Genomic DNA, 135,774 nt, shown 5'->3' with positions numbered 1-135,774 from the left:
CATGGTGACAGACTGTACCCTTGAATTATGAGCAAGAAGAAAATAAACCCTTCCTTTCGTAAGTTGCTTTTGTCAGGCACTTTGCCACAGAGAACACGAACGAGCCAACAATAGAAGTCTGTTTCCAAACTTCAGAAAATCAAAACAAAGCATTGGAGGTGATGGAAGGATGCGGGTCTAGCTGCTGAGCCCTATCATGGGCTCATGGGAGGGGTTTTGCCGAGTGTTTTTGGGTAGATGTGGTTTGGGACATCAGAGGATGCGAACTGGGTCCACTGGTGAAGCTGAGCAGCAGAGGGCGCTCCCTGTAGACCTAAATGCTGGCTCAGCTTTGGAAAGTGGTACAGGGCCAGGAAAGTCCCTGTGCTCCTGACTATAGGGAACCATAGGGCTGTCGTCCTATGGTGCCTGTCCTTAACTCATAACAGCTACTGTGCAGAAGCAGTGGCCACTGGACCTGTTCCCAGGACTCTCTCTTGAGGCCCAAGTTCTATTTGACCTGTACCATTTATCCATGCCTCACCCTTCTAGAATTTAGTCCTGTAAGGGTGACTTGGGAGAAGCATGGGGGACACAGATATGCAGAGAGCTTGTGTCCTCTCTGCTACCATTTGGGCCCTGGATTTCCCCATTTCAATTTGGCCACTTATTTTCTGAACTTGGTGAACCATACATTGGTGGGTCCTGATTAACAGCCTGGAAACCCTGATGAGAGCAGCAGGCTTCAGAGTGGGCTGGATAAAGTGCCTCTAGCTCTCTCAGTACCAGGGCTGCAGAGCCTAGTGGGAACTTGGCTGGGAAGTCAAGAGATGGGAACCCTGTAGCTGAGTTGAGATTGAATCCTGCACTTTCCAGATCCAGACTTTGGCTCCTTCTCTGGCTGCCTGCTGCCAAGTCCATAAGCTCTACAAGGCTGAAGGGACACACTTTTAGATTGAAGTGCATTAGGGCACGGGCAGCAGCTGTTCCCTAGGGACAGAGCCTTGTGGTGGCATGAGAAAGAGAGACATCCCTAAGGCAGGTCCTACTTCTTTCTGCTGGAGCGCCACCATACTCTAGCATAGACACTGGCTCTGCACTAACAACAAGTCGTCTTGCAACTTATGCTCCCATGCACCTTGTCCCCCTCTGGTGACTCTCATTGTAGACACTTCTGCCCCAGCTAGTTCTTCACAGGATGCTTGTTTGAAATATCTAATTTCACACACACACACACACACACACACACACACACACACACACACACACACATATGTATACACACATGCATTTTTATAAAGGGACTTCTTCAAATTTCACTTAAAGATTGAGTGTAAGTGGGCTTTTGTGTTTCTTTTTCTCTTGCTCTAACAAGATAACCAATAAGCTGTAGCTTCAGGGAAGAGAGATTTAGTCTGGCTTTCAGTTTGAAAGGACACAGTCCAACACATTGTGGCTGGAGAAGCCAGAGGGTGAGGTGATATCACCTGTGAGACAAGAAATAGAGAAATGGGGCTGGGAGATGAGGCAGTTCCAGCCCATAGGGTCCATCCTTCTCCAGTGAGGACCCGCCTCCCTAAGGGTTCCACACCTTTCCAAAACAGCACCCCAGCCAAGGACCAACCATTCAAGCATAGATGCCTGGTGTTGGATGTTTCATACTCAAACCATAATGGCCATGGGGGGAGATTATTTGGGTGTGAGAAGAAAACATCTTCTGTTTAAGGCTGACATCCAGTGGCTCATCTATGCTATTGGCATGGGAACTCAATAAGAACATTTTAGCTGGAAGAAAGTGCCTTCAGAGGGACAGTCAGCAGTTGAGCAGGGGGGAGAGAAAGAGAGAGAGGGGGGCGGGGAATGGGGGGCTACCTTGCTTTCTAGGTCTGGGCCCCCTGTTCATGGTGTGGTCTGCAGCTGTTCCTTCCTCAGACCCCTCTGGAACCCCTGCCCCCAGAGATACTCCTTGAAGTCTCTCCTTGTGACTCCCAATCTACTCCAGTTGACAGTGAAGATCTGCCTTCACAGCCAGGCACATAAAGGTTGAATCAAACAGATCTGTGGGTGGGGGACACCCTTTCTTCTACTCACTTTGAACCTTCATGTCTAGGAGCCCAACTGAACACATCTAGGCCAGAGTCGTGTGTGTGTGTGTGTGTGTGTGTGTGTGTGTGTGTGTAACTTGCTGAGTTCAGTTAATATAGACTGGCTTTGTTGGCTTGGTCTTGGGTAAGTAACAATAGCTGCTGTGAGATCAAGAGTGCAATGGCCTTGTCATCTCCAGAACACAGCACTTCATTCCAGGCTGACTTTGAACTTGTACTGCCTCTGTCTCTTCAGCATATCCTGCCAGCTTGTCCCACCACAGCTAGTTTTGTTGGGTATTAAAATAATAACAACTTCAGCTTGTCATGGCGCTTTATGACTGTAAGAAAATACTGAAGGCAACTCACTTTTGAAAGAGATAAGGTTTATTTAATTTTCAGTATGGGGATTCAAGGTTCAAACTGGAGGGATATTGTTGCACTGACTTGGCATATAGTGGAGATTTATGCCTTCAAATCGAACAGAAAGAGGGCAAAAGCAAGGTTCCCACAATACCCTTCAAGGACATACTTCCAATGACTTGATAACCTCCCACTAGGGCCTACCTCCTAAAGGTCCTACAACCTCCTCATAGCACCACCCTGTGGGCCAAACTTTTGGTGCTGATCTTGTGTGACAAATAGCACAGTGTTAAGTCTCAGTGCCAGCTCCCTATGGCCAGACCTCTCCAAGCCTCAATTTTTCCTTCCTTCCTTCCTTCCTTCCTTCCTTCCTTCCGCAACAGTTTCATACATGCCTATAATGAATGTTGTTTTCACTCCAGTTACTCTCTCTCATCCCCCTCCCTCTCCTAAGGAAGCCACTTTTCCCATGCAGTTTCCCTTCTGCTGTCACTGTCTCTATTTTGTGTGTGACCCACTGAATTTAGTTAGGGTTTCTTTCTTGAGTTTGGATGGAACTTGCCTATTAATTGGCAACTTACCAGTGACTACACCACTGAAACAAATGAGTCCTCTTCCTCCAGCCACTATCAATAGTCCCTCAGGGAGGGGCAGGATCTCATGAGCCCCCTTCCCACCCACGATGACCTGTCCAGCTTCATGCAGGTCTTGTGTGGATAACCACAGAAATAATGAGTTCATGAGTGCAATGGCTATGCCATGGCCAGAAGGCAGGTTTTTATAGCATGGCTTCTCATTTTCCTACCACTACATCCTTTCCACTTTATCTGAGATGGTCCCCGAGCCACAGAGGAGATGATGTAGATGTTCCTGTTTATGGTGGACTACTTCACCACCATTTATTCTTGGCATGTTGACCAGTCTGAGTTTCTCTCTTAAGTGCTGTCTGAAAGATAGCAGGCTACCAAGAAGAGACTTGATACCCTATGTGCATACACAGGGGGAGGAGGACCTCCTCAGTCACAGTCATAGGGGAAGGGAGTAAGGAGAAAATGGGAGGGAGGGAGGAATGGGAGGATACGAGGGATGGGATTGAGATGTAATATGAATAAATTAATAAAATATATTTAAAAAAAGAAGTTCCTCTGGAGGAGGCTGACAGGAGCATGCCTCTACAGGGTAAGGCAGTTGGGCAATATGCCTATTTAGCAAAATAATAGTATTAGGCCCCCTTCTGTAGCTCATGACCTCCTCATCCCTGATCTCTTTGACCAGACTTTAAGTATGGGTTCCTTTATGCAGAGTGGGCCTCAAATCCAATTAGAAAGTAGTTGGTTACCCCCACCATAGCCATGCCACTATTCACCAATGGGCACATCTTGCCTGGTGGGGCAGTATTACTCCCTACAGGATGCGTCATTGGGTACAATATTGATGACTTTCCTCCTTCAGCAGTGTGTATAGCAGCTTCTGATGCTCAGAGCTAGCTTGATATATCTGTGTACTGTATCTAAAGTGTGTGTCCAGTGTCTTCTGCAAAAGGATCTTATCATCCAGTTCTGGTGGGCTACCAGAATAAGTTTTAATAGCCTGCATGGTTTTTTTTTGGGGGGGGGCAGCACTGAGACCTCCATGATTAACAGTGCTTAGGGAGGTATTTTCATTTAATAGCCCATGGCTTCTAACAGAAGTATTGTTTACCCACACAGGGCACCTCTATTCAAGTTACGATCTCTTCATTTTTAAAATATGTTTTAAATAAACATATAAAATAGTAGGTTTCCAATGCTTCCTTATTTGTGGTTACCTCACCTCCTTTTCCCTCCCTCCACTTAAACTTTTCCAGCTAAGTCTTCCAGTCCTCTAATTTCATATAGTATATGTTATCCTCTCAAGCCTCGAATTTTTCTCCTGTGGGATATTAAATGGCTTTCCTCTAGACGGCTATCTGTGTGTGTGTGTGTGTGTGTGTGTGTGTGTGTGTGTGTGTGTGTGTGTGTGTTGGCATGAGGTCAAGTGAACAGGGGAACTCATACAAGACTCCAATATTCCAACTACAGAAAGCTTCCCCAAACCCAAGTGGTCAGGCCACAGCTTTGTCCACCAGGGGGCAGCAGATGCTCACACTTGAACCTTGCCTAGCACTTGTTTGGTTTTCTGATTCCAGCAGGTAAACTTGCAAGCTTACTGTATTTACTGTTTTGCCAGGTGCCAACCACCACTGGGGCCATTTTGTAAAGGTGACACTTAATGCTTTACCATGCCTTTGGCTTTAGGGACTGTGTTATCTGAATTTCATAGAACCGAAAGAAATTGAAGCCCAGATTGTTTTAAAACCTTACCCCAGGGCCCCACTTCAACCCAAGGCTTGGTGGGTGAAGCTTGGGCAGGAAGCCAGTGTGCCTGCTCTCAGGTCATCAAGAACAGTGGTGATTGTTAGGAGACCCTGGGTGGCAGCTACTGGCCGGAAGTGGACTGACTGGCCTTTATGGAGAGAAGTTTTGGGTTTACCTTACCTTGTTGTCAAAGCTGACTTTGCTTCCTGGCACAGTAGGCTAGGCCCAGTTCACCCCCTGAGCCACTCCCCAGGGTAGAATACTATCCTTGAATTTCTGTTTCTGTCATTGTCTAGACAGAATAGAGTGACTAATGACATGCTGGGGAGAGCTTTTTGCTGCCTGTCATTTGTGGAATAGTCTCACTTACACCACCATGTAGTATGTAAGGTGCTCACACACAACATGCTTGGTCCCCAGCTGGTAGCTCTATTCTGAAAAGTAGGGTCTTGCTAGCAGAAGCCAGTGGCTAGGGACAGGCCTTCAAATGTTACCCTGGCCCTGGTGGCCATTCCCCACCACACTGTTTCCTGGTCGGCAGTGATGGGAACAAAGTCTGCCTCACTCTCCCATCCCTGTGAACAGAGACGCTCTGCCATGTTTCCCACACCACGATCCACTGAAACCCTCTGCAACAGCGAGCTCAAGCTGCTGCTTTCAGGTGTTGTATGCTACAACAACGCAAATCTAACTTAACACGGCCAGTTCTCCTGGGGAAATGTAGGTGCTACGTCGTGCAAGGGAGAGGGGGACACAGACAGCAAAACAACCAAATGGCCAGCCTAGTGCTTGTGTACACGCTGGACTCTGGGTGTCCCCAAGTCTTTCACTGGAAGGCAGTAAGTCTGCACTAGCTCAAGGCCACACATGAACTTGGTAAGACACTGCCAAGGCTGGGGGGGGGGGGTGGGGGGGTTCTGTGAGGATACAGGGTGTAGGCCAAAATCTTTCTGTCTACTCTGGCTGCCATCCGGCATGAAGCTGGTAGGAAATATCAGGGTCTTGGCGTCACTTCCTTCTCTATACCATCCCTCAGTGGTCAGACTGTCCCTAGAAGATGCTGAGGGAAAAAAAGACATGGGTGTTTCTAAGGGACAGAGTGCTCTCTTCCTTGTTGTAGAACATAGTGTGTGTGCATGTGTGCTTGTAGGGGTATGTGCACATGCACTTGGAAGCCAAAGGTCAATACTGTGTGTCTTCTTTGATCTTAAATTTTGAGACAGAGGCTCTCATTGTTCTCATAAGTCACTGATTGCCTAGACTTGCTAGTGAGCTTAGGGAGCGGCCTGGCGCTGCTTGCCTGGTATTGCCTTACAGGTTCTCAGCCATGCTGGACTTTTTACATGGATGCTGGAGATTGGGTTTAGATATTCATACTTGTGTGGCAAGCATGCACTTTACCAACTGAGCCACCTCTCTAGCCTCAGGATACACTCTTAGAAAGCGAGTGAGGACAGCCTTAGGTGTTGGTGTATAGATGTGGGCAGGTGGCTTTGAGTCTGTGGTTGTTTGTAGGCGTGAGGGAATCTGAACTCTCACTGGGAAACAGATATGATCTGATCATAAAAACATGAAAATCCTCCCAGCTCCAAGCATCTGTTTATTTTTCTCATTCCTCCAGCTTGGCTCAGAAAGCATTCTCTCAAAGGAAGATCTGCTCAGTGGCTGCCCCTCACAGCAACAGCAAAGGCCCACCTTGGCTTTGCCCTGGATCTCGTCTCTGCAAGTGGAGCAAATGATCTATGAAGGCGTGGGATTTGTATTGACAGGCACATGTTTCTTCAGATCAATTAGGGAAAATTATGATTGCAACACTCCCCAAGCAAGGGCTTGCAGATAATAAGGGTTTAAAGCATGGGAACGTGAATGACAAACATATAAAATGAGATGAGAAAGCTGCTTACCAGATGGCCTCCTGGGAGGGCACTGCACAGTTGGGAGAGATGTTGGGGTGATGCCTTGGAACAGAGGGCAAATGCTTTCTACATGGTTCTGCATAACCAAGGAAGAAGAAGTTCAAAGTGAGAAGGGAATAGACTTAAGCAAAAGGGAATGCTGCCATGAAGGAGACTGATGCATTAGGTGGTGACCTTGAGGGGCACTCAGGGTGCTGGGTACAGGGTGCACACTGTCAGCAGAAACCTTCAAGGAATTCCCGGATGCATGGGGGCGGGGTGGTGGTGGTGGTAGGATCTAGACTATTCATACTCTCTCTACCCTGCCTCTAGGTCAGCTCTTTAGTTTTTCCTATTTCCCTGTGTGCTCCAAGGCATCTTACTTGGGCTTCCCCATCTTCTGATTTCCTTTAGGTTTGGCCAATGAGCTGCGTCTTTTGAGTTTGGCCAATGAAAAACTTCCTTTGGGCTTAACCAGTAGGAAGCTTCCATTGTGTTTGACCAATGAGAAACTTCCTTTGCGTTTGACCAATGGGATGCTCTCTCTGCTTTTGACTAATAAGAGGCGTCATTTGAGTTTGGTTGATAAGCCCCACTCTGTGTCTGACCAGCAGCATGGCTATGCATGGAAAGTTTGTATCTCTTCTTTCAAAATCATTGCTGACATCCTAACCTCAAATATGGTGTATTAAGGTATTAAAGAGGTGACACCTTAGGGAAGTAACTAGGTTCGGTGAGTGAGAATGGGTGCCCTATATAGAATTTGTTAGCACCTCTCATCAAGGTCTTGGCTACCCCATCCATGTCCCAGCTCCACCTCTAGCTTTGCTTTCACCTGAAAGCCATTCTTCTATGGATCCCCAAGATGATCCGTACAGTGTGGGTGAATTTCTCTGGCTCCAAGGGTATTATATGTTTGGTTTCTGCTTTCCAGATGTCTCTCCCCTCTGGGGCCCATTTCACCACTCTTGGGAAAGTGATATGATGACCTTGGACTTGAGGCCCAAAGAGTGCAGGGGAGTTTTGGCAGCTTGATGGTGTGTTGGTGCCAAGCACTTCGTGGAGCCACTGCGCCCTGAGTTCGCACATCTGCCCCACAGCTTGCTCTGAGTGACGCCTGAGCAGCCAGCTGCTTGTGGAGGAGAATATAAAGAAGGTCAGGGGGAAGGTTTTGTGATGTGTGGATGGAAGGAATGGTGAGCACTCACTAGTCCTGAGTGTGTGTGGGCCATTTAGGCAAAAATCCGACAGCCAGCCTTGCTGAGTCTCCGTGTTCCCCTGTGTGTTGGTTGGTTAGCCTGAGTGCCAATATGTTCCAGGGTATGGAGATATATCCCAATTTATGTCCATGGCACTGTCTACTCACTGGGTGGTAAATTCCTGTTCTTGCCTGTTTTACTTTTAACTTGCTTCTACTTACATCCGTGCTTGGAACCTACTTAATGAATTATTAGTGGAAGCTGCTGAAACCCAGGGCTGCTTGCTGGGGGCATGGCTCAGTGGCAGAGAGTGCCTGCCTAGCATGATCACATGCAGAGTTCTGCGGTCTCTCAAACAAGTTTTTTTCTCTGTCACTGTCCTTGACATCTTATCATTTGTTACAGTTAGGTGTGACTCATGTTGCTAGTAAATCAAACATCTGGTTACGATCTGCAGGACTTTTAGTTTGGAATTATCCAGTGTTTGTTGAACATGGTTCTTTTTCTTGAACACAGGACAGTTCAAGTTGCTGGATGGGCTGCCCTTCGGGTGTGGAAACAGCCTGAGGGAGGAAGGATGTTGTATCTTGCACTTGAGTAGAGGAGCCTTGGGCTCCAGGTGTTCTATTTCCTATTTTATCTATGGTTTGAAAGCAGTGAAAGCTGTTGGAAAATGAGCTTTCTGGGAATTCTCTCTACTCATAAGCAAAGTAGAGAGGAGGAGGGTTTGTGTAAGATAAAAGCCTCCTGAACTTGGGGCATCTGAAGCAACTGCTGGACATCTACACTGCTGCTCAGAACCACTGGTGCCCTCCACATATGGCTACTTATTCCCTCACTCTCACGTTTATCATTCTTCTGCCCAGAAAATTAATCAGGCGTACTTGCTGTATCATAGCGCCCCCACACGTCAGCTCAAGGGTGCTCCACCAGTTCCTTCTGTTGAACTGTCTGTCCTCCGAGTTTTTCCTTCATTAGTTCACTCAGAATTGTCATTGTTGATGTCTATAGAGGAACTCCAATAGGTGCAAGGAGTTCATATGAATCTTATGGGTGGTTGGGTCCCTTTAAAAGACTTTGGTAGACAACTAAAGTGCTGGGACTATGCAGACAATGCTGGTGGCTTAGAAACGATGGCTTAGTTTCCATGTGAGTAAAGGGAGACAGGAGGCAGGCAGAATGCCTAAGTATTCCTGAAGCCCAGAGAAGGAACAGGAATGGCCAAGCTGAGTCATTGACTGAACCAATGACAGAGGATGGCAGTGAAGAGCTTGAGATCTAACCATAAACCCTCATGGTTTACGCTGCTTACATGGGCAAGTGGCTGGGCCTCACCAAGGCTATTTCATCATCTGTGAGATAGCTTGATGACAGAACCTCTGCCTGTGAGGTGTCCACCAAGACAACTGGAGAGATGCCAAGCACAGCATCTGACTCATGGTGTTGGGTAAATATGACCACCTCTTGGTGGTAACAGTAATAAAAATAATAATGTGATGGTGATGGTGTTTGATGGTGTTGATAGTTATGAGCATTTTGATGAGGACAATGATGTTAGTGGTGATGGTGAAGATAGTGATGAGATGGTGGTAGTGATGGTGATACTAGTGACAATGGATAATGATGATAAGAAACTGATGGCAAATGTGGGGATGTAGTGAGGAGAGTGATAATATTGATGGTTTTGATGATGGTGATAATGATAAGGTGATGCTATAGTAAGGGTGGTGATGATGGCTGTGGTAGGGTAGGATGATGCTGATGATAGTGAGAATGATACTACTGGTAGCTATGGTGGTGCTGATGGTGAGGATGAATGATGGTGGTGATAGTAAGGATGGAGACGATGCTGATAATGATGATGGTGGTTATTGGCAGTTTGAATAGGAATGGCCCTCATAGGCTCATATATTGAATGCTTGGTCACCAACACTGTTAGGAGGCATGGCTTTGTTGGAGTAGGTGTGATCTTATTGGAGGAAGTGTGTCACTAGAGGTGGGCTTCGAGATTTTCAGAAGTTCCAGCCAGGCCCAATGTCTCTTTCCCTCTTCCTGCTGCCTGTGGATCTAGATATAGAACTCTCAAGCTCCCTCTCGAGCAGCACCATGTCTGCCTGCATGCTGCCATGATTCCCACCATGGTGACAATGGAATAAGCCTTTTAACTATAAGCCAGCTCCTGTTAAATGGTTTCCTTTATTAAAGTTTCCATGGTCATGGTGTCTCTTTACAGCAAAAAACCCTAACTTGGACAGTGGTGATGGTGCTGATGGTGGTGGCTGTGGATACGGTGATGAAGCTGATGGTGATGGTGATGGGATAGTGAGGATGATGGGGCCACTGAATTTGTGTTGCAACCTGTGCTTCAAGTCAGATGTAGTCACCCATTTTCAAAAAACCAGTTAAAAGTGCACACACTTTCCACTTTTTTTGGAAATCTCTGTGAAATTTCTTTCAGAGAGACAAGTTCTACCTTTGCTGCTGCCCTTTCTTTCTTCCAGCATGAGAATCGTAGGGAATTTTCACTTCTTTTGAGCTCATTGTTTCAATAGTCTGATAGATTGAGAGACATGGCATCTCTCTGGAATGTCTTCATTTCTGCCAGGCTGGCTTGAGCTCAATCACTGTAACTGTGAGAGATGATCAATGGACAATGAAGGAAACCGTATGCATGACTCCCAGAATTCTTGGTGACTAAGGAAGGCCTTTAAATAAATACCAATTATGTCCATGTTATCCTAGGTGTCTTAGGGTTTTATTGCTGTGAAGAGACACCATGACCACTGCACCTCTTATAAAGACAAACATTTAATAGGGGCTGTCTTACAGTTTCAGAAGTTTAGTCCATTATCATCATGGAGGGAAGCATGGTAACATCCTGGCAGACATGGTACTGGTGCAGAAGCTGAACGCTCTGCATATTGATCCAAAGGCACAGTGAGAGACTCTATCACACTGGGCAGAGTGTGAGCATAGGAGACCTCAAAGCTTGCCACCACAATGACATACTTCCTTCAAGAAGGCCACATCTAATAGTGCCACTGTTTATGGGCCAAGCATTCAAACACGATAGTCTATGGGAGCCTTGCCTATTCAAACCCCTACATTCCACTCCCTGCCTCCCATAGGCTTGTAGCCATAACATAATGCACGCAGTTCAACTTCAAAAGTCCCCATTGTCTATAAAAGTCCAAAGTCTCTCCTGAGATTCATGCAATCTCTTAACTGTAATCCTCTATAAAACCAAAATAAAAGACCAAATATTGTCAACATAGAGTGGCATAGCATATACATTGCCATTCCAAAGTGTAGAGAATGGAGCATAGTGAGGAAATACTGGACCAAACCAAGACAAAACATTGGATTTCTATGTCTTATGTCAAACTGCTCTTCAGATATCTCCTTTCAACTTTGTTGACTTCAACACACTTCTTTCTTTTGGGCTGATTCTATTCCCTGTTAGCAGATTTCCTCAGCAGGTATCCCATGGCTCTGGCATCCCTAACATCTGTGGTCTCCAAGGCGATCCAGGCTTTACCTCCACAGCTTTACACAACTGCCTCTCTGAGCCTGCATACAGGGACACTCCTACCATATGCCTGGCCTCAGTGGCTTTCTTTAGTTACAGAGGGAGATTCCATAACCTCTTTCTTCTACTCTTGACTCTAAATGCAGAACCCTGCGGCTCAGCTGCCAAATTCTGCTGCTTTCTGGGGCTCCAGCCTCCCTTATGACTGTCTCATTCAGTTGCATCTTTACCAGCTTTCTGTTTTTGATGGTTTCCTTCACTGCCCAAGCTTGGCTGTCCTGCAACTTGCTCTGTAGACCAGTCTGACGGTGAACTGTGTGTCTCTGTCTCCTGAGTGCTGGGATTAAAGGCATTTAACACCACCTCTGGATCTAAACAGCTCTTTATTTTTTTCCCTACAAGATGGAAGCTTAGCTGGTTTGGATCTTGCCCTGAGGTCACAACTTCCATTATCTCATTTAATATCTTTAATCTGTTTATCTCTTTGACCACAGCATTTAGTTTCGTTCTACTTCCTGGTGCCCGTTTTTTTCTTGAACTATATATTTTTGTATTTTTGCTTTCTCAGCTTGGCCCTTTTTATCAAAACGCTCTTCATAAGAATGAACAGTAGTAACCATACAATAGAGTCTATACTAGGCTGTTTTGAGATTTTCTTTGTCAATGCAATTAATCTGACAGTTCTACATGTTGAGCTGAAGGCAGCAGCAGGAGACTGTGTGTCACACTGGGTGTAGTTTGAGCATAGGAGACCTCAAAGCCTGCCTCCACAGTGACACACTTCCTCCAACAAGGCCACATCTACTCCAACAAGTCCATTCCTCCTAAGAGTACCACTCCCTATAGGCCAAGCATTCACACACATGAATCTGTGGTGATCATACCTCTTCAAACCATCACACTGAGCTAAGGAAGCTGGGTAGAGTACCCCCATGGGCTCTTTTCACCTGCATTGCCCTTGTGTTCTGTCTCTTGTGCCAAGTGATGCTAAGAAGCTTCAGGCAGGGTTCGTAGCAGCTTCAGTAGATCTGCCTTCAACTTGTCTGTTTCCTCAGGATTTGCGTAAGACTTGGCTTGTCGTTAGGTGGCATTTCTTTTCATTGTCTTACAGTCTATGTAAGTAATCTCATCAATAGGAAGTAACTACAGAACCAGAAATGATGATCAAACTAAGTTAGTTTATATTAGCCAGACATGTTGCCTGCAGATGTTCTGAGCCTCAGGTTTCCTTTCTCTTTGTTAACAGGTGTTAGGTAGGTATTAAAGATGGGCTGTATCAAAGTGAGACACTGGTCCAGCCATCAGGATCTACAGAGAACAGAGGTTGCAATGTGGTAGATTTGTCTAATGCTTAGACTTTAGACCCATTGAACCCATTTCCCAGTGGCCAGTGATTCTTACTGTCCTCAGTGGACAGTCTGTTTCAAAGACAGGCTATAGTTTCACACACTATGCATCTGCACTACTCAAGACTCATGGAAACTGACACTGACAGGTGGTCCCAGGTAAAAATTAGCTTGTATCTCATCAGCTTGGACTCTCAGCCTGGCTTCTGCAGGCAACTGAAGGGCAGACACTGTCAGACAGGCTTCTATTTAGAGAAGGCATGTGAGAGGTTGGGTGTAGGCTTGGCCAGGCTCAGTCCAGGGCTTATTCAAGTCATATGTGTGTGTGTGTGTGTGTGTGTGTGTGTATGTGTGTGTGTGTTTACATATATCTACTTATATATGGAGGCCATGGAACAATCTCAGGGGTCTTTGGGACACCCTCTCCCTTTCTTTTGAGATAGGGTTTCTCTCACTGGCCTAGCACCTAGAACTCATTGGTTTGGCTCAGCTGCCAGGCCAGTGAGCCATAGAGACCAACCTGTCTTTGCTGTTCAGTAGTAGGATTACAGGAATTCCTTACTTTTTTAAAAGAAGGAACAACATTTTTGCCACATCTATTAATGAGTAATTTCCCCACTTCCTGTCCTGTTCAGTAGCAATTTTTCCAGTTGCCTTACAGGAAGATTCATTGGCATATGTAATTATGGATAACAACACTGATCTCTACTTTTTACAAATTTTATTCCAGTCTCTTAAAACTTCTTCTCTTATGCTGTAACATTAGCTCAGAATACCCACAACTTGTCCTTCTTTCAGTCTTTAGCTATAGACACTTTCAAACACATGCCAGTGAGGATTAGCACTACAATGCACCTCTTAGCTCCGGTGCTCCACTGTCAAGGATCATTATTAAGTTATTTCAAGCTCTTATCACACCTTTGTCTGTCACCTTGCTTATTTACTCTGTAGAGTTGTATCATTTAATTATTCTGAGTCACTAATCCATCTCAAATTGGGTTTATTTCTTTGAAGATATGGACACAATCCACTCATTTTATTTATCTCCCAGGTTCCCATTTTTTTGTTCTCATATCTCCTCCCTGTACATTTTGCCCAGCAGAGGACATTTGGGAAGGAGGCAACAGTGTGCTTCTACTTACTGTTTTTAGGCATACACATCATGCATTTCTTTCCTATAGCAATTTTTGTTATCATCCCATTGTAATCGATATAAAAGAGGTCCCAGAGACAAGGGAACAGAGAGCAGAGGGTACAGGGGACGTCTTGGTGCTGCTGGTCCTATAGGGTGGCATTTCTGAGAGTGTTGAGTGTAGGAGGAAACCTGATTCCCACCCTTAGCTTTGCTCTGATGCTTTTCTAGAGGAGACATAAAGAAATGTCTGTTCACCTCAGATAGTGAACTGAAGCCCAACTGAAGTAACAATACCACCAAAGGCAAACTTGGTGAACCAGTCAAGTTATTGGGATTGCTTTTAGGACTATGGGAGAGGGCTTACTTATCGGAGAGCATATGTCTCAAGACAGTTACGTCACCAAAACACCATCCCAGCATGGGTGCCACTCAGAAGCTTGAAACCTGAAGCACATTGCAGAACTTGCAGACAGCTCAGCAGGTTGAAGAGTTGCTTTTTCATGTTACTTGTATAAGCTTGGAGAAGGAGAGACCTGGTGAATTTCAGGGACTTCCTGAGATTTGTGAATTGTTTGCTTCCTGAGTCTTAAGGAGGCCCCTTTAGAACTTTCTGAGTCTAATTAAGCTTCCATTAGGGATGGAAGTTTTCAATTCCAAGGAAATTGTCATTCATCACTGCTGCTCCATGACCCCAGCTAAGACATACAACCTCTCTAGGCCCTGCTGGTCAACCTTGACAAGGCTCAGGCACGGACTTGCATGCATCTGTGGTGTGTTCCACCTCCTTTTCAGGTTTGGGTTTGGCTGTCATTCCTGATTGTTCATTGCTCATTGAAAAGACAGTGTGCAGACAAGGCAGGCCAACTAGAGAAAGTGATCAAATGCAGATAACAGAGTCCATGTCAGCTATGACTCCTGCTTCAGTTGCTAGGAGACCCACATAAAGACCAAGCTGCCCATCAGTTACATATGTGTCATGGGCCTAGGTCCAGGCCATGCATACTCTTTGGTTGGTGCTTCAGTCTCTGAAATCCCCTTTGAGCCCAGGTTAGTTGACACTGTTGGTCTTCTTGAGGAGTTCTTGTCCTGTCTGTGACCTTCTGTCTTCCCTCCACCCCCACTCCTCCACAGAATTCCCTGAGCTCTGTCTAATGTTTGGCTGTGAGTCTCAACATCTATTTTGATCTGCAGCTGGGTGGAGCCTTTCAGAGGATAGTCATGCTAGGCTTCTGTCTGCAAGCATAGCAGAGCATCGTTAATAGTGTTGGGTTGGTTTTCTCATATGGGGTGGGTCTCAGGTTGGCTCGTCCCTCTATCTCTGCTCCATCTTTATCCCTGCACATCCTGTAGGCAGGGCAAAGTTTGGCTTGAAGGTTTTGTGGGTGGGTTGGTGTCCCCCTCCCTCCACGGGAAGTCTCTCCTGGATAGGAGGTGGCCACTTCAGTCTCCTTGTTCATTGCAGCTATAGTCACCCCCATAACCTCCCAGGAGCCTATTCTGTTGCAGGTCTCCAGCTTGTCTCAGAGATGCCCTCCCCCTTCTCTTTCCCAGACCTCTAGCCCCCACCCCCACTCTTGAAGAGGAAGTGCTTAGTCCTCGTGCAATTTGATGTTCTGGGGTGGGTTTGTAAGGGGGGGGTTCCCATTTTCTGAGAAGGAGAGAGGAAAAAGGGGGAAGAAAGTGAAAAGGTGAGACTGGGAAGAGAGGAGGGAGGGGGCTGTGACTGGGATGTAAAATGAATAAATTTAATAAAATTAAAATAAAATATCTTAAAAGGCAAGAAAAGAAAAGAAAAGACAGTGCCCTACAGCTTTCAGTAGAGAGGGGAATGGCCAAGCATGATGGAGGCCAGTAACCTACATCCTTGAATGAGTGTCCCCATTCTGGGTCCCAGTGCCCAGTTCTATTTTGGTTACAATTTTGCATAAATCATCGTGTGCTGGAGCACAGGCCAATGGAGACAAAAGCCCATAATCTGATGTAAGAATGGTAATTTGAAGAAATGTGGCCCTGCCTGGGGGTTTTCATGTCCTTTGGGTGGATGGCATGGCCTTAATTACCCCAAGAATGGTCCCAAGCTGTTGTCTCTGTGCTCCAGCTGACATGAGGCCCTGACTGAGTGGAGGAAAAGCAGCCTGTGAATGTCATGGCGTGAAGGTCCAGAGAATTGAGACAGAGTTCATTCAGTCACCTGCTCCTGACGCAGACTTGTCTCGTGGCTCCAAGGAAAAGACTCAAATTACTGGAGGTCAAAGGCCCCAAGAAGGTGGTCTTTGCCAGCTTAGGTCTACTGGCAGACTTGTTAGAGGGAGTCAACTGCCTATCCTTTAGTCCTTTCAGTAATGGGGAGCTCAGTCTCTCTGAGGAAAGGCTGTGTCATGAATAGGTGTTAACCTCTTGTTAGCATCAGCCTTACTCCTCTAGAGCCCAGATCTGCCTCCGTGTCACCTGCACAGCCCCAGCACAGGCACCAGGCAAAATAAGTTTCAATCCCTCTTCTTTTATGAGATAATATTTCCAATGTCTGAAGGTAGCTGGGTTGCCCTGCTGAGCCGTTCCTCCAGGTTAAACATAGCTCTTTCCACTGTTACTTACATGGCATGGCTCCAGTTCCCTCTCTCCCACTGTCCTCACAATTTTCCAGTCCCTAAAGCTCACAGGGTTTCTACCCCAAACATAGGAGAACAGGGTGGTCCTACCATTTTACAGTCCTCCATCTCCTATTATAGCCCTGCCTGCCAGGCGTACTATATCCTGCACATGTCCCCAACCCTCCCTGTTCCCCTGTCTTTTCTCACATGTTGTGCCATCTACCCTTGGACAGGCAGCCATGTTTCAGGGTCAAAGCAGCTTGCTACCATTTGTTTCCATTGTATCTTGCTTCAGGCTGTCTCGGTGTTTTGGGGGTCCTAATTTTCTCATTCAATGTTTGGCAGCCACTCTCAGCAGTCATCTTCCATCCTCATCATATGTCACCCTGTGTCCCTGATGGCCTGCTCTGTTTGCTCTCTCTCTCTCTCTCTCTCTCTCTCTCTCTCTCTCTCTCTCTGTGTATGTGCCTCTTTCACATGGAGCTATCCTTGAGCATATATGGGGACAGTCGTCTTCCATATATGATGACATATTACAGTTTGAAAGGTCACTCAGTTCTCATTTCCTCATTCTGTCACTGGTAGCAATCACAATCCTCTTTGTCTGCACAGATCCCTGAGTGAGGTGCCTTGTGATGCTGTAACCTGGTCTGTGTGCATCTCTAACCCCTGCCACATCCTAGTCATCTTGTACAGTAGATCCTCCAACTCTCTCCACAGGCAGGAAGGAGTAAGCTCTAGGAATCAATTCTGGACCAGACAATTGCCTAAGGTGTCCTGGAGACTTAGTGATAGGTGCCAAATATTCCTGGCTGAGGTCACCTGGAAGGTGGAATTCTGGGTGGCAGGTGTAGGGAAAGGGAGGGTGCTTCCTCACTTTAACAGAGACTGAGCTCATGGTTTTCCAGCTAAAGGGATGACAGGACCCATTTCACACTGTTTCCTCTGCTTTCTTTTTTCCCCTCTCCCTCTTCTTGACAGTTATTTTCTTCTGTCTCTGAGCTCATCATGGTGCTGGTGTTAAGGGTATTGAAATAACCCAGACCCTGTTCTTCCCTTGGCATCATCAGGTGAGATCTATGTTAATCAGCATCCTATGTACCCAAGTTAAGAGCTGGGTCCAAAATGCACTCAGGGTCACATGAGAACATCATCTTCTAGTGCTCTGAATGTTGTCCTATAGTGTCCAAGACCCACTGGACTTTGCCTGGAATGGACACATTTTTCATAGTCAAATGCCAGCTTCTCAGATTGATGTTCACGCATGGGAGATGTTCACACTGTTCCCTCTGACAGACTTAGTTGCACTTACCATTCAGAAAACACATCGCTGTGATAGGTGAGGTCAGAATCAGCCAGGTTATGCCGAGATTTAAGATGCTGTTGAATTGGAGAACAAAGCCCGTGAGGACTCTGTCAAGCATAGATCAGTAGAACACAGAGAAGCCATGGCAAGCTAAAGACTGAGCCTAGGAAAACCCACAGACTGTGGCTCGTTCTGACCAGAGGTTAGACTAAGACGTGGCGTCATGAGGTCTCCCCTGCCTATATTTGCTTGTTTCCCCTGTTTGCCATCTTGTTTTGAGAGAAAGTCTATTTAGAGGGAGACTGTGCTTGTATTTCTCAAGTCAGCCCCATCCCCTGAACTTCCCTCTTTGGAGTGCAGACCCTGCAAAGTGAGTCTAGAGATGCATTTGTTGTTGTTGAGAGGGTAGGGGTGGGCAGGTTGGTCTTGTTCTGTGCACTGTGGTAGGATGTATCAGGAAACTATGAGGTACTGATATGGATATTCTTCAGTGTTGCTTTCACAAGAGGACAGATCAAGACTATGAAGTGACCTTTGGTAGGGACATGTGACCTTGTCACTTGCTTCTTTTGGCTACAGGTCAGGGTTCTGGGAAAAGTTGATACAAAGCAGGCAAGAAACAAACTCCTCCTACCTTTCTGATTCTGTCTTCCTTTCCCCATTTTCTGCCTTGGCTTTTTCAAGGCCACAACTTGAGTTGCATGATCACTTGGCCATTGTCCCCACTGACCTTCTGGCAGGACTCAGGACAATCCTGCTTGCTCCTCTGTTGATGAGCCCTTCCCCCTTGAAAAGGTTCCCCCTTCCTTTTGTTTGCCCCTCACCCCTAGTGTTGTGGTTGCATTGGGAGCTCCCAACTTTGGATTCCTGAGACTCAGCCATTCCACACCAAGGTGAGTCAGCAGATTCCATCCTATTTATAATCTCATGTGGTCCTCAGACCTGACGTCACATCAACTGGCCTGGCAGCCTCAGTAGCCTTTTCTTCCTCTTGTCCTTTACTTTCTACATGATTAAAGGTGATTATTACCATCAGCCACATGACACAGCGTCATTAGCAAATAACAGAAATACAGGAAAAGTGCATATATTCTACTTTATTCAATGCTGATTGCCAAGGGCTTAGTTTGATTAATTCCATTTTTATTGTAGATTTAAATTTAAAAATTGTGTGTGTGTGCACGTGTACACATTGGCATAGAGACCAGAGGACAGCTTTCAGGAATTGGTTCTGTCAATCAAAATCAAGTCATTAGGCTTAGTGGCAAACTCTTTTACCCACTGAGTAATATCAATGAATTTTTATCTTTGAATTTATATACCGTTTGTATCACCTGTATGAACATAAATACAGCTAATATGTGTATTCAGTAAAGGGTTCATCCTTACTCTAAAGGAAGTCTTGCCTTTACCCTTGAATGTTAGGAAGTAATTTTTTTTTTTTTTTTGGCTTGGTTCTTTGGTCTATCCAGAGATTAACAATGTGATTTTGTTGGCAATACATGCACCAAAGAACCATCTATGTACCCAAAGCTTTGGGTTGTGCAATTCCAATTGACTTGCAAGCTAGATCAACCACTTGAAATTCCATCATCTACCCATTTATTCTACCCATTGTTCCTTCCATCCATCATCCATCTAAACATCCATTTATCTACCCACCTATCCCTCCCCTACTCACCTATCCATGAACACATCCACTCTCAAATTCATCTATCCATCCACCATCCATCCATTTATCTATTCTTCACCCACTCACCTATACATTAACCCATCTACCCTCCCATCCATCCATCCATCCATCCATCCATCCATCCATCCATCCGTCTTTCCTTCCATTATACTTAAACATTGCCTACATAAATAGTCTGAACTCTGGTCAATTTCACTTATGGTGCCCTATGCAGCATCAGATGAGAAACGTGCCCATGAGTCTGTGGGGAGAAGATGGTAGGGTATCTCATTGGAGTCCTTCTCTGGATCCTGTCCTGTACACTTCTTCTGGCTGATTTTTTTCTCTTTCATTCTCTGTAATGAACTGGATGGTGAATATGAATTTTAAAAAAGGCCTTCCATTAATTTTCTTTCATCTAAGTAAATGGTGGCTCCTGGAAAGATTTTTATCACCATTCTAGGCAGAATTCCCCAGGGCAGCCTGATCACTGCTGAGCAACACAAGAGAAGCCAGTCTGAACTTCAGGATGACCATGTAGCAGTCAGAGAGTGACACACAGTGCTCTTTATAGACCAATCAAACACACCAGCAGAGGGGCTAGGTTCTGACATGACAACATTAATAATATAGGCATGTCGTTTTCTGTGAGAACTTGGATTCATGAGACAATCAGTAGATTTGTTCTGGAAATAGGGCCAGCCTTTTGTGCATCTTGCGGTTAAATGGCAACCTCCTTTATAATAACAGCAATCTAGCAACCCAATTTTTATCTATACTTGTTGGTTTCAAAGGACCTAGTCCCTTTTAGAATCTGGGATTTTTTTTATTATTGGAGTCAAAGATAAGCATAGGTGGGAATTAGTTACAAGCACCTTCTCAAGTCCTAAGGTTCATAGGAGTTTGGAGGCTATTCAGGAAACATCTGTTGTGAGAAACTCCCATTTCGGAGAAGCAATGGTAGTTCATTTTTCCAACTTATATCCACTTACATTGATTAGGTACCTACTGTGTCCTAGTCAAACACTTAGGACCCAAGAACACTGTGTTGAACAAAACAGCCATGAACATTGCTGGGTTTAGAGACCTTAACCATAATCAAGTGTTTCTATAGCCAATATTTTTGTTGACTCATAGCCAAGTGTAAATGGAGAAGAGAGTGGTTATCATCACCTTCTGGGTGAGGAATTAGGGGTAGGGGAACACTCAAAAGATCCAACAGTCATAAGTGGTATTGGAACAGGATCTTTAAGCTCATGTCTTTCTCTCAAAGCCTAGGCTTTGAAACAATAATCTGATAATTGGTGAAATCACTGCACTTTGGTGTAATCACTTGATATTTTAGTGCTTCAGCTTCCCATCTTGTGAAAACTCTGTAGGATCTATCTATCTATCTATCTATCTATCTATCTATCTATCTATCTATCTATCCCACAATGACAAGACTGGCTTACTGGCTTTTACTTGTTGAATGTCTCATTAAGTGTCTATTTTGTTACTTATCAAGTCTGTTATTATTCCATTCCACAGACGAGAAAAGCTAAGCGTATGTCGTAGTTACGGTTTCACTGCTATGAAGAGATACCATGACCACAACAACTCTTATAAAGGAAAACATTTAACTGAGCCTGCCTTACAGTTCTAGAAGTTAAGTCCATTATCATCAGGGCAAGAAGCACGATAGCATCCAGGCAGATATGGCGCTAGAGAAGGACTCAGAGTTCTACAGCTTGATCTGCAGGTAGCAAAGAGAGACTGTGTTCTACACTGGGTGGAGCTTCAGCACAGGAGACCTCAAAGCCCACCTACATGGTGATGTACTTCCTCCAACAAGTGCCACTCCCTAAGGGCCAAACATTCAAATACATGAGCCTATGGGAGTCATACTTATTCAAACCACCACAGTGTAAGAAAGTGATATTATTATTGACTAAAGCAATGTGTAAAAGACATTTAAAACTTGTACCAGAGATGTGGATTATATATCACTCCATTACAGAATCCCCTCTTTGGCCTAGAAATATGGCTCAGTGGTTAAAAGCCTTTGCTACTTTCCAGAGGATCTGAGTTTGGTCCATAGAATCCACATCAGATGGTTCACAACCACCAGTAACTCCAGCTCTGAGAGATCTGACATCCTCTTTTAGGCACCATGTGCACCCATGCTCATGAGTACTCTCTCTCTCTCTCTCTCTCTCTCTCTCTCTCTCTCTCTCTCTCTCTCTCTCTCTCTCTCTCTCTCTCACACACACACACACACACACGTACACAAGTAAAAATAAATATAAATCTTAAAGTAACTCCTTCTGTTTCACCACTAGGCAGTAAAGGGTGGTTTTGAACTGGTAGAGGAAAGGATAAAGCTCTTCTTCAGATAATTTTTAATAGCTCCCAGCCTCCTCGATGATAAACTGGGTGGCCTGTTGAAGGAAGTTGGGGCCCCTCTGTTCTGGTCTATTCAGTGTGGACTCTCAGAAATTCATCAAGATTGGCATTCATACTAAAGGAAGATGATATGAAAGTCTTATCAAATCTCAAGTGCTGCCTGTGGCAAGAATTCTTAATCTTCCTATGTTAAATTCAGAGGCCCACAGAACTTTCTACTTAGGTATATGTCGAGGCCTTTTGATACAGAAGTAAACCCACCTACCAAATTGATATCCCAAAGATGATGGGATGTCCTCTGGGACTAGAGGACCATGTGGGAAATTTCAAGGAAGTAAACTGGTTAAATTAAATAGCAGTTTGTCAGATTAAATACTGTCCAGTTAAGCTGCAAAGTTGACTTTAATACCATATTTAAGAATGGTTTGTTCATCAGTCATCCTTTTCTCATTTTGCTTTTAGTAACCTGACTCTCATTGTAAACCAATGGCTGTTATCACTGTTCAGTGGCACACAATACAAAGGAGAAAAGAAACCAAGAGAAAATAGAAATGCTTTATGTCTCAGAAAGTGAGAAAAATAAAAATCATTTCTGCTGTGACAATAGTTTTTAGATGGGAAAGAGAACAAACTGCAGATAATTTCTTTTTGTGGATTTCACAGGGTATTATTTCTTACTGTGACAGAATGTATACAATGTAGAATTTTCCATTTCACCATTGTTAAATATATGGTTTAGTGGCACTACACATCCACAGTCCTGCACTGAAGTCCCTAGCATTTTCTAGGTTTTTAGTCAACTTAAACAGGAACCTTGTCCCTATTTGGAAATACCTTCCCACTGCATCTTCCCCCAAGCCATAGTAGCATTTGTCCTACCTTCTGTCTCTGTGCATTTGGTCAGTTCAGTGATTCACAGAGTAATTGTACTTTAGTGTTTGAGTTGATCTCTTAGCTTAAGGATCCACCATGTTATAGCAGGGCTGGACTGGATTGTGTCTTTCCCTCCCTAACAATTCATGTTGAATCCCAAAACCTGTGAGTGTACTCACATTTGGAGATGAAGTTTATCATTGGCCTTTGAATTAGAATGAATGTTGTGGTTTGAATGTGAAATATCTTCTATAGGCTTACATGTTTGATCATTAGTCCACAGCCAATGGTGCTGTTTTGGAAGACCACAGAACCTTTAGGAAGTAGAGCCTTCTGGAAGGAAGTACATCACCTTCAGGTTTTACAGCCTAGCCCTACTTCCTGTTTATTCTTGCTTTCTACTTTGTGTTCATCAAGATGTAAGAGATCTCAGCTGTACATTCTTGACACCATTGGAGCACTAGTCACCATGCCTTCCCTTCCATGGTGGATGCAACCCATCAAACTGTGAGCATAACAAACCATCCCTCTCTTAAATTGCTTCTTAATCATAGATTTGGTCACAGAAAACCAAGAAAAATAAAGGCTACATAGGGTAATTAGAGTGTGGTCTAATCTAATCTGACTATGTCTTTCTAAGAAGGGGAACTTGGCACTGACATGGGCAGAAGGGCATGACACAAAGATGGAGGAGAAGGAAGCCATCTATAAGCCATGGATTGAAGTCTGGGGCAGGTCTTGCCATCATAGTCATGAGAAGGAACATTTCCAGATCGTATCATCATGTAAGACTTCTGCCCACCTGAGCTTAAGAGAATCTATATCTATTTCTATTGCTTATGTCACCCAGTCTGGGATATTTATCCAGAAGAGGACTTGCTCTACCATGTGCTAATTTTGTGTTTATGCTTTATGTAGTGTTTGAAGAATTACATGGCTGTTTTCCATAGTGTCTTCATAATCTTCCTCCTGGCAAAGCACAAGCAGCCTGATTTCAACATGTCCTTACCAACATTTGGCCACTCCCTCTTCCTCTTGCCTCTGCCTCAGTGCTGGAATTTTAGGTGTTTACTACATTGCTCAGTGTATGTGGCACTGGGGTTGAACCCAGAGCTCTATGCATGCTAGGCAAGCTGTCTACCAACTGAGCTGCTTCTCTAACTCTCCACATCTTCATGTTTGATTTTAATAATTGTTCATAAAAGCTACCAAAATCAAACAAAGGAGGTCCATTCTTGGAATGACAAAATAGTATCCTAAGAGGATAATGTGTTTTTTCAGAGAAGAGCTAGTGACACACTCTAGGTAACACAACTATCCCCCATGTGTCACAAACAAACAATATTTGAAATTTCTGCAAAAAAAAATACACCCAAACTAGAAGGTTTAGTGAAGGTCAGACTTGAAGGAAGGGATGGTGCCAGTGAAGAGTCTCCTTCTGTCTCTTTGCCTGAAAGTAGGATGCAGTCATGGTGAAATGAACTGTAGCTAAAACCTTCAATAGAAACCCCATCTTTCAGGATCTCCTATAATCACTAATGAGTGAGGGTAGAACCCTAAATGGCATCAATCTAGGGAAGACAAGCTGCATCTCCAGCCTTGATAGACCATGTAGAGCACAGAAAAGCAGCATCCATCTAAGGGCAAACAAAATCAATTGTATCTGTACTCATTCCTTGCAGACAGTTGGAGAACGAAATGAAAAATATCATCAGCAAGGAACACATGTAACCAGAGATGCCTAAGACCTTTACAATGAGCTAAGTAAAGCAAAAATAAATTATAAATAGATACAGTGATATACTATGTTAATGGACTAAAAAATGTTATATTGCTGAGATTTCAATTCTTGCCAAATTTATCTATTAATTTTACTCAGTTCAATGTGTCCTAGTTTCCCCTCTATTGTTATAATAAGACACCCTGATTTTAAAAAAAACAACGTAGGAGAGAAAAGGCTTATTTGGCTCACAATTTCTGGGTATCATCCATCACTGTAGGCAAGTCAAGGCAGGAGATTGAGGCAGTAGACAATTAGATATAAAAGCACATAGATACAGTTAAGTAAGTGCATGCCTACTTCACAGTTAGATTTCTCTACTTTTATACAGTCATGGAATGAATCTATGGTGCTGCCTACTTTTAGTTGGGATCTGATTAGTTAAGACAATAAAAACTTACAGGCCAATTTGCTCTATACCAGTGGTTCTCAATCTTCCTAATGCTATGACCCTTTAATACAGTTTCTCATGTATGGTGACCCTCTACCATAAAATTATTTGCATTGCTACTTCATAATTCAAATTTTGCTACTATTGTGAATTGTAGTGTGAATATCTATGTTTTCTGATGGCCTTAGGATACCCCCGTGAAAAGGTCTTTTGGCCCTCCAAGGACCCACAGGTTGGGAACTGCTGTTGTAAACAGTCCCTTTACTGAGATTCACTTCCCAAATGATTCTATGTTGAGTCAAATTGATAAATACTATTAACCATCACACAATCAAAATTCTAGCTAACTTGCTTATAGAAACCGATGACACAATGTTTTCCATGGAAACAAAAATGACCTAACTTGGAAGATCTTCACTCCTGCGTCTTAAGATACTATTAAATGAAAAGGAATTGTGGTAGGTTGGTGAAAAGCAGAATCAGCCTCCACTTACGATCAACTGTCTTCAACAGAGAAGATATTGAGCTGATGTGGATGATGCAGGTCACCTGATCCTGATCTGAGAAATAGGCAAATAGGCTCCCTCTCTTGGTGGGTGGGTCAGAAAACTGTATAACATGGGTCATGGTATAGGAGGACCTGGGGAAATGTATGCAATTTAGAACCCCAACTAACTACAATACACCCCAAGAAGGGAGTCACTGCTCAACAGACATTTTTCTTTTTCTTTTCTATAAATGTTTAATTGGTTCTTTGAGAGTTTCACATCATGTACCCCAATCCTACAAATCTCTCCCTCCCATGACACCCGCCCCTACCCTTGCAATCTTCCCCCCAACAAATGAAAAAAACATCTCATTGTGGAAACTGCAGTGAGTCACAGTATGTCCCACACTATACCTTTTTGCCCATGCTTCTCCACTTACAAATGTTTGTTGCAATAGTCATTAATCTTGTACGGGGCCTCTGGTTTCTGCTATGCTATCTATACTGGAACCTCACTAGATTCCGCTGAGATATCCTGTTGTTGCTCTGTGTCATGGAGACTCTGGAGCTTTGGTTCTGCAGGACTGGCACTTTCACACACTCCAGTCGTTCATTGATGGGGTAGATGTTGGGGCAGGGCAATTCAAATCTCTCGATCTGGGCCTAAGAGGAATCTGAGCTGGTCAGTCCACGAGCTCTTCTGCACCCTCACCAATGGGAAGAGTTCTCTGCTCTGCTCAAGCTTGCCCATCCAACATTGCTGCCAGGAAGGGGGTAAAGCCAGTTCTGTTCTCACACCCTCAGGGCTGGCTCATCCACAACCCCTGCTGGCCAGGGAAAGTGCAGGGCCCACTCTCCCAAGTGTTGCAGCTGGTGAGGGCCATGGCCAGTTCTTCCACTCTCATGACTCCAGGGCCAACTCTCTCACCTGGCATAGGTGACAAGAGGTGAAGGTAGGAGAGGGCATTTTTCCTTTGCCCATGCCACCTCTCAGCAGACATGCGGTGGGGCCAGCTCTTCCATGCTCATGCACTAGAGGCCGGCTTCCCTGTGCCCTCACTACCAGGGTCAACTTTACTGTGCTTCCCAGGTGAGGTGCAGGGCTGCTGTCCCAAGCACTACAGAAGGTGAGGGACAGGGACAGTTCTTCCAAATGCTGCAGTAGGTGAGGGGCAAGAAAAGATCTCCTGCCTCATGACCTCGGGGCCAGCTGTCTTACCTGCCATAGGTGGCAAGGGGTGAGGAGCGATCTCCAGACATTTTTTTCTTAATCACAAATCTCAGATCAAGGCCTACCTTCTCAAATCAGCCTTACTAGATCATTGGATCAAGGTGACCTGTTGCCACCTTCTGTCAAACTGTTTAGCATGTTCCTCAGCTAATCTACATTCTATTCCTATGTTCTTTCATTTGCTTATTTTGTGTTTCTCTCACTAGAATATGGTTTCAGTTTGGGGTGATTTTTACAAGGAGTAAAAAGAATTGGGGCTGACATAGCAGCCAGAGAGTAGACAAACAAGGGTTAGAATCCCTGAATATAGAGGTTGGAAATCATGTTGGAGAAAGGAAAAAAAGTATCTGCAGTTTAGGGCCAGGTCTAACTTGCATGATAACATTGGTATTTAATAAAGCCCAGTGTGAGAGGAGGGGGTAGACTTACTTGGGCCCCTCTGTAATGAGAGGAGGTATACAGAGAACATTGGAGAACAGGGCTAGAGTAGGCTTCTGTCTGGAGCTGCTGTTACAGCCCTAGGGAGAATCGATGACTTGGCTATAAGAGGTAGTAGGATTGGAGAAGCAGGTCCCAGAAGGCTAGTGTAGTTGGACCTTTTGAATTTTCAACCCAGTAAGGACATTTAGATCCTCTGCCTAGATTTAAGTAACTCTTTTTGCACTGTGACTGCTAATAAAAAATGTTGAAGCTGTATTGTGGGGACAGCTGTGGCCTGATCCCCACCCAACAGCTTTGCAATGCTAGCCAAGAATAATACTGCTATGATTTCATAGGCATTAATTGTAACTTCACTCGAATGCTTGGAATCCAGGCAGCACTCTGAATGCTTTCTGTGTTTAGAGAAAAATGCAGCAGCAAAAATACAACAAGACCAGGATGTATGGAGGGCAAAGAGGAGAAATTGTGAACCCCGTGAGTGAGATAAAACCCTGTTCTATCCTTACTTGGGAGAACCTTGGATCCTGGTACGTGACTAACAATGGTCAAAATGTGGCTTTGCCAATTTGTGTGTATGTGAGCTTAGCCAAACCACTTCTTGTCTTCTTGGAATCTGTTTTCTCCTTGCATATTGACAATAATAGTCCCTGCTTTTCAGAAATCCTAGGTAGAGAAAACAATAAAATGTAATGGGTCTCACTGTGGGCTATATTCTGTGGGCTTGAGGGTTTCGATTCATATTCACAGCTGCTCTGCATGGTTGCTGTTGCTTTTTTCTTTCTACCAGGGCCAAGGTGATCAGTCTTGTCATTTAATATGATTGAAAAATTCCTAGGAGATCTGGGTGTGGCTGTGAGGGCCTCTCTAGAGACGATGCAATGGAACCTAATGGTTTGATCCATTGATGGAGTCAGCAGTTGAAGGCTGTTGGAGGCAGTGGAAACTGGAAGGTGGGGCCTGGTTGGAGGAAGTAAGTCATTGTGCGTGTGTCCTTGGAGGGTGCGCCATGTCGTGGCTCCTTCCTGCTTCTGTTCCTCTTTCCAGCTTCCATGGTATATGCTCCTGTTTGATCACACCCTCTCCTCCTTGGTGGACTAAAGTCTCTGAACCAGTAAGCTAAAGTCAACCGTCCCTTTCCAGTTATTCTTTCAGGCTCAAAGCATTGATAAAAGCAACTGATACAGGAGGAAATAGAGACCCAGAGAAATGAAATAACTTGTCTGAGTCTAATTATCCAGGCAGTGTGAGATTCAAGGGAAAAGACTGGGATTTACAATGGCGGTTCACACCCAAGGGGCTGCACTGTTGGTATGAAGATCCTAGCACGCAGTAGGTTTTCTGCAGTGCCATTTATTTATTCAGCTTGTACTTTTTTTAGACCTACTGTGTGCAAGCCTTCTGAGCTCTAGGTGTAGAGTGGTGGGTAACACATGTGGCCCCCATCTTTCTTTCATCTGTAGGGTGTGTTCACTGAGTACAGATTCTGTGTCAGGTGGGAGCTGATTTTCACTGTTGGTTTTATTATTGCTCAGGTCTGGTGAGACCAACAGAACAGCAGACACCTAACATGGGAAATAGTTTGTTATTTGCAGTTCCCAAAAAGAGAGGGCACATTATGTGTGTGTGGTGAAGGTGAGGCATGTGTGTCTGTGTGTGTAAGGCATACATATGTGAGGAATGTGTGTGTGTGTGTGTGTGTGTGTGTGTGTGTGTGTGTTTGTAAGGAATATATATATGGGAGGTGAGGCATATGTCTGTGTGTCAGGGGTGAGGTATACGTGTGTGGCGGTTTCAGGGTTGATAGGAGACAGAGAATGTGTGGAGGAAGCACAGACTGGGCCTTTATTGTAAGGCAAAAGCAAGGTAGGGTAAGCAAACTGAGTGGGTTCAAAGGCACCATGCTTAGAATAGTTTCCTGGCTTCTGAGCAATAGAAGAAGACCCTTGTCTTTTGGTGCCTGGACCCTAGGTGACTTAGGGCAGGAAGATAATGTTCCTGAGCACAGAAGCCTAAAGAGGGAGGCTGTGGAACAGGGAGTTTGAACTCAGGATTGGTTAATTCATGTCTCTGGGGCCTGCTGACTAGATGGTGCTCTGTGCCTGTTGGGGTCGGCTAGACCTGAGAGGGGCTGTTCCTTTTGTGCCAGCACAGCTCTGAATGCCAGGGTATCAAGAGGAGAGAAAACACAAGGGCACAGTTCATTCAGAAACACGTTTACTGATACCAGTAAGATATGGTCCTTTCCTAGGGAAATGCTCAGGCTATCTGACAGGTCAGCCTTACGGGTAATAGGCAATAGTGAGGTTGCTTACAAAGATTCATCTCCCATCCACTCCTTTATTAAATATTTATTTGTTTAGTCATTCATTTATTCATTCACTCATTCATTCATTCACTTGTCCATTGATTTCTTCACTAGGTGCCTATTTGTTGATTGCCTGCTTTTGCCAGGCTTTGCTCGCTGTGATTGGGCAAAGCATAGAAATGCTTTCCTGTAATAGTCATGGACTGGCATCTGGAGGAAACCCACTGGAATTAACAGGTTCCTGTATCCTGGAACAAGAATTGGACCAGGAACACATGAATGTTGGTAGAACAAGAGGCAGCTTATGAAGGGAGAAAAGTCCTCCTGAGACTGGAACAGTTAGAAGCCCAGAGGTCCCCAGCCACAAGAGTCATAACCCTGGGGGGGGGGCGTTTTCTCCCAAGTTTATTTAACACTCACTGTTCTTGTCCATGCTCTGTCTCTGGCACACGGAACTTCAGGCGTTTTTTTTGTTTTTGGTTTTTTCTCGGTTACTGTTTTCTTTCTCGTGTTAATCCTGATGCCTCCTCTCTCTCCAGATCCTACTTTCCTGCCATACTCTGTTCTTTGAAATGCCTGTTCTTGTTGGGGTGACAATAAGAAAACAGGTGCATAAGAAAGAGAGGCTGCTGCAGTGATCTGAGTTACATCAAAGGCAAACCAGAGAGAGTTAATGCACGAAGTGGTCAGGGATGGCTTCCCAGAGTGGGTCATACCCACGTTGGTCCTGGTTGGCAACGTGGGGCCAGTGATGTAAGGACTTGGAGAAGGCTGGAGCATCTGGACATAGGAACGGCAGGTGCCGATGTCCTGGGCTTGGGACAGGGGTTACCTGTGCTCTCTCAGACATGGTAGAAAGGCTCTTGTGCTGGGACAAAGTAGGCAAGGAGGTAGAAATAGATCAAGTCAGAGGAGTGCGCCTGTGGCAGGCCCTCCAGGACTGGGGTTTATTCTGTGTGATGTCACTGAGCTGTCAGGGATGACCTGAGCTGATGCTTATTAGTCACGAGCTGATATAGGATAGGTCACAAGGCACAAAGATGGAGACCAGTTGGTGACTGGCTAGGGGGACAATTCTAAGTACCTTCCAGATTCAGAGTGGTGTGCCAGGCAGGGGAGGTGTGGTCCAGGTACTTGTGAAGTTACAGTGGACAGAGCTAACTTATGAGGCTGCCAGCCACATAAGCAGCCTATCGTCCCCTGTGCCAGCTTTGTAAACCTCCTCTTCCAACCGAGGCCCCTGGGTTGTCCAGGGGTGCAGTCAACTTTCCAGAAAAGCACAATAAACACTTATATAGTGGCTCTTCATTATATCCTGGGCACTTGCAAGATCCTCTCCATCTTTACATGTGAGGGCTCCCTCACATTGGATGCACACATGGCTGAAGGTTGTGGGTCTCATGTGCTGTTCCCCACTGCCATCTGGGCGAAACATGAACACGACTCTAGGAAAGCTAATAAGTTATTTTCCAAAGGCAAGATGGCCACCAGCAGAGCCATGTGTGTGTTCTTCTGCACAGGGGCCTCCTGGATAACCTGGAGTCTCACTGGTACTTGGCAATCTAAGCCATGCAAAAGCCAGACCTATATGCCTAGGCAGAGGCACTGTGCCATTGACTAGAAAAGATAATGATGTCAAAAGCAGGCCTCCAGAAGGCCACACAAGCTGCCGCCAAGTGTCACACCTCCAGGATTTGACATCTCTGGAGTTGCTAACTGTGTGGAGTAGTGATCCCAAAAATAAGGTTGTGAGAATTCCTTCTAGAACCTCTGGTGCTTTTGCCTAGCCCCTTATTTTAACTTCTCTCTCTCTCTCTCTCTCTCTCTCTCTCTCTCTCTCTCTCTCTCTCTCTCTCTCTCTCTCTCTCTCACACACACACACACATGCTCACATTTTCACAAATGTGAATGTGTAGGCATAATCATGGCTTCTCTCAGCCTGTCCTGTCACTTTGAGCTTGGTGACAGTTCAGCCAATCTGGAGTTGATTAAGAGAGTAACACAGCCCACAGGTGCTGCTTAGCTTCTTAGAGGAAGTAGCAGCATGCCCTCCCCACTTCCCCACCCACCCCCCTACCACCCCACTTCCTCAACCCAGGCTGCTCAGCAAAGCATGCTGAGATGCTTCTTCCAGGTGGAAAGGCAAATGGAAAGGTGTTGGTGTCTGGGACTTTGAAATTCCACCTGTTCCGCTGTGAACTGAGGCCAAGCAGCATCCTGTCCCAATCAGCACACTCAGGGAATGATTTCTTGAAAAAGTTTTTTTTTAAAGGTTTTAGCTAATTTTTAATTTATGTATAAATAAGTGAAATATGTTTATATATTACTGTTTATTTATATACTGTTATGTACAATTGGTGTGGTGTGGGGTGTGTGTAGGTAAATGTGTGTAGGTCAGAGAGCAATCAGAGGACAGCTTTCAGGTGTGAGTTCTTTCTTTGTACTGGAGGCTTTGGGAATTGAACTAAACTGTCTGACCAGACTTTGGAGGCTGATTTTTGCACAAAGTAGTTTCCAGCTGGTCAGAAGTTTTGCTGATTTCCATCGACGCAGACATACCGCTGACATAAGCAAAGACTGGGCAGGGCTTGGAGAGAAACTACCACTAAACTCACAAGGGGACGCTAAGGAATAACACTCTTGCTTCATCCCCTTTGGTACCAAGGACACAAGCGAGTTAGCTTTTGACTTCACCTTATGAAGACGTACAGGAAGCAAGACGTGATTGATCGTGAAAGATCTGGATTGTACAAGAACACAGCTGTGTCCACTCTGTGTGCTGTCTCTGTCATTTGTCACCCTACCTCATCAGAGTTAGTAGTTGGGACACAGGCCTTTGTGACCTATAGTCTAGGGTATTCACTATCTGGATCTCTGTAGAAAGGCCTGCTGATCCTTCTCTAGGGAAGTAGATGAGGCAAGGACTGGCCTCCAGGGATGTTTCGTTGGAATCTGAAAAAGTGAGGTGACAACAGTCATACAGGCATTGTGGCCCCAGCTGTTAGCACCAGGTCTGTTTCTGGTGTTTACCAAATTGCCTCGATCTTGGGGCACAAGAACATTATCTCTGATTTAGAAGATTCAAAAGGGGGTTTGGATTAGAAGTGACAACACCTAGCCCACAGCCTCGGCCCAGCCTTAAGCTTGTGTGATGTTGGCAGAGCTACTTTGGACTGTCTCTTAGGACTTCAGTTAACCACCATGAAGACATAACAATATGTGTCGCTCACAGTGTTAGATTTGTGTTGCATGCCACGTTGGGTCTGTGCTGCCCACCATGTTGGATCATCTACAGTGTTTAGCCTGTTGGATTTGTGCCCGCCACTGGCACATTATATAAGTGCCTCTCCCTGTGTTGTGTCTGTGCTATCTGCAGTGTTGGGTCTGCACTCTCTGCCATGTTGGGCTTGTGTTGCCCATTATAGTGTAACTGTGTTATCTGCCATATTTTATGTGTGCTAGTGAGTGGGGAAGGCCAGATCTATGCCTTTATCCTGAGATACATAGCTTTGGTCAGTGTCCTGTGCATTTTCAAGGCTCAGCACCATATTTAGGCCAAAGATAGATTGAGAAAAAGTGGTTGGCAAGTCAATAAATAAAAGTCCAACCAGTGAACGAGTTGCCCACTGTTTTGGAGACAAACCATATAGTGAGTAGTGAATACTACCTAGGCAATGTCCATACTAAACACAGGGTTGACTGAGAATCTAAACGGGTGATAAGACAGATAAAAAAAATCACCAAGGCCTTCCTGTGTTAAGAGTTAAACGTAGATGCAATAGCAGGGATGTATTTTAGGTGGAAGCAAACAGAAACTCTGTGTTTGCATGCTGTGGCCTAAGACACCTCCTTTGAGGGCAGGACTGAAATGCACTGAACAGACATACATCTTCTTCCCTGGCCTAAGAGCATGTCCCTCATCAGGCTTTGGCACCCAGAGGTCCCCAGGATGCTTGCCCATTCACTTCTTCCCCTTCCCCTGCTATCGGATGAAGATGAACTCCACACAGCTCTCCTGTCAGCTGCAGCCCAAACCATTCCCTTGTAGGGCAAAGGCTCGCACTGCTTTGGAGCAATATTTCATAATTTATATATTTGATGAGGATCCAGAGCCTATGCCAGCAGCTTGTACAGTCTAACATCGTGGGATCATTAGCTATGCATGTCACTTCTCTATTTTAAAACTTTCCATATTTGAACTCATGGAAGTCCATCTTTCCTGTCTATTAGAGTTTTCCCACAAAACAGTTTAGTAAGTATCCATCATGTATCACAGCTGAAAAAGAACAGGCAGGGACACTATGAAATCCTTTTAGATATTTACTTCAGGGATTACCATTTTATGTAGGCCTTTAAAAACCTTTGTCTTATCTTGCTAGTAATTAAAATATCAAGACAAATGAGATTTTTAGTAGCACTCTAATTACTTCAAGATGAGCACTGAGACTTGGCTTCCAGCCTGAGCGAAGGCAGCAGCTTCCTCAGGCCTCCCGTGAGCCTCATTCCTTGATCCTGGGGCTCTGTCTCTTGGCTTTCTTGAGATGCTCTTCTCCCAGGGTCTTTAGCTCTGACATCAACGTGCCTTGTTCCTATTGTTTTATTTATGAGGACTGACTTCTGGTACTTTGGCAAGTTAGAGTTGGCTCCACTTCACCCAGGAGGTTTGTCTTTCCCATCCCTGCCTCTTACAGGGCCTCTGTCTTCCAAAGGAACCCAGTTTCATGTCACTTGGATAGAGTGGGTTCTCTTTCTGTCTGTCTCTCTGTCTCTGTCTCTGTCTCTTGTCTACTTCTCTCTCTTCACCATGGAAAGGTCCCATGAAGTGAGGCTAGCTTCAAACTTTTTATGGCAGAGGATAAGTGGAGTCCTCTATCTCTGGAGTGCTGGGGTTGCAGGCCTCTGCTGTCACATCTAATAAGTGTGGTGCTGAGGACCGAAGCCAGGCCTTTGTGCACACTAGGCCAGCTCTCTACCAGCACAGCTTCACCCCTAGCTGCTGCAGCTATCTTTACTATTCTTCCCGTCCCCATCCTCAACAACCGTGGGTTGTTCATGGTGAGGCCCTGTTAGAGTGCTATAGGTAGGGCTCTGGGCACAGAAGCTGGCTGAGAAATAACCATATAACCCACAGTAGCTCAAAAAGGACATCCCTGGAAAGCCCTAGAAAGAGGCATTCCATGTTCACTGGGCTCCTTGGCTCCAAGGAAGTCCACGGGTCTTTATGGTGCTGGCAGCCATGTTTGCTACACTCTGGGTGAGCCGGAAGGGGGAAGAGTGAAGGCAATGTGGAGGAAAACTGTGGTAGGCAGAAGGAAGAGGTGGAGAAAAAAACTGCATCTGAGCTTGTAATCTGAACTCCTGGATCCAACTGTTGCTAAAGCTAGGCACGCTCTTGAAGTCTCAATAGCAAATAGATTCTAGAATCGTCTCTCACTTTCTTTTGGCCACTTGTTTATATTGACTTGAACTGGACTGTTTTCTCTTATAACAAGAGATATATACATAATATTTATTCTGTCCCCAATCAAATTCCTCTATGAAAAACCAACATACCTCAAACGGAACCAAGAAACATAATGCCAATGCCTGCAGTTCCTACTTGGCCAAAGCCAAGAGTTTGAGTGCAGGATCACTTTGCATCTGGATAGTAGAATAGGACCCACTGGCTGAAACAAAGTGAAACAAAACAAAACCAACCCACCAACTAACCAACTAACCACCCCCAAACCACGGAATTCCCAGTCTGCATCATCACCCCAGTCTTGGCTTGTGAGAAGCTGGGCATCCCTATGCCACTAGATGACCTCATCATTCTCAGAACCTACTCCTGTTGAAAGCCAAGCTCTTGGAGCTCAAGTGAGAATGTCACTGTTGCCTGTGTGTCCATGGGATGGATTTGATGAGAAATTAGGAGGACATTTAGAACAGTGGGTTTTAGCTGATCCTCTTGCAAGGAAATGGTATGAGAGGTCACAGAGTCACCGCATGCATTGGTAGTTGGACATCGTGCCATGAGGTCTCAGGTAACAAAAGGCCACATATAGAGTGCTGTTTTCCTCAGACCATTTTACCATTATAATGGTTATTTTAGCTTTTATGTCAAGGCCTCGATCTGTGGTCCATCTGTCCTTGTACCTTCCTGTCTTCCTGTGCCAAACTTCCAAGTGTTCAGGTGTCAGCCATCATCTTACCTAGGGTTCTATTGCTATGAAGATGAAGAGACACCATGACCATGGCAAACCTTATAAAGGAAAACATTTAATTGGGCCTGGCTTACAGTTTCAGAGGTTTAGTCCATTATCATCATGGTGGGAAGCATGGTGGCATGCAGGCAGACATGGTGTTGGAGGAGGAGCTGAGAGTTCTACATCTTAATTCATAAGCGGCAGAAGGAGACTGTGTGCCACACTGTGAAAAGCCAGAGCATATATGAGACCTCAAAGCCCACTTCCACAGCGACACACTTTCTCCAACAGGGCCACACCTTCTCCAACAAGGCCACACCTCCTAATAATGCCACTCCCTATGGGCCAAGAATTCAAACACATAAATCTATGGAGGTCATGTCTGTTCAAACCACCATAGGCATGTACCACCACTTTCAGGACCCTTTATATTCGTTTTACTCTTTATTGTGTTGACAGCGTTCTTCGTATGTGCATGTACTGTGATTATGTTTATCCTCCATCACCGTGTCATGCCATCCTTACTTGTTAGCCCTGTGGAGCATGTTTTCTCACCCAGTCCCCTCAGTGGCTATGCCCTTAGAGAAAAGGACACCTCCTCCTCCAACCGTAATCAACAGACATTAGCTGCTTAGGAAGGTCTCAGATTTCAAGGGCACCTCCTCCAGTCATGGCAGAAAGCTGGAGGGCACAATTTGGTGGAGGTATCCATAGCTGCTGTGTGCTCTGGGCATCAGGTATTAGAATATTCATCTTCCCTAGTGACACTGCAGAGGCATAAAGTGTCTCTCAAACATTCCTGGTGAACCTGGTGCCAAAATTGTATGTAAACTCATTATTTTCCATACTAAAAAGTTAATTAAGAAATTCCTACTGGGGACTGGAGAGATGATTCATCAGTTAAGAGGGTGTGCTCTCCTCATAGAGGACCAGATGTTAGATCCCAGTATCTACATTGGTCAGCTCACAGCTGCCTGTATCTATAGCTTCACCGGATCTGATGCTGTCTTCTGGCCTCCATAGGTACCTGAGCCCCTATGTACATACTCACACACAGATACATAAAAACAGTGCTATTGCAGCCAGTCATTAAACACACACTCACACACACACACACACACACACACACACACACACACATTTATTTATTTATTTATTTTATTTGGATTACATCTTCATTGTTATCCCATCACTTGTATCCTCCCATTCCTCCCCCCTCCTTCTTTCACCCTATTCTCCTCCCCTAGGTCTGTGACAGAAGGGGACCTTCTTCCCTACCATATGGTCACAGCCTATCAAGTCTCATCCTGGGGCCCTGCTTAGTCTTTCTCTGAGTGCCACCAGACCTCCCCACCAAGGGGAAGTGGTCATATATGGGGCACCAGAGTTCATGTCCCATTCAGTCTACACTCTCCACACAACTGTGGAGAATGTCCTATCCATTGGCTAGATCAAAATAGGAGTTCAGTGTTTACTTCATGAGCAGATTACCCCCCTTTCAGGTAATGATTTTAAATGGTAATAAATGATGGGAATAAGTCACTGGTCTGTAAGTTTAGTGCACTAGACTCCTGATCACTACAGTGTATTGCTTCTACTTAGATAAAACAAGTTTATCATGGATTTATTTTATGTAAGTACAGCTGCAGCAGCCTCATACATCTGCTTATCTGACTCTTTGTGCAACAGGAAGCCACACTGAGTGTGTGAAGTGCATCATCTAGGTCCGGTGCCTCCACCCATGAGACTACAGCATTTTTGTGAATGTTTCCGGTAGGCAGGTGACTCGTGCCTGTGCCAAAACTTCATGTTGAATATCATCAACGTTTCGGACTCTGTCAGTCAAACACTTCAGATGAACTAGAAAAATAAAATGGGTTTAGAAACATAAAGTGAGGTAACTAAAGCAATGTGTGGCCCTGGGTTGGACCTTTTTGTTTTACAAGTCATTATTGTGACCACTGGTGATGGTGGGTTAGATCTGAGGATTCCAAGACAGCAATGCTTGTGCATCGATTTCCTGGTTCCGATGACTGTGCAGTGACTTGTGGGTAAGACTATCCCTGTCCTTGTCAGAAATTACACACTAACATTTTCACGGGAGGGCTGCTCATGTGACTCACTGGTGGCACTTGCTTAGCATGTGGACGCCCTGGGTTCTATCCACAGCATAGTGAGGAAGGTTCACATGTGGTGAGTCCTGATGTTAGAAAATCTTGTTAGCCATTCTTGGTTCTCTTCTTGATGCCTTTCAAATAAGTTTGAGGCTCCAGCAGCAGAAAAAGATAGCAAAAGCAAAATTCCCCTGAAGAGACTCATTGATGAAGTTAAGCACCTTGGAGGTAAAGCCCCTGAGAGCAAGAAGCCCTCTCTCTCCCTGGGAACAAGGCTGTGAGAGCCATTTTATGTCACAGGAAGTACCTCACTCCCCCCACAAAGCAGGAAATGGTGCAGCCTGGGAACGGGCTCATAGTCAACAGTGTCTGCATCCGAAATCTATATCTGTGATCTTGATCAGTGGGAACACGGTGCCATTAGTGAAGTGGACCATGCCAGACACTAGACTCTTTAGCTCTTTCCCTTCCTTGCCAGGCCTTGCACAGAGGGCGAGGGGAACCGTGATGGCGAGATTATCGTAAGGAAGAGCATGGCTCCTTCTACATTGCAAACATCGATCAAAATGTCACATTTTGTTCCTCATAAAAGCATACAACGATCATTTGCTCATTAAGAATAAAATAAAACAACAAAGAAGAAGTTCGTAACTGGAGCTTTTCACCAATAAATAATTACGGTATGATAAGAGTGCTGGAGTGCTGTCAGCTTGGGGCTTACTGAGTACACAGCCCAAGGAGCCAGGAGAATGTGGTGATGGAGTTGGCAGCAACTCTCCCTGCTGATTCAGGGATAATACCATGCAACAAGTGACACTGGGGCATTGAAAGTGTGTGTCCGGATGCTGGTACGGTGTCCCTCAGCTCCAGGTCCTCTTGGGAGAATAAATTAATAAAATATATTTTTTAAAAAAGAAGCATGATCGTAAGACCAAGAAATGTCAACTTCTGTGTGACAATCACCCTGATTGTTCTGGAAGGAAAGAATACACAGGGGGAAGTGTGTGTGTGTGTGTGTGTGTGTGTGTGTGTGTGTGTGTGTGTGTGTGTGTGTGTGTGTGTGTGTGTGTTAATAGCTTGTCGAGTAATAGTGTAGAGATGCTGAGGTCCTGCCAGGAAGAACACAAAAAGAGCATTGTCTGTTTCCTAGGATATGTGCCAGGCGGGATGTGACATTAGATTACAGGAGAGGATGATGGAGTGGGTACTGAACTGAATGGTCCACTGGAGGGAAAGGGGAGTCCCCAAGAGAGGATCAGACACTCCAAAGGCAAGGGCAGGGCTATTGATGGACAGGATGAGCAGTGACATGCTCCAGGAAGGTGTGCTTGGTGGCCACCCGGCATCCAGATGCAATCTGATGATGCTGGTGTGCTTGGTGGCCACCTGGTATCCAGATGCAATCTGATCATGCTGGGCTTTCTCAGGAGAAATCACACATCTAGTTATCTCCCTGACCAGCTGTCACCAACCCCAGCTGGAGTCTGTTTGAATGCTCACATGGTTCCTAGGACAGGGTCTCAGCTTTTGTGGTATTCGCAAGGAAGGGTCAGGCTGGCTTTGTCCACTCTTGTGTCTCCAGGCCACCTTCCTCACTCCCTTCTGTGATCCTGTCACACAATGCGCATTCAGTCCTGTCTATCCATGCTTTCACATTTATCCTTGTATTTCCTTGTATCTCCAACACCAAAAACTGGGCATTACAAGAATGGACAAGATTTCTTCCATGGGACCTTTGTGCACAATATGTATGCATATATCTTTGACCCTTCCTTCTTTGTCAGATCAGGGTCCACTTATGCCAGGTTATCTGTCAGCGTCCCAGGGGAGCTTATTTTGTGAACATTCCTGAGTAGGTCTCGTCTCTTCTTTGTGAGTCTTCCTTTAACAGTACCCACAGTAACTGTACTTTCACATTGCCCTCCAGATGTGAGTTTCTGAGATTGGTCTCTATAGACTGTAAAATTCATGGAGGCAGTGGCCATCATTTTTGAGGGAGTTGTTTCCCTTGTGTGCAGCACAAGGACTGGGAATTGTAGTCTTACTCAACAGTTCTAGGATGGCTGGCTGGCTGGCTGGCGGAGGATTTCAGGGAGGTAACTGAGAAATGAGTGATGCCTCAGGAGCATCTTGTAGGGCATGTGGACTTTCACTAGATAATGGAGCTGACCTTCAGGTAACCGAAAAGGAGCAGAAGCACGGGATGGAGTTTGTACCTATTTACGAGAAAAAGAGAAACAGAAATCTAGGAAAGCACAGAGGTCTGAGACTTGAGGGACTCGAGTTTTGGAAAGTGTGAAAGGTCAGAGTTGGTTCCTAACTTGAAAGGCACCGGGGAGCTATGGGAGTTGATTGAGGGCAAAGAGGTGCTCAGAACTTGTCTTTGAGACAGCTCAATGATGAGTAAACCAAAGGAGGTGGGAGAGAGGTGCTGGAGGCTGATACCCACCTCTCTGGGAGAAATTACAAGAGTTTTGTCAGACCTTTATAGCACATAAATGGGGCTGGATCAGAGAAGAGTCAGGATAACAGATGGGAAATTTTAAGAGCACAGATGACTGGAATGTGTGCTCCTAGGGCCAGTGCCTTTTTCATCTTTGTATCCCTGGTAGAAAAAGACATGACCCTTAGAAATTGTGGGAAGGAAATGAATTCAAAGACTGAAAATACTCAGACCATAAAAGGGAGATAAAATCATGCCCCCAAACTTATTGTATTTGGCTCACAAAATGTTCAGTTGGCAACATGTAAAAATTGAGAGACTTCTCATAAACATGTCACAGTTTAAAAGATTGATGTTTACAGGGCACCATGTCCCACCCATTGATTGAGCATAGGGACTTTGGGCAGCTCCCAGAACTCTCCCAGGTCTCCCAGGGAGGCTCATTCATGACCTGCCTAGATGCTAAGGACAGCTGACTTGGCCATTTGGCTCCAGAAGATGATCAACTCCCGTGACCTGCATGCCTGAAAGGAATGAGAATGTTCTACAGGAATTCATTCTCTCTCCCTCCCTATCTCCCTGCCCCTCCCCCACAACCTCTCTCAAACCAGATACCACAGGGATTTGGAATCTTAGCCTGGGACAAAGAAAAGGCTGAATGAAGTCTGATGCCAGCCAGGGAGGGAATCTGTCACCCAGAAAGATTACATACAAAGCAGACAAGTCAGCTTGACCAGGGGGAGACAGTGGTGATGACGCAATGATGGGCAGGTGCATACTTGGCTGGGGCTGCTTAGTTATGCACACTTCTTGTATCCTATTTAAGCCTAGGCCTCTTTCATGAGGCATAGTCTTTCATGAGGCAGGGGGTCACAAGATTTCTCTGTCCCTCTCCCATATGTGGCCAAATTAAACACATTTCCTTTTTATGTTTTTCACTATTAACTTGGCTTATTGGGGCTGGCTGGCTGAGCTTGACTTGTTAGGACTGTTAAGGGCACAGGCCTCAACCCTTAATTCTAGTAACATTTCTACTTTTAGGGTACCATGAAATATGAACACGTGTTTCCGTCAGGTATCTGAGAGCATGGGCGATGGAGAAGAAGTGGGAATCTAATTAGCACATCCACTCAAGTATTTCATTTGCATTTATTTCATCTCCTGGCAGTGCCAGCTCAGGGGCTTGGGGCTAAGCACACACTACAGAACCAGTGCTTTGGTGTAAATAATCAGATAAAGGTGTTGTGCGTGAGAACCTCATAAACCTTTTATTGATGTGTTTATCATGCCCAAAATGTTGTTTATTGAAGATTTAGATTCCACTTGAAAAAGGAGCAAACAAATGAGAATTGAGATTCAATCCTGCTCTCTGGAGGGATCCCATGTCCACGGGGGAAAAAGCACATCCTACAGCTACTTGATTAGATCCCTCAGAAATGCATTCTGGGAAATTTCTCCTAGGGCTCCCTTGAATGGCACCAGTGTGTATTCAACTGGTTGCAGTTGGGAAACAATAAATCCATTCTAAGACTTCTTAGAATACTTCTGGTTTTGAAACTACTGACCCTCAAGGATCTACCACCACTCAACCTAGAATATGCACTGCTTGCTGGCTGTTGCATCTGCCCCATAGGATAGCTTCAGTCTCCTGGTGGGATCCAATAGAATCTGCTGGCTGTGAGTAGGCAGCCCTTCAGGAGCGTTTGGACTTGCTGCAAGTGGGGCACAGGAGCTGACCCTTAGTGACGATGTATGCACGACCGCTCAGCAGCTGCTCACAGCCCTCACAGATGAAGTGCTTCCGATGCCAGGCCAGGTCTTCCACACGCTGGTAGTCTTCAGAGAAGATGATCTGGAAAGAGAGGCAGAAGGAATGCATGCTTGGGGTTCTGCCTCCAGATAGCGGCTATATGTAGAAGGTAAATTATGGGATTCTGGCTTATCCTGTCCCATTTGTGTTGTGACATTTAAAGGCCTCCACAAGGCAACGTGATGTAATCCGAGGCAGGTGGTGTGGTCATTGCTGAGGGTCATAGTTGTGTCTTAATTTTTCAGACAGGATAAAAAAAATACTCTGCTACAGGCAGGTTTTTATTTATCTATCTGTGAAGCTTTTTGAGCAAATCCAGAGACCAGTTGTTTTCTGCGTTGGGATTTCATAACTCACATGATCTTGGAAGACAATTAACAATGGAAAAGCAGCCAGTGGCCATTCTCTAAGAGCAAGAAATCAAGGGGTGGTCCCTTGGACTCAGAATAAAGTGACTCCCTAGGATGACTCCTGGGATTTCTGACTTTGGAGCACAACAGGACAGAAGCATGAGCTGTCACTTAGACATTTGCCAGCCTTATGACTTGGCAAATTATAGCATCTCTCTGTACCTCCACTTACCATAACCTGGCTTTTATTTTTTAACTCAAGTCTTCACACGTGCAGGACAGGCATTTTAGCAGCTGAGCTCTCTAGGTGGCCCTCCTACATCCAACCTCTGAAGTACTGGATTACAAATATGGGTCATCATTCTTAATTCAGGCCCATTTTGTAGATGAGAAAATAGAAGCCTAGCTCAATTTGCTCAAATGAAGAATACATCATCAGCAAAACCACACCTATTGGCTTTGTGGTTGTACTACATAGCATGGTCACTTGCTTGTTTACAAGAGACTCTCACCTCGTCACAGCCTGAGCAACGGGGCCTCAAGCTCTCGCAGTAGTGGCGGCCACACCAGGGTGCACCATCCTTCCAGAAGTAGATGAGGTCCACCAGTGGCTCTGAGCACTTGTTACACACAAAGCACGTGGGGTGCCACTGCTTGCTGTAGCCAGCCCTGTCAGCATAGACCACAGGGATGTCAGCGGGAGCCACTCCCTTGCAGAGCTCACAGACCTGGAAGGGATATGAAGGAGAGGGGCGTTTAATGTGTGGCTGAATCCCATTTCTACCCTCTCTACTCTCTGTATGACTTTGGAGAAGTCTCTATTCCTTAGTCTTGCCATGTGTAAAGGGGAGTAAGTGCATTGTCTATATATTGTGAGGACTAAATAAAGTGACTTCTCAATCCCTGTGATTCTCAAGTTGGTTAGCCTCACCACCCTTTGTGTTCTCCTAGTTCCTGAGCTCTTCACAAAGTTTTTGTTGATGTGGGAAATAGCAATTGATAGTCACCTTAAGAGAAACCAAACTGTGAGTATTGAAACTACTTCTTCCCTCATAATGATAGGTATGAACCTATGTGGCATGTTAGCATTATGTGTTTTATGCCCGAAAACAATTTTATTTTTAAACAAAAAATATAGTGAGAAAAATTGAAGACATTGTATTACAAACTCCCTCATGCCAGCTGGATTCTCTTAGCTACTTCCATGTTTGTATTTTGCCTTGTGCTAATTTGGTGGAAATCTGTGGAGGAATTCTGGCCTCACTCTGATAAGTTGGACTAGGAAGGGAGGAGTATTTTAATAGCCCTTCAAGAAAACAGGATATGCGTCTTTGACTCTACATAAAAACCCAGTAAGTGACAGTTTCTCAGAAGTTAGTCATGGGCTTGAGATGGTTCACTGGGTAAGGGTGATCACTGCCAAGCCTGATGACCTGAGTTTGACCCCTACGACCGACACAGTGGACAGAAAGAACTGACTCTAGCAAATTGTCCTCCAAACTCCAAGGTGTCCTGGGGGCACTTGTGTGTCCCTTTAAAAATATGAACAACAACAACAAAAAGTCCACATTTAGTATTGGGTCAGAGGAATCCTTCTTTTTGCTCAACTTTAAATAGAGTTCTTGCCTTGCATTGTCTTCTGACCAGCCTTTTATTCTTGGATCCTCTAAGATTCACAGGAAAGAAAGCAGAGAATTCTCACATGCCATGTTCTGCTTTCTCTGTTATTAATGGCTTGATTTTGTCAATGAGCTAGTAGTAACAAGCCATTAAGAAACTTCATTTAGGTATCCTCAGATTTCATGTGGCCTCCTTTCTCTATTTTGGTACACACCCAAGACACTATACTTAGTCCTCTGCTTTTTCAGGCTCCTCCTTGGGGGAAGGTTTGCTTTTGCTTTTGTTTTTGTTTTGCATCTATTTGGGGGAGAGATGGTCAGATATTTGGTAAAATGTATGCCAATTAGGGTAATTCTGAGATGAGGACCCCAGAGGCCATTGCGGCTCCCTTACCTGCTACTAGGGACCTTTGCTGTCACTATGCTTCCTAAGGAGAAGTGTTGACTTTGGTTGAATAAGGCTGTTGGCCTTGACCCCTGGCTGAGACTTGCTTGTCAGGCTTCTCCACAGCGAAGGTTTCCTCCTCTTTCCATACTGAGCTCTCCACTTTCTCAGGGTTCAAGTAACTACATTGATAGCTTCCCCTAGAGGTATTTTGAGAACTACTGGTTCACAGAGCTCCTGGATTTATGAGTGTTGCACAGCATTCTTCTTACGCATCCATCCATCTATCCAGCAACATATCTATTTGTCTATTTGCTCACCCACCTACCAAACCACATACCTACCCACCCATCTATCCATCCATTTATCAATCCACCCTCCTATCTATCCATCCATCTCTCCTTTTATATATCCTTCTGTTTCATATTTGTTAATTTCTCTCTTTTTTTTTTTTTTTTTCATCCTCTCAGGAGTGGGAATTTGACAGTCTTACAACATAAACTCTCTTGAGCCATTTTGAATCCTCTTCGGCTTCTCAAAGCCCCAGGATGAAGAAGGCTCTCACGCCCTTAGGGCACATTTGTACCCCACAGTGTGCTTGGGCGGTTGTGCCCATTGTGCTAACCTCACATACCCTAGCAGTCGGTCATTTCTATGCTAGGGTAACTGTTGTTTTCCCTTCTAGAGAACCACGCCTCCGAGTGAGTTGGCGACTTGTTCAGTGATACACACTTTCAGAAGACAAAACTAGAGTGAGAACATAACCCAAGCTGCCTCTAAAGCCCAGGCTTTTACATCCGGGGTCAGGGGTCAGCAAACAACTGCCTGGGGCTGCTCCAAGATAGCAAATGTTTTATCCTAAAAACAAAATAAAACAAAACAAAACAAAACCTCAATCTTTCTCATTAGCATACATAGATTTTTAAAAAAAGAACTGTGCTTAATAACTACATTTTCAATTGCATGAGTAAAAATGTCATGGAGATTTGTTTTCTCCTTTGTTATGTAAAATGCTCACAGGGTGCTATAAATTTTGGCTGTTGGCTCAGGATACCGGAACCGGTTACCATCTGAGCCTCCAATGTTTGCTGACCTTGGTCTTTCCTTTGGATGTTAATTTTAGCTTATTAAGTACTGCCAGCCTACCTTCCAAATATTTGCATTTTGCTATGTTTAGATGGGGAGGTATATATTAAAAGTCTGCCATAGGGACTTACGGCTCAGCCAATAAGAATGCTTACTGATCTTTCAGAGGGCGCAGCAAGTGTGGTTGCCAGGATCCTGGTCAGTTGGCTCCAATAATTGCCAGTTACTCCAGCTCCAGGAGACCTGATGTGCACAAGCGGACGCGCGCACGCGCGCGCGCGCGCGCGTGCACACACACACACACACACACACCCTTTTTTTTTTAAAGTCTACAATCCAAGGCTATGTACAGAGAAATTTTGTTTTGAAAAAACCAAACAAAACCAAAAACAACCCCTCCCCCCAAGTCATTTGGAACTAGAATATTCCCTACAGGCTCTATATTAATGGCTTGGTTCTCAGCCTGTGGCATTACTGATGAAAGGTAGGGCCTGGTAAGAGGAAGCAAGGTCGTGGTGGTGTGGTCTTGAAGGGGATGGTGGGATGGGTGCTCATCTCTCTCTCTCTCTCTCTCTCTTGCTCTCTCTCTCTCTCTCTGCTCTCTGGTCACCATGTGGTGAGCAGTTTTGTTCCATTACACACATTCCATGATTCATCACCTGAGGTGACAAGGGCAGTCACCATAGGGAGAAGCCCGGGAAATTGTGGTCTCAATAAACCTTCTTTTGTTATTAAGTTGATTCTCCCAAGTATTTGTTACAGTAACAGAAAGCTGAATAAGGTGAACACTATTCCTATCTTACATCTCTTAGCGATCTTAATATACTCTTGTACACTGAAGAGGAAATAAAAATTAAAATGATGACAATTAGGATAAGGAAACTAGATGAAGAGACTCCATGAAACACAGCTAGCTGGAGCGCCATAGGTGCTGAGTTCGTGTCTAGACATGGCAGGCATTTGGTCATCTGGATAGATGTGAACTGCATCCTTCCTGCCTGATAATGGACCTTAGGACATTCTAGTTTCTCCGCTTTGCTTCCCCTACTTGGGAATGAAACCCCCACTCCACTCCCAACCCCCCAGTCAACTGAAAACTCTATACCTTTCCCCATGACTGAGTACTACCAGCCTGGGACTCATCAGAGGGCCACAAGCATAAGTGACAGTCAGCTCTATTCCTGCACACTGCCCTGCCCCCTTAGCTCACCCAGGCATTGTAAACCACGTGGCCAGGGCTATTGGAGCACACAGCAAGTTTTCTGTCTGGCTTCTAAGTTTTGTGGAATGAAATTTCCAGTCTTTTCCTCCCACACAGAAGAAACTTACTGTTGGCCTTCCACATCCTAGATTCCCAGATGTGGCTTAACATGGAAGGAGAGGACAGGGGTGGAGAAATGCTGGCAAGCACCTACAGAGTGACACAAGGAATGGAGCAGAGGGTGTGAGGCTTTTAAGAAAGGCAGCCTGGGTGGGTGCTCAAGGGTGACCCTGGACTCATGTGGTGGATGGAGATTGTTCTGGAGGTAGGAAGGAACCATTGTGGGTCCTTGAGGCCAGGGGTGTGGTGATGTGAACTAAGCTGTGGGGCAATAACCAGGATGGCAAGGAGGAAGGAAAAGATGAGTTTCGCAGACTTTGTTGTCAGTATGCCCCTCTGTCTAAGAGTGTTGTGTCAGGTCCCTGCCTGAGGAGTATGCTTTCCCCATGGTTCTTTTGGTGACAGTTACTACCTGTCCCTAGCTCTTTTTGGCAAACAGTGTCATTGTTGGTTTGTAAAAATGTAGTGTAATGAACTCCTTCAACATGTCTCAGCACCCTGTTTTCTCTTCCTGCCTCTGGGTGACCTCCTTCACTCTTCTTCCTCTTCCTTCTGCCATGTTGGTCATCTCAAAGGCTGAGGGCTCTGGGCTTGTCCTGGGCCTGTCAGCCTCATGGCCTCTCAGCCACCAGGAACAGGTGGGCAATGAATGATCAGACCCTATGTCTACCTGGGTTCTGTAATCCTGGCACTTTCCACCGCCGCCCTTGGTGAAGCTCGCAGCTTCTCAACTGCCCAGGCCGAGCTTTGGAGTCAGGCTGCCTGCATGATTGCTGTGACCTTAGGCAAGCTAACCTCTTTACGTCTCAGTTTTATCATTTGTCAAACAGGGACATTCTTAGTAGTAACAGCATTTTGGGGTTATTTTAGGTTATTGTATGTGTTCAGCTTTTGCAGGGCTCATTTTGACCCTTTCCTGCATAGGTTAGAAAGCTGAGGCTCAGGAGGATTAAATCACTCCCTTAAGTTGACCATGTCATGCTGACATCAGGGTTGGAGCTGGCTTTCCATTGCTAGAAGGCTGTACCATGTAGACTGGCCAATGGGGCTCCTCCCATGCTCTGCATTTCCGATGCCCACTCTCTCCAGCTGAGCCAGGCCAGAACATCAGTTGACTTCCACCAGTCTGACCATCTTTTGCCACTGCACCATGCCCAGTGACTCTCAGCTCTGGGCTTGTGACCGCTGCTCTTCTCTAGCCCTGCCCACTTGGAGACCCTTGTTCTCTGCCTGAGGTCTGCTGGAGGGCTTGTAGCAACGCATTCTCTTATTCTCCTTCCCTAGTGCATTGGATTCAGCAGGCCAGGAACTTGCAAGGTCTAAGGAGAGACGAGTACTGTTAGGTGTCTCACTTTGAGAAACAGTCCTGTGGACTACTAAATCCTGACACATGAGCTTCGTGCAAAGTCTGCCCATGGCTCAGGAACTACAAAGGCTAATTTGAATTTATAGAGTGTTTGTTTTAACACTTTCCAAGGAAGCCCAATGTGGCCGTTCTTGGACTTATTGGTAAAGGAGTTGGACTAGGCAGGCAGAGTTTCCTTGGGACTAAGGAGGTCCCAAGGCATTTCGAAGGTCATTTATCTTGAGCATATCAGCAGATTTTGCTTTGTTCCCAAGTGTCTAAGCTCATCTTGCTCCTAAGAGTGTCCCCAGTATCTGCCAGAGAACCTTGCTTCCCCGCACTTTCCCCTGGGGAGAGGGAATTAGGACCAAACCTTTCAGAGTTTTTTCTCCATGGCCATGACTTTCTATGACCCCCCCACACATAGATAAGATGCTTAGTTAAATAGTCAAAAGCAGTGCTTTATGTTTATAATCCCAGTACCCAGGAGACAGAGGCAGGAGGGGCCCCACAACATGCTAGCAGCCAGGGCAACAGAACACGTAAATGAATAGGAGGGAATACCACAGTCACAATGAGTGACTTTGAGTATCTTGTGCTTGGGCCTAGGCAGTACTTAAACATTTGTTTTGAGAAGGACAACCCTCTGTGGGACTATGCGTTCCCAGCTTTGGGATGTGTTCAGATTGCATTGGCATAGTCTTTGGGTACTCTTCCAATGGGCATGGCATTGAATTCCGTTTCTCTTGAGAAATCCTGTCCCAGTCTGGTGGGACAGAATGTGTAGAATGCCACCCTATGGAACAAAGCAGGAGGGTGCTCCTCTGCCGATGACAGGGGTTAGGTGCCATCAGAAGTGGAAAACGTAAGTTGCCATGTGCCCAGCATTGCCAACCCTCATCTTGCTGACTCGGCAACACTATTTAGTAGAGTCTTCGTGTCCACTCTTACAACAGTGTGGCTGACAAGCAGCTGTGCCTTGCTGCCCTGCCCAGAGCCATGAAGGAGAGCAGTACCCAAGGCTAGTCCAGGAAAATATCAAACTCCAGCACCTAGTGTCTCCCAAATCCTTATCATCCCCCCCCCCTTTTTTTACAACAGTGTAAATCTGAACACTCTTAAGCAGAGCTGTCATAAGTTAAGGCTCATGTATTTAGCTTTACTCAGACTCTAAGACACACCCTTGGGGACTCCTGAGAAGAAAGAAGCTAGAGCATCCAGAAGTTTCCATACCAAGGTGATCATCACATGGAGAAAGCAGCAGAGGAGTCCCTCTTCTGACTAACCAGCTGTGTGTCTCCCTCCCCTCTCCCCCGGTCCAGGGTAAACACAAGCTCAGGCCCCTGTCAACGAAAAGCTGAGTGGACAGAGGTGAGATATCTATATGAAGCTCTGGTCAAGTGACTGATCCAAGAACAAAAGGGACCTTCTTGACACAAGCCGCTTGGCCAGGATGGCTTCCTCCACAGCTTAACGAAATAACTACACTGAACAGGGACACCTAGAATCACATGGCTGCAGCATGACACAAAGTGTTTTAGGCCACAGCAGGTTCAGGGCAGTGGCCAAGGGGCATGTGGCTGTAGAACTGTATCTAAGGATTGAGGTTCACAGGGACCCATGGGCACAAAAAGGCCTCTGTAGCTACAGTAATCTCTGTCTTGTGCTTGCCAGAAGCACATCCCAATCACACTGTTTTTCTCCTGGAAGGCTCTTATCCAAAGGTCTTCCCAGTCTAAATCCAGAGTGCCTCATGAAAATCTCACCATTACACTCCAGTAAATATTAATACAAGGCCTCAAATTTAGGCACTGGCTTCGCTCCAATGCAAACACTCAACAATTTATTTATAAACACCATCTCCCATGTCCTCTTATGGTACATAGTCCCCATCTTTACTTCTCAGCCTTGTGTCCCACAGAAGTCCCCCTCCTCCCCATTTTCTGGCCAGGCATCATTTCAGAGTTCTGTTTTCTTACACACTAGTCTTCCTGAGGCCCCAGAGGGTACCGAAGGAGAATATTGGCTACATAGTGGTTAGGGTCCCAGGCCTGCAATGGGGTGAGCACTATGGCTTCATCTTGAGGGACACACAATGGAAACTAGGGCTTTTTCAAACCTCAGTAACAGGAATGGTCCTTGGCTTACAGGGAACTCATCATCCATGGTGGCCACTATTGCTAACAGCCCTTTTACTAATGTGTCTTTTTGGAGCAGGTTGTAACTATGGGATCTTAGCCATGGAAGCTAGCCATCAGGTGTTTCTAACTGGATCTCCCTTGCTTGCTCAGTACTGAGAGGGCATGAAGCACATGGCTACTCTCATGAGAGAAACAGTAGGCTGCATTTATTCTCAGATGTATCTTTGATCACTGGGAGCTCAAGGACCAGCTTTGTACAGAAAGCAAGCTGCCCGACACACAGCTGAGCCAGTAGAAGTGTTCAGTATGTTTTCTGTTGCAGGGTCCCTGCACAATGTCTAGACCCAGGGACATGGGAGAGCTGCAATATCACATGCTGCTATACACTCTATGTGGATGCAGAGACACAAAAGGGTTAAAGAGATGGATCAGCACTTGAAAACACTTGCTGCTCCTGTAGAAGAGTTCAGTTCCCAGCACCCACATGTCAGCTTACAACCATATGTTACTATAGTTACAGGGCATCTGATATCTTTTTCTGGCCTTGACAGGCACTAGACACAGACATAATGCACACACACACACACACACACACACACACACACACACACACACGCAGGTGAACACTCATATATATACAAGTTTAAAAATAAAACATTTTTTAAATGGGAAAGAATACACACACACACACATACACACACACACACACACACACACACACACACACACACACACTGATTTATAGGCTAATTGTTGGAATTAGTTAAAATGACCTGGGAATTTTCTGGCATGGTACCTGACATAACAGGTAAAGAATGGCAGCTCACAACATTGTCACCTCATAAGCATCATCACATTATCACCAAGATCATCACTATTGTCATCATTACCATCATTAGGACCATCACTGACACCATGATCAACATAGTTATCACTAGGACCATTACCACCATTCCCATCATCACCAGAACCATTATCATCATCTACATGATCACCGTGATCATCACCATCACCATCATCTACATCGTTACTGTGACCATCCCCATCAGCAGCAGCAACACCATCATTAACACCAACATCACAGTCAACATCACTGCTTAGCCTATAAAAACAAAAGCAAAAGAAAAGGCAAACCGCAGATCACTAGAAAAAAAGCTGAAGATAGCTTTTCTTGCTCAGAGGTCTGCAAACTACATTTCTCCATGGATTCACTCCAGTCTACCCTCTGTTTTTGTAAATAAAGTTTTATTGGCTCACAGCCAATAGATAGTGCCTATAGCAGCATGATACAGGCGCTGAGTTGAGTAAAGGTAGCAGGGCCTGCCAATATATCTATCATCTGTCTATCTATCTATCTATCTATCTATCTATCTATCTATCTATCTATGTCATTTTACTGAAAATAGCTTGCCACTGGCTATTTTAGCCAATGGAGTATTAGGCAGCCCACTCAAAAGAAGGAAGAAAAATGACTGTAAAAGTCACATAGCCACATGGAAAAGGATTTATAGTATAAAAAATAGGATAAAGGGATTTTTCTTTGGAAGAATGACCTTTTTGAATGTCATTAAAATATCCTGACTGTGAAGGAAAGAGGCAGAGGCTGAAGAGCCTGGCCACCATGATGACTTTGAGGGCTGCTCCTAAGTTCCCACCCATGGGTACCTGGGTGAGAGAGGGTGAAGGGCTAGCTTGGGTTGCTGGTTCCTCACTGCTCTCTCCACCTTTACTCCAGCTCAGAAAGAAGGGGTCCCCAACTAGGGCTGGCAGGAAAGGCAGCCTGTAAAGTCCACAAGCCAAACATCTGCTCCGGCAAAAACTTGGAAGTCCCTTGCCCACAAATATGTCCCTTCTGGGCTGGGCCTCAGCCTGAGCTGCCAGGGGCTGTAAGTTTCCATCAGAGAGGCCGTCCTATGGAGGAGGGTGGTGTCCAAGGCCGCTGTGCTCCCCTTTGCATTTTTGTGGGGATGTGGGGGGGGGGGCGGGAAACGAGTTGGACTACTTCTGGCATCCCACTGGGTATCTTGGGATCTTATGAATGTATTCTCAAGACTGTAGGGAGCCTCCACTAGTCTTCATTGGTTCTGTTGCGCACTGTTTAGGGGTGACCGGAGGAAGGGGCAAGGTGATGGTGGGAGCAGGGGGGCTGTTGCTAGGAATGACCAGGGGTTACAGTGGAGAGTACATTTTATGCTCTGTTCTGGCATTCCGTCTCCTTTCTTAAGTTTCAAGTGTGGGGTGGTGGAAAGGCGGAAATGCCTGGGCACAGTGACATGCCTGGGAACCCTGTATATTCAATTTCCAAGCGAACATCCACTGTGCTCTCCAAATGCAGGGAAACTGCCTGAGAAACTGTCAGGAGTCAGAGCATACAGGCTGCGGCCCGCATAGTGCAGGCATTTGTAAATCCTACGCAGGAGAGAGAAATGGGGGCTGAGGCCTTGGAGAATGAGTGAGGGGCTTTGAGCAGACTGCTAGGATAGAACCCAAGTTGCTGGAGTTCACAATTCCTTGGCAAAAGCCCTGAGATGCTCCTTAGACTCATGAGGACAGACTACGGCTAGAGTAGGATGTCTTGATCTTACCAGCACACAGAGAAAAGGGTCTTATTCTCCAGGGAAGTCAAATGCTGTGGCTCATTCCAGATATTAGCACAAATATATATATATATATTCCTTTCTAGAGGCTCCTCTCAGGATTGCTCACACTACACGTTAGTGATGACAAAACCTGGGATTCGTCAGCCTACCACTACTTAGCAGACCACTATAACTGTGTACTAGGCTCCTCATTTGAGAAATTTGTCTGATGACCTCAAGCCATCTCATGGTCATCACAAAGATTTAAGACATTTAATTGGCCTTGGTGATTTGAAAAGCCAGTTCCCCCAACCCCCTAGGAGTGACATCAGAGGAGACTGGAGTGTTTCTACCTTGGGACTTTCTTATGGGGAGGCCTTATTGAATGCTCCGTGGCTGAGGGTGTTTCCACCATGCTTTTGTCTCCCACTGTAAGTACAATGATAGTGATTTTAGATCGGCTCTGAGGTTGGGGGAGACAGCCACACCTCTTAGTTCACTGTCCAAGTAGACAGATACACTTTTGCTGATTTAGGTCAACATGCCCTGTTGGCATGTCTGTCTGACATATCAGGCTTTGAAAGCTAAGCCTGGGGTCTGGATCTGTGAACTGAACTCATTCTCATTGGAGAAAAGCTGCAGCCATTGGGTAGGTGGGGCTCAGGCAGAGCTGCGTCCTGCATCCTGGTTGAGATCCAGTAGTGGGATTTCCATGATTTGCAGCCCCTTGGAGAGAGTTTCTCAGAGGCAGTTTAGAAAGGGCTCTGGCATGACACTCCTCTGTGAGAGTGGCGTGTTCAGGGTAGGGAGAACTCAGCTGCCAAAGGCCATTGCTGCTATACTGATGTTTTAAAGGAAGGGCATGGCCTAGCTTAAGAAGCCTTTGAGGACAGTGAATGAGTATAGTAGCACACAGTGTTGCATGATGGGAGATCTTGGGTAGCAGAGGGACATGATGCAGTGTCAAGGGCTGAAGTAAGTGGTAGGAGGATAAAAAACAGTGTTAGATTCTATGCTTGTATTTTTAGAACACAATGCAAGGAACTCTGAAAGCACTGGATGGCGTTTTTAAAAGCAAGGTTCTTTTAAATCCATCCATCCATCCATCCATCCACCTACCCACCCACCCATGCACACATCCATCCATCCATCCATGCATGCAGAGAGTGGCTCAGGACCACCCTCAGCAGCAAGGCTTCTGGGGACACAGCTTTTGCCCTGCTGTGCTGCTGAATTGCCTTCTCTGGGATTCTTTCTCCTGCTTTGAGGAGACAGAGAACACAGGTGCTTTCTTCTGGAACAAAGAGCAAGCAGATACTTTATCCTTGGATACTATTATGGAAATGAAATCTTGGACAGACTATTTACTGTGTGTACACCTGAGAGTCCACACCTCACCAGGTAACTGTGAGAATACAAAGAGACCTGACAGTCTGAGGAAAGCTTTGTACTTAAGCAATGTGGAAAAGGAATGCCACTGTCTTCTTAGGCAACATAATATTCAGATTGTTCCTTATCTTCCAGAGGACAGCATAGTTGAACGTTAATTTACTTGTGGATCATGTGTGTTGAGCACCAACCGTTTATATCCAAGATACCCACTATAGATGCAGAGATGAACAAGCACTCAGAATCTATAGAGAGTGACAGGTGTGACCCCACTAATGACACAGTGAGAGACTGAGTTAAAATTGTGTTTAGGGCAGGGCAGAGAACTACATCTTTCACAGGCATGAGACAAATTCATTTTAATAGCTTCCTCCTCATTCCTGACTGTGGAATATGCTGCTTACTGACCAATGTTATTACTTAAATGCTTCCAAAGTGTCACAAATATTCCCCAGAGTTAAGTACAGGCAAGGACCCAGAATCTCAGGGCATCTTTGCTCCAGTCTATGTTGAACAAATATGTGGGCTCAGTCAAGGACAAGATACATTCTCAGAACAGCATCTCTCCCTTGGGAATGATAATTTGGAGAAGTCACAATGACATCAAGAGATTCTCTTCCAAGTTAGAATTCTTTAAAACTCACTCTTCAAGCACAGACAACTATTAAAGGTTGGAGACTGGGCAGGATTGGGGTGGTGTGCTAGTAGCTACTATGGTAACTAGATTTAGTTTCTCTTTAAAGTCTTTCAAACATATATCTACAAAAAAGTCTCACTGTTAAATAATAGTAATAACAATAATAACAACAACAATAACAATACCCCAAAATCTTGGAATTCTCGGCTAAAAGAGAAAACTGTGGCTCTTTAGATGGCAATCCCAAATTGGGCCAAGGCAGAATGAGAGTGGAGCTGAGAGGTATTTATGGAACCCAGAGTCAGGAAGGACAGGGTAAGCAGGCTCTTGGCCTGTCTTTCTATGGGTTTCTTGGCTTACTAGAGACTGCCAGCCTCTTCCTTGCAAGACACACGTCAGAGCCATGATAGCTAATCTTGCTTGTTCAATTGGCTGGATTGAGGATTGTCCAGGGGATTAATAAAATTCTCCTCTGGGGGTGTTTGTGAGGTCACTTCTAAAGACTATTGCATCATGCAATCCTTGACCTAATAAATATGATGGCATTGTTGGTAGATGACAAAAGGTAAGCGATAAGGCCTAGCTAGATTTGGGAAGGTCACTGGGGACCTGTCCCTAGAGGCAATATCTTGCCTTGGCTCCTTTTTCTATTCCTTTTCTCCACTTTCTGTCTACTGGATGCTTCCCACCCACCCATGTGATCCCTCTCTTGTGACATACTGCTCAAGCATAGTGCCAAGAGACTATTGACTAAGTGCTAAAAGCACAAGGCAAATAGAACCTTCCTCTCATAAGTTGCTTATGTCAGACCACAGTGGCAGGACCTAGAAAACAAAGGGATCCTTGTTAAGTAGCAGCCAAAGAGGCCACCTGGCTGAAGGGTAACGAAAAGACCCTCCCAGTAGAAACATAGTGACCACCAGCCCAATGGTTCTAGACTTGGCCTGTGGAACAGCTTAAGGCAAATCCACTCATGAGAATTTCACCTCTGAAACAATGGCTTCTCTTCTGTGTTTTCTCAACATGGCCCCAGGTATGTGCATCTTCCACACAGTTGCTAGGGAAAATTGGCAGCCACACAGCTGGAACCATGCCCAACTCTGACCCACAGCTTTTTCCCTTTAGATCAAATCCTCAGCCCAAAGTTCCCACTAATAGAGGACTGTGACCTCTCCTTGCTTGACTTCGTGGAACCCAAGAGACGATCCCATGACAGATGCACGAATAGTATGAAACTCATCTGGCCTCTCTAGGCTCATGTCATCCACTCCCCAAGCTTGTCATACCATCATCACATGGGGCAGTTATTACTATGCCAGTTGTACTTTGTTTGTTTGAACTTAGGCCATTTTTCCCCAAATGCTCATTCTTTAAGGAGGTATGAGGCTCAGTCTACAGCTTGGGTGGTCCTGAGTTATTTCTCACATGTCAGGTTGAACCTTATATTTTCAGAGCATATCCTTATCCCAAGGGAGGCTAGATGCCCTTTTCCTAAGCTGTGGCCATTTGTTCATCTGTGGCAATCTCCAGAAGCAGTGATTCTCAACCTTCTTAATGCTGCAGCCCTTTAAGATAGTTCCTCATGTGTGGTGACCCCCAACCATAAACTTATTTTTGTTGTTACTTTATAACTATAATTTTACTACTGTTGTGAATTTTAATCTCAATATTTTTTGGAGATAGAGGTTTGCCAAAGGGATTATGACCCACATGTTGAGAACCACTGTTCTAGGCTATTATCCTTTCCAGGGCAGGACCCTGGTGTTATTTTCCTTCAGTGATGTCTGACACAGAGGAACACATATCTGCCTCCTTCTCTGAACATGAATAAAGATATGACTAAGAGGACAGTATGGCAAGATTGGACGCTGACAGCATAGTCCTGGCCTGGGCAGCTTCAGCCAGATCAGAGAGACAAGGGACACTCACATATTCCACTTCCTTGGATGGGTCACCCAGACTGCCATTGGTGGTGGGGGCAGTGGTCTCTGTGCCCTCTGGCTTTTCCTGTGTCTTGCCTTCCTCTTTGGGTAAGCCTCCCTGCCCTGGGAGGGCTACCTCGCCGACCCCAAGGGCCTCGCTCTTGTACTGCTTGACGAATTCTTCCATTGCTTTCAGCTCACTCTCTGCAAGTCCGCGGCACCGAGAGGGGTCCTGGTCATAGATAGGGAGCTGATGCATGAGCTGGCGTCGGCGGTAGAGGGCGCCCTCAGTACCTGTAACAGGCTGCTTCTCCTTGGGGATCAGCTCCATGTACTGCAGGCCCTACAGGGGGATGGGGTGGAAGAAACAATGTCACATGGCTATAGTTCATGGTCACAGAAGCCAAGACACAATCCACTTAGAACAAACTATGGTGATCCTCCACTTTTACCAGAGAGTGAAACATAAATACTTTCTCCCTCTGTCTCTCCTTCCATTCCTTCCACCTCCCCCTGCCCGCCGTGTGTGTTTACATGTGTGTACATACATGCAGAGGCCAGAGCCAACCTGAGCTGTTGTTGTTCCTCAAATGCCATTTTCCTAGTTAGTGTCAGCTAACATGACACAGCCTAGAATCATCCCCCCAAAGAGTCAATTGAAGAACTGTCTCTATCAGGTTAGTCTGTGGGCATTGAGGGCCTGTGTTAACTGTTAATTGATGTTGAGGGCCCAGCCCACTGTGGGAAGTGCCTTGGGCAAGTACCTGAGTAAGCTATCGAGCAATGCGCAATGCGCCTCCACAGGTTCTGCTTTGAATTCACACTTAAGTTCCGGCCTTAACTTTCCTTAATTATGGACTGTGAGCTGGAAGTGTAAGCTAAACAGACAAACAATCCCCCCAAACAAAACACCCAACCCCCCCAAAATCCTTTCCTTCTCTGAATTGCTCTTGATTAAAGTGTTTTATCACAGCTACAGAAAGTAAACTATTACTATTTACTTTTTGTTTGAGACAAGGTTTCTCTTTGGCCTTGGGCTCACCACCTAGGCTAGATTGGCTGGCCACCAAACAAGCCCCAGGGATTCACTTGTCTCCGCCTTTCCAGAACTGGGGTCCCATGTGCCACTATGCCCTCTTTATAAAATAATGGGTTCTGGGGGGATTGATCCCAAGCTCTTATGCTTGCTAGTTATGTGCTTTAGTTAGACAACTATTGCCCCAGCACTATAATTTTCAGCTTTAGTTTTTCTTTTACAAGCCGACAAAGCAATACCTGTCCCTTGTCTCAAGTAAGAATACATAAATGGGATCAAGAATGCAAAGGAGAAATGCATGCCCTGTAGCTTGTATATGCTGAGATGGTTCTGTATCTTTCACTTGGTGCTAGAACTGTGGATATGTGACGGTGTCTCAGTGCATCAAGCTGTAGGTCCAAGGGATACCTGCTCTGTACAATGCTGTCTTGTGACTAACACATTTCAAGATGTAAGCAAACCAGCATACACACCGGGCAGGTGCTCTGCCACTGTGCTACCAACTTTGACAGGTGAGAAAGAAACATTGACTCACACACCTGCCAGTTGGCTCTCCATTTGCTCATTGACTTGGCATGACAGTGCTGGCTGATGACTGTGTCAGTCTGCTGTTCATTCGCATGCGCTACGGTGATTTTCACTTTGTGATGACATTAGGAAGGGACAGGGTATCTATTTACTCATTTCATTTTCTGTCAGAATGGAAATGAACTTCAATTTGCTGTTTTCTGAGGTAAAGTGATGGCGATGGCAGATGAGATGGTTAATATCCACTGTCAGCTTGAGTGGCTTTAGAATCACCAGGGAAACACAGTTCGACGCATGTCTGTGAGAATGTTTCTAGGACGGTTTAACTGGGGAAGGAAGATCCACCCTGAATGTGGGTGGCAGCACCTCATGGGTGGTATGAGTCTCACAGTGAATAAAAAAACGTCAGCACCCCTCTCTGCTTTGCGAGTGACTGCACATACAATTTTGTGACCAGACACCTGGAGTTCCTACTGCTATCTGCTTCTCATTATGAGGGGCGGTTCCCTGAAACTAGGAGATGTAAGAAATCCTTTCTCTTAAATTGTGTTTGGCAGGTATTTTTGTTACAACAACAAGAAAAATAAGGAAAGTAAGTGTGCCTGCGGCACCAAAGCAAAGCCACTCCATTAAAGCTCTTCTCTGTTGTTACTTGTTGGGCAGTAACCAGATGATAAAACTGTTATGGAATTACAGCAACAGGAAGGCAAAGAGGCTGACCTCACTTGACCTGGGCCAGCATGGGGCTGTCTTCTCTCTGGTCCTACAGTCTACGTGCCTTATTGTGACCTCTGCTGATGGAGATGCTCACCAGGGAAAAGGCCTGGTTGTATCTTCTTTACAAAGAAGGTTTGGCCAACTTAGTGTGTGTGTGTGTGTGTGTGTGTGTGTGTGTGTGTGTGTGTGTGTGTGTGTGTGCGTGCATGTACACACGCGCGTGTGTGCACATGTGTGTGTGTGTGTGTATACTCATGTGTGTGAGTGTGTTTATCTTCCAATGCAACCAGTGAAAGTTCTGGATTTAGCCTGTCTTAGACTGAAACTTGGCCCTGGGTGTGCTAGCTGTTTAACTGCAGTCACCTTCACATCCTTTCTCTTCATGTTTCTCAGATGCAAAAGTGAGTAGCACACAAGCCCAGCAGGCTGTGGGGTCCAGGAACAGGCCTACACTGCCTACACCATGGTGCTCATCGCGTTCCTTCCCCTTGCTTTCCTCTCTGTGACTTCTCCTTTGGAAATGCACCTATACTTATCTGCCAAGTTTGTTAACTGACCCTGTGTATGATAAGCCTTTGGAAAAGTCACTAAAATGTCGATACCCCAAGCACATGTCCTCAGCTCATCAGGACAGATGTGCATGCTGTGGGTGAATCCTAGTCACTGAGGCCAAGAGTTAGTCTAAGACCTGACACTACTGTTACAGTGTGAATACAGAATGTCTCCTATGGCTCATGTGCCCCAAAACTGGGTTCTCTGTTGGTGGTATTATTTTGGGGAGCTGTGAAATCTTTGGGAGGTGGGTGACTGAGAGGACATGCCTTGGGATTGATAGCCTGCTCCCAGCTCCAGCATTCTCTCCCTCTGCTTCCTGCTCTTCTGAGATGTGAACAAGTCATTAGCCATCTGTTCTCATTGCCACAGCCACAAGCCACTCCCACAGCACGCCTTTCCCACCTTGAAGGGCCGTACCCTTTCAAAATGTGGGTCAAGATAAGCGCTTCTTCTTAAGCTCTTTCTGTCCTGTGTTCTGTCACAGCAACAAGGGGAAAATGAAACACTAGCAAGAAACAAATGGATGGGATAAAGGAGCTAGGACTCCAGGCACCTCGCCGGGGAACTGAAGCAAGGCAAAGTACTTGTGCTCTGGGATTTTGAAAACTCAAGAATTCTCCAGGAAGGAGAAGTGCTGGACCAATTGGTAACACCTTAGACGAGCTTGCATGAGCTTTTCCTTGCCCGAGGCTTAACCACAGATTTCATTTTGGGTGAGAATGAGGCTTTGCAGTGCAGGCATTGTTCCCTTCCAAATGGAACAGTTTTACTCCATTTACCCCGTGAGCAATACTCCTGATTAAAAGAAAAATAAATCTAGTCTAAAATTCCTTTTCTTAGAAGTATAATGAGATCATTATGAGAATATGGTATTTTATGGTTTATTAATTTTAAAATACATGTCAGCACCTCTAAGAGTAGAATCCACAGGGTCTCACATCAATAAAACTCTCCTGTCTATATGACTGGTAATTGTCTGAATATTAATGTGTTCACAGATAACTACTGTTTCCTTCCCTGCCAGAGATGATCTCCTTAGTGGGTCCCAGAGATGAAAGGTCAGGGGGTGAGAAAGGTCAAGGTCACAGTGTGAGAAACGAGTGGCAAGCTTCTTATTTCCATCTCTGTCCCTTCCCTCATCACCAGCTTGCCTGGCTCCCACTGTCCATCCTCTGTGAACTCAGCTGGCCTGAATCTCACCACTCAGAACCAGACTCCCTTGGAATTGTGGGAAGTGGCATGTAACTTGTACTGAACATTACAGTGAGCAGCCTAAGCTGCTTTCTGGTGAGAGTGAGCAGAGGGGCCACAGTGTGAGGGTTGACTGTGCCCCAAGGTTCATGTGCTAATGATTTGGTTTTCTTACTGGTGCTTTTGGGAGGCAGTGGACAGTTAAAAGAGGTGGAGTGTAGTGGGCTTATGGTTCACTTGCGGACAAGCATTTGAAGGGAGAGAGAGGAACCCTGGTCATTTCTTGCTTCCTTGCTGTGAAGTAAGACACTTCCCTTATGTTCCTACTGTAGTGCCACAGGGACCTACTTGACCACAGGACCCAAACTTCCAGAACCAGGAACCCAAACAACCCTTTTCTATTTATAAGCTGATTATCTCACCCAGTTGTCATGGCAACAGGAAGCTGAATAACATGGGAGAAGAACCTGGGATGGGTATGTCCCAGGCCTGACAGTCACTGGGTTTTCTAATAACTACATTCTAAAGAAGACAAGAGCCACATGTCCAGCTTCTGCTGGAGTCAGATTGACATCTGACGGTGGATGCCTACTTATTGACTATGTCCTAGATACTAGGAACCACCACACTCCCCCCGGCCCCCCGCAATCTGAGTCTTAGCTGGCACAAAAATGCTCATGGTACACTTGATCAACTCCAGGTCTATCTGTACATGCCCAGTTGCTTTTCAAGTGCTTTCCCAGAAACAGGAGGTGGCCAGAGCCCTGGAATGGCAGGGGACAGGCTCAGCAACTAACCCATCTCCCCTCGTGCCTGATCCTTGTGGACCTCAATTTTGTCATCTAGCAAGTTAAGGACAGCCTGTGTGACCACTAGGAGGGACTGAGGCAAGCTTGCCTGACTACTTCACAATAAAGAGAGGGAGAAGTTGATGGTTCCCTCCAGCTAACAGCTTAAAGAGGGCCAAAGCGGCCAAAGGACTCTACTTAGCCAAGGAGGCTGAGCTCCTATAGCGAATACAAGGACAACAGATCCCTTGGAACACCACATAGCTGGTGCCCCATCTGGTAAAGGACTCTTCCCCACCCTGTATTAGGAGGCAGTGAGTGTAGTGGGGTTTTGTGTTTTTTTGTTTTTTGTTTTTTTTTTGTTATTGGGGAGTAACAAATGGATGCTAGCATGACTGTTGCCTAGGTGGCTCTCAAGAACCAAGGCTCAGTGCCTTGAGTGTGTAGGAATCATCTGGAAACCATGAAGAGACTTTTATGCACTACCAGAGGTGTGTTGGGCATGCCTGGAGGGGAGCCCTCAGACAGATTCTTTTGGGTGCACAGTGGAAACAGACATCCTGGGGTCAGTTCCTCTGGGGACAATGGGCGGTGACAGAGAAGGGGCTGTAGCCATCCCAAGACAGCGAGGCATGACAGCTGAGTAAGCCAGTGTGTAGGCCAGGGTACAGGGCCATGCAGACAGATTAGGACACAGCTTTGTGGGGCCCAGTCACCCACACAGCCCCTCTTTAGGTGCTGTCTAGGCAATGTCTTGGCCCTATTAGCCAAAGCAGGGGTTCGGGAAGGGGGAGGTAAGAGCTTTGCTTCTCAGGAAACACTTCCCCGATTCCTGCTGTTGAAGCAGCCTCGTTATAGAATTCATTTCTTGGAGGAATAACTTTTTCTTGCTAGGGCTCTGGGTTACCCCAAGTTCCATGGTTTAACAGTGGTGGGGATAGGTCACAGTATAGTGGGTCTTAGCGCATTCCCAGACTCTTCTAATGTAAAGCTCTTATACATTGGCTAACTCCTTTGATTTTCATAGAAGCCCAGGAGGAAGGTACTGCTATAACCTGGGAAACAGGCACCGAAGGGTTAAGTAAGTTCTAGAATCATAGTATGTAGTAGTGACAACATTGGGCCCAGGAGCTTGGGTCTTAAGCTCTTTTCTTCCCTGTCACCTGGTATGAGAATCCCAAATCCCTTGAGTATGTCTGTTTCTCTGGCTTTCGGTACCTGCCCCATCCCTTGCCAGGAATCCCATAGCACTGGTACTCATTATCTTCGCATCCATAGCTCCCCTTAACTCTGCCTTGCCTATGGGTATGTGTAGCTGCAAGTGGATTCTTGACTAGGCCTTGGAGAATGATTTTCTTCCTCAGGACCCAGTGTTCCTGTGGCAACTGTGCAGTGGTTCCATCTTTGCATTGTCAAGAACCGTACATATCCACTCGCCACTGGTCTGTGCTGTGAGGCTGTGAGGTCTGGCCTTGCCATTGCTTCTCTATCCATGCTCATGACAGACATTGCTAGTCAATCCTTGATGAAGGGCTCACTCGGGATCCTGCTCAACCCAGGCCTCCAGGTACTCATTATGGATTAATACAGTATAGAAGATAGTGGCAGAGTTAGGAGTCTGGGCCCTAGACTGGTGCTAGTCTGGATTTTGTAAGACAGCCTTCCAGGTGTCTCTGTGGGAAGTTGGTTAAAGTCACATAACCCAGACCTTTAGGAAGAGGCAGCTCAGATGGAAAGACTCATCTGGGATTTATGAATTTCTTGGTGGCCAGAGTAATGTTCTGCTCTGCGTCTGTCAGGGAGATCTCACGTGGAACGACTTCTAGAGTCCATAAACATCTGGAGAGGAATCAGCTATGCTGAGTGCTAAGGGGCAGGTAAAGGGCCGTTTCCTGGGTTTTCCAGTAGAAGACGCCTGGGCTCTGGAGTCAGGGCTTGCAGCCTCTTGCAGCTTGCAGTCCAAGGCACCTCTTTCCTGACTTTTCTCTTGCTATTAGCTAAGGACTAAATGAGATTACATGTTACGTGTCAATCCCAGGCAACGGTGCTCAGAGTGCTCTATTTTGTAGGATGCTGAGGTGTGATGGGCTCAGTGGGAGGTGATCACTGCTGATTGTCAGTGGTCACCTTGGGTATGAGAGCAGATCATGAGGCATGAGACTCCCAATCCTGGGTGTGCTCCCCCTTACACTGGGCTGTGGCAGACTCAGCCACAGAGTGGCTGTGACACAGAGGGTGTGGCAGATACTCAGAAGTCGTACATGCAGACTTCTCAGTAGATGCCTGTTCCCTCCTTCTTCATTCTCCCCTGCCCCCTTCCTGGCTAGTGGTCAAAGCCTTCTCAAGCTTCTCTCCCTCCTTGGAAGCCTGCTTTCAAATAGGCTAACTCTCTTAGGTGCCTCCTTTTCCACATACTAGTCCTAATGGCCTGGGGTGGGGTTGGGGTTGAGGGAACCTAGGCTTTGACCGAGGTGGGTATGGAAGCCTGAGACCAAGGCTTAGCTCTACCTAAGTCAGCTGGGCATCTGGCTCATTGCAGGCTCTCTCTGAGCCTCAGTTTCCCTGTAACAGTGTATGTCTAACACATTGGTAAATTTGGTGACCAGTGTACAGTGGTACTTGATACAGAGGCACAGGCAGGTTGGCAGGCACCAGCTTGGAAGGCTGATAGAGCTATCTAGCTCTCCTTCTGGTAGGGAAGGATGATGGACAGCCTGAATCTGTCCCACTTCCAAGGTTCAATCAGATCTGACCACTTGGTAATGAAAGCAGAGGGGAGAGTGAGTGAAAAGAGAGTGTTGGCCAGAACTGAGACCAGCCAGCTGCAAGGCAGACAGGAGGGGCTTTGTAGCCATGTGGATTGACAAGGCGGCATTCATCACAGCCTTCCCTCCCGATGGCTGCCCCCCGATTAGATGGTGAGCACATCCAGGGCTTTCCCTGGCTGCTTCCTGACACTCTCAGTCAGCTCTTTATGACTTGATGACTTTGTGAGCACTGCTTGATGGCTTGCACACTCTAGGAGCTGAGGGCAGACAGGGGATGTCTATCTGGATCCCATGGCATGCCCTGGCTCTGCCACCGCTCTGATACTACCATCGGCCCATGCTTCACCTGAACAAATTGCAAAAGCCACTCTGTTTCTTGCTATATAAGGGACTCTCTTGCTCTACAGGGTGGAGGAGTCCAGGACTGCTTAAGAGCTATTCGTTCCCTCATCTAAGATCAACAGGCATCCATCTCTAAGGAGGGAGGTGTGCTCCTGTTTTCCCGTAGGCTTGCTGAGCCATTCCTAGTTCAGTAGTGAGGATTCCCAAAGACACCAATGAATACCACCCCTCACCCCCACGGTATAGAACTGGACAACCCCCCAAGAGTTCATATGAACACCTCTCCCCATTCTGTGGGTGAGGAAGACTGAGGTCCAGACTGTCTTTGCTTCTTCATTATCTGATACAGAAGCAGAGCTGAAACAGTGGCCATTCCTACTTGATCACTGAATTCAGGAACCTGTGACGCAGCTCCTGCTTAAGAGGGAAGGACAATAAACACTCAAGTGGAAGGAGCCATTCTTACCAGTTTCTGGGTGACTCCTGGGGGAGCCCACTCATAGGTGATGGTGTCGAAGGTGGGGTCTTTGCCAGTGGCGATGGGGTTGGTCATGATCATGCGGTTCCTCTTATAGATGCGGATGCCATCTCCACCTTTCACCCTGGCAGTTAGGGTGGCATACTTGGAGTCCATCAGCAGGCGCCCAATTTTCCGATCGTCCTCCAGGTCAGAGCTTAGGCAGTGCTCCTCCTGGCTGCATTTACAAGATTTGCATATTTTCCTGGGGAACAGTGGAAACAAGTGAGTTAATCCTCCAAAACGATGTGCTTCAGCTCAAGCAGCAGTACCTACTGTTTTGAAACCAAGCCTAAAATTTCACTGTATTAACCTGGAAAGGCTGGCAGCAGACTGACAAGGCCTCTGGGACAGGGAATGGTATTGGGGCAGCACCTATCTTTCTGTCTAGCTTTGGCAAACTCAGAATGCAAGTATCATCAGAGAAGATCATGTTCCATGTTGTTTGCAAACAAGAGCTGCAGTTTCCTCTTGGTGGTTACCATGGTAAATGCTAATATATTCAAAATGTATGTGGATTGTGGTCTGAACCTGGCCCCTGACTTTCCATTTACAAATAAAGTTTTATTGAAACACATCCACATTCATTTATTTGTATTTATTCTTGGTTGCTTTGGGGGTGGAACAGCACAGTCAAATAGCTACAACAGAAGCCCTCTGACCTGCAGAGCCTACAATATTTATCACTTGGCCCTTTACAAAAAAATGTATGCTAAGTTCACTGCTCTTAAGAATCCTTAAAATTGTCTCCAGTGATTCATAAGCTGCATAAGTTCTGGTCGAAATTCTTCAGCATGCCCACTGAAGTGAGATCTGGTGGGAATTTTCTTCAGATTTGTGGACAGAAGCCAGGGAAAGGGAGTGAATTGAGTAAAACCTTCCAGCTTGGGAGACTGATGCCCTAGGGGAGTGGCTCTGTCAGGGGCTCAGGAGGAGGAGATACATCCTGGGGAAGTTTCACGTTCACTTGAAAGCCCTGGTGCCTCTCTCTCTCTGGCAATTAATAAAGGGAAGTGTTTGACTGTTTTGTGTCATGCTGTTAAGGTTTAGAACTCCAGAGAGTTTCATGGTGTGAGAAGAAAAGTGTTCTTCCCTCCCTTCACAAACCTGTCATCATAGGTTTGCTGTGTAGTGTCTCAGACGCCCCAGTGCATGCAGTTTAAGAGATTGTTAAAGAGAGTGAGCGATGCTATAAACAACTGCAGGGACAAGGGCAAGGCAAGGGGGCAATGCATGACGGGGTCAAGGCAGACCGAAAGAGCCCTGCTGCTTTTACATCAGGCTGTCAGAGGTACCATTGAGTAATCTTACAGCCATGGTCCCGCAACTCTGATCATGCCCCTCAATGGGTAGTTAGCAATGTTGGAAGTTTTCATTATCCTGATTAGGAGGCAAGAGGACACTGTCCTTTAGTGGATAGATGCCTGGGATGTGGGTAAAAACATCTTTAGTTCAGCTTCTCTCAGTGAGGCACCATCAGCTCCCAAATTTCAATCGTGTGTGTGTATGTGTGTGTGTGTGTGTGTGTGTGTGTGTGTGTGTGTCGGGGGTGGGGGTGGGGAGTTGAAAAGTTCTCATTTGAAGAGGAGGTTTAACTGGAACCTTCAAGGAATTTACAGCTGGCATGGAAGAAAGAGAGGAAGGTTTAACGTGATGTAAGGGAAGGTTGAACTGGAATAGATATTATTATACGGGATATACAGGCTATGGATGCTAGCCCAAACTCACTCCCAAATGTGAGTAGGTCAGACACAGATGAGAGCCTAGTGTTCCGTGGTCTGGAAAATTCTGAGCTAAGGAAGACTAAAATAAAATCTAACTTTTGTTTAGTATCAGGTTGCCTATTGTGTGGGATGACGGACCGAACGCTATCTGGGGTGCTTGCACCTCAAGTTCACATTTGGTGGGCTGCCATGTGAGAAGAATCAAATCTATGACCTGAAGGATTTGTCCTAGCACTGCAGGAGACAAAGGACCTTAAGGGCACTGTGTGTGTATGAGACTGGGACACATGAAAAGTCCTTTTTTAATTTTGATTCTACAGGTGGAGTCCCCTGTTATGGGCATCTCATTCACAGTCCCCTGGACTCGTTTGCTTCTTTTTTTGAGAAGCAGGCTGCGAAAGCAGCTGATGGATGGTGGTAGTCCTTTTCACTCGAGAGGTGAAACAGCAGAAGTGTGAAGAAGAGCACAGTGTGATGGGACACAGGAAAGCCCCAACTGCACGCCTTCTCTGTTCTGCTCCACCTTCTGATATCTCTATACCCGACACATGGAACTGGGTGTGGAGGCTGCTGTGGGCTGACCTGGTTAATATGGGATGCCAGGATGCTCCATGAGCTGCTGGGAATGCAAACCATTTGAGATGGGGGGTGTTAACCACACATTCTTTGATGTTCTTTGAGATCTCTCCCACATTACTTCCCCTGATACCTGTGCTCTTCTTACTGCTGGCCACACTGTGGCACTGTGACAGACGAGGAGGTCACCTTTCCACTCTATCCTAACTCTTGTCAGGCACCCATATTGTGAGAGACACATACATCCCCAAACAACCTAAGTGTATTTAACGTGGCCAACTCTCCTCCCTTTGTGGAAAACTGGGAGTTGTATTCTGTTCTGTTAGTTAAGCCCAGTAGTTGGGGGGATTTCCCTTCAAGCCAGGTTGGCTAAAGTTTAGCCATTGAAATATCTGTTGTGATCTGAAAATGAACTATCCCCCATAGGCTCATGTTTGGACAGTTGGTTCCCAGCTGATGGTGGTGTTTGGAAGGTCATAGAGCTCTGGGAAGTAGAGCTTTGCTGAAGGAAGAGTGTCATTGGAGGCAGGCTTTGAAATTTTGTAGCGTGGCCCCACTTTCTGACCGCTCTCTTTTCTGGACTGCCCATACAATGAGACGGGCCAGCCTCATACTTCTGCTATCATGCCTTTCCCACCAAGATCAGCTAACTATACGCCTTCTAGAACTGTAGGCCCAAATAAGTAGATTCTTTCTTAAAGTTGCTTTAGTTGGGGGTATTTATCACAGCCACAGAAATCAAACTAATACAGTGTCTTTATCAACTAGCCAAGAAAACCGGGACCTGAAACTGTGTGGAAAGACTGTCCCCTTGAGATGCTGGGGCATCGCTGTGTGAACATGAGTTGATTTAAGCTCCTAGTACGGTCATTCCAGTGCAAGATGACATACTCTATGTAGGACTTCCGAATACAATCTATGCTTCTCTCAAAATTCTCTTGCTATCCAGAACGGCAAGGCAACATAGGGATTAAAACAGTGCACGGGGGCTTCTGCTCCTAGGAAGCATGGGAGATAGGACCAGGCCTGTTCTGCCTCCACAAACAACTGGACAACCAAGCCACGTTCACTACAGGGCTCTGTTAGGATGCTGGGAAACAGCAGGCCAGGACTGACCCCTGTGCACTGAGGGAACCCTTACTCTCTGTCTCATGAACAGAGACCATCTGGCTATCCACGAAGACATGAAGCGATTCCTCAGTATTGTTTGAGACACTGATGGAAAGAAGATTTAGGACCAGTAGGGTTGACACGATGGATAAGTTAACTTCTTTCAAGGCCCCAGTATGCACAAATAGCTAAAAATGGGGATGGATGGACCTCGCTTCTGGGAGCACTTTACTGATGGAACTATCTCCCCAGCTCTGCCTTTGACCGCTAATTTAGTTAGGAGTCACACCTAATCTCGAATCCACCCCAGAGCTGCTGCTGCTGCTGTGAGGGAGCTGAGAGCAAGGCCATCTTCAGATCTGAGAGGAAACAGTTCTTTCCCAAAGCCACATTTCCATAGTCATCTGTTGAGGCTTGCACGTAAAGTCTCTCCAATAAGCTCATATGCTTGAATACTTGGTCTTAGGTGATAACTGTTTTATAAGGTTATAGAAGCTTTAAGAGGTGGAGCCTTGTTGGGGGAAAGTTGGTCCACAGGAGTGGGGCTTTGAAGCTTTCAAAGTCCATCTCAACTTCCTGCCTGGCCTCAGCTTCCTGTTCCACTAAGATGTGAGGAGTACCAACTGCACACTCCTGCCACTATGGATCCTCCTGCCACATGCCTTCCTTTCTATGGCAAGTGGTACCTCGTCCAACCGTGAGTCAAAATATATCCTTCCTCCTTTAAGTTGCTTCTTGTCAGATGTTTGGTTACAGAAAGAAAAAATATATACAATCCTTGCTGGACCAGATACTATCTACCTTGAAATAGTTTATGAAGTACAAATTTTCCTTGTCTTTGCTCCCCCAAGACCTTTACAACATCCACTCATTGCTGAGTTAGGACAAGCAGGAGGGCTCTCGTTCCCCAAGTGTCCCTCCTAGCATCCATCCTATATCATGTCAGTGGAGAAAACCACCCACATTTTTGGAAAGGACAGTCAAGAAACAAAAGCAGACAGCGTCTCCTTGACCAGATCCATTACCTCCACGAATGAGGCTCGAAGCCGGAGCACATTCCCTTGCACCGCAGACAAGCCACTCCTCTTGCGGACTGCTGCTGGCCCAGGGACATCTGGAAAAGGAGACAGAGAGAGAGAGGGTGTTTTCGTTCACATTGACCTCCGCGAGACTTGGCATAACAGCAAAGGGACTGTGTGGGGTTCAAAGGGCTCCTGATCAATATGCTGCCACTCTCTGTTTACTGGGAACAGAGAAGAACATCCGGGAATGGGGCCATCGGCAGCAAGTGTTGAAGGGTGGGGCTCTTCCTAATAAAAGCTCTACTGGGGCTCACGGCCAGGCTCCAGGGCTGTCTCCGAATGCCAGAGCTATTTCAGAGGACTGCTGTGAGGGGCCATCTGCTCCTCTCTCCTCACCTTCACTCATTCCTTGATCTGTCCATCACTGGAACAGAACCTTCCAGTGTCTCTTTCCCCCCCATTGCCTTCTGATTTATGGATAGGATGTGACTGAACCAACACGACAGGCACAAACAAAGGAGCATGTTCCCAGATGTTTAGGACTCTGAGAAGGGCTTAAATATTTTGCTAATGTACCAAAATCAATCCCATGAGCATCTGAAATCTCCTCTGGAGGGAGGACAACACACAGGGCAGGTTTTGTTATTCATTATAAGCCTCAGGAAACCCGGCATGCATTTGGCTGGCATTGGTGCTGTGGTTGGGTCCAGTGGCCCTCTTGGGGTCCTTGAGCCAGCAACCTTACCCACAAGCTCACCAGAAATGCAAAAAACCTCAGACCCTGAGCCTGGCTCCTTTTCATTAGACTGCCCTTTAACAGAATTCCCCGAAATGTATTACATTAGGAATTGGAGAGGTGATGGATCTACAAGCTGAGAAACTTAACTGAGCTTTCTCCTGGGGCGTGGGGGAGAGGAAGACTTAGTAGACGCGTATGTAGCATCTTGTTGACTTCAGAAGCAGGGCTGTTAGAAACATAAAGGGATAAGCTCCTAGTTTTAACAAGGCATGGATGACACTGCATTTACTTAGTGTCTGCTCTGCACCATGCACGAGGGCTTTCACATCAGACTCCATGTGCCCTAAAGGCTACACAAGCCAGGGGCTGTAGAGAGGGAATCTCCTCCTTCTCACTCAAGTTTGCAAACTGCTGCTGAGTAACAAGAGCAAGAGCTGAGCTGTGGAGCCAGACTCAAGTCTAGCTAAGGCAACTGCAATGATTTGGAAGTAAAAGTCAGGAGCATGGAAGAAGTCATCTGCTAATCAACCCACAGGGGAGGACCGAGAAGGCTTTTTCAACTTGGTCACTTGGGAATTTAGACAGTGCAGGTTCAATAAACAGAAAACGTAGAGAAGGAAAGCCTGGCAGTGGGAATAGACTATGTAGTGTGGCAATCTGAGTGTGCTTTTGGGGACATTTCTCTTTTACTCTGGTGCGCGCGCGCAGCGTGTGTCTTTCTCTCTGTTTCTCTCTGTCTGTCTCTCTCTCTCTCTGTGTGTGTGTGTGTGTGTGTGTGTGTGTGTGTGTGTGTGTACCCGTACACGCACGCATATATGTGTATGTTAATGCCAGAGGGCCATGACGGGTATGATTTCTTCTCATGTACAGCCCACATTGTTTATGTGAAAGAGTCTCACCCTGTGTGTGCTGAACTTACAAAGCAGGCCGGGTTGTCAGGCTAGTGAACCCAGGGTATCTGCTTGTCTCTACCTCTCCACCTCTGGTGTTAGCAGAACAAGCACCACACTGGCTATTGTTTATGTGGGCTCTAGGGATAAACTCAGATTCTTATGCTCATGAGGTAAAAACTTTAGTGACTTCTCTAGAGCCCTCTGTTTGGTTTGAAAAGGTGTGCATGTCCAAGCTTGTGAATGAACCTGCCCACATTGCCAGGGTTGAGATTCTGTGTAGTGATCCCTCACAGTCTCTGCTCCCTGCAGTGATGCCCAGCTACACCCCTCTCACCTGGAGACTGCAGTTAACTGGCAAGCTTGCGCTTCCCGTTTCATATGCACAGCAAGGGACCACAGTCAAGTTGCAGGCGTTCAGAGGAGAGGGTGTTTATATTTGTGGCTGATTAGTACTAAATCATGTCACACTCTCTGCCTCCAGAAATGGGTATTACTATGTGATCTATTCTAGCTCCAAATATGAGATCCTCCAGCCTTAGAGATTACAGATCTATGTTAAGTGTGAGCACTGAGATGGCACAGATCACTAGCTGTCTTCCTGACTTTGGGGCCACGTTCCACAGACAGAACTTTGCTCCTTATAGCTGTTGGCCTGTGTCTGCACTTGCATCCAACCCCTCCCCCCCACCTCAAATTATACTAAGTGAAGTATAGCAATCTTTCCACACTTAATATTTGAGCGATTTCAGGTTTACTTAATTCACAAATAAGGCTTCATTGTTGGAGTATTTCAGATATAGCCAGAGGCCTGGAAACAAGACATTGGCGGAAACATTTCGTAAGTGGCACAGCAGGCCTGAGCAGAACTGATCTTTCTAAAGAGGGCAATTTAACAGTCCTCCCAGAAGGGGATTAGTTTTAACAATTGATCTGGAGTTGAGCCTCAGTGTGGCTGCTGGCTCCTTTTTGGTTGAGAAATAGTGATGTCAGCCTGTGATGTGAGGACCAACCTCAGTGTGCTGGACCTGACATTTACCAGTTATGTGCATGACTGGATGCAAGCCAACGTTCTGCCTGGATTAAGCTTCTGCTTTGCAAAACTAGAAAACTGCCTGGGTGTGGCTGCCTGGCTTGTGTCCCCTTGGGTATTCATTTGTGAGATGTTACAGAGTAGTTCATAGCAGCAGGCTGGAAGTGAGGCTCACAGGACGGAGCAAAAATGGCAGGCACTGGGTGTACAAAAGTTTCTGACTTCTAAGGTGGCAGCTTGTGCTAGATGCAACAAGAGAGTGGGGTCGTGGGCCCCTATTTCAGGGAGAAGGGTCCTGCTGAGGGGTCAGGCTGGGCTGACTCCCCTGGCTTACTATACTGGGCTAATGTCTGGGCTTGTCGAAATCCCTTCTTCCTGCCTCACTAGGATAACAGGAACCTAACCTCCCTCATAGAGTTGCTAAGAAGGTGAAGTGAGAGGCTCCATGAAAAAGATTTAGTGGACACTTATGATGCTATGACAATTTGCTATTGTCATTAGATCTTGAAAGACACTTTGAAAGACCATGAATTACTTGTCCTTTCAATGGTCTCAGGGACCCCATATATTTTTTATATTCTCTACTTTCTTCCTTATCTGTTTGTTGGTTCTCTGATTAGACTTAAAAGTAAATAAACAAACAAAACAAAATAAACCACAAGGACAACACATGCTCCATACTTTGTGATTAACTCACTAAGCAAGGCTGGTTTTAGCCTTTGCCCTTGAGAAATGTTCTTGGTTTTGGTCAGTTTTCTATTAATTAAATTTGTTTGTTGACAATTTCTCATACATGAATAATAAATCCATTCTGATTGCTCTCTCTCCCTATCTTCTCTTATCTCCTCTCCCAAGAGGCCACCCTTCGCCACACACAGATTGGTTTCTCACATCATGTCATTTTGTTTTGTGACCCACTGAGTTTTAATTAGGACTGTGCTTGCAGTGGAGCCTGGTGAGTACACAACAGAAAACAACAGTGACATTGCACTTCCTAGACAGTATCAGTTGCCAGTTCAGAAAGAGGGTTGGGGTTCTATGAGCCTCTCTCCCAACCATTACTGACCAAAGCCAGCGTAGTCTTGTTCAGGCTCAGGGTAAGTATCTGCAAGTGGCTGTGCCATACCTGATGAGCTCTTTCAGCGAAGCTGTTCTTAACCAAGAAAGGCCACTATTTTTAGGCAGGTGATAATGGACGAGCTTGGGTCACATAGTCATAGGTGTTTAGATATAAGAAGCAGAACTTAGGTTCCAGCTTGTTAGTGGGCCAGTTGCCATAACTATACAAGTTCTAGAAAAGAAAAAACAAATGGCCTTGCAAGGAAGAGTTACACTTGGGCAGTCAGCCCACACATACAACTAGTTTCCTTGCTGACTGTTCAACACAACAAACAGTCACGTGTTTACTGCATGCCCTTCACTGGAGCCAGGCTGACCCAAGTATCTTCAAACCAGAGAAAACGATGACCTTGTTGATTGAGGAGTGGGGAGGGGAATTAGACAGAAGCACAGCTCCAAACAAGCTCCTCTGGTTTATAAACAGTACACTTCTCTGATGTAGATACTGTTGACAGATGGCACTGTGCCTCCCAGCTTCTCCCAGTAGCTGAGAATAGAAGCTTAAGGGAGCCATTATGTTAACAAAGGTTTCTTAGAATGCAGTGTCTAATCTGTGTTTTCTCTTGGAGCGAAGAAAATGCTCTTGGACAATTGTTTTTTGGCTCTGATTCGGCAGGATGTGGTACATGTAATACAATGTAATAGAACCCAATCGCTCACTTCTTTAAAAGACTTTGGTTAGTCTGGTAGCTACGGAAGGTGTAAGGAGTAAGAGACAGCCTAGGGACTCTAGTCTCTCTTAAGCATTTCCTTTCTAGTGAACTCCTAGCTGAAGCTCTCCTCTCTCTCTCTCTCTCTCTCTCTCTCAGCCAGAAGTTGACACTGAGTGTTTCCCTCTATTTCTCTCTCCTTTAGTCCCTGAGACACTGTCCACCCCTGAACCAGTACTTCACTAATTCAGCTAAGCTGTCTGGCCATTGCTTTCTGGACATCCTTCTGTGTCCACCCTGGCCTCTGTACCAGGTTACAGGTATGAAGCACCACTCCTCCCTGCTCGGCTTTTATTCAAGTGCTGATGATCCAAACTTGAGCTCCCATGCTTTACACTTTATGAATGATACCATCTTCCAACTCCCCAGGAATTCTCTTAATAATGAAATGTCACCAAGGATAAAATAGGGTTGAGATGAATATGAATTTAAAAGGAAGACTGCAGCATGGAATTTGGGATGAATGTGGGAATTAGAAAAGTATCCATCAGGGTGTGGCGTGTGGAGCACACCACTAATCCCAGCAGTGCACCTGGGGAAGCAGAGGCAGGCAGATCTCTGTAAGTTTGAGGCCAGCCTGGTCTACAAAGGGAATCCAGGACAGCCAAGGCTACACAGAGAAACTCTGACTCTAAAAAACAAAACAAAACAAAACAAAAAGATATCCTGCTCAGCATTTTTCTTCTTGTGGGACTCATGTAAAATGAAACAGTTGCTTGTAAAATGAGATACTTGTGTACCCTTGCTTAAAATATTATCAAAAAGATTGGAAAGAGGGCATAGAGATGGCTGACACATTCTTTCAATGCTATATAATGGCAGGAAGACACTGAATATTGGCTCTCCCAATTCCTGTATCATTCAGACACATCTGTTTCCTCAGCTCTAAAATTTAGTGACCTTTTATGATGATTTGCAGTTCTTGGTTCTGGGCGACACAAATGAACTCTCTGTTTTTGAAACTTTCACCCCATTATTGAGATTTATTACCCTGGAAGGCATTAACTAGCTTTGTAATTTGTTGTCCATCTTCTCCTAACATTAAATTACTTACTTTAAAGTGTTTTGAGCTGGTCCCAGCATCTCTCATTTATGATTAGGAAGGATCTCTTGATTATATGACTGTCATGGTCTCAGCTTTTGACAGTGGTCTGTTAGTGCCAGCTCATGCCCTGTGACTATCCTGAGTGCTTCCTGAAGTAATATCTTCCAAATGGATGCTGGATTCTACCCAACATGGACTTTTACAAGAAAGTCCTATAAACAAAAGTCGGTGAGCACAACTGATTAACTTATTAGGTTACTTAAACCAATCTCATAGGATTCCCATAGTGAACAGAGAGTAAGGGTGACACTAAGAGGAGCAGGGTGAGGTTATGAGAGGGTCCATAAATAGCCAGTGTTACATTCTGGAAAAACAACCTAAACCTATCCCACTACTATAAATAACCCAATAATAACAGCTTTACAGTCCACCAAGTGACTTCACTTCCTTACTCATTTCTCTTTGTTAACAATTAGGGCCAACCTTTAAAGACTGTCATTATCCCTGGTCAACAGATGAAGAGCAACTTGCCCATTCAGAATGGTCTGCAATAGAGCCCTCTGGAGGGATGAGGGGCTTCTAAGTCTATTCCCATGTGATGCTCTGTCTTTCCCAATGATTGTGGATATAGCTAATATGTATTGAGCATTCCTTTGTGCCAGGGGAAATTTACATACTGTAATATTTCATGTAAGAGTTCTGCAAACCTTATCAAAGAGGTACTTTAAAAAAAAAAAAAAACAAACCATCATTTCTAGATGTCAATACTGAAGTCCAGACTATCAAGGCTCTTCTTGAAGATCCAAGAATATAAGTGACTGAGCTATGATGTTGTGTCAGGCAGGGTTTTTTTTTTTAACCTGTGTTCTTAGCCAACCTGCTATAAAGCATTCCACCTAGAACACTGTACACTTTACCAGTTGGGTCACGTCCCTTGTTTTGCTTGGTCTTTGTAATGATCCCAGGAGGAAGGTATTTTATTTTCCATGTTGCTCATGAGGAAAACATGTCCATGGAACTGATGGATTCACTTCCTAGGATATAATTCACACTTGAATTATGAGAATCCAGGTCTGACTCTCTATCACACCAAGACTCCAGACCCCAGGCAGCTTCCACTAATGGTATCCTTGATTCTGGATATCTGGGGACAGAAGGAGGGAATGCATGTCTGTAGGGTCATAAGGACCTAGCAAAGTTTGATAGGGTTCAGATCTAGTTTCTATGACCTCAGGATTTCTACCACCTGTTCTTGTTTTGATCAATAAAACAAAAGATGTTCAAGGCAACAGATAGACTTCAAGTACAGAGGGAAAGGTAGCAATTGGAGGAAGTGGGTAAGCATTATGAGGCATATATATATTCTGCCCTTTCCTGGAAGCCTGGAAAGTCCCCAGGCTGTTCACACTTAGTACAGCATCATGGAGCCAGAGCTTGGTCTTGGATCCCAATGGTGGAGATGGTGGGACAAATGGCTGTTTGGGGACTACATGCTAAAAATCTACTGCTCAAAACTGTCAGCACTTAAGAAAATAAGAGGTAAAAACTTTTCTTTTAACCTAGAAGGAAGTAATTTCTGGGCTCACCCCCTGGAGATTGATGTCATTGGGCTCCCAGATGGGGTTCATGCCACAAGTCCATGTATGTCCATTTCTGGTTCATTTACTGTTACTGCTCAAAATTCTTTTTCCAGTCACCTGGGCTTCTGGAAGTCTTCATTGTACATTCTAATATCATTTTCATAATTATATAACCCTCATACACCTTTAAGCCCACAACTGACTTGGCTTCAGGCTACATATTCCCATAATATCCAGAAATAACAGCAGTTTAAATAAATATAGTTACTCTTCATTACATCCATAAAAATATTGGATAGAGGGCCTGATGAGATGGCACATTGGTTAAAAGCACAGCTTCTCTTCCAGAAGACCTGGGTTCAGTTCTCAGAATTCACATGGAGGCTCACAACCATCTGTAACTTCAGTCCCACGGGATCTGTTGCCTTTCCTGACCTCTGAGGGTTCTGTGCATACATAGGGGATAGGCACACATGCATGCAAAACACCCACATACACAATAAATAAGTAAACATTAAAGAGTTATGGATAGAGAAAAATCTGTGTACAGATTTTAATTGTCACCCCATAAATAATCCAGAAAAATACTGCACAGTACAGGACTGTGTGAGGTGTGACAAGTCATCTGCTGATTTGAGTGATAGGCACAGATTCTGTGCAAAGGGTCTTGAGCACCCTTGAATTTTGGCAACCGAGACAGCCCTACAATTGATTCCCTACAAATGCCGAGGGACAGATGAATTAGGATTTGGAGTTTTCTCACCTCCATTCTACAACAAGCCTCTGAGCTAGGCATGTTGCCATGGTTCTAAAGGACTGTAGAGGTAACCAGTGATACTGACTTTGGACTTTTTTTGCAATCTATCTCCATCTTATTTTTTTTTGAGACAAAGCCTCTCACTGAAAGGGGTGGGAGCTTACTGCTTCTGTTGGACTGGCTACCCAGCGAGCTCTAGGGTTCCTCATGTCTTGCCTCCCCAGCACTGGGATTCTAGGTGCACACAGCCATGAATGGCTTTTTTTTTTTTACATGGGTGCTAGAGATCTGAACCCAGGTCATCATGGTTTTGTAGCAAAAACTTTATTAGCTGAGTCACTTTCCTGTCCCTGCTGGTATTTTTAATCTTTTGCATCCAAGGCCTAGGCTGAAACTCAGGTCGGCCATAGGTATCATTGTATTTATTTATTTATTTATTTATTTATTTATTTATTGGTATCATTGTATTTAGAAGTTCCCCAGAGGGCTGCAATGTGCAGACAGGCTTGGGAGCCTTTCTGTCTCAGCACTGTACCCTCAGCTGCTCCAACTCAGACTTTTGTTCTCCAGCTCATTGTTTTAATAATTTTCCTTCATAAACCCTTGGATACAGTTGGTGGGAATACAAGTTATAATACTAAAATAGTCATTCTGGGAAACAAATTACTCCAAATTCTGGATATATATGACATATATAATGTATTACTAATATATTATATAACACATATTTATATATAATATTAAAATATATAACATAATAGTATATGTAATACATCTATATGTAATGTGCAATATATACAATATATCATAGATATCTCCTTCCACAGTACATGAAAGCAGTTGCTGGAGGAGATGGCTGCACCCCCATGTCTATTGCAGTATTATTTATAATAGTGAAGATAAGGAATCAAGCTAGATGTGTGTCAGTCAGTGGATGAATAAACAAAAGAATGTGGAATGGGAACCCCTCCAGTGGAATGTTATCCATGTTAGCCTTAATAAAAGAAACCCCAAAGTCTGGCAAGATGCTGCTGTTCCAGAGGACCTGAGTTCCATTCACAGCAGCCATATTGAGCAGCTAAAAGTAGCCTGTAGCTCTAGCTCCTGAGGATCTGATGCTGTCTTCTAACCTCTGTAGACTCTGTACACATGTGGTGCACCTATATACAATCAAGTGCATATGCACTCATGTGTGGGCACACACACACATACATTTAAAAAATATATAAAAAGGAACCCTGCTGTTTGTGACATTGCAGATGGACATGGAAGCATTAGGTTAAATGTGTTAGTCCTGGCACAGAAAGGCAGACATTGCACAGTCTTAAGCAGGGACCTAACATAATCCCAGAGAAACACAGAATGGATGTTGACTGTCAGGGTCAGGGGCTGAGTAAATGGGGAGATGGTCCTAGGTGGGCACTAAGTTTGAGTTATGCAATGCAAATACATTTGGGAGATCTAAAGGTATGGTGTTTTGATTTTAATTTTGTATATAGAATTTACCAAGAGAGCAGTGTTTGTTTTAAAATCGTATTTTAGAGCTAAAGCCAGACAGCAGTGCACATCTGTAACTTGAGAAGCAGGGGTGGGGTGGGGTGATGGGTGATAGGGGGTAGGGGGGGTCGGGGAGACCATTGGATCCCAGGAGGCTTTCTAGCTGGCTGGTCAAGTCAAAATGGTAAGCTCCATGTTTGGTGAGAGGCCCTGTCTTAGAATGTTAGAGAAAGACAAGCTAGTGCTACACACATGCTTCAACCCCTACACACATGCATATAACACATATGTGTGTGTGCATGTGTGTGTGTGCGTGCACACACACACACACACACATGCACACACACATGCACACACACCACAGACACTTCTCAGCTGGAGATTCAGTTTACAGAAGTCCCTGGGTCCTATCCCAGCATCACATATAGGTGTTGAGGCACATGCTGAAAAACTCAGCACTCAGGAGGTAGAAGCAGGAGGGTCACTCTCAGCCACAAAAGGAGTGTGAGGACAACCTGAGCTAGAGACATGGTCTCAAAGATAATAAAATAAAATTTAGGGATGCAAGAACTTTCTCACATTATGAGAAGTTCCCATATGACTCTGAACCACTGTAACTGGCTCACAGGAAAATTTCAACACACACACAAGCCAGTTTAAAAAGAGGGAAAACAGACTTTATACTGAAGCCCAGGTTGGGCACGGCAAACAGCAGATTTGTAATCCACCAGTTGTGATCCTAATCTCGTTTCCATTAAGATTTTAACAAACAGCACACAAAGTTTTCCACCCATAGAATTCTAAGCGCTAGATCAACAAAGCTAAGCTTCGTTTGTTTAGTCTGTGAAGTTCCACCCTCACTACACAGCTCAGTGAAAGATATCAGGATTGAAGGGGCTTATTGTCATCCATGTTTATCTAGATGAGAATTCAAAATGCCGACGAGAGAGAGAGAGAGAGAGAGAGAGAGAGAGAGAGAGAGAGAGAGAGAGAGAGAGAGAGAGAGACACAGAGACAGACAGAGACATAGACAGAGAGACACAGAGACACACAGAGAGAAACAGAGAGACAGAGAGAGGCAGAGAGAGGCAGACAGACAGACAGACAGACAGATAGATAGATAGTGTCAGAAGATGACCAGCATGCCTGTTATGTGTTATATTTCTGCTAATAAAGACAAGGCCTTTTGCAGATGTCAGTGTGAGACTCAGCACGGTTCTAGGAGGTAAACTGTGCAGTGATTTTCATGGCTGGCTTCTCTGCCGTGGTGGAGAGCTCAGGTCAGAAAGCCACTCAAAGAAAGCGAAAGACAGCAGCTGTTTCTATGTGCCCCCTTAGCCACCATCATGTTCTGAGCCAGTTACCTCAAGGCCTGCTGAAATGACTTGTGGAACCCTCTAGAATACACCCTGTACTCACTCCTCTTATATTTGAAAAAACAAGATTCTTTTGACCATGGCCTAAAGTTTTCTCCTGTGGATTTCCACAAACCTGGGGAGTTGAACGAGGAACAAACCAGAAGATGAGCAGGGAATAATAGTTCTTGATTTGAGAGTGGAAAAAACAAGATAGGAAGAATTCATTTCACAATGCATTGGGGGGGGGGGATCTAGATACAATCAAACACTGTCATGTATGATAGTCTGTCCCTCATACCTAGGTACTCATCTCTCATCCGTTGGACTGTTTCCACTTGGGCACAGTGGATCTGCCCCAGGGAGAGGAACTAGCCAGTGGGCAGAAAAGAGAAAGTCCACACTTACATTATGAACAGTGTGCTGTGAATGATTTTATCATCATATATTATTAATTATATAATAATACATATAATTTATTATTATTATTATTATTATTATTATTATTATTATTATTATTATCATCCTTCTAAAGTCTTGTACTTTGTGAGCAACTTGCTTCTTTTCTCAATGGTTGGGACACTTCACAGATTACAAGTCCACACCTTTGTCAAGACCCCCTAGGTTCTTAAGTAGAGGAGTGAGAGAAACTTTCTCTGCCAGACCACTTCCCCCAAAACACCGCACTTCTTAAGAAAATTATAAAAAGCAGTGGCTCTCCGTGTAGCTTACAGACATGGAGGCCATATGAACTGAGATTGGTTATCTCGTTCTGGAAGGGTCTCTTATTCCCCTTCAGCCTAGAGCTGGCGAGGTGTGGACGCCACATCAGCCTCAGGGAGGACAGAGAGTCTCGGTCAGTGGCAAGTCTGGAGAGGAGCCAGGCAGCAGCAACATTCCATGGAAGAGGAAGGGCTGTGGTTTCCCTGTGTCTGGCTAGGAGGACAATTGCGGCATTTGGCACTTAAACTTGCAAGCTAGACCCACGTCAGGGAAGCGAGAGCCTTGTGAGATGACAGCAACCAAAGTCAGACTTTCTGAAAACCTTCCCTTGAGGGAGGGCAGTCTGTGACAGGAGGATCGTAGTTTCAGCCTCACTGAGGTAGGGCTGGCAGGCAGAAATTGTATGTACATTTGCGAGTAATGCTGGCTTCCCCACGTAATCCCTATGATATGACAGAATGAGTGCTTGCTCAACCAAAGTAGAAGGTTGTATATTCTTCTTCTTCTTCTTCTTCTTCTTCTTCTTCTTCTTCTTCTTCTTCTTCTTCTTCTTCTTCTTCTTCTTCTTCTTCTTCTTCCTCTTCTTCTTCTATTATTTCATGACTTTGTCCTCTTAGTGCTTACATTTTAAAAGATGTTGAAAATGATAAGACCTTCACCCAAGGTTTGGCAGTTCTTAGAAAGTCCTGAGATGAGAGACATTGAGAAAGAAGAGCTGCCCAAATTCTATGAAATGATCTGAAGGGACAAGTCCTCTCTGCTAGGCCTTGGCAAGATCCCTTTAAAGTACATGACCTTTATGTGGTGATCAAAATTCTCCAGCATTTTCCAAAGGTCAGGAGATTGGGGTCACTTTGATAAAGGCATTAGGGCAAGGTGCAAAGTTCCAACTCTAGTACTGAGAGATTTGTTGCTGAGCAATCAGCTGTGTGTGACAGTACATGGAAAATCTAGGAACTCGGTGGTCCAAACCCTGGACACAGACAGTTTTGTTTAACTTTCTATTGGCAGGGTACAAACTACAGAGATGGAGGCAGAAAGGAAGCCGGCTTCCTTGGCTGCCAGCAGCTTGCGGTAGCCCATGTTTACACACTGCAGTATCCAAAGCAGGTCCACAAATCTTACTTCTGAGATATTTCAGTGGACTGTTGGGATAAGGTTTTTAAGACTAAACGCATATTTTCCCTTTGGCATCAGTTGCCTTTGAACTGACTACCAATGCTACATATGTTAATATGAAATGTGACATGTACAAACCAGACAGAGTCTCTCATCAGTCCCCTCTTCATCCTCCCCTCTAGAGCAGTGTTTCTCGACCTTCCTAATACTGTGACCCCTCGATATGGCTCCGCATGTTGTGGTAACCCCTGACCATACATTTATTTTTGTTCCTACTTCATCACTGTGCTTTTGCTGTTATAAATTATAATACAAATATCTGACATGCAGATGGGCTTAGGTGACCCCTCAAAAGAGTTGTGACCCACAGGTTGAGACCACTGCTCTAGAGGACTTCTGCGTGTGCTTGAAGGGGGTTTGCAAATCCAAAGCAGCTGAGGTTAGCCTCCAACTCCGTGCATAGTGGAGGATGACTCTGACCTCACCTTGCCTCCACCTCCTGAGCACTGGGATTATAAGTCTGCACCACCATTCATGATGAAGTGCCTCAGGGGATTGAACCCTGGGCCTTCAGAGTGCTAGGCAAGCCCTTTATCAACTAAACTGCTACATCCCTGTCCCCAGAGGGTATTAAAAAAAAACCAAACCAAACCAAAACAAAACAAAAAAACAGTATCTCACACTATAGCCCAAGCTGATCTAGTATGTAGCCAGGCTAGCCTGGAATTTATGCTAATCCTCCTGTCTCAGTTGTCCCATAAACACCAAGATGACAGGTATGAGCTGCTGTACTTCACTTGGGAGTTTGTTGTTGTTTTGGGAAGTGTTGGGGAATTGATTCCAGGGCCTCATGCAAGCTAGACAAGCCCTCTAGCACAGGTCTATATACCCAATCTACAGCCTGGCCTTTCCTAATGGATCTTTTGAGACACTCCCCTTCCCACAGGGTGGGCACTGACTATGGAGGGGAATCCTAGAAGTGGAAGCTGACCCGGCTCTTCTGACGAATAGCCAGGTGCTTCCTCCTCTGCCCTTTCCTGGGAATATTTTCCTTCCTTGGCTATGACCTGCAGCTTTGGGGACAATGGAGCACAACTATATGACCCTCACTATGAACCAGAAGTTCTGACGCCCTTGAGAGTCTTGTCCAACAGCTTGGGGGAAGTGAAGATAAGAAAAATAAGGTCCTTTTATGGGTTCTCTTTCTCCCCCACTCCCGTGCTTCCTAAATGAAAACAAGCTGCTGCTGTTCTGGGCCTGATGTCTTCAGGTTACACTCAGAGTCTAATTCATTTCATGGTTCTTAGATTTCAACTCTTCGTAAATTTTGTTTCCAGTGTAAATTGTAATCATAAGATTGGCTATACCTGCTCGTTATATCTTCCAGTTTGATGAAACACTTGTAAATTTAGCATTGTGCTATCTTAAGAATGTAATTCTATAAAAATAGTGTGTGTGTGTGTATGTGTGTGAGTGTGTGTGCGCGCGCGCGCGCGCGCGCGTGCGCGTGTGAATTCTAATTTTCAGGACAACATGTTTCTATTTGCATTAGCCTAAGAAAGGGGGAGCTGGAGAAAATCAAATCAAGCGGGAAGGTTTTAAATCTTGTCTGTCTCAATCTTAGTATTTTGATAAGAAACATGTTATCTACATGTGTTTTGTTGCTCAGTTATTAAAAGTCTACAGATTTCACTATGCAAATACCTCCCGCTTGGGACCTCGAACTTAAATTGTAGGTTAGCTTATTGACAATGGAAGCTTACATTCCTAAGCATGTGTGTGTGTGACACACACACACACACACACACACACACACACACACACGTGGGGGCGCTGCTTAAGTCAACACCATTGACAAAATAACAGTGCTTCATTATGCTGCCTTTAGTGAGGTGTTTTTCTGGTTTCAAAGGGCATCCTTCTTAAAAATGACTCCTCTCCTTTTTGTTGACATTTTATAAAAATGAACATTAAATACAGCTTTTTGAACCCACATATTTCATCCTCCCCTTGGCTTTCCCACTCCATAATGCCCTAGTTGTACACTAGGTAGGGTAGAGTTGGCTTCTGTATGTGAGAAACCCAGAGATCTTTATAGCTGAAAGGAGCTTAAGGAGTCCATAGGTCAATTTTTTTCCTAAGCCACATTTTATAAAACAGAAATTAGATTTAGGAACGGTGGCTCAGGCTTATAATCCTGCACTGAGAAGACATGGGCAGGTGGATCTACATGAGTTTGAGGCCAGCCTGGTCTACACAGGGGGACTAGGTTTCAAATAAGCAAACAAAAGCTAAAGACATGGCTTAGGGAGTAAAAGGATCAGTCTCACAAACTTTCTGACCTGAGTTAGATTCCTGGTGAAAGAGAAAACCAACTCTCAAAAGTCTTCCTCCAAGTGCCACATGTGTGCTGGAGCATGTGCATGCCTGTACTCACACACACACACACACATGCATCAAACACATCAAACATGCATGCACATGTCCACCCACATACCACACATACTAATAATGATAAGTAAAAATAAAAACAAATAGAGAGGAAAGCTGACCAACCAACCAACCAAACAAGAAACAGACAGTGCGGTGTCCATTCATCTGCAAAAGGTGTCACTTCTGAAACTCACTAAACACAATTAAAAAGACAACTGAGAACTATAGGACCCAAGATAGTTTGCCGAAAATTTCATGTGGATGGAGTACTTGTGACCTATCACTTCTTTATAGTTCCCATCATGGTGGGCATAATCTCCTACCCACTATGGTAAGCTTTGGCAATTCTTCCTCCTAATTGCAAGTTCTAAGGGACAGAGACCTGGAGGTCAGTTCATTGGTCTGCTGCCAGTTCCCAGAACAAGGCCTTGTACACGGTAGCGCCATAGGACACATGTTGGTTTAGATGGTGCCTTTGATAGCTCTCTTGGTTTTTGCCTTCTGTCTATGCTTTGAGGTATTAAAAGCTAATACATGAGATGGTCCTCTACTGTGATGTTAGACAGGCCCCTTCTGAATCTTGCTTAGCTGTCCCCTTTCCTCCCAGGGCCTAGCATCAGCTCTTCTCTCCTGCTGGGCTCTCCCAAGTGGTTTCATCTCTCCCTTGCAGCTTTCATCTCTAACCTCCTCAGCTACTGGACTCTGAGCGCAGACAAATGGGACTGTCCCTTGTCTTCTTTGGCACCTGATCCCCCCCCCCCCCATCTGCCCAGGCATCTGGGTCTAGTGCCAACTCGCAGCCATCCACTCTGGGCCAGTCAGCTTGGAAAAAACTGCTCTCCTTGTTTCAGAATTGGAAGTTTCCCCACAGAGTGGTCGATTCTACTTCATGCCACTGCTTGTATGCCAGCACCCCAGAACGTAAGAGACAGTGCCTGGACAGGAAAGCTCATTCCTTTACTGTCTTCTGGAAAGTGACTCATAAGAGAGGGAAGAGCAGAACACATTTCTGTAGAGAGAGTCGGTTCCAGGGTTTTCCATGAAATAGAATATATACAAGTACCGGGAAATTGTGAAAACCCAGGCCAATCTGTGAGCTTTGTTAAGCTGTGCAGGCTCTCCGTGGCGTTTCTGGTCTTGGCGCGTCACTTTGGGATAGCGCTTTAGTCACTCCTGCTGTGAGTTGCTCATGGAATGTTGGAGAAGCTCTGTGCATGTTGGAGCTTGTGGCATTAAACATAAACCATGGATATTACTCATGTTACCTACGTAACTCTAGCAAGCACTCTCAGTCTGCCCTTTCAGTCTCAGATGTTTCCATTTTAATTATGCTTTATTATGGGACACAGGGTCTCCTGTGTCACAGACGGGCTCTGTAGTTGCAGGTGACCTTGGGCTGTAGACTTTCTTTACCTCCTGGATGCTGAAGTTACAGGTCAGCACCACCATATTCAGCTTGATTATACTTTATGTGAAATGTTGAGAATAAAACATAGGACACCATGTATGACAGGCATACAACTCTACCACTGAACTATCTCCAGTCTTCTTTCATCTTTAAAATTGAGTCATAGTCTTTAGCAGTACCTCAGGGTGGATGTAAGGATCACACATGAAATGCATGTAAGATGTTTTGGAAAACACAAAGTGTTTTGGAGATTAGGGAGAAGTCAAGCATCGCTGTTTACAGAACCCTGTCTTCCTTTCTCATGGACTTTGTATTCTACATACCATCTGTGTGACTATCTGCTTTTTTATAGTTACACAAATCACTTTTTGAAAACTTGTTTCTTGAAAAATAACTTTACCGATGAAGTGTATTTAAAAGAGAAAGCAACCAAAAGACACAGCAAAATGGGAGCTGGAAGGAAGGCGCAGTGGTGAAGAGCCCTGGCTGCTCTTCCAGAGAACCCGAGTTTGGGCCCTAGAACGCACTGGCTCACAACCATCTGTAACTCCAGTTCCAGGAAACCCAACTCTGTTATCTGGTCTCTGTGTGTACCAGTCATGCAATGATAATCAGACATGCAGGTAGGAAAAACACTCATATACATAAAAATTAAAAATAGACAAATCTTTTAAAACACAGCAAACGGTGAAACAGCTTCATTAAATTCTAATGATATGAAATTGCCATCTGAACACTTTGGGTTTGTGCAACATGGCTTTAACATGAATCTGGGTGTCTGAGAAGTCAGACATTTTAGTACTGGAAGGAGAATTTCTCCCTGACAGAATCAGCAGGATTTGATATCTGAAAGGGGAGGTTCATGTATGTTTATTGACTAAGTTCAACCCATTTAGACTTGAGAACATAGGGTTGAAGTTCCTATTCTTCTTCTTTACCAGTGGCTGAGTCTACAACTGAAGCAATCATTTCATCTCTCTGTGGCCGTGCTTACCCTCTTGTAAAAATAAGAGAAACTATGACCAGGTGCAACACATGGTCCATTGCCTATACTGAACAGGAGACATCAATACATTTTATGCAAGGGATTCTAGGTCACACTTTCACAGGGAAGGGAAGGCAGCTTGAGGAAGCTGGGCTTGAGAAGAGAAATAGGACATAGCTGATAATAAACTAAGAACATGGTTTGGGGACATTTCTTTACCAGTAAAGACAGGAGGGCCAGAAGTCCAGGGGTAGAAAGAAAGGATAATGAAAGTAATTAATTGTAGCATTTAAGGTTCAGTTTGTGTGTGTGTGTATGTGTGTGTGTGTGTGTGTGTGTGTGTGTGAGAGAGAGAGAGAGAGAGAGAGAGAGAGAGAGAGAGAGAGAGAGAGAGAGAGAGAGAGGTCACACAGAGGACAGAGGACACCCTAGAGTGTCATTTCTCAAGTACTGTCCACCTTATTTTTGAGAGAGGTCTCTCACTGGCCTCCAAATTTCAAAGTAGGCCAGGCTAGCTGGCCAGCAAGCTCTATAAATCCACCAGTCTCTCTCTGTCCCCAGTACTGGGATTATAAGAGTGTACCAACATGTCTGGTCTTTAAAAAACACAGTTGGTTCTGGGGATTAAACCCAGGCTCTGATGCTTGCATTGTACCAGATGAACAGTCTTCCCGCCCCAACACTTCTTAAAGTAATATTTTAAAAACACCAGCTAACAGAGCAATTTCACCCAGCAAAATTTTTAATAGAGTTATCCACGCTTTCAAAATACTATTCACCATGGTCGGTGTGGTATTGAAGGCTTGGCTAAAATTATAAAGCACTAAGCCGAATTGATACTGAGCATTTTTTTTTTTTAAAAAAGGGTGGAATGCCAACTCAGAGTCTTCACGATAAGAAAAAATACTATGGTCCAGAGCCTTCTCAGCGTCTCCTGCACTTCAAAGACTCTGCAGTTGGCAGTGATTCCACTGTTTCCCTACACTTGGTCAAGGTGGTTACAGAAAGACAAACCCCTGCAAATCTTCACAGATGGAACTTTTCCACTGGCCTATTTTGGTATAAATATTCATCAAGGGCTAGAAAATTAAACTAGATATGGGTCTGAGCTTGCAGAGGTTTGGCCTCGATTTCAGCCAGCTTTCAGTTATCCCTCAGGAAGACCAGATCTCCTGAGATCTGGCGGCTGTTGTTTGGAGACCAGGGCCAACTGTCTCCCTGGCCTGTGGAAATCCCTGAAGTTTGTTCTCAGGGGACCTTTGGCTGAAAAGTGAGAGCTGCTAGAGTGACAGGAAGGCCCGAGTTGGTACTTTGGAAACCGGAAATGTATCAAGCGTGGCTCAACTGCATCCTGTCGCTGTTGCTTTGGTAGATACGTTTGAAGGAAGATAATCTGACTTCTGATACATTCATCAAAAAATTCTGAGTCTGGTTTGGCATGCCTCTCACTTCAGTTTCCTTTTGGTCTCAAGATGTCTTTTAGGTACCACCAAGGACAGATGTCAAGATGTCTGTCTGTCTGTCTGTCTGTCTGTCTGTCTCTCCTCTTGCACCCCACTCCTCTTTTGCTGGCTCTGGTTTTATCTCATCAATGCAAAGTCTGAGAGTCAATGGTGTCACCCACATGGGGCCCCACGGAGGGAGAGGAAAATATTTTCCTTTCTCTTTCCCACATCTGTACCATACTCTCCACCCTCACCTTCTATTTTCCTCTTTTATCCTCTGAGGAATGACTGTGTCTGTCAGAAGATGGGGTGGGGGGTGCAATGACGTTGTTTCCGCCCTCTAGGCATCTCTTTCTCTTACTTCCTGCTTGCTGTACTCTCTGTTCCATCCACCGTCCTGCAGAGCCACACTAACAGGGAGCTCACAGAGGAGGATGAGACCAGGTGGAGGATTTCCGTCCAAACAGGATGTTGTGGTACAGGAATTAAAGCAAGCAAGACAACAATTGCAGATGTCCCTGGTGACACATGTGCTCAGTAGGAAAGCCAAAGGGTGTTAGCAGTTCAGAAGAGAGAGGGCCTGGTCTGAATTGCTGGCCACGTGGAAGAGAAGCCCCTCTCTGCACGCAGGTGTGTGCAAGAAAGTCCCGGAAGGGGAACCAGTGTCAGGCCATTCAGGGGAGGCTGGATGCTGGGAGGTACATGACTGAGGAGAAACCATCACAGACATGGCAGTGCAAGTGCAAGATAAATGGAAGGGAGATCCGAAAGGCCCAGCAGCAGGCCCTCGAGACAGGCTTCTTCCTTAGGGTGGCATCCACCAGGCTGCTGCAAGAACTCAGGCCTCGGCCCCATTGCTCCTTGATCATCTACTCCCAGGTCCATCTCTTTTATTCTTAAACACTATCTCTTAAAACTTTTATCAGTACTTCAAGGGATAATTTACACAGAGCTTCCTTGCTCTTTGTGCATACATGATGCTGCCTGGGTGTATCATGTATGTATATACATTTATGTACATGCATGTGAGCATGTGTGTTTGCCCTGCTGTGCGTATGGACGTCAGAGGAAAACCTGGGGTACTGGTCTTGGCCTTTAACCTTCTTTGAGACACAGTCTCTTGCTGTTCACTGCTGCACATGGCAGACTAGCTGGGCAGTGAGCTTCTGGTTCTCCTGACGCAGCTCCCACCTCCCAGAAGGACCGCAGTGAGTGTAGATAGACGTGCTACTGTGTCTGGCTTTAGAGTTTAAAAATATTAAAAAATCTCAAGTATTCACTTGGTTACTTTATATGTGTATTCCATAAGACCACTATCCAGATAAAATACCAAAAACCTACATTCCAGAAAGTTCCAAAGTGCCCCTTCTTGGCAATAACCACCTCTTAGAAAGATAGCTACCATTCTGTCTTCTATTCTTGTAGACTTCTTTTCTCCCCGTTTGAGAACACTATACAAGAGAAATTCTATGATATTATATTATTTTGTTTCTTACATCTTCTGTTTAACATGTTTAAGGTTACTCAGATGGTTGCATACAGTGGATTTAAAAAAAATCTGCTTAGTTTCTGTTATCTAAATATCCATTCTCATGTTGATGGGGATTTTAATAATTTTCTATCAAGGGCTATTGTAGGTAAAAATCATCCCGGACACTGTTGTGTAATTGTTTGTGGTGGGTATCCAAGGTCCTTTCTCTTGGACATATACCTAAGAGTGAAACTGTTACCAAGTAGACAGACATTAAACCCCATGAGAAGCTACCAGCAGCTTCTTGTGTTCTCCCTGACAACATCATGTGACTTCTAGTTGCTCCACTTCCTTCCATGACCTTGTAATGTCTATCTTGATTTCAACATTCCACTGAGTATCCAACACAATCTCATGATGCTTTTAATCTGTATTTTTCAGAGAAATAATGATATCAACCCCTCTTGTCTTCACATATAAGCTAAAGAGGCCTCTTCTTCTGTGATATACCTGGTTCAACCTTCACTTTTAGGGGCTGGAGAGATGGTTTGGTGATTATGAGTGAGCACTTGCCACTCTTGCAGAGGACCCAAGCTCAGTTCTTAGAACCCACATGGCAACTCCCAACTACTTGGAACTCCAGCCCCAGGGGATATGATGCCATCTGTGGGCCTCTGCAAGCATCTGAATGCACATGGTGCAATACTGACATGCAGGTACCCAGACACATGCTTAAATAAAATTATTATTATTATTTTTTTGACATTTGGAATTAGTTTGTGGAAAGTTACCTATATATATTCTGGATACAACTTGTTGTCAGACACATCCATGTGTATAATACTTGGAATGTTTTCTCTTTGTGCACAGTGGTGTCTTTTAGTGAAAGCAAGGTCATCTTAATGGACAGCCGCTTATTTATTTATTTATTGCATACTCCCTCCAGATGAGAAGTCACAGGGGTACAATCTTGATCATGGTGTCACTGTTCTGGTATTCTATATGGCAATAAACTATGGCCACTCTCCAATTAAGAAATCTCTTGGCCAGGGGCCTGAACAATTAGTTGGGATGGTGTTTATTGTTCAAGCATGAAGGTTTGATTCCTAGCTGAGTTTGGTGGTGCATGCTTCTCAGCACATGTGGATCCCTGTGGCTCACTGCCCTGCATGTGCATGTACATGTACACACATGTACACATACCCATACCTGCACACATGTACATACACACTTGAACACACATACACACCCAAAATCCACTGTGCTATTGCTATTTGCTTTAGCAAGATTTCTTCTTTCCTCCCTTAGTCTTCCCAGGTTTTGTGTACACAGCTTTCCCATCTTCTATAAAAACTGTGATCAACAGTGCTGAGTTTTCTTAAATATTACCCAAGAGTGTGGGAAGTTTTCTCTTACTAAGTCACTGGCGTTTATTGTCCTCTGTCTAACTTTTCCATTGTAAGAGTCCTTTTCCAAGAGCAGGATTGTTGGTGGCACATCAGTGCATGAGGCTAGGTGGAGAGAATGCCCTTCCCATGCAGAGAAATGACACAAATCATAAAAGTGGTCTCCAGACCAAACTTAAAGGAAGTCTGTGGCCTGTCTCCTTCAGCTGAAGAGCTAGGAAGTAGCCTTGGAATGGAGGCCTGACCGGTTCTTGGCAATAGAACCGGAAATGGACTTTCAGGAAACAACTTGAGCTGACCACAGAGGCAAAGAGAGCTGCTTAGAAAAGCTGCAGAGACAGAGTGCTAGCTCAAGGGTAGAAATAACATTTTAAGGATTAGAGAAATTAAACAAACAAACAAACAAACAAACAAACAAACACACCCCAGATCTGTTCATGAGGCAAAAAATATTCTCATCACTGCCCACTGCATCCAGCACTGAGTAGAGTTTTGCTTTGTTTTTGAGACAGGGTATCATGTAGCCCAGGCAGACCTCAAATATGTTATTCAGTTGAACTTCTGACCCTTCTGCCTCTATCTAACCTGGTTTATGTAGTGCTGAGGATAGAATCCTGGGATTTGTATATGCAAAGCAAGCACTTCACCAACTGAGCCACATACATAGATATTATGTACTTGATTTCTCCTTGTCTTCCTCCTCCTTTTCTTGATGCTTAGGGTGAAGCCCAGGGCCTTGTCTATGCTAGACAAATACTCTTCCACCTGGGCTAAATCCCTGCTCTAATTAGCATGTCTACAAACTAGCCTTGGGATCCTGAGCAAGTCATTTGGCCTTGTGGCTCTGTGGCCTTGCCCATTCAACAAAAAAGCTGAGACTCTCTAAAGTCTTTCCTACCTTTCAAAAATTAATCTTAATTGTTTAAATGCAGAGCACAGCATTATACAAACAATAATACAGTGATTTCCCCTGTGATGGTCCTAACCTTCGGCCCTAGGAAAGGTGGAGGAGGTGATAAAAAACCTAATTAGCTACAGATCTTATTCTGGGGCTGAGTTTTCCTCCTGGGCTGTTGGGGCCTGCTGGCTGTGTAGGAGGACAGATGAGTTTCTCCATCAAATCATTCTCCTTCAAGTCCTTACAAATATAGTTATGATGACCATGTTTTCATTTTCCAAAAAATTTGGTAGCAAATCATCTGAGGGTTTTTTCTAGGCCATTCAATCACATGCAACTAACAAAAACTCAAGAACAGTCAACCTAGTGACTTTTTGATATTAAAGCCTTACAAATTTCATTTTGCTGTATCACCTGCTGTGAAATGCCTTATGAAATAATTCAGATTTTTAGACCCAGTCGGAAATCTGAAGGAGGAACTATGTGAAAGAAATCACTCTTATGTAAATTTCTGGGTCTCAAGGACCAAGGGTGTGTCTTTTAGAAGGATGATGTCATTGGCATGGTGCATCAAGACAGTGTCTTCATTGCCACGGTGGCCTGTCCTTAATATCCCACCAGCCCAGCACGTCTTCATTGAAGAAAAGGAACAAGTTCTCAGATAGTATCTGGAATGGAGGGATATACTGGCATGCATTTCTCTACAGTGTGAGATAGCTGATATCCCTAAGTTAGACAGAGAGTGTGATGGGGAATATGAACACCAGATAGGAAAGGCACAAAGTGGGCCTATGACGGGGTCCTCCACTATGCTTATCTTTCAACACACAGATCTAGTTGCCTTCTTGGGGAGGCTTCCTTGACCTCCCCGAGGAAGATTAAGTACTTCTTCATTTCATCTTCCACAGCATTACTTTTGTACCTCCAGTCAAGACACTGCTGGCTAAGTATAAGGATTTAGTCTTCTATTTAAAAAAAAAAAAAATGAAATCAAACCTGAATAAGAGAGACTCACTGACATAATATTTTGTTGTCTATTTAGAACTTCACTCTTGTAGTGTCTTCTAATTGTGATGATAGCTACATTTAATACAACAGGTATACGTCAAGTGCTATGCTGGAGACTCAGCAGATTACTGTAATAAGTAGAAGGCTTTTGGATCCATTCTTACTCAAGGTAATGGAATATGAGTAGCAGTGCTATATTTGAGTCTCATTTATCTACTTCAGCAGCACCAGAACTCCATCACCATACATGTGTGAATATATGCTTGTACACACCTGTATCTGTGCGTGTGCATATATTATACATGTGTAGCACTGTTAAAGCTTTATTTGAGATGGGAAGGGACGTTCTGGCTATCTGATAGGAAGGCATCTCAGAATATTATTTTCAATGGTAAAAATCCCAAAGGCAACCAGTAAATTGAAATGATATAAACACATGAATGCAGAGCTATAGTTCAATAACATATGAATCCTTTAAAAATTAAGTACTATAAATAATGATGAGTATTATAAGATATTTTTAGAGCAAGGGTGAATATAAATGGCATGTCCAAATTCAACCTAGTTAAATAATTACTGATATCCATTTTTATTTAAGGCCTGGGGCTCAAAAACTTCCAGGGCCTTTGCCATCATTCTTAACAGAAGAAAGTCCTACCTTTTGGTGAGAGATGAGAGATTAAAGGTGTAAAGATACACTAGTTTTGCACACTAAGTTGCCTGGTAACCCCAGTTGTAACGATAGCTATATCCCATAAAAAAAAAACCACTAAGGATTGAAGGATATAGTTCAGTGGTAGAAGACTCATATGGAAAGCCTTACATCTTATTTTTAGAAATTAAAAAATAAAACTAATATGTATGTGCTTTGGCCCAGCATAGTGGCACACACCTGAAATCCTGTAACTTAGAAGACTGAGGCAGGAACATCATGAGTCAAGACCATTCTCAGCTACACAGTGAGATTTCATCTCAACAACAACAAAAAATAAGCACTCCTGCCCCTATCTACCAGCAAGATTTCAAAAGAATCTCCCTTATATAATTTACTACCCACTGTCCTGATCATGAGAGTCAAGTCCTCTTAAATAGGAACCTGGATGGCCACAGAGTCAGCTCATGTGGAGAGAACAGGAGTTCCTTCTAGGGTGAGTGGCTGTCCTCCAGGATGGGGACAAAGCTGGGATCTTCTTTCCTTCCATCTCCTGTAGCCAGCAGATTTCTTGAGCCAGTCACCCTGGTGGTCAGTCTCATGAATCAGTAGCTAGAAACACAATTTAGTCATGTGGCCCAAAAAGATGCTTCCTTCTTAAGGATAGGATTCTTATAGGCCATAATCCAGTCAGCAGCCCTTTCCCTGTTATTTTACCTTTTGGTGGGCCTGAAATCAGCACAATGAAAAAATACAACCTAGGATTCAACAGTCTCTGAGGATATGTACTTAGCACAAGCAACTGGTCTACCTCCCTATCAGCATGAATGCTAAAACTAGGTACTGGTGGGACCTAGGAGCTACCTTTAAACTCTGTTTCTCATTATTGATAACAATCTTGTTTAGAATGCAAAAAAAAAAAAAAAAAAAGTGGAAAAAGAATTGACACACTCCACTGTCACAGTGAGGCAGCCTATCTGGGGTTTCTCTGAAGGCATGCAGTCCATGGAGATGTCAAGATGTCAACATGTGCGTGCGTGCATGTGTGTATGTGAATGTGTATTAGGTGGGAGGTCAAGTAATGCACAGAATCTGGAACACGGACATTGTTAGGCCTTGTATGAAGAATGAATTCCATCAGATTGAAGTTTGCATGGTAGGAATCTCAGAACGTTTGGCAGAGTATGACAAGATAGTGAATAGAACCTAATAAATGTTAAATAAATATTTGCCTAGCAAGAAATAAATGGATTTCAGTCTGTTTTATAAGGAAGGTATCTAAGGGTAAGTGCCTGTGTAAGATTACAAGGGTGAGGTTGGACAAGGTGAAGGCCGCTGTTGAGAAGTTGGCAATGAGAGATCCAAGATGAACTGCTGCTATCCCCATGATTTTGCATATGGCATGGCTTGAACATATTTATGGCTGGATCAAGTTTAGCTACAAAGAGAAGGCCCTGCAATCTGATATCTTAGAAGCCGCCCCATGTGATGTAGGCAAACTAAACTTGCTCTTCCAACATTCCAGTGCTTAGTGACCTATGAGACATTTGCTTTGTGCTGAGGAGAGGGAATGCTAACAACAGCAGAGGGGACATGTTTATTGCTTACCTCGCCTCATTAGACCATCACTTACATGTAGAATTACTATTATCCTGTGTTCTAAAATGAGGGATCAGAGGCCCAGTAAGAATGAATAACTTGGCAAAAATTGTGAATCTGGTAACAGAATTAGGTCGTATCTCTAGATCACTATGCTGGCACTATGTGGACGCCCCCCCCAACCCATGTGTGCAAGTGTATGTACATGTATGTGTGCATAGATAGAGAGGCCAAAGGTAAACATCAAGTGCCTTCTTTAATCATTCTCCATTCTATTTTATGAGACAAGACCTGTCATTGGAACCTAAGGTTTCACTATGTAGTCTAGGCTGGCTGGTCCCTAAGTCCCAGAGATCCTCTTGGCTACGCCTAGGATAGTTCTAGGATTACAGGAGAGCTTTGTCTTTCAAGTCTACTCAACTCTCTGGCACAATGGTTCATTAGCCTTCATCTCCATAGATAATTTTTATGCATTTTTAAAATAAGAAAGAAAAAATTTCATCCATGAACAAATCATGTGAATTTATAATAGCTACCTGGACCTTGGCATTCATAATCTTTGTCCTTCAAACCAGAGAGTAGCCAAATAGGGCCTTTAATTTTCTCTCCCTTTCGCAATATTTCCTTTTAAAGCATGTCCTTTTGGGACTTGGGGCTGTGGGGTTTTTTTTTTGTTGTTGTTGTTGTTTTTTGTCCTGATTCACATATTACTGTGCAGACTATGAGTCAAGCTGACCAAGCATGTTGAGATGTACATTCCTCAGGGAAGCTTATCCACACACTAATACTTCCTGGAATCTTGGGGTCTAGTATCTATAGGATCTATTTTAAGAATCAGGATAATAATGTGATTCCTTGAATGGCTTCTGTACCCGATGCTTTCGTGTAGGATATCATCAGCCTTCTAGAAAGGCAGGAAGAATATAGAAGGTTTCTGTTGTAGCCCTGGAAATAGCTTTGACTTGATATGGAAGCCAGTATACTCCTGGTGGTAACTCACATAATGTCAGAGGCGAACAGATGCCTGCTGACACTGGGCGAAAGCTGAGAAGTCGTTCCCCATACGATCAGTGACTTTAGTGAGCTGACAGAACTTAATTTAGGTGGAAACTTACAGTAATCATCATCTCCTTTCTCCACCAGACCTGTGCTTTGGATACGTGAGCTCCGGCTTTGTGATCTGAGGGAGCTGGCTTTGACTTCTTAGTCTGTCATGTTAGGGAAGCCGTTTAAGTGCTTAGTCTAAATTTACTCATATGTGGAAAGGACTCAGCTGTACTCATTAGGTGGCTCTGAAGGCTAATTGTAATGGTGTCAGAGCACATGTCGGACATTCTGAGTGTCCTGGAGGGGTGTCTACCCATTCCCTCTTTTGTTTTATCCTAAACTTGTCTGTCCTAACAAAAAACAGATAAGTCCGCCGGGAAGAAGGAATCCAAACAGTTGATAACAGTAAGAATGAACAAAGTCCTTTGGAGAAAAGGAGCAAGCTGGTCATTTCTCATATAAAAGGGCAGACTGCAGCCACAAGAGTTGCTGTGCGAACTTTATATAGCTTTGTGGTTGCACTGTCCTTTCTGATTTTGTAAAGGCCAGGGTCTGGGCTAAAAAAATGGCTCAGCAGGTAAAGGCACTTGCCATAAAGCCAGATGGCTTGAGTTTGATCCCAAAATCTATATAGTAGAAGACAAGAGCAACTCCTGAAAGTTGTCCTCTGACATGTATCCCATGCCATAACTCACACACACACACACACACACACACACACACACACACACACACACACACACACACACCCCATAAATAAATAAATGTAATTAGAAAAAAACAACCTTGGCATGGTGACGCACGCCTTTAATCCCAGCACCCAGGAGGCAGAGGCAGGTGGATCGCTGTGAGTTTGAGGCCAGCCTGGTCTACAGAGCGAATCTAGGACATCCAAGCTACACAAAGAGACCCTGTTTAGAAAAAGCAACACTCCACCCCCCCAAAAAAAACCCAAAAAACAAATGTCTGCCTCAAGTATCTAAGCTTAGATACTAAATATATATCAACTATTAAAAAGACTCTTAGTGCCCACAGGCCCATAATTCACCTTTAGCTTTTAGGGAAATTCCACAGATGGCATTTTCTAGAGCTCCAGGAAATGTATGCTGTTGATATACATGACACCAAAAATGTTCAGGACACCAAAAACATCCCAAGTGCCGTCAAGGAAGCCCCCCTGATCACAAAGGAATCTCACAGAAGTGGCTTTTGGCCCTACACCTGTCAAGGCCTGGCAGCTGCTGGCCAAATCCTCTTCCTGTAAATATAGTGGAAGAACAGGGATCGTTCTAAAGGAGAATAGTGAGGAACAACAGTTGTCTCTTCCTCTGGGATGTTCTAGAAGGCTGCTGGACAATTTTGCTTCCCTGAGAATAGAGTGTTAGGCCTATTTTGCCACAATCGATTGTTTAGGAGATGGTCTGACATAAAAGAGAGGGCAGTAGGAAAGACGTGAAAGGAATCAGGAGTTTATCCAACTTCTGCCACGTAGGAAAATGACCTGTGAATAATCCTCCAGTGAGCAAATGCCTGGAATAATAATGATTATTAGTTAGTTAATTAATTGATTTTGTAGTGCCTGGGATAGCATCCAGGGCCTCCGGCATGCTAGGCACATGCTCTCCCTCTGAGGTACATCCCAAGCCCATCTCATGCCTCTACTAACTGCAGTGAGTCACCCTCCTGCCAGAGAAACGAGTGTTTACACGGTGTTGGGTAAGTGGTGGTGAGATAAGAACACTCCAGGTCTGCTGTGAATCATGGCAGATCTTTGTTTTATTATACACAGGCTATTTTGAATATGTGAGTAGGAAAGATGAAGTGATTCTCTCCCCTGCCTACCCCCAAGTCCAGTCCCACGCCTCTTCTGGAACCCAGTCAGCTCATAATCATCTCCTCTCGGAAGTGCCCAGACTACAGGCACAAAGGAGACACGTAGGAGCTGGGTGGTCTGGCTCTCTGCTCTGCTGACTTCAGCCTGGTTTTGCCCTGCCTCAGGAGCCCTGCAGCTCATTGGACTAGAAGATCCCACTCCCACCACTGCAGGTGGCTAGTACTGCACCGCATGTTACCTGTGTCCACCTGACTGTGCCTGTTCAGACACACCTGTGTGTCAGGATGGGTGTCTGCCACGTGCAGGGTGATGATTCTTAAAAAAAGACTTAGATAGAACTGGCGAGATAATTCAGCACGTAAATGTATTTTTCTTACCAGCCTCACCACCTGAATTTGTTCCTTTAATCTCACAGTCGAAAGCAAGAACCAAGTCCTGAGGGTTGTTGTTCAATCTCCATACATGTGCTGTGACACACATGCACACACACATGTACTCTCTCTTCCAGCTGTTTTTGGGGACAAGTTGATGTCTACACCTATGGGCATGCCTCCAATATGTCGGCTGTTAAGGTCTTTGAGTGACAGCTTAATATGTTTTTAAGACTGGGGGGAACCAATGACAATTCTGGAGGAGCCTTGTTTATGTTGGACTGGCCTGCCCAAGCCATGTGCCAGAGATTTTGCTCACAGCAGGAATTAGAGGTAAAAACAGGAAGGGCTTTGGACATAGCAGAGGACTAACCTGGAGCACAGGACAGTCAGGAAGGATGTGATGTGGAGACATGTGAGAAAGATGCCTAGTTGAACCTGGACACACACTTGTACACCCCATCACTTAGTGCTCCTTGAGTGTGTGTCGAGGAGAAAAACAAAACAAAACAAAACAAAACAAAACAAAACAAAACAAAACAAAACAAAACACCTGAGTCCTTCAGAGCCAGGACAACAGAGTGAGTATGCCTTAAATCTCTTCGTCCTGATCTCGCCCATGTGAAATCCCTGGAAGTGGATACTGGCCATCAGGGGATCTTTCAGAGCCTACTAGCCTTCTAAACACATTTCTGCAACCTCTGGTTAGTAATTTGACTCCTCCGAGCCTCAGTTTCCACATCTAAAAGCGAGAAAGAGTTCCACCAGGCCCCCAACTCCATATGCCTGGGGCAGTGAACTGCTCACAGACTAGCCATGCAGCTTCAGAAGGAGAAACTTGATTCTATAGAAAACATACTTTCTATCTGTTGGGTGAAAATGGAAGCAAGATCATTGCTCTTTGCCCCAGCTTATCAAGGGGTGTGGGGCCCAAGTGGCTTAGGCATAGTTGATTGCAAATTGGTAACTATTTACTTGGGACAGCAAAATTAAAGCATGTGCTTTCTGTATCCACACACCATCAAAATGTACATCAACCACCACCAAATATAGTAATGGCTGACATATATATATATATATATATATATATATATATATATATATATATATATATATATAGAGAGAGAGAGAGAGAGAGAGAGAGAGAGAGAGAGAAAGTGTGTGTATAAGTGCCTGTCATAGCCAACCTTGGCTACTTTTCCTCTGAGGCCATCCACTTTGTGTTTTTGAGGCAGGATCTCTCATTGGAACTTGGAAATTGTCCAGCAGGCTAGACTGGATGGCCAATAAGTTCCAGGAATTTGTCTGTCTCTACCCGTCACTGCTGAGATTACATGTATATGCCATGGCTCTTTATGTGGGTGCTAGAGGTTGAACTCAAGTCCTTATGCCTGTGTGGCAAACACTTTACCAAACAAACTATTTCCCAGCTCCACTAAAGGCTGATTTTGAGCAAGTGCTCATATGCTGAGCTTAATATACACTATCTCACCAATTATCACAGCCACTGTGAGAAGTCAATGGCACTATCGCCTCTTCAGTTTTCAGAAACCGCTAGGACAGCAGCACAGAAGTGAATTACCTTGCCCTAGTGCCCAACTAGTAAGTGATGGAGCAGGGGTTTGAGCTCATCTGATACCAAAGCCTGTGGCAGTAAACAGAATTGTTTTTAATAAGCACCAGAAGAAGAAATTTATCCTAGTGACTGGTTCTACCTAGTGACAGGCATTTGGTTTTCTTTGTTGCCAAGGAATGTTGGCAATTTCACCATGCCCAGGGACCTGCCTGTCCTGGGGAATATCTTCTTTCTCAAGAGAAAAGCAAATGATGGCTCAAGAGCAGCCAGTGGCTTGGGACTGTTCCCCAGCCTCTGTCTCTGTGGAGGAGAACACGCATCCCGCAGTGAGAGAGGCCGGCAGCCTGTCTGGGCTCAGTCACATGATCTCCAGGGCCATTCCAGTCTGGGATTTTATATTTTCTCTTGAAGACCTTTTTATGTCTTCCCAGCTGCTGGGGATTCCCACCCCTCCCAACCCCTGGGGGATGGGGCTATGGGGACACTGTGCAATCCATGTTAAGCCCTTTCATATTTTGTAAATAGGTCCTTTGCAGCTCCAAGAGTCGGAAATTGGTTCAGAATGTCTATGTGTGATTATGCTTCCTGAAACCAAATGTTATAACCCCCCCCACACACACACAGTTGCAGATTGCTAAAGTAAATATGCAATAAACTCTTTTCAGTGTGCTTTTGATAGGGCACAGTTTAGTCACTGCTGTACCATTGGCAAGGCCCTCTTAGGTTTCCTGCCCTTCCCTCCACTCTTTGGGTTGAAGGCATTGCCTAATCCACCCTGTGGTGATCTTCCCCAATGGTTGAAATTCCAAGAGGTAAAAAATACCCACCCTTTCATCTCTACCCACTTCATTCTTTCTCTAAGCCTGTAATTGGATCTAAATGGAAAATAAAACCTTTGCAGGCCAAGGAAGTTGGCAGTAGACGGTGACATGAAGAGGAACATGTTCCATCTCTAATCCAGAGAATCACTCCCTCCTGTGCAAGGGACAATAAAAACAAGGCATTCTCCAAGTGTGGCTCTGGGTATCGATGAAGGGGAGGGATTGTTATAAACATCATTTCACATTCTAAGATGTCAAGCAGCTTATAGCAACACACTCCCAAATCATTTGACCTCTCTGAGGACAGGGAAATGCTGTCACCACCCCTGAGTTCTCAAACTTTGACAGGAATTTGGGGGCAGCAACACAAACATACCATATCACAGTGCTACAAGCAGAAAGATAATCCCACATGTGCCCTGGGCAGTCACTGTGGGCTTAACTGTCAGATAGTCTCTTACTTAGTCGTCCATTTTTTTTTTTTTTTTTTTTTTGAGTCTGACTCTGCGCACGTGGTGGTGCGAATGCTAGATTGAGGCAGACAGAGATGAGCAAGAAGGAGGTCTGCTCTCAAACCCTTGGGGAAAATGCACAGAGCACTGAGAGTGAAAGCTGCATATAGTCATAAAGTAGCAGGTATTTCCCTCACTCAGGTCTCAGTGTGCTGTGAACTCTGGAGGAGATGACACTTGATTCTGCAAATAGTCTGGTGAAGGCATCGGGGAGATGCCCGGATAAAGTGTGATTTGATGTCATAGCAGGAGGGTTCACTAAACTCAGGAGTGGGAGGGCAGGAGGTCTGGGGCTTCCTCTCTCCCCTTGTCCCTTCTTCCTGTCCTCTACTCCAGGCTCTTTTTTTTTTTCTTTCTGTTGCCTTTCCACCTCTCACAGAATATCAGCAAATGAGGACTTTGTCCTGCAAGATTAAATACTCTGAAAGCAGAGCTTAATAATTACTGCTTGGAGATAGTACCCTACACTGTCAACATTTCTATTAAAACTATTGGGGGTGTCCCTCCTCTATACATAGAGATAAAGAAGCGCTGCTGCAAATGTAACTTTGACATGTTGTACAGCTGGAAGGTGCCAGAACAGGGGCCAGGGTTTGAACCTCTCAGCCTCTTGGAACCACCTCTCTGTGTCCCTGTACCTCCTGTTTCTCCCTCTGGGAAGCATAAGTTTGTCATCACTGCTTTCCTGTCCCTCATGTCTTCTTATAGCCCAGCCTGCTGCTTTCAGGGTGCCTCAGGTAAGCAGACAGCCAGTTTGGAGCTGTAGGCACAGCTGCTGCCCCCTGCTTTCCCCACCCCCCTCCTGCAGCAATTTACCCGTGACCTTCTGGGCTCTGGGCCAGCCCTTCTTGAAAGGAAAATGTGCAGACCCTGGGGATAGAAATTAGTTCCCCTGAGCTAGAATGGCTGCCACTGCCAAAGGCACCAAAAGAGAGTATTCTGTGTGCTGGGGAAACCACACAACTCTAGGAGGGTAGCAAAGGGGAGGGGTTTGTATCACAGCCCGCCCCCCCCCCCGCCCCTTCACTAAAGTCACACCAAGGAGCTCGAGAAGTGGAGAGGACATGGAGGGGAAAGCCAGATCTCATACAAGTGCCTACCCTCTCCCCATAAAGTTTCACTTTAATTCATCTTTAATCTTCATCATAAAGAAGTAAAGCTCAGTGCAAATACTTTTCTTAACAATGGCTTAAGAAGTAGATTTGGAAGATGAGCCCGTCAGATCAAATAAGTATTACCATCTATTCTGTTTTTCTCTGAGTTGTGCGGCTTTGATGCATCCCTTAAGGTGTCCCTAGGTACTCAGTGCTTCTGAAAGCAGGGGGAACCAGAGGGTACAGAAATAGAGGGATCTCGGCTCACCTTTTGCACTCCCGGGTTGAGGACCTTAGCCACCTTTGCCATCCTGGGGGTGTAGAAACAGCGCCTGGCTTCTCAGGCAGGGGCTTGAGGTCACACAGCTTGGACAGCGCTGCTGAAGGGACAAGTTCAGGTTCGCGCGTCCAGCCGGCAGCTCTGGCCGCAGCGCAGAGCCGCGGTCTGCTTTAATTGGAGAGCGGGACTCCCTCTAAAACGTCACCAGCCAATGCGCGTGGGCCCCCACTCGGGGCCAGCCAATCAGAACAGAAGGCTGAGCCCCTCCCTTAGGGTGGCCTCAGCGGGGAGGCTGAGAACGTGGCCAAATTCTACCCTGACCTCAGTGCAGCCCGCCGCCCTGCCACCTAGGGCTCACATCTGTCCCCTAGGTGGCAGGAATCCCTCCCCACGCCCTTCTCCTTTTAAGGACAAGGAGCAGAGGGAGGGGCAGAGGAGACCTAGGCAGATTCATTCAGGTCAAAAGAGAGCTAGCAAATAGGAGAGCCAAGGTATTTTTAGAGAGCTGGCTCCAAAAATAAATGTGAGTAGTGCTCTCCGCCCACCCTCTTTCCCCCTTGTCCCAGGAGTGTGCGAGGCAGGTGGTCTGTAGAAGCCTCGACTGACCTTAAACTGGGTAAGGTCTCTAGAAACCAGAGAGAAGAGACTCTAGTAAATTTTAATTTTCTTAAAAACAACAATAAAATCAAAATATTTTAAATACCTTTTTATAACTTGTTTATACTTCCCTTCTTAGAGGAAGAGAACACAATCTTTATTTTGTTTTTAATCTCTCTCTCTCTCTCTCTCACTCTCTCTCTCTCTCTCTCTCTCTCTCTCTCTCTCTCTCTCTCTCTCTCTCTCTCTCTCTCTCTCTCTCTCTGTGTGTGTGTGTGTGTGTGTATTGGAACTTGTATGAAGGTCAGAGAACAACTTGTGGAAGTCAGTCTCCTCCTTCCACCATGTGAATTCCCAGCATCGAACTCAGGCCATCAGGCTTGGCAGCAAACACCTTTACCCTGGGAGCATTTCCATAGTATAGCTTCCAAATTACTTCACGCAGTGTTATTATGAATCCAACCAGGAGGATGAGGGTAGATCGTAAATAGATCAAAGCTGTGCTCTGCTACAAGACTTGATTTAACCTGGAAAGGTGAGATCAGAACCAGCTCCAGGGGAGCGAGCTCGAGACTATGAAAGACATCCTGTGAAAATTGGTAACTTTTAGACAAATTAAATCTTGCAGGTCTGGATGAGCAAAAATCTATCTGATTTTTCTCATCCTTGAAATGAAGTGTCCATGGAACTTCTAACAGTGGTCCTTGTAAATTGGCCCAGCTTGCTTAGCTAGGCCAGGCGGTTTGCTCCCCACTCCGCATTGCTCTGTGAGGCAGTTCCCCAGACTTGAATTCCCCTGGTTTGTCCCAGGAGAATACAGCACAGGCACCCTTTGATTCAGAACAACCCTCTTTCATCCCTTACAAGGCGGGGTGGTCTTTCTAAAACCCACATTAGCAAAATCTCCTGCTAGAATTAGGGCTCTGGTGGGCTAACGTGAAAGATTGGAGGTGGGGGGCCCAGAGTTGATCCTAAGGTATATCCTTTAGTACTGACAGATGAGGGGTTGGGACTATGGGTTGCATTCCGAAATTTTCTAATTAGGTGCTTTCTATTACTGTGGATTTAAGCCTTCCTCTATCTTCTTCAGGAATCTTGAATCATCTCCAGCTCACTGTGCCCCAAACTGTGAACTGAAACTGAAAATTCCCTTTTCACATTCCTAGAAATGGTTTCCCTTGGTGATTTCACACACACACACACACACACACACACACACACACACACACACACACACACTTTTAGATGACAGAAGGCCTATATTTCCTTCACATAGGTTTCCACTGTAATTAGTTTCTTTTACTCTTACCTCTAACTACAACTATCAACATGGAAGGGAAGCTCAGGGCACATTAACTGGATAGACAAACAGTTGGAAGGATGAATGAATAAAGATCTGGTTCTGATTGCATGTATGTGTGTGCACGCACGAGTGTGTGTTGTGTTTGTGTGTTTTTGTGTATTCAGGAGGAGGCCAGAGGGCATACTTGGCCATTGTTTGTAAATCACAGCCACCATTGACCCATTGGCAAGGTCTCTCATTGGCCTGGACCTTGCCCAGTAGGATAGTCTAGCTGGCTAGTGAGCTCCTATGGACCCACCTGCCTCTGCCTCCCTCGTGCTAGGCTCATGAGCATGCCCCCACACCAGGCTTGTCTTATGTAGGTTTCAGGGATTGAACCCAGGTCCTCACGTTTACTAGATGAGCATTTTACCAACTAAGCCATCTCCCCAGCTGGGATTCTGACTTTGTCATTAACACCGATCAAGCCAGGTGAGACCAGAAGAGCTGGCACAAGGGTTTAGCTTGTCAAGCATCCAAGGTGGGCTGCGCTGGAATGTTAGAAACCCACAGTCGTCAACAGAAGCCTTTGGACAGAAGCTTCCCATAAGGAGCTCTCACAGTAGCAGATCCTCAGGACGACACCATGCCAGAAGCTCTCATGTCTCAGAGCACTGAGGACAGGAGCCAGGAGTGTAACAAAGGCATGCTTTATCCCTTTTAGACTGGGTAGAGGCCTTCCTAGTAACGTCACCACCCACTCCCAGCCCAGCCATTCTTCTTGCCTCATCTTGAGAAAACACCGTAGCTGTAGTCACTTCACACTGTGTAGTTTTAGCTACAGATGCCTCCTTTCTTACCTTTACCTCTGGCTCCACGTACATTGAAGGGTGCAGCTGTCACAGCACCTTCTCAGGATGGAGCACAGGGGATACTGTCCTGCGTGACCCATCCTCTATTTTCTAGAGAGCTACTTGCCATGGGCAGACAAGAGATCCCTGCTGTCCTCTAGAGCCTGTCCACATCCCAACTCAGGGGGCCAATTCCTATGTTTCAGGTCCATCTGCTGACCCACACACTAAAGGAGGTCCTATAGCCATAGACCTGCATGGCTGCCAAACTGTTAGAGCCTGTGTCTGCTCAGTTACATGAAGGGAATGCGGCCACTGTACCTCAGCTGCAGTGCAGCTTTGAGATGCCCTGCACTCTTCCTTATCTTTCCGTGTATGGTGTATGTGGGTACACATAGAGTTAAACATGTGGAGGTCAGTGGTTAAACTTGTATATTATATCTTACCAGTTGGGCTAGGCTGGTGACTAGTGAGCTCCAGAGAGCCTCTGTCTTTGTCTCCCGAGGACTTGGATTGTGAGCATGTGTGCCACCATGTTTGAGTGGATTGAGCTCTGGTTCTTTTGCTTGTGTGACTTTATGGACTGAGCTCTCTATTTCTTGCAGGGAAGAAAACAGAAATCTAGAAATCTCTTTTGAGGGGATTGGAACAGTAACAGGGTCTAATTTTCTCAAGGCTCATTGATTTGAGGTACTGGAAAAGTCCATTCATTCATACGGAGTCTTGGGCACCTTCCTTAAGCAAGCATTGGGGATACTCCATACATTAAAGACAAATTCTTCTGCTTGGAGATTCTTGGTCTAATAATTAACACCAAGGCTTTCTACCTAATAAAGTTTTTGCTTACTAGATCTTGGCCACTCAGAGAAAATGAAAGTTCAAGGGCTTCCTTTATCAAGGGTCATATAACTAAAAATTGCCAGCACTGAAATTCAAACTCACAAGTCATGATTGGAGAATGCATTTTTACCTGTATTGTGTGGTCCTCCCATGACCCTGGTCCTAATCACAGAGGAGTGAGTGGTTGTCAGGGTAAAAGTGAGTACTTGGTTCAAAACAATACTGTGGATGCCCTCAACACCTGTCCCCTCATCATCTGGGAGTTTTGAATGACTCTCACAGTCCTTTCACCATTCATGAATGAGTCAACTGAACATGCAAAATACTGGATTGGGAACTAGTGTGGGTTCAGTCTTGAGGAGAGCAGACACTAGCAAACACAGTAGGGAGGGGGTTTGTCCTCACAGGTTGCTATCCAGTGGATGGAGGTGGCATTCAGTCAGTGACTAGATATTTAGTTAAGAAAATTACGCATTTCACAAGGTACATAGCAGAGAGTAAATGGAGTAGAAATTGCATATTTTTTCTTTGTGTCATGGGGTCCCAGAAAGCCTGATGGTGGTGGCAGTATGTCAGCTGAGACATGGAACAGAGGAAGGAATTAGATGTGAGTAAAACCAACAAGGAGAGAGTACTCCAGAGCTGTAAGAGCAAAGGCCCCCAGTGGGCTTGGTGGGTGAGGGGTGGAAAGGTCAACTTAGAAGAAGAGCCATGTCAGCTGGAAGGAACAAGAGGAGGTCAGGGGCAGGCAGGGCTGGATCTCCGTGACTCCTTTAAGCCACACCAAGGAATTAAAACTCTTTTCTGAGAGCCCCTAGACACTACATAGTCCCGCTTTCCAACTGGAATACCATGCATGCCACACGTGACACTTCAAACTCCCCAAGAGCCACATTTACAGGAAGCAAAAAGAAACTGGTAAGATATTTATAATAAATTTTATTTAATACGATATCAACAAAGTGTTGCCATTTCCAGATGTGCTTGAGAGAAGGCTCACTGAGATGTTTCCTGTTCTTTTAAAAGCTGGCTAATGAATTAACTAATTAATTAATTATTTTTTATGTCTGTGGGTGTTTTGCCTACACAATGTGCATGTTTGTGTACCATGTGAATGTTTTGTACCCGTCAGAAGAGGGTACCCAATCCCCTGAGACAAGTTATGGACAGTTGCGAGTCTCCACTTGGATACTGGGAATTGAACCTGGGTCTTCAGAATTGAACCTGGGTCATCTGGAAGACCATCCAGTGCTCTTAACTGCTGAGCCATCTCTTCAACCCCTTCCATTCTTTTTTTATTTTTTTTATTTTTTATTTTTTTTGTGCTGCAACTTTGAAACAACCGATCCTCCCACTACATCTCCCTAAAGATTCACCATACTACAACGATTTGGTGTTCTCATGTGTCTAGGGCCTACCATATTAGACAGAGAGGGCCTCACTGCAAACTAAGAAAACAAAACAAAACAACAACAACAACAAAATACCATGACAAGCAAGTGGGAATTTAGCTCATCACTAGCATTCTCTCATCACTACTTGGAGAAATAATTGACTGGTATCTTTTGGTCTGCCGTGGAGCCTATACTAAAAGGGACAAGTGATTTTGCCAAAGTTACAAAGTCAGAAAGAAGTAGAAGCAAGATTTGAACCCAGTTTCCTGGCGTCATACCAAGCACTTTCATGCAGTTCCACCGACTGCAGCTCACAAGAGCTTTTTCATTGTTAGTATATAGCAGTCATGGCCCAAGATGTCACCATCTGCGAATGTGAATAATGACTTTTATTTGGTTGTGATTTCTAAGAACATCCTGTATCCATTAAAAACACCTAGCACTTAAGGATTAGTAGATATAAATAATCCACAGGCCACATAGTCTATTTTAATTAGCTGTTATAAATATGCGTGAGTGACATACTGTAGCCTAATTTGTGTTAATTTTGACTCACATTGTGCCATATATTTTGTGACTTGTCCACAAATTAAATCTTTTGGTTTCTTTCCTGCTATTTTTTTTTTTTTACAGGAACTTTAATTTTAGAATAAAGAACTAATTTTCTCCAGATTTTTGGATAGGCTCCCAGATTCAGAAAGGGTTTGCCTATAGGGCCAAAACATCTGGATTAAAAACCACGATTGTTGGATCTAACCAGTGTTCTGCTTCACAGTCTTTGACAGGGGTGGAGAAAGATACAAGGAGACTCTGCCTGTTTGAGGATTACTACGCCAGGAGCTAGAGTCCTGAATGCTGAGCCCAATTATGCTAACATCAGTGTGGCTAACCCCTTACCTTGCAATTCAAGTTTGCTGTAAATCACCTGAAGTGACTGCTAGATTTGTCCTTGATGTCAGCTTTGCAATCTATCTGCAGGTGCAATAGTAACGGTTTCCCATTTAATCAGGTAAAAGGAGCACAAAGAAAGAGTACAGGATGTGTTCCTGGAAAATAGCTCTGAGAGAGATGGGGCGGGGAGAGGGACACACACACACACACACACACACACACACACACACACACACAGAGAGAGAGAGAGAGAGAGAGAGAGAGAGAGAGAGAGAGAGAGAGAGAGAGAGAGAGAGAGAGAGATGTTAACTTCAGCTCTACCATGGGTGAAGTAAGAGGTTTGAAGAAGCCACCCGAGACTTTCGTTGTCTCTGAAAAATAAAGATAATGATGGTTGTTGCCCACTTAGTGCAAATGCTTCCACATTTTTCTTGCTCCATCTGCAGTACACAGAATTTCAAAGTGGTCCCCGTGCTGGTTCCTCTAAGTTGCTTCTAACAAACACAAGATGGTGAAGGTGTTGGAAATCATGCCATTATTAGGCTTTGTTTCCTGGGAAAGATGAAGAGATTTTTTACAGATATAATTAAGGTCTAGAATAAGCTACAGAGGGGAGATGCTCCTATGTGCCCTCAACCTGATGTGAGCCTATGAAAAAGGGGCCTATAAGTGACAGAAATAGCTCTTCTTTCTGTCTTTCTGGATCTGAGGAATCAGCCACTGTCAGTTTCACATCTGCAAGAACACAAATTCTTCCAACAGCACATGAGCTTGGAAGAGAGTGGAGCCTGTCTCAGAGGAGGTCTCAGAGGATACCTCATGCCAGGCTGACAGCTGGAACTCACTCATGTGAGGCCCTGAGCCAGGGACCCAATTAACCAGTTAAGTGTGCCTGAATCCCCAAGCCATTGTAACAGTGCCTTGGACTTGCTTCTTTTTACCCTTGTGTGTGTGTGTGTGTGTGTGTGTGTGTGTGTGTATGCATATTGTGTATATGCATATGTGTGTATGTTCCTGTGTATTGATGCACACAGCATGAGGAGGTCAAAAGACAATGTTAGCCATCAACTCTCACTTTCCACTTGTTTGAGTCAGGACTTCCTGTTTGCGCCAGCTTTAGCCAGGCTAGCTACCTTGCAAGCTTCCAGGGAGTTTTTCAAACTCTGCCATTCAACTCACACTGGGATTGCAGATATGTCCTACCATATCTGGCTTTTTTGTGGGCTCTGGCTGTTTGAATTCAGATCCACACACTTGTGTGGCAGGAATTGTAACCACTGAGACACCTTCCAAGCCTCTGACTTTTTAAAACTTTACTATGGTATGGGAGTGATGGGTTGGATTTCTGTGTTTTGAATTTGTATCTTTTTCAAGGGTCTCAGTCTATGGTCCAGTGCTTTCTGGGGATGCTGGGCAGGTACCCACAGCCACACAATCTCAGGAGTTAGTGAATACCTGTGTTGCCAAACTAGGGTGTTTGCCTAGGATATTCAGAGCATTTTGGACTTAAGATATCTTTAGTTTACAATAGGTTTGCTATGGTTGACATGGTTGATATGGTCAACTTGAAAGCATGCAGACTCCCCTAAGAGACAAAGCTCAGGGCATGTCTGCAAGGGGCTGTCTGGATTAAGTTCAGTGAGATGGGAGGATCCAGCCTGAATGAAGATGACGATGACTGAGGGCTGAGCTCCCAGGTGTATAAAAGGAGACAGCCAGCTGAGCGCTAGCAGTCCTCGCTCTTTGCTTCTTGGCTGCAGATACAATGTGAGCAGATGCCTGTTGCTCCTGCCACCATGCCTTCCCTAGCAGGATGGACGGTATCCCCTCACACTGTAAAGCAGGACAAACACAGCTTCCCTTACACTGATTCTTGCCAGACATTTGGTTACAGCCATGAGCAGTAACTAACACAGGGATCTATCTGCCCCACTGGAATCGGGGCATGCGCGGGGGATGGGGGGTAATCTGGATGTGAGAAGAGCATTAAGGTGGTAGATTTCTGCTTGTTTACTACACTGGAGAGAAGATCCAAGCAGCATTATGCCAAAATTATTGAATTGTATTAAAGCTTTAATTTTCTGTTACTATGAACAGGTTTGCTCGGTCCTTTTAAAAGTGACACTTCTCTGAGTTCTTATAACTTCCTAAGGCAGAAAGTCATATGAATAGGCTATCCTATCCCCCCTTTTAATTGATTGATTGATTGATTAATTAATTAATTAATTTTTTGCAGTGCTAGGGATGGAACCTCAGGGCCTTGCACATGTCGGGAGCAGGTGTTATTCCATTGAGCCCCACCCCTAGCCACAAGTATCTTGTAAACAACATGTCTTGCCCTTGGGTTACTCTGTTAGCTACTTTTCTCATTAGTGTGGCCAAATACCCAGCAAAGGACAACTCAAGGAGCTGGAGGGATAGTTCAGTTAAAAAACTTGGTTGAGATGGGGTATGTTCTTTGTAGGCCAGCTGACCTGCAAGTGTCGGGGGGGCAGGTTCTCCTGCCTCTGCCATCTGCCTCACCGGTATAAGAACCTGAGTTCAGATTCTGGGCAATGCACTCTTAGGATCTCAATACCAGGGAGGTAAGACAAGAAGAGACCTAAAGCTTGTTGTTCAGCCAATCGAGCTAACTTCTGAGCCCCAAGGTCAGGCAGAGGGCCCATTTCAAAAAATAAAGTTGAAAGAGATTGAGAAAGACACCTGGCATCGACCTCTGATCACCCCACCCATGTACACACACCTGCAGGAGAAACACTCACACACCTGCACTTGCCACACTTGAGATCCTGAGGTCTGTCCCCTGCACTACGATAAGCCACCAGACACACACACACTCACTAATAATGCTTATTCCAAAATGGGAAATCTAAAGGGTGTACAAGTCTGAGAGACGCAAGACGTCATCCTTACCAGCAACAGCTTTGTCCTTTGTCCCACACACAAACACATATCCATGCCCCTCCCCCATGCATACATACTTAGAGGTGGGGCCATGGAGGGAGGGAAAAGCATGGCAGTAGGTTTGATTTTCATCCATCACAGAGGAGCATGAGGCTTGCACACATCTCTGTGTATCAAAAAGCAGAAGAGGGAGAATGTTGGTGCTTAGCTGGCTCCCTCCCTTTCCACTTGCACAGGATGGTGTCACCCACATTCAGTGGGTCTCTCCCTCCCTCAGTTAATGCCCCCAAAGACACAGCAGTGCTGTGTCCCTTAGTTGATTCTAAGGCTGGTCAAACTGATAATGAAAATTGACCAGCAGCCAGCCAGCATCATAGGGAAAATGTTAGGTAGAATCTTGGAAGATTTGACCGAGTCACACATTAAATGTAACTAAATGTGCTGTTTAATGACTTTCCAACCTGTTTGTTCACTGTGTGTGTGTGTGTGTGTGTGTGTGTGTGTGTGTGTGTGTACATTTAAGTATGCATATCCATCCTGCCTTGTTTCTAGAACAAGCCAGGTAACAGGAAGGAGTGAAATTCTTGAAATAACCAAAGGTTGTCATTTCTACCTCAGGAGGAGAATCTAGAGCTTAGCCATGTCAGTTTAGCTTCTCACAGCCTCCCTTGAGAAAGTCCCAGCTAGAGGGGATGGAAGTTCACACTGGGAGCACTCAGGGGGCGGTCCCTGTTTTCTGGGTGGGGACTTCCCGGACAAGGATGATAAACAGGATGCCCAGCCTTTAGTGTGGATGCTTCCCACATGGCCTTTGAATCTTCTTTCTCTTCTTCCTCTAGCTCTGTGCCCAGAGCAGATCTTCAGACTCTGTTCATGTAGCCTTTGCTGTCTTCCCATTGGGTCCAGCCAGTGGTAGATTAGCTGTGCATATATTTATCCTCTTCTTTTCCTCCCTGGGCCATGATTTTGTGTTGGCTGTTGTCCCCCACTGTGATGGCTAGTTTTACTTGTCAACTTGACATAATGTAGAATCACTTAGGAGGAAAGTCTTGAAGTTTTGGTTGTGAGCCATTAACAGCTGAGCTGTCTCCTTAGCCTGAGAAAGAGAGTCTTATGTCTAGATCAGGTTGGCCTGTGGTCATGTCTGTGGGGAAATTTTCTTACATATGTTTACTCATTGGGCAGACACAGTCCACTCTGGGCAGCATCATTCCTTGGGGATCCTGAACTATCTAAGTGTGGAAGGCTAGAAGAGCACCAAGCATGCATGCATTTCTTTCTCTGCTCTTGAAGGTGGGTGGATGTGAAGTGACTAGCTGCTTCAAGTTCCCACAGTCTTGACTTTTCAGAAGTCATAGACTTGAACCTGAAATTATGAACTAAAATAAGCCCTTTCTCCTTTAAGTTGCTTTTTGTTATGATGTTTGTTTTTTTTTTTTTAAACACTGCAACAGATATGAAACACAAACACCTACATACAGCACAGTTCCCATGGAACAGTGACAGCTCTGTCCCTTGGCTACTTCAGTTATCTGTTTCTTGTTATTGCTGGCTTGGGATCCTTCTTCTTCTTCTCTTTTTTTTTTTTAAGAACCTCTGACTCCTATTTTCTCCTTTACAACAAACTCCTTCAATGGCTCCTTTCAACAATCCCTTCTAAGATTTCTAACTGTGACTCTGACCCACAAAGTGCAGTGTTCCTTGATTGGCTTCATGTTGATGAGCTTGGCTAGCTCATTGGTAGACCCTATGATCTCTTTTAGATTCTTTGTGTTCTCTGTTATATGTGAGTTAACGTAAGGCTGTGAGGCCTGGTGGTCAATTAGAATATGAAAACCTGTTAGAGATGCCAGGAAGGTAAGGTGGAAGATGAGGTACCTGCTGGTCACAAGGAAACCAATGGTGACAGTAGGTGACAGTACCAGCTATGGAGAGTGACTTCAGCCATGTAATACGTCCTTTGTGTCTCAGTCTCCCTATCTTAATGCATTTGGGTTCGGGGTAAAGTTAAATAGTGGAACATTTGCCTGGCATGCTGGAGGCCCTGGGTTCCATGCCCAGAATCATCAAAAAAGTAATAGATTCACAAGTAAGCCGTATCCTAGTGCAGGAACTGAACTAAAGGAACATGAAGAGAATGGCAGGTGCAGGCAACATCACTCTCAGTGATGTCATGGGGCGTAACAAGCAGCACCAGGGCACCTCAAGTTGCCACCAGGTACTACACAGGGGAGGTCCTGGGTGATAAGACTACAAGTGTAATTCTAACTTGCTAGGAGTTTCCTTCCCTCTTTATAGTTTTCCCTTGGCTGAAAACCATTTTAATCTGAGGCCATCGGCTTTCTTATGCTCAGGAACGCCCACACGGAGAATTGCTGTGTAAACTCAGGGTAGGGTGTTATTAAAATAAATGTCAACAAATTTTGTCTGCTTGGAGGAGTGAATGTGGGGCTTAGATAAAAGCTTGGCGTCACGGTTCTTTTCTTGTTGTTGTTGCTAGAACAAAATATGTGAAACCAGGTAGTTTATAAAGATAGACTTATTTTGGCTGATGTCTCTAGAGGCTGGGAAGCCCAGGGGCAGGGGACTGGCATGTACTTAGCACACAGTGGGGGGAGGCTTCCGGATACAGGGTTAGATTGTGGAAGGCATTATATTGGTGAGGCAGAGAATATTCCCTTTCCTTTTTCTCTCCTCCTTCACATCCGCATTTATTTCTCCATTTCTACTCCCTGTCACTTCCTCTTCCATTTCTTCCTCTTCTTTCCCTTCCTCCTACTCTTCTTTCTCTCTTTTCTTTTCAGTTATATTTGATTGCTTAGTCTACATGTGGAGATCTGGAGCTAGCTTGCAGGATTTGGTTTTCTCCTCCTACTATGTACATCCTAGAAATCAGGGTCATATTATTAGGCTTAACAGCAAGTGTCTTGATGTACTGAGCAATCTTGTTGACCCGCTCTTCCTTTTCTTATATAATGTCATCATGGGTCCCCCCCCCCATCCTCCCAACTTCATTTAACATAATTACTGCTCAAGGGTGCTCCCCACACATACCATCTGATTTGGGAGGTTAAATGTCACTATAGGAACACGTGGGGCTGTAGTCAAACCATACTACATCGTTTAAAGGAACATGGCTTCTCTCTTTACACATATAATCTTCCTCAGGGGAGGAGTTTGTTAGTATCAATCTCATCCTCTTCGGGGATTAGGTTTGGGTGTGAGACACTGGGGATCCCAGAGAACTTTTCTCGACTGACTCTGCGACTGAGCGTCATTAGCGGACGTGCAGTTTGTAAACAATACGTAGAAACTACTTGCCATGCTCCATGTGACCCAGTGGGAGGGCGATGTTGCTATGACTCATGAAAGAAGAAGCACATTCAGTAGGAGTAAAGGGCAATGGTAGGGATCCGAAATTCCTAGCCTAGGAATCATACGAGCCTTGGGGCCTGGGTAGTGGTGGAGGTGGACTAGCTTAGAAGGGGCTGCTCCACAGACTTACATTGGTTTGGTGAGGAGAGGATCTCCCACCTTCAGAAGATGTACACAGGACAGCTGGTACTGAGTGTGATTTTTGGGCTGATGCTGAAAGGACTTGGCCAGCTTTAATCCACACAAAGGTTCATGGAACTTTCTTTCTTTCTTTTTAAAAACATATTTTATTAATTTATTCATATTACATCTCAATTGTTATCCCATCCCTTATATCCTCCCATTTCTCCCTTCCTCCCATTTTCCCCCTTACTCCCCTCCCTATGACTGTGACTAAGGGGCACCTCCTCCCCCTGTATATGCTCATAGGGTATCAAGTCTCTTCTTGGTAACCTGCTATCCTTCCTCTGAGTGCCACCAGGCCTCCCCATCCAGGGTACATGGTCAAATATGAGGCACCAGAGTACGTGTGAAAGTCATACCCCACTCTCCACTCAACTGTGGAGAATGTCCTGTCCATTGGCTAGATCTGGGTAGGGGTTCGAAATTTACTGCACATATTGTCCTTGGCTGGTGCCATAGTTTGAGTGGGACCCCTGGGCCCAGATCCGCCTGTCATAATGTTCTTCTTGTAGGTTTCTAGGGCATTCTGGATCCTTCTATTTCCCTATTCTCCCTTGCTTCTCTCACCTAGAGTCCCAGTAGGAAGTCTTCCCCTCTGTCCCACTTTCCTGGTAAGTGAAGACTTTCATGGGACATGCCCCTTGGGCTAATGTCCAGATATAACTCTTTCTGCTTCTGGGTTAACTCGCTCATTATGATCATTTCTAGTTCAATCCATTTGTTCACAAATTTTGGGAATTCCTTGTTTTTAATAGCTGAGTAGTATCCCATAGTATAAATGTACCACAGTTTCTTTATCCATTCTTTGACTGAGGGATACTTAGGCTGTTTCCATGTTCTGGCTATTATGAATAAGGCTGCTATGAACATGATTGAGCAAATGTTCTTGTGTGCTGGAGCATCTTCTGGGTCTGTTCCAAGGAGTGGAGTAGCTGGGTCTTGAGGAAGCCTTATTCCCAGTTTTCTGAGATAGCGCCAGATAGATTTCCAAAGTGGTTGTACTAGTTTGCATTTCCACTAGCAATGAGGAGTGTTCCTATCTCTCCACATCCTCGCCAGCATGTGGTGTCACTTGAGTTTTTGATCTTAGCCATTCTGATGGGTGTAAGATGGAGTTGTTTTGATTTGCATTTCTCTGATGACTAAGGAGGTTGAGCATCTCTTTAAGTGTTTCTCAGCCATTCGATATTCCTCTGTTGAGAATTCTCTGTTTAGTTCTGAGCCCCGTTTCTCAATTGGGTTATTTGGTTTGGTGGTGTTTAATTTCTTGAGTTCTTTATATATTTTGGATATTAGACCTTTGTCAGATGTAGGGTTGGTGAAGATCTTTTCCCAGTCTGTAGGCTTATGAAACCTTCCTGAGGAAAGTGATCTTGTTCCCATTTCATTGAACCCCAGGATTCTAGTTTGATTTCTTTTGCTGTGATAAAACACTCTGACCAAAAACAACTTGGTGAGGAAAGAGTATACTTAGATTATACTTTCAGGTCACAGTCCATTTGAGGGGTAGTCAAGACACCACAGAGGGATGTTGTTTGCTGCATCACTCTCCAGATCAGTGGCTCATATAGTTTCAGACCACCTGCCTAGGAAATAGAGCAACCTACAGTAGGCTGGCCCCTCCTCCATCAATTCAGATAATCAGGACAGTTCCTCACATATGTGTTTATAGACCAACCTGATAAAGACAATTGCTCCATGGAGACTCATTTCAGGCATGCCAAGTTGACAGTTAATGCTCACTACGGCACCTGGAGTCCTAAGTAATTTTCCAGTGGTTGTACAACTGATTGAAAAGCCCTTATTTGAACTTTCATGTGTTAATATTCCAATGTTAATACTGATTAAGACTACAAAGTACAGCTAAAACATTATCAGTTTCTACCAAGGTGTTGGCTGTATGCCATCACCCTATACAATATATAGGGTTTTGATCCCTGATTTGGAAATGAAAATAATTCTAATTCTTGCTATTTTACACCTGTGAGCTGATTATAAATGCCTCTCAATGACCTAATTGCAGATATCACTTATTCATTATTGTGTGTACAAGGATGTGCATGTGAGATATATATATATATATATATATATATATATATATATATATATATATATATATATATATGGGTGTGCACATGTATATAAATGTTTGTGGTGGCCAACAGTCAACCTCAGATGTCATTTCTCAGGATACAATCTACTTTGGTTTTTTTATTGTTGTTGTTTTGTTTTATTTGTGAGGCAGGGCCTCTCATTGGGCTGAGACTTACTAATTTGCCTAGGAATTTGGCAGTCTCTCAGCTTGTCTCTAGTGCTAGGGTCACAAGCACCTGCCACCACACATGGCTTTGTTTTGAATGTAAGTTCTACAGATTGATATAAAGTTCTTATGTTTTCACAGCAAGCTCCTTATGGACTGAAGTATTGATTCATCTCTGGGGGCTGACTGTTTATAATAACATTCTGTTTTAGAATAATCTGAACCCAGGTAATGGAGAAAATCTACCTCTTCAGCTTTTCAGGACAGCTCTCATCAGTGTGAGGTAGAGGTAAATAGTAAAGCATTCCTCATACCAAAGAGAACGGAAAACAGAGAGACAATATACATGTCAGTACTCTGATATCTTCTTTAATAGATTTCTCCATGCCTACACTTTTTACCCTGTTTGCCACATTGGCATTTTAATTTTCCAAGGTCTTCTGAAACTGTATTACCTGGTAACATCTCTCTGTGGGATGCTGATAAAAATGCCTGGTCACAAGAATGACATGCACATGCTCTGTGCATATCAGAATAGATGAGGTCTCATCCGTGAACGGGCATCACGTATGACATGGATTCATTTCTATGGCCAAGTTTAAGGCCTGGATTAGACTCTGTTATAAATGAGGGGATGTCTGACTCCTTCCACATTATGCCTTAACTCTGGATGTCCCCTACAGACACAGCTAATCTCCAGCTGCTGCTGGTGTTTTGGGAGAATGTGGGGCCTTGTTGGTGGAGGTGAGTCATTGAGTGTGCACATTCTTGGGTTATAGGCCAGCCATGATTGCAGCCCGAGTTCTCTGTTCCGTGATCTGCTGTGAGGTGAACAGGTAGCTCATACTCCCAGGACTGTGGTTGGAGATACTGCATAGGATGGTAAGCAGTCGGCCTGGAGTTCCTACTCTGACTTCAAGGATGGCCTGTGACCAGGAAGTTACAAGATGAAATGATCCCTTCTCTTAAGCTGCTTTTTGTCAGTGCTTTATCACACACACAGACGTACAGACATACATACAGACACACACACACACATACATCAAACTAAGTCACACAGTGATGAGACAAGAGTCCAGTCATTTCCTGTTTCCCAACTGTCCTTGGGCATTAGATTCCCTGCCTGAGCACATTAACCTTGCCCTTTGTGACCTACTCCATGCTTCAGCTTTGTTTTCCCTTTCTGGCCATTAGGCTCAGTCTATGATGAGGACTGCCATCCCTTAGACCTCTCCAGCCTTCCTTCTCTGGGTCTGACAGATGCTGGTGAGGAAAGCGTGACTATTCAGGCAGGAATGTCTGAGTATGAATCCATGGCTTTCTGCTTCTCGGCTATCTCATTGTGGGCATTCATAACTTTGTCCTGATTTTTCTAGGTGTGAAGTGGGAAAGGGAACCTGGCCTGGAGAAGATGAACCCACTGAAATGAGGGTGGACATGTAAAGTGTCCCTCCACTGTTGGCATACAGTGACACCATAATTTACTCTTTTCCAAAAATAGCTCTTCCTGTCTAATGTCCATCCAGTTATTTCTTGATTACAAATGGTTCAGAACAGTGGTTCCCTCTGTTATTATCTTTCTCCCTAGTACAAAACATTGCTGCTTGGACTGATTCTCCAAGATGTTCCTGTACATATGGATATAATAATCAGTGGCTGTGGGGAAGCCATTGCTTACTATAGTGCAAGGTAAATTTTCAAAGAGGAGATGTAGTTGGCAGAGCCAACCTACCTCTGTCTCCTACCTCTGTGTCACCATGACAACATCTACTTTCGTTTGCTTGATGCTGTCTGTGTTGAAGAGCCTATCCTCTCACCAGCATGCTTCTGGTGTTGGGGTCTCTCACTATTATACTATATTATAAGGTGCTTTCTTTTCATTAGCAAACATCTGCCTTCCTGAAAATGTCACTCATCTGTCCCTTTCCTGCCTTTATGATGTATTTGAAAGGCTTTGCCCTTTCTCACATGGAGACAGTGGACCTATTAGAAGACTGTGATCAAGGCTAGGGAGATAGCTCAGTTGGTGAAGTGCTTGCTTTGCAAACACAAGGACATGGGTTCAGTCCCCATAGCTTACATGTCAAATAACCATGCATGGAGGTTCTTGCTTATAATCCCAGAGATGCTGAGATGAAAGGCAGAGATAGCTAGGGCCCTGAGGCTCATTGGTAAGTTAGCCTACCCTACCTGGTGAGTTTCTGGCTAGAGAGAGACCCTGTTCTAAAAGAAAAACAAGATGGCAGACATCTGACAAACAGTACCTGAGCTTGTCTTCTGTTCCCATACACAGGCACACACACAAGTACATGTGTACTCATAAATATTCACACATACCTAAACACAAACATGTGTGCATGTATCTTCAAGAGGTCTCCTTCCCTATTTCCTTCCAGACATAGACATAGTTTTCTTTCTCTTAAGTGTGTTTCATGATATATCCCATGTTGTGAGATGTCACCCTTACTTCCTTTCTTGGTGGGCAATCCTACAATGTGTAGAGCAATAGAAACATCTGATTATAAGCCAGACAGACTTGATTTAAATCTCTGGTTGGCTACCTACTCAATTCACCTACCTGTAAAATAGAAACAGCATTGTTACCAAGTTCCTGGCTTTGGCTAGCAGGGTCATATGATCACATGTCTGTGTAGCATGTGTGTCAGTGTCTGCAAGGGGAGAGCAAGTGATACCTGATTTGCTAAATCATCAGGTAGGGAGCAGTCAACATGTTCTGTTATCTTAGAAAAGTCTTCTTAGTGACCTTCAAGGCTGAGCTCAACATGGGCATGGGGTCTTTCTTCCTTTGTGATAGAAAAGAGCCATTACTTAAGTATTTCCTTTATTCCATGTGAAGGAGATCTGGATAGTTCAATGGTCACTTTAAATACATCAGTTCAAGGCAGGTTGCAATTTCAAGCCATCATTCTGACCTCCTTCGGCTAGCCCTGGGTGTTGTAGAGATCTCTGGGGAAGCAGTGGAATGCCCAGACAGCCCTGGGCAGTACTCCAGAGCAGCTGAAAGATGAGTGTGTCCATGGCTGATGCACAGGCAATGGAGACACCAAATCCCCTTGACAAAGTCCAGTGATGCTTTGTCACTGATCTGCCTTCTGGAAAGACCAGATGAGCTCACTCAGAAGAAGAGGTGGGTGAGAGATTTCAGGAAAGATTCTTAGTTATCAGAAATCAAGTTGTAAAAACTCTGGGGGTTGGGGGGAGGTTCCTGTTGATGTCCCCACTTGTTGTCATAACCCCAGACACATGGCTTGGTGGTGATGTCATCTGACATGAATAGATGTGCCAAAGTCAGAAGTTTCCAGATAGATCCTGGATTGTGATGGAAGGTAAGAGGGACGTGCAATTTGTGTACCACGTGAGCACAGAGTGAGTCATAGGCATTATCACCTAACCTAGCACTGAACCCAACTCCTCAAGATATTCAGAAATAACTATCATCTACCCCTGAAGAACTCAAGTTTGCCAAGTTAAGTCCTGATCTTTAGTTACACATCTTGTGTCATGAATGCAAAATGCCTTCATTTGACTCAGTTATGTACACATGAACAAACTAAATCTCTAATTAATTAATTAATTAATTTCATTACTTCTCCCATTGGAAACATCCATTCATTCATCTGATCTGTCCTGCTCCATGTTTTGTTCAGTCTGCTGTTCCATGAGTCTATTACTTGTCCAACCATTGACTCACTAGACAGATAATTGTTATCCTTTCTTTCTGTACACTTTACTGTGCAGGCGGTTGTGAAATAAGACTCACACAGGCTCTACTATTCCGGGAAAGACAGACCCTGTAAACAAGTAATTACAACAAAAGGTGATAAATGAAGGGCATTGATACACGGAAGGTAGGAGCTTTGCAGCAAAAGTTCAATTTGGCAGGAGCTTTAAAAGTTTTCTATTATTCCAAAGTTGGGATTCCAGTGGCTTAACTTCTAGAGTGTCTACATAAATAACCCTGAGCACTCCTACATTAAAAAGAAGAAGAGTGAACAGTTGTGCAGTTTGTGCCAGGTGGCTGGGCACAGAACCGAGCCCTCCACAAAGATAGTCATATTTACACCTCCCATCAATCCTGAGTCTCCCCATTTCACAGATGAGGAAGTAGAAGCTCAGAGAGAGCAGGCAGATTATCAACTGGGGGCAAAGCCCTGATCAGTCTGACTTCACACACCCTTTGTCCTCCTGGTCCCCTGAACTGGAAAAGCTTGACAATTGGTGTCAATAGCTCAGGGTAGAAAGCATCTTTTGGATCTTCTTCATTTACTTCCAAGATCCCATAATACAGTTCATGCTCCATGAAAACAAATGCAATAACATAGGGTGACCAGGCCAGAGAATATTTTGGGGGGAGCCATGCTCCTGCCTCCCAGAAAGCATGAGAAAGATTTTTGGGAAGTTTCTTGTAACAACAGAGAGGCCTTAAGCAATCCAACCCAGAAACGAATCAATCTTAGGCTCATGTGCACATTTTGGATGTCGCTAGGATAACATAAACCAAACTAGAGAGTGTAATGGCCACATGACATCTTCATTTGGTAGTAAAGCAATCTATTACACATGCTCGCTTCTCTTTATAATGATAAAAAAAGAAGTGAGTCAGTCATTTTTTACAAAAATAGTCCTGTATTTCAAAAGAAAATAAACTGTTTTGTTTTTCAAAGAATGTAGGTTTCTATTTTTTCCCCCTAATTCTTTATGTCTCCTTCCTTCAACTTAGTGATATGGTCCATCAGTGCAGATGTTCAGTCGTTTTTCAGCTAATTTGGTGATGTTCATGTTTAATTTAGAAGTGACTCATGCACAACATGAGTAGTTGACTATGTCTGGCCAAAGTTAGGGACTGTCATGGAAGGTGTTAGTGACTGAGTAGGGCTTACCCATGAGTAACCTGCCTTCTGCTATTTGAGAGGTGACTGAATGGCTGAAATGACTCAGGTGACATCAGTGTGACCATGAATGCCATGGTTAGCTCCCTTCACAGCTACTTTTGGGTGTCCCATGTGCTCTGAGATGTATCTGTGCTCATGGACACAGCTCACCCAGTACCGCATAATCCAGAGAAGGTGTGGACATTCAGTGCTCCCAAGCATCTCCCTGAAGGTTCTTTTTAGACATTTTGTAGGTATTAAAGACTTAGCCTATCAATTGTCTCCATTGAGGTTTCTTTTTATGTGTGTGGATTTATGTGTAGGTCTTCAGAAGCTATCCACTTGGTTTTTGAGATGTTTTCTCACAGGGGCATGAGGCATGCTAATTTGGCTAGGATTTATAGCCAGGCATCCCTAAGGGACATCCTGTCTCTACTCTCCAAGCTTAGATAGAGATGTATAGCCGTACTCCTAGCTTTTTATATGGATTTTGGAGATCAACTCGAGCCTTTGTGCTTGCAAGGAGAGTCCTTTACTTACAGAGCTGTCTCCTTGGTGCTCTAGCAGGGTTTCTTTACCTTACACCAGCTGTCTCTCTTTAACAGCAAGTCTCAGAGTTAATTAGTCTACCTCTTAGCACTGTGCCTATAGCATGCCGAGATGGAGGTTAGAACTCCTTTGCTAGGTGTAGGGTAGTTCTCTGGAGACAGCCACCGTTGGTTGGGCCTATTACTATGGAGATGTGGGATTTGAAACTTGATGCCATGGGTACTGGTTACTTCCTTTCTGTGTTCTATCTCTGCCCACCTTCCTTCCAAATCCATGTAGTATATGCTCTTTGGATCCTTATTTAGTTTTGAAGAAATTAAGGATCACAGAGTCAGTGAAACTCGCCGAGGGTCACACTGGTGGCAAATGACAGAGGCCATAGCTAACTCCTCCCCTCCCCCACCCCCATTCCATGCTCTTCACATTGACATCGATGTTTCTTGTCTTCCCCACCTGTCCTGGCTAGGCCGTTTTTGTTTTGTTGTTTTCGTTTGTTTGTTTTAATCAACTTGACACAAGCTAGAGTCATCTGGGAAGAGGGAAGCACAGTTGAGAAAGGCTTCCATAAGATTTTGTAGGATTTACCTGTATGCATGCCTGTGGGGCACATTTATTTGTTTGTTTGTTTGTTTAGTGATTGAAGTATAAGGCTTCATCCCATGTGGCAGGTAGTCCTGGTTGTATAAAAGAGCAGGCTGAACTAACCATGGGGCCAGGGGGGAGCAAGCCAAAACCCAAACACTCCTGGCTTCTGCTTCATTTCCTGTCTCCAAGTTCCTGCCCTGACTGCCTCTGATATGTGAGGTGGAAGTATAAGCCAAGTAAACTATCTGTTCCCCAAGTTGCTTTTGGTCATGAGGTTAGGAAGCCTAACTAAGAAATCATCTTTTTTCCCCTACCTGTATCAGCTGTGTGCTTGTTTCCTTAAGTTTATCAACTCATATGGGCAAGGCTGTTCCAGCAGACCAGCTACTTTGATCCTGTGGTCTTTGGTCTGTCAGTGTTGGCCATAGTCTGAGTAATGCCTCAAAATAAGTTCCACGAAGTTAAGCAGAAATGTTAGCTTTTGTGTGGACTCACTCAAAGAGTAGGGGACTCTTCATGAAAGCCCCTTCCCTATGAATTTTCAGGGAGTGAGAATCATTTTCAAATGGTTCTTGGTGGCTCCATTATTTTTTTTTCTTGACTCTTATCATAATTTCGTTTGTTCTAGAAAGCTCTTTCTAGGAATAGCCTGAGGGCAACTGTAAGGTTTTCAGTAGGATTCACTACATTAGCTGAATAACCAACCGTGACCTTACACTGTGGGGGAAACAGATGGTATATTTGGGAATTAGAAGTCACCCATGTTTTCCCATTTATGTGAGTCCCCCCACTGAGTGGTGCCTATCACTATGACCAAGAGACTTAGGAAGGATGGCTCCAGTCCCGGGGACCGTAGTGTGACTATCCATCTCCCCTCAGCCAGACTTTGAGAACTTTAGACTCTAGAATCCCCATGTGATGGAGCCAAATACCATTTCAGAGCTGACTTAGTTTCTTTTATAGTTTACCCCAGGACCAAGGAATAACCACGAACTGATGGTTCTGGTGTATCTAGATGAAGTTTGAATATTTCCATCTTTATAACATCCCTTAAGTTATAGTGAAGAGCTAAGAGTAGGAAGATAAGATGAAAGAAAACCAGGAACTAGAGAGACACATGAAAGTAAAATTCAAACCCGATTTTCCATGTTGTTTTGAGACCATTTGTTATGGGTAGGAGGAGAAGGCATATTTTTATTTCACAGTGTGTTAGCTTGATTTATAACTTGTATATATTTAGACATACATTAAGTGGGCCCCAGTTTCTACCCTTTTGCTTTGACCCTCAAGTGGTAGGGATAGGCCTGTAAGCTACCACTAAGTAACCAGCTGTCCTGGCTTATTTGTGACTAAGGGGGTTTCCCCTAGGATGCAGGATTTAACATACTAACAGAGAAAGTTCCAGACAAACCAGAGGGAGTTGAGTTGGTCTCTCTAGATCTGCTTGTAATCTAATAAGTGCTATTAATTTGTAGATTTAGATATGTTAGAATTCTTGTTTTGACTACAACAACAACAACGAAAAGAACAACTGATAACTTCTGTTCATGCTTTTATCTTGTTAACCTATTAGAATTTCATTGATGCTTATACTCTCAAGAGTCAGAAAGAAATCCAAGGTCATTCGGCTACAGCCAGGCATCCTGTCTCCCAGTTAGGACGAACTTCTGAAGAGGAGACTGTATGCCTCAGACTCTACTTCTGCAAGAACAAAGAGATGAGCATAGTTCTATACAACATTGGTCCTGTCAGTCCGCAGCTCATGCTTTGACACAATGACAAAGGGTGGTTCCTTTCTAGGCAGCCTGTAGATAGCTAAGACTTATGGGTGTTTAGAGTATTTGATGACTGAAAAAAGAATTGTTAGGTGGAAATGTCTTTATTCAGACTGGGAAAAACTTAAAAAGTAGGCGGAGCTAGTTAACCCATGAGTCTGGTTCTATTTTTGATATATTTAGGAATAGACATTCCTCCATGCATCCATTTGTTCTCATTCATTAATTCATGTACTCTTTCAGGTAATGACACCAAAAGCAGTGATATCTCAAGAAAAGACCCTCTAAGAGCAAGGTGCCTGTGGCAGTCACATAACTTGTTTGAAGATCTGAAAGCAGACAAAAGGAATGGTCTTAGAGAAGAAACAGGTGAAGTAAGAAGAGTTCAGAGGTGGGCAGGGGCCACATCATCTTAGTCACTGCGATAAATAGAGAGGTTAGGTTTTGTTAAGTGCATGGGAATGACCTTGCAGTAGATGGAAAAATGCCACCTCCCCAGATCCCACATCCTCTCTGAGGAACCATACATGCTAGAAGATGAGACAAAGTCATGCTTTGGAGTCATGATGGTTAAGAATATGGGCCCTAAATATAATCACATACCCCCATCCCTGTCAGGTATTATACAACACAGAAGAAGATATGACACAGAAAACAGAGGGAAAAGTCATGCAACTATGGAAGTATGGATATATCACAAGCTAGCTAACAGTAGTAGCTTCTAGAAGCTGGAACAGTCAGCAACAGACTCTGGATCATCCAGGGGGGCATCTTTATGTTGGTGACATGGACTTTCGATTTCCAGCCACCAGACCCGAGAGATAATATATTTCTTGTTCTCTCGATCCACCTGCGGTTACAGGCATTTCTTAACAGCAGCAGAGGAAAGCGGGACCAAGCTGCTCTCAGCTTTCAGCTGGATTTCAAGCATCTTTGATTTTTGTTCTTCAATGATCTCCTGGTAGCTTTATGGAATAGAGAGAGGAGGGCCAGGGATCAGCCTGGGGGCCTTGCAGGCATGCAGGCAAGGTGTGACAGGTGGTGAAGATGGAAGGAAACAGCCTTTAGGGTTTTCTTTTGGCTGAGAGACTGTCATCAGGAAAAACAAACTCCTGATGGCATGGAGAAGTGGCTTGGTTGGTGAAGGGCATGCTGTGCAAACATGAGGACCTGAGCACAGTTCTCCAGAACCCACTTAAGAAAGTGACGTATGGTGGTGTTTACCTGAGATTCCAGAGCTGGGGAGGAGGAAGCAGGAGGACCTACATGCTTACTGGCCACCAGTCTAGCCAAATCGACAAACTTCAAGCTTAGTGAGAGACCCTGCCTCAAAATCTACGGTAGAGAGCAATTCAGGAAGACACTTGGTGCTGATCCCTGGCCTCCACAGGCACATGTATCCATGCACACTCACATACATGTACACATATACACCATACATGCATATACACATATACTGTACATACATGTACATATATGAACACACACACATATTCATGACCAGACTCTAAAATCCACAGTAATTTTACCTTGACACAGGCTAGAGTCATTTGGGAACTTACCTGAGAGAATGCCCTCACTGGATTGGCTCGCGGACAAGCCTGTGGGACATTTGCTTGCTTGACGATTGATGCGAGAGCGTCCAGCTCATGGTAGGCAGTGCCACTTGTGAGCAGGTGTTTCTGGGTGCTATAAGAAAGCAGACTGAGTAAGTCATGAGGAACAAGTCAGCAAGCAGTGTTCCTCCATGGCCTCTGCATCAGCTCCTGACTTAAGGTTCTTGCCTAACTTCCTTCAGTGATGGACTCTTACTCTAACTATACAGTGAAGAAAACCTTTCTTCCCAGAATTTCTTTTGGTCATGGTGTCTTGTCACAGCAATAGAAACCCTAAGGTACTTAGTTTCAGGGTAAGTATGCCTTTTCACCCAGAAAAACAAACAAACAAACAAACAAACAAACAAACAACTAATTTGAATTTTTTCCTTTTTAACTATGTGTGTACATGCGTTTCTGTATGTGTGGGTATTTACACGAGTGCAGGTGTCTGTAGAGGCTAGAATTGTTACAGTCCATAGAGCTGGAGTTAGCATCCAACATGGATACCAGGAACCAAAATCAGAGCACAGTCTTAGCCACCGAGGCATCTCTCCAGCCTCATGACTTACTTTTAAAAGGAATCACAAAGGTAATCTGTTGTAAGATAGTAAGTGCTGTTTCCACCAGAGTAGATTCATTGGCAGTAGAACTCTGGAGTCACCCAAGACACTTTTACTTATCTCTTCATCTAGCCACCCACTCTGCTTATAGACAGGCCTCAAAGCCTTTACAGGGATCAGACCGGTTTAAAAAGCCATCGGATGACACTTTCCACACCCTGTCAAGGGGAATTTTTTGTGATGCCGTTGCTTGTGGGAGGCATGCACGGGATCTTGCCTAAATGCAGTATGTTTGGTCTTAGGGTTCCTGTGATGATTACCAAATGGCACTGTGCAGCTGAGTCCCCTGGGGGTCTCCAAAAGCCCACAGATTGGAGAAGTACGGGTTCCAAAGGGCTGACTAACTTATCAGGGCATGGTCAAGGACAGCACGTCTTAAGCTCTCCTCACGTGGGGAGCTTGGTAGAACACATTTGCATTCAGAGGCTCTGTGTGGAGCCCAGAGTCTGCACTTCTTTTATTTCTTTTTTAATTTATCTTTGTGTGAGCCACCCCCCGTGTGTGCGTGCATGTGTGTGTGCATGTGTGTGTGTGTGTGTGTGTGTGTGTGTGTAAGTACACGGGGCTCAGATGGTGCATGTGTATAGGTCAGGTGCTCACCCTCACCTTGCATAGTTCTGACACATTCTTTGGTCTCCACTGCATGCATTGGACTAGCTCGCCTTCTGTGGCTTCTTCTGTCTTCTCTTCCCATCGTGTCAAGGGAGTAGTGGGATTTTATAAGTGCATGAAACCATGCTTGACTTCCCAGAGGTTCTGAGAATCAGATCTTGGGTCTTCAGCTTGCATGGCCAGCTCTTTAAGCTGTCAAGCCATCTCCTCAGCCTGGGAGTTTGCACGTCTGATTAATGGCAGGATACTCATGTGGCTGGTGCCCAGATCACATGTGGAATAGCAAGGTTCCCAGGGGCCGCGCTCAGAGTTTTGAGGTCCTGTGTGCCAAGGCTGAGCCTGACTTCAGCTCATCTTTTACCACATGTGTCAGAAAACACAGGCGGCCCTGAGCGCATTCCCAAGCCCCCACACGGCGGTCCAGCTGTGGTCCTGATTGAGCAGTGCCTTTTACACTGGAAAGCAGCGACACTCTGCATTCTCTGCTGCTGAGATCACCAAAGGCTCCCAGCCAAATTCAACGAGGCCAGCTTTCCAGACTGGGTTATGAGGAGGCCGAGGTTTGCCAGGCAGGCCCCTTCCGACAATGCCAGTTGCGGGCGAGACGACTTCCTCAGCTCAGCAGTGTGTGTCTTGCTTGAGACACCAGGAGGCTTGGCATGCCCTTTTGGCATGTTCTTTCCAACACACAGTCCTGGCTATGACTTGCCTCCATCTGAAACCTGCTCTGGTCCCTCTCACTCTCTGGAGAAGGTCAAGCTAATGTGTCCATCTAAATTCTACACCCAGCTCCAGCCTCTGTTATCTTCAGCTTCCCAGATGGAACCTCTAAGAGGGAGGTTCGTCATCATCCATCCATTTGTCATGGCTTCTTTCCAGGACCAAGACCTGACTGTTTAAGTAAGAAACCACCTTCATACTCAGGGGAAGGAAAACTATGGTACCAGGGAGAGAGAAAGGGCCTGGAGAGACAGCATGACCTAGGGCACCAAGGCATAACCTGGTTTCATCTTCAGCTGTGTGCCCTTGGACCATCTTTGGGCCTCAGTTTTCTCATGTTTAAAGTGAAGAAAATGAAACCTTTATCCTAGGACTGTTGAAAGGATTCAATGAGACCACTTATTTGAAAGTCTTAGTTTTGCTCCAGGTATTAATCAGGGTTCATATTTGCAAGGTCTTACCCAAGGTCCCAAGTTCAAACTCCAGCACAACACACACACACACACACACACACACACACACACACACACACACACACACTACAATAAAAATAAACTAAGACCCACAAGGTTTTGGGAAGATAGCTCAGCTGGTGAAGTGCCTCAAGGGAGGAACTGGGTTTGAATACTCAGAATCCACATTAAAAAGCCAGACAGCAGTGTAAAACTGTGACTCCACCTGTAGGGGTGAGGGTGGGCATCAGGTGGATCCCTGAAGCTTGCTGGCTAGCTATGCTAGCCAACCAATGAGGTCAGGGCTCAGTGAGAGACCTTGTCTCAAAAAATAGGGTGAAGAGCTACTGAGAAAGACACCTGACATTGACTTCTGGCTCCTGTGTGTACTGTACACACTTGTACATAGACACAGAGACAGATACACACACGCACACTAAGGAAATAAAAAATACAAACAAAAAATTCACAGCAGATAAGCAACTGGGGCTGGTGAGATGGCTCAGAGGTTAAGCGCACTATCTGCTCTTCCAAAGACCTGAGTTCAATTCCCAGCAACCACATGCGGATCACACCTATCTATAATGAGATCCGGTGCTCTCTTGTGGCATGTAGGCATACATGTAAGCAGAGCACTGTATACATAATAAATAAATAAATCTTTAAGAAAAGGAGATACATTGTCTGTTCATTTAAAAAAAAATAGATCAGCAACTACTGACCATCACTTTCTTTCCTCCTTCATGTCCCTTTAGTGCTCTCAGAGTCTTGGGCCCCTGGAGAGGCACAGCTCATGGAATTTCTTTGTGAGTGCATTTCCACTGGACTAGGGAGTCTGTCTGAACCTGACTCTGAAAAAAAAAAAAACAAACCAAGAGTTTGGGATTATCCCCTTTTCTATGTATCAAGAGCACTTTAAAAGGAAGTGAATGGAACCATTCAGGATTCTGGCCATTAGGCCAAACTGGAAACAAACAGGAATTTTCAGGTCCAAACATTTCCTCCACATAGTTTGTTTACTTTGGAGACCACGATCAACACAATTAGGTTTCAATGTCAATAACACAGCAAGGTTGCAAGCCCAGGACAGGGCAGGCCTTTTATGAAGCTGGTTTTCAGGGCCAGGGTTACCATCTTCCTTTCTACACTGGGGATGGTGGCCTTGTTTGTCTGGGGCCGGGGTAGGGGATGAAGACCCTGGATTCCAGACATGATCAGTCAATGTGGGGTGGAGGTTAATCATTGGCTCAGTACAGATATGATCTGAAGATGCCCGTTTCCTAAGGTCCTGCATTGCACATCTATGGGTTGCAGCAAGCCACACCGAAAAAACAAATAAAGAGCAGGCTCTGGCTGGATCTGTTCATTCACTTCATAAATATTTTTTCTAAGTGTATGTGTTAAGACATACAGACAGTAAATAGAACACACAGAATCTCCTCCCTGAGCCTCCTTTCTTTAAGTCTTATAAAAATACCTGCTTCCCTGAACCTGAATTCAATGACACACAGGAGGTCTTGGGGATGAGGGCTGAGGGAGAGGAACCCTGAAGATAATCTACCTTGGATGGCTTATTATCTTTCTTTGACACTACCCCAGAATCTCTGCGTGCACCCACACTTGAGCCATGCAGACTTCCATTTTCTGCCTTGGAGCCCACCTTCCCTGCTTCCTCAGCTTCTGATGGCTGAATACAAGCAAGGGTCTGGCTTCCTCTTCTTCTTCTTCCTCTTCCTCCTCCTCCTCCTCCTCCTCCTCCTTCTATTTTGGTTAGTAGTGGGACTTGGTGGCACTCTCAAAGCCCATCACAGCCTAGGGCTTGAATCAATTTCTTTTTTGCCTGGGTTGCTTGTCTCTAAGCTCTGAGGGTGGTGAAATGCGCTACAACTGTGCCTTCCAGCCTGCCCTCGAGTGTCCTCATTTTTTTCTTGAAAGTACAGAGAGGCATGCCCAGTTGACCTTCCCCCACTTCTCCCAGCTTTCAGGGGGCTCTGATGGGCTTGGTTTTTTTTCTCCCGGTCCCTCAGAAGGAAATGACTCGAATCACGTTTCTTTCCCCCACCTCTCTGTAAAGACTTGAGTTGCATTTCTTCTCTTTATCCCTCTGTAAAGACACTGGCCTTGTTAGGGCGCCTTTATCCCCTCCACCCACTGTTTACCTTCTTATCTGAAAATATTACTGGATCTGCCAGTCTGCCAAAGGAAACAGAGACGTGTTTTTTAAGGCTGGAGGCTTGCTTTTTGAGCCTGCCAGTATTTATAAGGCTTAAATGGCTTCTCTGTTCCTGGGGTCACGTGGGAGGAGCAAGAAAACTTTTACCAACAGCTGGGTGGAAGCCAGAGGCCAAGCCAGGTGAAATCCCACAGAAGACCAGGACAGAGAGCAGGCTGGGCATGTGGTAGGAAGGAAAGAGGAGGGCCCACACATCGAGGCAGCTTCACAGTCTCCCTGTTCAAAACAGCCTGCTCCCAAAGCAACTCGCACTGTTTAAAATCGTGTACCCCATAGGAATGAAGGGCTGTATGTATTCATAAGCTCAGGAGAACCGCAGGCAGGAGGGAAATTGTATCAAGAGATCTTCCTTTTAAAAGTTTAGTGACTCATTTACTCTATTTTATGAGTGTTTTACTTACATGTATGTATGTATGTGTACCGCGTACATGCATAAGGAATGTGGACATCAGGTGAGGGCATCAGATCCCTTGGGCCTTGGAATTACAGATGTTCATGAGCTATTATATAGGTGCCATAATCCAGACCCTGGTCCTTTGAAAGAGAAGACATTTAAACACTGAACCTTCTCTCAAGCCCCTATATTGACCACTTTGCCGTTTACTATTCAGTGGCATTAGGTACATTCACTGTTATATAGCACTTTTTTTTGTTGTTGTTTTTCAAGACAGGGTTTCTCTGTGTAGCCTTGGCTGTCCCGGACTCGCTTTGGAGACCAGGCTGGCCTCGAACTCACAGGGATCCGCCTGCCTCTACCTCCAGAGTGCTGGGATTAAAGGTGTGTGCCACCATGCCCAGCTTATAGCACTTTTTATATCCAGAACATTTATTATCTTCCCGACCTGAAGCATCACACACTAGCACTCCAGCTCCCTCTTCCTTTTAGGCCATGCCAATCGCCATCCTGTGTCATGCCAATGAACATAACTCTTTCTGGGACCTTTGAAAAAAAGATATAAATAATATTGCCTCTCATCTAAAGAGTGACCTGCTTTTTTTGCTGTTTATTTTTCCTAGTGCTGAGACTTGAACCCATTACTTTGCATGTAATAGGCAAGCACTCAACCACTGTGCTATATACCCAGCCCTTTGCTTTAACCAGACAGGATCTCTGTCTATCTCAGGCTGGCTTTGAACCTGTAATCCCTCTGCCTCGGCCTCCTGATGCTGGAATGGCAGGCTTATACCATGCTATCTGGCTAAGGTTTGCTTTCAAAGAGGGTCATTCTGGTGCCTTGATGTCATCACTGGAGGTAGTTCCTCAGATGAGGCTCCTTAATCCTAAATAACTCTAGCTTGTGTTAAGTTGACCCAAAACCTAAGTTATTGCATGCCCTAAGACTATACAACTGCAAAGTAGGAAGACCATGATGGAACTCAGACTTACTCAGAAGCCATTATTTTGCATGATTGATGTTTCTAGAAGTAAGTGCCAATGCTGGTACAGTATAGTTGTGTTGGGGGCAAAGTTCATTTCTGAAGCATGTTTTGTACTTCAAGGTTGCCATAGACACAGATGTTACCAGAGTCACATGCATCTATGAGTTTTGGATGTATTTTTTATTTAATTAATTTATTCAGATTACAACTCAATTGTTATCTCATCACTTGTATCCTCCCGTGGAAGCCATATTTTTCAGAGTACTCTTTTCTTGACTTATCACCACTTTAATGAATGTAGTTGGATTATTATTGTACATGGACACTGGTTATGAATGAGATGGGGTCAAATGATGATTCTTTTGCTTATTGTGTATATTAGGCCATTTGTTTAGCCTCCCTCAGCTTTATTATTTATTATTTTCCATGTGCGAAATGAGGATGACTAGCTATGAGAAGACCCTTGAGATGGTGTTTATAAAATGTAGCCTAAGAGGGACAAGATCTGCTCTGTTGTTCTATGCAGTCAATTGCAAAGCAACTGTTATAAAACAAAGATGATCTAGTCATGGGTTATAGTACCACTGTGTATCTTGGCTTCCAGGTAAGTCTGGGTTTCATCCTGACCTTCACACTTAGCAGTTGTGCAAACTAGTAAGTGCAGTTAGGTTTTTGGTCGACTTGACACCAACTGAAGCCATCTGGGAAGAAGAAGCCTCAACTGAAAAAATGCCTCCATCAGCTTGGCCAATTAGCATATCTGTGAGGCATTTTCTTGGTTGGTGATTGGTGTAGGAGGGTTCAGCCCACGGTGGGAGGTGCTTTCTCTGGGCAAATGGTCTTCGGATGTATAAGAAAGCAAGCTGAGCAAACTTTGGGAAGCAAGATAGTGAGCAGAGTTCCTCTACAATCTCTGCTTCAGTTCCTGCTTCCGGGTTCCTGTCTTGAGTTTCTGCCCTGATGTCTCTTGTGATGGACTGTGACATAGAGTGTAAGACAGATAAACTCTTTTCCTCCTCCAGATTGCTTTTGGTCAGTGTTTTTATCATAGCAATGGAAAACAAACTAAAACATGGCAGTTGTTTTACCTCCCTGAGTTCCAAGTTTCCTATCTGCAAACTGTGTGTAAGTATACAACGTCAGGAAGAGGATTAAGGCAATTTATGTAAGCTGCCAGGCACAGTGCCTAGCATACAACAGGCCCTCAGACAACAGTGCTCTCCTCTCCTTCGCTCCCTTCTTTCCATCTTTTTCTTTATTATTTCAATGCTAGGTCTCCTCCTGATTACTGCACTGAAAGTCAGGTGGGACTTTTAATTAACAAACCAAGTTAGTTGGGGCTGAGAGTAAAGTATGTATATGCTGAATTTGTAAGATATTTTGTCCCATTGAAATACTTTGTCCCATTAGCACTGAAAATATCTATGTCCCTACTTCTGGTTGCCCAGAAATTTCCTTCATTTCCTCTTTAAAGATCATTCAACCTAGAAGATGCATGCATCCAAGATGCAATGGAAGGCCATGTGACAGATTGCAGTAGTAACCCCTACCTTCCTTATGACTATAGAGCATATAACTCCCTTGCCTTTTCTCAGGATCCAGGTACCCAGACAGCTGGGTGGGAGAACACATGTCACTTTACTGCCATGACTCCCACCTAAGAATGTACTCAGGGAGCAACCTGGCTGGGCCTGGAGCAAATAATTCTCTCCAGGTAATCAGCATTCCATCATTTCCCACCAGAGGAGGCTGCTCTAGTCTGGCCTCACCTCAGACCCCTTCATACTTGCAGGAAACGGCAAATCATGTGGAAGCTATGGTCAGTGCAAGAATGAATGGAGGTATTTTGGCTTGGGCAGAGAGCCCTGCATGTCTGTTTTAGGAGGCTATTGGCATGTAGAGATCAAGAATGTCATGTCTGTATCTTCTCATCCTAACTGCTCTAACACACTCTTCCTTTTTCATGTTATCTCCCATTCCATCTTTAGCATCTATCTTAGCATCTGACGCCAGAACCCAGACACTCGAGCTTGCTGGAGAGAAGTAGAGCCCTCTTCATCCCCCAGTGTGGTTTTCCTCAAAGTTCCCACTCTCTACTTGCAAAGTTATGAGGATCCTCCTTCAGCCTAAGGCACTAGGATATCAGAAAGCCTATGTTGTACGTGAAATAGTTCACTCAGGCAACTAATGCAGCAGGCAGCTATTACTGGGTAACAAATAGGTCCAGAGTCTTATGGTTTGCACCCAGAAGTGTTTCATTCACTAGGAACTGTACATCAGCTTAAGTGGACAAGTTATGTCTGCTCCCCCTGGGGCCATTCGGGAAACAGGCTGAAGGAGACTCATGTCCCCAGGGATGTTCAGGGATGACCAAGGTATACAAGTATGAGTTGAAGTACATTTCTAGGCCTTGCTCAAGTCATATCTACTAGTATCCTTTGGCCAAAGCAAATAATGCAGAGAAGGCTAGCATTGCCCACTCTGTCTTTTGTGAAAGAACTTGATGGCTTTATGAAGAATGGGGTATGGTTAGCATAGGGCTAAAGAACTAGGGTCAATAATTCCTTCAATGACTGCCATTAGCATTTAAGCATGAATTAGGTGGCTCAGTCCAGGCATAGCAGGGATGAAGGGGCTGGAAAATAGGACTCATAAGATTCACGGAGACAAGAACAGAATAGACAAAGGCAATTGATTCATTAGACAGGGCTGTAAGCTGGATGTCTGGGGACCATGCAAGAGGACTGGAGACCAAGAGCTGTACCCTTCAAACTTGCCCATGCATCAGGATCACCTACAGGACTTATGTGCATGGAATAGTGAACCCCACTGTGGGTGGTTTGAAC

The 135,774-nt window shown here is 44.8% G+C and overlaps 1 protein-coding gene across 1 annotated transcript; it reads right to left on the bottom strand.

The window, feature by feature from the left end:
* Positions 1-41,223: 41,223 nt before the first annotated feature.
* Lmcd1 (LIM and cysteine rich domains 1) lies at positions 41,224-103,100 on the bottom strand. The gene is made up of 6 exons (XM_051155027.1): positions 102,924-103,100; positions 69,532-69,620; positions 65,046-65,301; positions 56,662-56,997; positions 42,743-42,958; positions 41,224-41,922 (listed from the first exon to the last, which is right to left on the bottom strand). Exons 1-6 carry the CDS (start codon positions 102,963-102,965, stop codon positions 41,764-41,766), a joined length of 1,098 nt encoding a protein of 365 aa, XP_051010984.1. The 5' UTR covers positions 102,966-103,100; the 3' UTR covers positions 41,224-41,763.
* Between the last annotated feature and the right edge of the window lie 32,674 nt (positions 103,101-135,774).

The sequence above is a fragment of the Acomys russatus genome, chromosome 13 (assembly GCF_903995435.1).
Source record: "Acomys russatus chromosome 13, mAcoRus1.1, whole genome shotgun sequence".
Taxonomy (NCBI): domain Eukaryota; kingdom Metazoa; phylum Chordata; class Mammalia; order Rodentia; family Muridae; genus Acomys; species Acomys russatus.
This window is presented reverse-complemented; position numbering and strand designations above follow the sequence as displayed.

Coding starts and splice junctions, on each gene's coding strand:
- Lmcd1 (XM_051155027.1), bottom strand. CDS start 102,965: ATGGCAAAGGTGGCTAAGGTCCTCAACCCGGGAGTGCAAAAG. Junction 65,302..69,531: donor TTCGAGCCTCATTCGTGGAG/GTAATGGATCTG, acceptor ACTGTTCCCCAG/GAAAATATGCAAATCTTGTA. Junction 42,959..56,661: donor CATCCAAGGAAGTGGAATAT/GTGAGTGTCCCT, acceptor TATCCCTTCCAG/GTCTGTGAGCTCTGCAAGGG.